General features: G+C 46.0%; 2 protein-coding genes across 2 annotated transcripts; one reads left to right on the plus strand and one right to left on the minus strand.

The window, feature by feature from the left end:
• Positions 1 to 7864: 7864 nt before the first annotated feature.
• Positions 7865 to 108999, plus strand: LOC147576210 (scavenger receptor cysteine-rich domain-containing protein DMBT1). Its single transcript, XM_086679468.1, has 57 exons — positions 7865 to 8075; positions 10047 to 10127; positions 12820 to 12849; positions 14671 to 14733; positions 17156 to 17209; positions 18281 to 18346; positions 19775 to 20107; positions 21410 to 21613; positions 24072 to 24125; positions 27174 to 27245; positions 28402 to 28470; positions 35149 to 35217; positions 36215 to 36286; positions 42709 to 42738; positions 44219 to 44278; positions 46697 to 46726; positions 47826 to 47864; positions 49150 to 49297; positions 50822 to 51012; positions 52250 to 52279; positions 52937 to 52978; positions 53822 to 54139; positions 55633 to 55662; positions 57164 to 57481; positions 58269 to 58301; positions 60309 to 60341; positions 61844 to 61997; positions 63653 to 63870; positions 64927 to 65244; positions 65620 to 65661; positions 68258 to 68287; positions 68762 to 68915; positions 72014 to 72231; positions 72961 to 73272; positions 74110 to 74142; positions 74692 to 74718; positions 76218 to 76371; positions 77666 to 77883; positions 78509 to 78843; positions 80433 to 80484; positions 81821 to 81859; positions 83538 to 83568; positions 87413 to 87456; positions 88245 to 88559; positions 89807 to 89842; positions 92063 to 92104; positions 92954 to 92992; positions 93504 to 93536; positions 94948 to 95068; positions 95472 to 95803; positions 97730 to 97768; positions 98521 to 98559; positions 100080 to 100391; positions 101596 to 101628; positions 102164 to 102339; positions 105221 to 105588; positions 108538 to 108999. The coding sequence occupies exons 1-57, from the start codon at positions 7865 to 7867 to the stop codon at positions 108827 to 108829; spliced, it is 7236 nt and encodes a 2411-aa protein (XP_086535594.1). The 3' UTR covers positions 108830 to 108999.
• A 3619-nt stretch (positions 109000 to 112618) lies between these two features.
• On the minus strand, positions 112619 to 126259 carry CUZD1 (CUB and zona pellucida like domains 1). Its single transcript, XM_025918310.2, has 9 exons — positions 126106 to 126259; positions 123691 to 123841; positions 121581 to 121795; positions 119540 to 119690; positions 118793 to 119010; positions 117925 to 118097; positions 116483 to 116874; positions 115432 to 115700; positions 112619 to 113471 (listed from the first exon to the last, which is right to left on the minus strand). The coding sequence occupies exons 1-9, from the start codon at positions 126185 to 126187 to the stop codon at positions 113296 to 113298; spliced, it is 1827 nt and encodes a 608-aa protein (XP_025774095.2). The 5' UTR covers positions 126188 to 126259; the 3' UTR covers positions 112619 to 113295.
• Between the last annotated feature and the right edge of the window lie 3068 nt (positions 126260 to 129327).

Raw genomic sequence — 129327 nt, forward strand, 5'->3', positions numbered from 1 at the left:
CTGGCGGCACAACAGAATCGTTTGGATTACACATTCAGACTCTCAGATTCTCTCTGCTGAGCCTGAGTCAGTGGGCTTGGAGGGGGGCCGTGGAAGCCACTGTCTGGGGCTGGGCCCTGTTGGGTAGCCGCACTGGGGAGGACATTTTCTCTCCCTCTGTTCTGAACACCCAGCTTCTGGGGCACCTGGGTGGTTCAGCTGGTTAAGCGGCTGACTTCAGCTCAGGTCGAGATCTTACGGTTTGTGCGTTCGAGCCCTGCATGGGGCTCTGTGCTGACAGCTCAGAGCCTGGAGCCTGCTTCGGCTTCTGGGTCTCCCTCGCTCTCTGCCCCTCCCCACTCACGCTCTGTCTGTCTCTCACTCTCTCTCAAAAAGAAATAAACACTTAAAAAGAATTTTTTAAAAAATGAACACCCGGCTTCTAACATGGCCATACGTCTCAGTTTGCTCCAGGAGGGATGTCAGAGGACCCAGGGAAAGGCCGTGGAAGGCACATTCTAAGAGAAGCACCGTGCAAGGCTCACCCGGGAAGCAGCCGGATGGTGAGTCAGAGCCTGACCATCCCCTTGGGCTGGAGGAGGTGGAGCTGAGGGTAGAGTCACCTGCAGGCACCTGAGGCGGCACCTGCAGGGCTGAGGCTGTGGAGAAGCTGTGAACGCCCCTTGGCGTGGATGAGTCATTCACCTTTGGAAATAAAGACACCCCGTTTTCATCTCTATTTAACAAGACCGGGATCTTTATCTAATTTCCCGGTTCTTACACATGAAGGACTGACTTAAGGGCCCCTATGTCAGGTGCTCTTAAGTGTTGGGGGACATGGTAATCACCTGGGTGCTCCAGGCAGCCTGGGACTTTGGAAGGAGGACTCTGCCAGTCTCTTAGGCAACATGTCCCTGGGCCCAGCACCTTGGCGGGAGGGAGAGGCTGAGAAGAGTCCGGTTAGCACATTATTATAGAAATCTGACTTCAGGGAAATTTAAAAACACTTTTTAAGTATAGTTTTAAACAACTGTTCTCAACTGGGATGCCTTTCTCCCAAAGACTGGCTCCCTGTGCAGCTCGTGGAAGGTTCTGGCAGGTGTTCTGGCCGCGTCGAGGTGTACTTCGAAGGCATGTGGTGCACGGTGTGTGACGACCTTTGGGACGAGAAGGAAGCACAGGCAGTGTGCCGGCAGCTGGGCTGCGGGTCAGCCGTGTCCGCCCCCGGAGAGGCCCACTTCGGCCAGGGCTCCGGCCCCATCCTTCTGGACGACGTGCAGTGTTCTGGGACCGAGGCCTACCTGGGACAGTGCTCCCACGCTGGCTGGTTCACCCACAACTGCGGGCATGGGGAAGATGCTGGTGTCACCTGCTCGGGTAAATGTCTTGCTCGCTTCTCTGGGACTTGAGTTTCCTTTCCCCCCGCCCCAGTTGTGTCCTCAGTTTCTCCCCAGCACAGCTGGACACCCCAAATCTAACCCCCATCTGCTTGTGTCCGTTCGAGAAGCCAAAGGTCATCATATCGCAAAGAATGCTAGGCTTGAAGCAAAAAGGCTTCGTCCGGTCCCAGGATGGGCTACATTACGGTAGGTCCTGGTGCAAAATGACAATGTGGGTCTCCTTTCTCAGAAATTATTAAGAATTTCAAGACCTGTGAAAGCAGAGCGTTAGAGCTCTGAGCGGGGGCACTGAGTGAGGCAGGAGCATCTGGCCTCCCTGACTGATGTGCCCCCCCCCACCTCCTCTTCCTCTTCATGTGGCTTTTTGTACATTAGTTCACTTTTTTTAAATTTGTTTTTTTTTTTAATTTTTTTTCCAACATTTTTATTTATTTTTGGGACAGAGAGAGACAGAGCATGAACGGGGGAGGGGCAGAGAGAGAGGGAGACACAGAATTGGAAACAGGCTCCAGGCTCCGAGCCACCAGCCCAGAGCCCGACGCGGGGCTCGAACTCACGGACCGCGAGATCGTGACCTGGCTGAAGTCGGACGCTTAACCGACTGCGCCACCCAGGCGCCCCTTAAATTTGTTTTTAATTGTTTTTAATGTCTATGTATTTTGAGAGAGAGGCAGACAGACAGAGCATGGGCAGGGGAGGGGCAGAGAGAGGGAGACACAGAATCCCAAGCAGGCTCCAGGCTCCGAGCTGTCAGCATAGAGCCCGACGCAGGGCTCAAACCCACAAACCTTGAGATCATGACCTGAGCCGAAGTCGGACGCTCAATGTATTGAGCCACCCAGGCGCCCCATAGTTCACTTTTATCGAACACAATGGAAATAATAATGATAGCAACCAAAACAATGGCTTTCCTCCCTCTCTCCTCCCTCTCTCCCTGCTGTGAGGGGAGACACCTGATCATTATTATCCTTAACATGTCATGTCATAGCCAACGATGCTGTGCCTGCTTGTTGAGGACATCCACCTCCTAGAGACCAAGTAGCCATGTGTCCAATAAACCATCTCTGGCTGATGGGGCAAGTTCTGGAGTCAGAGGCCAGAGGCAGCCCCCTCCTTGATCCTCAGCTGCTGGCTACGGCAGAGTCAGAGGAGATCTGACACAGATCATTCCTCCCAAATCTGACACGCCAGGAAGCAGGATCTAACATTATCAGCTAGCCAAGAGCCAAGCACTCATTCATTCAGAAGATATTATTGAGGAAGGCTTGGAGATCCAGCAGTGAAAGTGAACACAATGTCCCTGTCCCATTGGATTGACTTCTAAACTATTTCACATGCCAGCTTCTGCCACAAAGCAGCAGACTCGCCTCTCTTGGTGATGGCGGGGACCAGAGCCTGCCCTGCTGGGACCTTTCCCACTGCAGGCAGCTCTATCTCGAGAGCTGGCTAAAGGGCTGAAGGAGACTTTCGGTCCATTAAATCACATTCCCAAGCCCTCTCACTGGCTTGCAGGGGAAAGGCGGCCCCAGCCCCCCTGACTTCCTGAATGCCTGGAACCCACCTGTGGTTGAACCATTCCAGATGCTTTTCAAATTGCTTCCTGTGAGGAACCCTCTTGCACTGTTGGTGGGAATGCAAATTGGTGCAGCTGCTCTGGAAAGCAGTGTGGAGGTTCCTCAGAAAATTAAAAATAGACCTACCCTATGACCCAGCAATAGCACTGCTAGGAATTTATCCAAGGGATACAGGAGTACTGATGCATAGGGGCACTTGTACCCCAATGTTCATAGCAGCACTCTCAACAATAGCCAAATTATGGAAAGAGCCTAAATGTCCATCAACTGATGAATGGATAAAGAAATTGTGGTTTATATACACAATGGAATACTACGTGGCAATGAGAAAAAATGAAATATGGCCTTTTGTAGCAACGTGGATGGAACTGGAGAGTGTGAGGCTAAGTGAAATAAGCCATAAAGAGAAAGACAGATACCATATGGTTTCACTCTTATGTGGATCCTGAGAAACTTAACAGGAACCCATGGGGGAGGGGGAGGAAAAAAGAAAAAAAAAAAAAAAGAGGTTAGAGTGGGAGAGAGCCAAAGCATAAGAGACTGTTAAAAACTGAGAACAAACTGAGGGTTGATGGGGGGTGGGATGGAGGAGAGGGTGGGTGATGGGTACTGAGGAGGGCACCTGTTGGGATGAGCACTGGGTGTTGTATGGAAACCAATTTGACAATAAATTTCATATATTAAAAAAAATAATAATAAAAAAATAAAGAGTATTGTAGATATTAAATATATATATAAAAAAAAAAAACCAAATTGCTTCCTGTGAGTCCCTAGGACAGATGGGATTGGGCAGAAGTCATCTTTGCTTTACCTGGGTGCTCCAGGCAGCCTGGGACTTTGGAAGGAGGACACAGCCAGTCTCAGGTCGCACGTCCTTTGGTCCAGCACCTTGGTGGGAAGGAGAGGCTGATAATAGTCCAGTTAACACATTATTATAAAAATCTGACTTCAGGGAAATTTAAAAAACACTTTTTAAGTATAGTTTTAAACCGTTGTTCTCAAATGGGGATGATTTTGTCCCCCAGGGGACATTTGTCAATGTCTGGAGACACTTTTTTTTTTTAATGTTTTATTTGTTTTTGAGACAGAGAGAGACAGAGCATGAGCAGGGGAGGGGCAGAGAGAGAGGGAGACACAGAATCCAAAGCAAGCTCCAGGTACAGAGCCCGACGTGGGGCTCAAACTCATGAACCGCGAGATCATGACCTGAGCCAAAGTCGGACACTCAACTGACTGAGCCACCCAAGCGCCCCAGGAGACACTTTCGATTGTCACAACTAGGGGGTGCTGCTGGCATCTTAGAAGTCAGGGACTAAACGTCCTGCAACACACAGGACAGCCTTCCACCCCAAAGAGTTTTCCAGCCCAAAATATCAATAGTGCTGAGTTTAAGAAACTCTGCTTTTGGGGCGCCTGGCTGGCTCAGTCAGTAGAGCATGTGACTCCTGATCTCAGGGTTTTGAGTTTGAGCTGCACATTAGGTATAAAATAAAATAAAATAAAATAAAATAAAATCTTCAAGGGGCACCTGGGTGGCTCAGTTTATGCTTAACTCAGTCAGTTGAGCATCCGACTTCAGCTCAAGTCATGATCTCACGGTTTGTGGGTTCGAGCCCCATGTCGGCTCTGTGCTGACAGCTCAGAGCCTGGATCCTGCTTCGGATTCTGTGTCTCCCTCTCTCTCTGCCCCTCCCCCACCCATGCTCTGTCTCTCTCTGTCAAAAATAAACATTAAAAAAATGTTTTAAATAAAATCTTCAAAAAAAAAAAAAAAAAGAAAGAAAGAAACCTTGCTTTGGAATTAAGCATGTGCAGTTGACTTTGCTCGTTTTAACAAGTGTGTGCTAATTAATAATTGATAGTTAATCAATTAATAATTGTTTTACTAATGAAAACAAAGTTGGCTGTAGCTTCTTCCTCAAGTATCAACCTTAGTCCAGCTTTCTTCCGATAATTTCCTCTAATTGTCCTATCTACTGATTACAGTTGACTACGTTTACTGTCATTTGGGGGCAGAGAAAACCTAAAATCTTTCAGATATGATATTTCACTATAATCTTAGCATGCCATGTATTCCAAGTCTGGGCATACTGAGTCACTCGATAGAGGCTGCCTCAAAGTGGGAATCCCATCAGGTCATGGAGCAATTTCCAGCTTTCCAAGGTCTTCTGTCTGTTATCACATCCCATCCTTACACAATTCAAACAGGCTTGTTTTATTCATAAATAAGTAAACTGAGCTTCAACAACAAGGTTAAGTCAAGGTCAAGTAACTTGACCAAAGTCACATGGCAAATATCCACGCTTCTGGACCTCACCTCTGGTACTCTGTCCCTTCCACCAAATATGCCTTACCTGCTGGAAAAGCGCCCTGAATCTCGACAAAATTTGCAAATGTTCAAAGTTGTCTTGCTGCCCTGTGAGCCTCCCTACCTTTCCTCATAATTTAGGCTCCCCACCCACCCATGTACCCCAAGCCCTGGCACCTTCCCCGGATACACGGTACTCCTCGAGTAGAGCTGCCCTAAGTTATTGAAACCAAAGCCTCCAGACCCACCTTCCCTGATTATCAAAACTGAATGTCAACTGGGGAAATGAACAATTAACGATACGATGAGAGAGCAAATGTCCGGGTGTTAATCAGCTCCTATGTCCCTCAAACAAATGCCCCAAACAGCACAGCCCAGGGTTGCTCGCCCTGAGCACAGACTCTCCTTGGAAACTGTCTTCAACGGTCACTCCGAGTTTTATTTCCAGGTCACAATACAATCATATTTATCACAATATGAAAACCAATGTTTAAAAGCATTCACAGGGGTACCTGGGTGGCTCAGTGGGTTGAGCCTCCGACTTCAGCTCAGCTCAGGTCATGATCTCATGGTTCGTGAGTTCGAGCCCCGCGTCGGGCTCTGTGCTGACAGCTCAGAGCCTGGAGCCTGCTTCAGATTCTGTGTCTCCCTCTCTCTCTGACCCGCCCCCGTTCATGCTCTGTCTGTCTGTCTCAAAAATAAATAAACATTTAAAAAAATAAAAAAATAAAAAATAAAAAAATAAAAGCATTCACATAAGGTAACACTGGTGAGCTAAGACGCACCATAGAAAGATGTCCCTGTCCACCTGTAGGTGTCCCCAGTCTCAATCTCAGGGCAGGAAACAGACAAACCAACCCTGACTGGATGTATTGGGCTATTCCTGAGCATGGAGTTTAGACTAAGATGTTTGTATTTCAACGAATATTGAAAATAGTAAAAAAAAAAAAAAAAAAAAGTCTTTCCTTCCAAGCATACTTTTTGGAATAATCACACAGAGAACAAATTCCAGGCTGAACTTTCTCACTGAGGTCATAGCAGTGGGACAGCTGCTGATCCTTCCAAAAGCACAGGGCATTCCAGAATTGTTATCATCTTTGATAGACTCCGGTTATATTCGACTTTCTTTTCTTTCTCGCAGAATATGAACATGAGACTTCAGGAGCTTTGGGTAAGAATCACCCTGCAGTATATCTTTAAGGGAACGTCCCTACATGACCCCAATCCTCTGACTGTGTAACAGAATCCATCATGGAGGTGGGGGAGAGCAGAAGACAAATAGTGAATTTAATCAAAGGACTCAACAGAGGAAGGGGGAAAAAAAGGTAGCTTCTCTGCCTTTAACTATGGAGGAAACGTTTTCTCCCAAAACTGTTTCATTCTTGTTGCCTATATGTATTTCAGAGAATTATGGATATGAATATGATTTAATAAGTTAGCATTCAAAGGCATAAGTGAGCCAAAATTGTACTAAAGAAAAATCCTAACTTCAGACTTTTAGCATATTCAGAGATGAATGGAGAAAAGCCCACTGTTTCTGGTTAACTTGGGCCCTTCAACACCTTTCTTCCTTAGAAGTCCCTTTATGAGCCATAGGAATACACTTCTATAAGCATCTGACCCCCTACCATGGCAGAAGCCATGTTCCCAGAAAGAACCCAGTTTAAAATAATGTGTGAGGGACTCTGAGCTACCCAAATACACTGTCAGGTCTCACTTGCCTCTGGTCAGAATGAACCTGCTGAATCCAGTCCCCAAAGCACACCCTTAGCTCAGTGTCTACCCCATGAGGCCGCCCTTAGCTCAGTGTCTGCCCTGTGAGCCCACCAAGTACATGTGATGCTCCCCAATAAACTTGGGTGGGCCACTTTGGATGGCAATGATGCCTCATTTCTTTCTCTCTGCTCTTAGATGCTGAGATCCTAACACCATTCCCTGGTGGTGAGTCAAGGTTTTTTTCCTCTTCATTTCATATGACTTGGTGGGTCACGTGCTACCCAACAGAACGATTCCAACTGGGGATCTCTATGCACTCACCTCACTCATAAACCTCTCCTGTTTTTCAATGAACTGGGGAAGCCTCTGCCTCCTTCTTTATCTACTTAGCTCTTTTCTCGTCTTTGTCCAAGCCTTGGGTCTGTAATCACTTCTTAGAAAAGATATCCTGGAGTAGCCCCGTATGCATTCTCAAACACTACAGACGTCTCCCCCTTTGCTTCTTAGCATTTACCATAGTTGTAAATGTAAACTGAATTTTGGATGAATGTGATTACTTCCTCCAGTCTCCTCAGATTAGACTCTCATCTCTGTGACAGCAAAACCAGGTCTGTTTGGTGAGCCACAATACCCGGAGTGCTATCTGCTGTGACCCAGCAGGGGTCAACAATATGTGTTGAAGGGTTGAACAACACAACAAATATGTGTTGAAGGGTTGAACAAATGGGTTAACACAGAATGTGTTCCTTCTCTTAACATGTAATATTTTTGTGTCTTTGAAAGACTGGCCACAACTACAGCTGGTGAATGGGTCAGGCAGATGTTCTGGACGTGTGGAAGTTTTCTACCATGGCCAGTGGGGCAGGGTTTGCGATGACCACTGGGACATGAACGAAGCTGATGTGGTGTGCCGGCAGCTGAACTGTGGGCGTGCCCTCGCAGCCCCAGTTGAGGCCCACTTTGGTGAAGGGGAGGGCAAGTTTCTGCTGGATGATGTGGATTGCACAGGAAGAGAGAGTTTCCTGGGACAGTGTCCTCATACCGACTGGTCTCTCCATAACTGCGGTCCTGGAGAAGACGCCAGTGTCATCTGCTCAGGTAATGGTCACCTCTCCCTCTGAGGGCCCACATCTCATTAAGCAGATGGCATCTTCACTAATTCCCTCAGCGATGCTTGCACCTGTGTAATCATAGCCCATCTCTGGCCATGTGTATGAGCCAAAAGTAAAGAGACGTTGGTAATCTGAGAGCTTCACCTGGAGCTCAGGAATTTTCTAGCCACAAGATGTTGAAATGGAATTTTTTTTTATAGAGAAGAATGGAAGACCTTAGTGGTTCCATTACAAGGACTAGATTTCAAAATGACTGGGAAAAGACAACATTAGTCAACAGCGACATTAATCAATCACTGAATGCAATCTACCTTTCTTCAGGACACTGAAGATAAAGTTTTTCCCACTACAAGTTTGCAGTCTAACGAAGGCAAAGAAAGAGGGAGTTTATAGATTAGAACAGCACTGAGTTTTGTCCTGCCCATTGTGAGTCTGGGCCCTCTATTGCTAATCATAAATTTTCACCCAATTAGTGATTATGTGATTATTCTAGAGCAAGATTTCTCAGTCTCAGCACACTTGATGTTTGTGGTCACATAATTCTTTGTGGTGGGGGCTGTCCTGTGAATATAAGCTGTTTAACAGGATCCCTCATCTAAGAATAGTGAATGACACCCCCAGCTATGATAACCAAAAATGTCCTCAGACATGGGCAAAGGTGCCTTGGAGGGTAGAGGCTTGCTCCTGATTGAGAACCACTCTCTAGACAAACTGATGAATATCCACCAAATATGTGACTAGTATTCATTATACTACCAGCACTAAAGACATAAATGTCTATGCCAGTGGGAAATAAAGGAAATAATGTAGTGGGTCTAGAGCAGTGAACTTGGTCACTTGTTAAAAATCCCAACTGTATTCAGCTAGAAAGACTGGATCCATATGACACTAAGGTAATTAATAAGTCAATTCAAACAATAAAATACCGGGGCGGGGGGGGGGGCAGGAAGTGTTCTGGTTTGTTTTCATTTATTTTTGTTTCTCTTTTTTAACCCCCCTTTGATGTGCCTTTGTTTTATTTTAGTCGTTTAGTTGGGTTTTTGGTTTGGGATTCAATCCAAGCAGACTATTCTGCAAAGCCACAGGGTCGCATCTGTCTCATGTGTGTGACACGTTTGCCTCTCACGTGGAGGGGTTACAGGACACAGCACAGTGACAGCCAGGTGAACGTGTGTTGTTAGACACACTAATAAACAGTTTTGCATGTGATGGTTAATTAAAGTCATCTGAACTAAGGCAGAGAGAGTCAACATTTTCGTTCTAAGAACCCCATTCCTTCATTTTAAAATTCATTTTGAGTTGAAGCATCTCTCGAAACAACCGCCCTTTTCCAACGTTATGTCTTTCTTTTCCCATATATTGACAGAGACTGAACATTTCAAGCCTGCATTGTTAACGGCATGCTTTTGCTTTACTGACATGACATTTTTCGAGCAGAAAAGCAGGGAAGAGTTAAGATAGTGGAGCAGCATGGGGACCCTGAGCTTGTCTCATTCCTGAAACACAGCTAGCTCAGCACCAAACCATTTTGAACACCTAGGAAATTGATCTGAGGATTACCACGACATGACATTTTTCATTTTATGTGCTACCTGGGCAGGTAGTACGTAGATCATGAAGGAAAAAAGGGAATCAATGGGGGGGGGGTGCTCAGATAGCCATATTCTGACAATTATTTGCCATTTCCACATTCCTGGGCCATTAAGATGATGTACCATTAAGTTGCAAATGTGGTTGGGCCACTTTCTTCCTTCCACAAGAGTTAGCTTTATTTTCATTTCGGTTGTGTGGGTTTTAAGTTATTCTCTGGTATTGATCTTTCCATCCAGTGGAATTGCTGTTAAATGCACCACGTTAAGGAAATACCTTGGTAAATTATTTGTAGAGCTTACACAACTATTCAACGTATGTTCTTTCCCACTCGGTGGCTCTTGTGGTTGGAGAAGGGAATGAATACTTTTACATCCTAACAGTCACTTGAATTGTCCACCCTTTCTCCCTGCAGAGAATGCACAGGAATCACTGCCAATGCCACAAGGTAGGAAGTATTTTCATGTTGACTTTGTAGTATTTGTCCTTACTTAATGCAAATTTTTAATGCAGTTTTGGTTTTAAACCAAAAGGTTTTTTGTTGGGATTGCTGAACCAGATTTGGAGGGGGCAACATATTACATATTGTATACATAAACTATCCATGGATTGGTGTACTAGGAAGCTGATGAGATCTGGAATTAGTGAACCCAGTGGCAACATGTTCGAGATAGGCCTGTGTACCAGCCCAGGTGGGCTTTGGGATGAGGGGACAATGGGTTTGGCAACAGCAGGTTTGAGTTAAGTTCCTGAGATCTTGGGCAAGCCACTGACTCTCTTATTTAAAGGGGATAAAAACACTTAATTTGTAAAGCTCCATTTGGGTTAAAAGGAGGTCATGTATGCAGAATGATAACAAAAGCCAAATTTTATTGAGTGTTAAGGATATTCCAGGCATTTTTCTAAGACCTTTGCCTGTGTAGTTATTAGTTATTTGATTCTCTAATTCAGGGCTCAGCAAACCTTTTCTGTAAAAGGTCAGATAGTAAATCTTCTGGGCTTTGTGGAACAGATGGTCGCTGCTGCATTTCAGCTCTGTTGCTGCAGCATGAAAGCAACAGCCATAACAATTTGTAAACTGCTGGGCATACCTGTGTTTCAAAAAAAACCAAAACTGTTTACAAGAACAGCCACTGGGCTAGATTTGACCCCTGCTTTGACAAATAAATTGCAAGCACTTTGCATGCACGACCCATTTAATTTGCACAACAATCTTGTGAAGTGTGTACTATTGTAATTCCCATTTTACTGATGAGGAAATTGAAGCATAGAAAAGTTAATCAACTTGCCCAAGGCCATGAAGTTAGCAAGGGTCATAGATCTGTTAGACTCTGATACCTTGCTTGGCTTTTATGGAGGGTTGATGTTAAAAAACAGACTTATTCTTCCCATTCCGTTAGTTTCTTGAACCAAAAGCCATCTCTGTTGCTCCCTTTCCCTCAATGATCACAACCAACGCTCAGAAAATTCTGCTCCACTTCCCAAAATGTATGCTAAACCCATTAGCATCTCCCAACTCCGCTGTTACTCTGTCTCCAAACCTTCAGCATCTCACCCTCACTATTGCAACAAATTTCTAAGGGGTCTTCTGCATTGGCTCTTTCCCTTCCATCACACATGTAACCTGTTCCTGGCACAGAATCTAGAACTGGCTGATAAAGCATAAATCAGACCATCGCTCTTAACTCAAAACCCTCCAAAGTTTTATTATTATATTTGGAATACTGTCCAGGTCTTTTTCAGTAAGACTGCAAATGATCTAATCCTTGTCTGGGTTTCTGACCACCGAGAAAACACCTCATCTAGCACTGTGCTCCCCACTCGCCTTTTTCCCATCTCTTGAAACTGACAAGGGAGTGCTCCTGCTAGGGCCTTTGCACTGACTTTTCCCTCTGTCTGGAAAGCTCTTCTCTGAATTTTCCTACCTGGCTCCTTGTAATCAGGTCTCAGCTAAAATATCACTGCTTCAGAGAGGATTCCTCTCACTACACAATCCAAAATAGACTCCCTCTCGGTCATGTTCTATTTTATCAACCTCTTGTTTGTCTCTTCGCAGTACTTACACCATCTGAGATTCTCTTTATAGTTTTCTTTTGTTCACCTGCTTGTCATATGTCCCTCCCATCCCACTTTCCAGAATGTAAGTCCTGTGAAAGCAGGAACTTTCAGCAAGTTTATGTCAGAACCAAGGACAGGTCCTGGTGCATAATAGGTTCTCAATAAATATCTATTGAGGGAAAAACAAAAGACATATGCTAGCACTCTGCCTCTGCTATAGAGTTGTTGTTGAAGACAAAGTGTTAGTCACTAACATGCTCAGTGGTCCTCAAACAAAGGCAATAACTCCCTTTGGAAGATACCACTTATCAGGCAATTCTGCCTCCTACACTTATTTATTAAATACAATTCCATTGTGCACCATGATTTCCATCTCTCTTCTAACTCCAGGAAGTTCAGAGCTTAACTGAATAATCAGTTCTAATAACTAGCTAAGAGTTTTGTTGGTTGGTTATTGGTTAAATTAGTTAGTAGGTTGTTTTTCGACTTATTTCTCTTTAATGTCCCATAATGTCTCTATAATGACCCATATTGTCATTAAACTTGCATTCTTATTTTTCCGGATTTGCTATGCAGATATATACATTTTGCTGTCAGTCATTGGAAACATGTAGTAGGGTATAATATACTCAGATTAATAGAAATGTTTACTGAGGGTCTGGGAGGTTGTATATGAACTACTAGGTCCTGTGGGAAGCAGGAGCTGAGAAAGTAGGTCAGATGTGACCATGACCATGGTCATTCTGCTTTTGTCCCAGTTGGGAGCCACTTCCCTAGACAGACAGGTGGCCCCAAGTTCCAAGGGTAACTGGCTTGCTCTCCATGTGTGGACATTCTGAAAAGCTAGTATCACATGTTAAAGCTATTACCTGTCGAGTCTCTTCAAAACAACCACATCAGCAAATACTTCTGAGATTCTATCATGTCCAAGGGACTGCATTTCACCAGGAATTCACTGTATTTTTGCATTTTATATTTTGGACCTGTCACATTAAAGATTTGTTGAAAATTGGTAAGTAAGTAAAATAAAGGTTATTCAATTTAATTGAATAAAAAACATTTCAATTTATTTGTACCAATAGGTGATGGAAATTCAGCAACCACATTATCAGGTAAGAGAACATTTTTTTTTGGTAAGAGAATATTTTGGGGCTATTTTCCCCTGGAATATTTCTGATTACCCATCCAAATCCAGAAAAGAAATAAATGAAAGGGTTACTATTGAGTGATTTTGCTGAGTGACTCATTATAACCTGCCCTTACTTGTGAGAGTATTAGGGTTTTGACCCCAATAGATTCACTAGCTTCTAAAAAAAGGCAAGTAACAATGCCATTGTTTTGAATAAATACTAGAGACAATTTTAAACACAGTGGATTTTTAATTGTCTTTAAGTTTCATTTTGGCCAGCTCCTCTGAGAATATCCAAACTCTTAAGTTTTATAAATGATATGTTTCAAATTTTCTTTGGAGGAAATATCGTTTGTCACATGTAATATTTGCTTATTCTATGAGTTTTGAATAGCGGCTGTAACAAATTGACACAAACTTAGTGGCTTAAACAACACAAATTTATTTATTATCTTGCAATTCTAGCATCAGAATTCCAAAACATATATCTCACTGAGTTAATATCTCACAGAATTATGTTCATTCTGGAGGCTCTAGAGGAAGGTACATTTCCTTGCTTTTTCCAGCTTCTAGAAGCCATCTGCATTCTTTGGCTCATGGCCCCACTCCTGTATCTTCAAAGATGACACTGTAGTGTCCTCAAATTTCTCTCTGCTTGCCTTCTTTTGCCTTTATTTCCACTTTTAAGAATGCTTGTGATCACATTGAGCCCACCTGGATAAGCCAGGATAATGTCCTTTATCTTTTTTTTAATGTCTATTTATTTATTTTGAGAGAGAGAGAGAGAGAGAGAACAAGTGTGGGAGGGGGAGAGAGAGAGAGGGAGAGAGAGAATTCCAAGCAGGCTCTGCACTGTCATCACAGAGCCCAATTCAGGGCTCAATCCCACGAACCTGAGCCAAAATCAAGAGGTTGACACTTAACTGACAGAGCCACCCAGGCGCCCTGATAATGTCCCTTATCTTAAGACAGCTGATTAGCAACCTTAATTCCATCTGCAGCCTTAATTCCCCTTGCCGCATGACATGACATGGTCATGGATTCCAAGGATTAGGATGTGGACAACTTTGGGGGGCCGGTATCCTGCCTCCCACACTTAAATACAATTCTGTAGTTGCTACTCTCAGTGGCACAGAGATGGACACATGTCTCAGGACGTACACTGAAATCTGGTGACCCAGAAAGCAAACAGAGGAAAAGGTGTGATAGAAGAAAGAGGGGTAGCCTCTACCTGAGTCAGTATGAAGAGAGAGGCGATGTTCTTGCCCACTGTCCTTTCTTCTGTCGGTGTTCCTAAGGGATATTGTAAGTAATTGTCAGGGCTACATATGGTGCAGAGGCAGGTCTGGAGGCAGGAGAGAATGTGGAATTGTGTGGATCCATGGAGAGTTCCCATGCTAGGGCAATACCTGTGCCACAGAGCCACGTCAGTGCTGAAACAGGCTGAGGAAGGAAATAAACAGAGCAAGTGAATGCAAGAACCAGGGGGTCCTGATGGTCCAGACCTCCAGCCAGCTCTTAGGGAGAATATTAAAACCCAATACACATCATTCTTGTCACAAACACCAAATATCTGTGCCTGGACATCAAGTCTGGGAGAGAGGGGACACAGATGATTGAGCTGAGCTTCCACGGGGCTGAGGGTCAGCAACTGAGGGGTGATTCATTCTATCACTTACACACTGATCACTTCAGAGCTGAAGCAAAACCGACCTCTTTTGAGACCACAGGGAGTCCCTGGCTGGCCACTTCTTTCTCGAGTCATTGTGGGCACTTACCGCTAACGGATGTTTCTTTATTACAGTTCTACCCATTGCCGTCTCAACTCAGCTGTCTCCCGTGACTGCGGCACGTTCAACATCACCAGGTAGGGCTCCCTGCCCCACCTGCCACCACCATTACCAGATTTACGGCAGCTCCTGTCGTGATAGTCAGCAGTTCTGCCACCACCACTAGACATCGCTGATGTTCTCTTTGAGACAGAACGATTTGAGAAGAAGGAGACAAGAGGACCCTAGAGAGTCAGGATTTCATGCTGTCCAGATTTGCTCTATGTTTATCATCTATAACTACAATTAGAAAACCTCGTAACACAAGGCTCCTCATTTCCCTTATTTCACAAATGTAAAGAGGAAGAGGAAAAAAGGTAAGGGTGAGAGAGAGAGAGAGAGAGAGAGAGAGAGAGCATCACCTCATACCTCTTGCATTGAAGAAATAAACTAGAGCAAAGACCTCATTCTTTGTATCAGTGAATCACATAAATAAGGGACACCTCTTCTTAGTTGTGGGGAATGGTGGTCACAATTATGGGCCATTTTATTTCATCACTGTGCTGCTCGATGCTGACTCACCTGTAACTACGGACATTTCATTCGTACCATCAAATAATCCATATTCTGACAATGCTGATGATAACCTTGAATAAGCCCTCATACCTGCACTGTCCACATAGCTGCTGAGTCCTTGAAGTGCCGCTCAGCAGAACAGACAGCTGCCATGCCTGTCAAACACACACTGGTTCTTTCAAAGGCATGGTGTGATAAAAGAACGTAAAACTGCTTTCATTGACATCTTTATATTGATTACATGTCGAAATGCTAATATTTTGGATATATTGCGTTAAATAAGATATATGACTGAAGTTAATCTCACCTCTTTCTTCTTACTTTTTGAAATGTGGCTACCAGAAAAGTGCAAATTATGTACGTGGCTTTGCACTTCATTTCTCTTGGACAGCATTGCCTCACGCCATGCCTGTCCCCATGACGGCCTGACGTGGATTTTCTTATCTAATCTTCCCAACTGCTGGGAGGGAACTTCTATAATCCCCATTCTCTGAACGGAGGAACCTCATACTCAAATAGGTTAAATATTGTCCGCAAGGTCGATGGAATGATTAACTCAAACAATCTGACTTCAGATCCTAGAGCTTAATCTCTGAACTACCTTAACTCTCTAAACCACATTAAAATCCTTAAACTACTAGAAAGACTGACTGGGCCTGTTGTCTATTCAGAAACCATGAGGATCCGTTTGCGGAGAGAGAAGCTGAGAACAAAAGGCTGAGCTAATCTCTGAGCCAGGGCTGCACTTAGTTTCTTACCCTTCCCGTCTTCCACAAACCAGCTGTCCGTTGCCTATCGGTGGCCCGAGGTCACCAGCATCAGCCCCCTCCACGCCTTGTCCAGTCCTTCCCATCCCAAGTGGCAGCAGTGGCTCCTTCTACTAGATTCTCAGCTCTGTATCTGTCCTCGCTCGGAGCTCCTATTCCTTCCTGAGAGTTGTATGTATGTACTTGCTCCAAAGACATGATCAGCTTCGCGGAGCAGAATCCATAGTTTTCTCATCTGTGACATTGTCCTCACCCCCACCCCTGCACACACACACACACACACACAGAGTTGAGACTGATGACGGCTGTCTGAAGGGCGTTCACTGTTTGTTAAATGAATAAATAAGTAAATGCTTAGATAAATGAGCCCCATCTGGCTGGCCCTAGTTTGTGTATCTGTATCTACTTCCAAATATTAACGGAAGAGAGGGCAGATGCATTAAGTTCTCAGATCTGGTGTCTAAGTAGCTAAGGATTCTTTTGAAATCTGAGTGGCATATTCCATTTACTTGCCGGTACAATGTTCAGAGCCAAGTGCTGGACCACTGGGTTTGGGGCCACTCTCTCCTACCTCCCAGCTAGGCGACCCTCACCAGTTTTCTCTACCTCTTTGTGCTTCAGTTTCCTTATTTGAAATGGGGATAATAGCTATGCACTTCAAGGAGTTGTAAGGAGTAAATCAATGAGTTTGTGTAGAGCGCTTGGCGGAGAGTGTGGCTCACAGCCATGCCACGTGAGTGTAGGCTTCAGTCCCTTGGGGTGTGTCCTGTGGAACGCAGGTGCTTCCCGGGCACCAAGCACTGTTCAAGGAAGAGGGGTTGTGCTCCATGACCACTAGGCTGGGTGAAGAGGGTACAGCGTTTCTGCTCTTTGCTGATAGTCCTGGCCATTTTTCAAAATTCCTCCCCCAGCATCCGGCAACCCCCAACTTGCTTTCTATCTCTACAGATTTATCTGTTCTGGATATTTCACACAAATGGAGTCATACCATAAATGGTCTATTGTGTCTGGCATAATATTTTCAAAGTTGCTCTTCCCTTTAAAATTCCCTGTGTTGAACGAGTTATATAGAGCTAGTTGAATTCTCCTCCTGGAAATATGAAGCAGATGAAAAAAGTCCTTCTCTTTCGTATCCAACATCAGGAGTCATTTTCCTTGTATTGTTGTTTCCCGACAGCACACTCAACTTCCACTGTCCCAGAAGACATTAATCACCCAACCACATCATCAGGTAAGCCAGCCAGCTATGGTTACAACCACCAAAAATGGGTGTGATACTTTGTATTTGCTGCTTCCGCGTTCGAGCCCACAGGAAGGATGATGAGCTGAAGCTCAGGGCCAGGGAAGATTCACTACCAAGGGATCTAGGGACAATGTGATGCCAATGTCAGCTTCAACACCTGATCTTATGCTCCATGAGGATAGGGTTTTTTTGTTTGTTTGTTTTTTGTCTGTCTTGCTCATCACTGTACCTCTAGAAGCTATCGCGGTGCTTGGCACACAGTAATCACTCAATAAAGTTTATCGAGTCAATAAATGAATATAAAAGTGTTGCATGTGTAAATAGGCCATTTAATCCCTCTTGAGGTAACTTCAGTCTTGGCCAAGAACAATCCTGCTCGACAGTGCAGGATGCTGACTGGGGGCAAATCCCTCTGCTCAAGGACACAGACATCACTCTGGAAAGTGCCAGTAGTCCCTCCTTGTACTAATATTCCTCCTCAGAAAGAAGTATTAGTATTTCATAGGTGAGCAAGGTAATGAAGACAAATCCTTCTAACAAGAATTTTTTTCAGCCTCAGCAGATAATGAGAAGTTACCAACTCTCATATCAGATAAGGCGACAATTCCATCACCAGTCCTTACTATCCAGTTGGAAGGTACAAACAGATGGGCCATATTGCTAGGTTATATGATGTCCTCCGTGAGCTCATCCAAGATAATCAGCATCCTTATAAATACAAACCTTTTTAGAACTTTTGCCCAATTCATCACTGACTTATTTTACCACTGCGGAGCACCTTATGCAGAACCAGGAGTTGATGTAAAACTAAAGAAAGTAAGATATTTGGGGGATCAGGATCACATTGAGGCGCTTTCTATCAGCAGCCTGAACTCAACGTCAACCTCATCAGAAAGTCATTCTTCATGAGCCTGTGGCCAGTCCAGATGTTTTGGAAAGGTGTGGCATAGCTAGTGGCTCTTCACAAGCTGTCAGCTGAGTTGTTTTCTGACATGTTGTCCTGTGTCCAACTCAGGAAGAGAAGTTTAAGTTCTAATCACTGTTTCCATATTGTTCCAGTTCTACCTGTGGTCGACTCCTTGTCTTCCAGCCGCAGAGCCAATGCTCCTTGGCCCAGCCTATCAGGTCAGCAGCCTTCCCCACAGGATGCGCCATTGCTCTCGAAGACCCCAGGGGGTCACCACAACCAGGGAGGGAGCATGGGAGCTACGGTAGAGGCCTCAGAGGTGCCTGGGGAAAGACCACAGTTACAGGAAGAGAGATCACTGCCTCCAGGATTTGTCTGGGCCCCCCACTGCTTTGGCACCTGTTCAGCCTCACTCTCCTGATGATCCAGCAAAACTTTCTAAAGTTCAGAAAGTACAGAGATTAAGAAAGCACATAGCCATGCCCCCTTTACCTATGCATGACTGATGCTTACATTTTGCTATATTGGTTTTTCAGGCTTACCAAGAAATAGAGCATCATAAATAAATTTGAAGTTCCTCAAATTCCCAAATCCCAGTCTCTGTTCTCTCCTTCCTCAGAGATAAACACTGTCTTGAATTTTGTATATATCTTCATTTTTCATATTTTTACAAACAGGAATTCTGTGATCTCTATATATGTTATTTCATGTTTTTCTTTCACACAAATTACATTATTCCCCATATATCATTCAGGACCTCTTATTCTTTTTTTTTTTATTTTTTTTTTAACGTTTATTTATTTTTGAGACAGAGAGAGATAGAGCATGAACAGGGGAGGGTCAGAGAGAGGGAGACACAGAATCTGAAACAGGCTCCAGGCTCTGAGCTGTCAGCACAGAGCCCGACACGGGGCTCGAACTCACGGACCGCAAGATCGTGACCTGAGCCGAAGTCGGACGCCCAACCGACTGAGCCACCCAGGCACCCCAGTACCTCTTATTCTTTACTCAGTTATGTTTTTGAGATTCACCCATGTTGATACACATATATAGACACTTCACTGCTTTTTTTTTTAATTTTTTTTCAACGTTTATTTATTTTTGGGACAGAGAGAGACAGAGCATGAACGGGGGTGGGGCAGAGAGGGAGGGAGACACAGAATCGGAAACAGGCTCCAGGCTCCGAGCCATCAGCCCAGAGCCTGACGCGGGGCTCGAACTCACAGACCGCGAGATCGTGACCTGGCTGAAGTCGGACGCTTAACCGACTGCGCCACCCAGGCGCCCCGACACTTCACTGCTTTTAACTGCTGTTTTGTTATAGGGGTTTTTTTTGAATAAGCCATTTAAATTATGCATTTCCCCACTGACAGAGATGCATTCTTTTAATTTTTCATTTCTGCTCTCTTGATGTCAAGTCCTAAAGCACCAGTGCATGATATCCCACAATCTAATCTGCTTTGTTAATAAAAAAGCACTAATAAAAAGCGCATCACACAGTGGTCTAATCATTAAGTAATTTTTTTCCTAGAATGCTCTTATACATGTGGAGTAACCACAAGATTCCTAGTAATTTGTAAGCGCGGCAAATAGGGCGAGTTGAATAGGGAAGTTTCAAAAACTTACCGTAGCTTTGGTTTCCACAGAAGACTGGGCCGTGGTGAGGCTGGTAAATGGCACCAGAAGATGCTCTGGAAGGGTGGAAGTCTTCTACCACGGCACCTGGGGGTCGGTGTGTGATGACGGCTGGGGTCTAAAGGAGGCTCATGTTGTGTGCAGGCAGCTTGGGTGCGGCCAGGCAGTGTCTGCCCCCCTGGGTGCCCACTTTGGCCCAGGCTCTGGAAAGATTCTCCTGGATAACGTGCACTGCAGTGGTGAGGAGAGCCACCTGGCCCTGTGTGCCCACGATACCTGGTTCACTCACAACTGTGGGCATGAGGAGGATGCTGGAGCCATCTGCTCAGGTGAGGGGTCTTTTTGCATTCTAAATGAGCCATGAACAGAATGGGTTATTACAGAAACTGAGCAATGAGCCATTGGCCCCTCCAGTGAGGGTGAGGATTTCCTCTCTTTACACTAACAGGTTCTCTGACGACAAGCCCCTCCCCTCCAGGTAAGACTGACTTGGCCGTTTCTATATCCTATTCTTAGTTCTAGTTCTGGCTGGCTAATATTTACCTGGGTGTTAGAAGTGGAATGGAAATGACCTTGTTAAATCAAGCTGTAAGCAGTTTCCAGAAGTTGGTTTGATTGGTCCTTATCACTTAAAGCCTCAAAGGTTTTCCCAGTCTATAGTTCAATTCCACCATAACACAGGGAACCCAGAATATAGGCATGTGGGGCTGACCTTGCTCTTGTGCAATCAGGTTCTTCTCTAGGAAACCCACTAATCCTGGCCAGAATGACCTCTCTTCTGGGAAGCTGCTTGAGGGTAGATCCCAGGCACCATTTAGCTTGGCGGAGAGCTGAACAGTGAAGAGCAATATTAGCAAAGAGGGAATTCAGAAATTAGCTAAATACCCAATCAGCCAGGTGCCAGAATCTTCCTAAATCAGAATGAAATTACCAGGCAGCCACAGGCAAGACAGGATACTTATGGGGCCATTGGATAACTGGAAAGGTCACTGATTTGGGGATAGTTGTCTATGACTATGCCCATCAGTCATCACAAACCACTTATTTGAGAGAAAATTGCCATTCACTTTCCAGAATAATTAGATCAGAAAATCATCCCTCTGGAGTCTGTGGGGCCTGATCCTTTGTAACAGGTGAAGACACCACATCAGTTGAAAATTTATGCTTATGTGCTTTTGGAGTTCCTCTGCCATTAGGAAAAACCCTGGGGGCATTGCAAGCATTTCTTTTTTATCCTAAAGCAGTGGTTTTTAAACTTTATTGGGTGTCAGAATTACCTGCAGGGGTTATTAGAACACAGATTGCGGGGCCGCCCCCAGAGTTTCTGATTCAGCAGGCCTAGGGTGGGGTGTGAGAATTTGCACTTCCAGAAAGTACAGGATGCTTATTCTGCTGGTCTGGGGACCTCACTTTGAGAACCACTGTCTTAAAAAGAAAGAAGGAATCCTTTTTATCCTAATAAATAAAAGCAGAATTATCATCATCATCTCCATCACAATTATCATTCTCACCATCATCGTCATCATTATCATCATCACCATCGTCACTGCCATCATCACCACCGTTATCACCATTGTCATTGTCATCATCATTGTCATCACCATCATCACCATTGCTACCGCCATCACCATCGTCATCGTCACCAGCACCATCATCATCACCACTGTCACCATCATCACCTTCGTCACCATCATCACCACTGTCACCATCACCTTCGTCATTGCCGTCATCGTTGCCATCATCACCATCACCAACATCACCATCATCACCATCATCAATGCCATCATTATCCACATCCTTGTTACCAACACCAATGCCATCACCATTAGCAGCAAAAGCTACTCGATCTAGTAAGCCAAACTTCGTATTAATGAATCACTTCTCTGGTTGTTTTTAGTTGATGTGATTTTAATGGTTATGTATATGCAAAGTTAAACATCCAAGCAAGAAGATAGGTAAACTATTGCAAACTTATGGATATTCATTATTACGTAAGTAATCAGGTCTCTGTGGATGAAGCAGTTTCCATTTATAGCCAGGAGCCTGAGGTGGTTGCACTCATGGCCTCCTCTTTATCTGATAGCCACTGCCCTAATCCAAATCCTCATCACCTCTTCCTTCCTGGATGAACACAGACTTCTCCTAACTGGCTTCCCTGCCTACAGGCTCCCAACATTATAGTCTATTGTTTACATGCAATCAGTTACTTTTCAAAAATAAAAGTCAGACTTATGGAAATTTAACTTACCTACAGTAAAGATCACCATGTAGTTCAAAGAATTTTGATGAATGTTTGCAGTTATGTAAACATCACTACCATCAAAATATAAAACATTTCTACTACCTTAAAGAGTTTCCTCATGCCTCTTTCTATTCAATCCCTTCTCTTAACCCCAGGTCCTGGCAACTACCCATATGATTTCTGACCCTAAAAAAGTTTGACTTTTCCAGAATATTGTATATTTTAATCAGACAATATGTAGCATTTTGTGTTGGGCTTGCTTACATAGCATAACACTTTTGAGATTCACCCATGTATCTCCAAGAATCAGACATTCATTCTTTCACATTGCTGAGTAGTATTCCACTGTATGGATGTGACAAATGTGTTTATCCATTTGCCACTTGATGGATATTGAATTTATTTTTAATTTTTGACTATTATTAATTAAGCTGCCTAAAACATTCATATATAGATTGCAAACTATTTTCCAAGGTGGCTGTACCATTTTGCATTCCCACTAGCAACATATGAGAGTTACAGTTGCTCAACAATACTTGTCAACCCTTGGATTCTATTTTTTGTTTGATCATTATAGTCTCCTCTCCTATAATGAGAATGATCTCTCTTTGTGGTTTTAATTTGCCTTCCTTTGATGACTAGTGATACTAAGTACATTTTACTGTGTTTATTTACATCTCTTCTTTGGTTAAGCATCTGTTTAAATCTTTTATCTTTTTTTGTCTTACGTTGTAAGACAGGTCTTTATATATTAAAGAAATATAGAAATATTATATATTATAAAATACTGGGTACAAGTATTTTCTCAGATGTGTGTTTTGCAAATGTTTTCTCTCAGTCTACAACTTGTCTCTTCATTTTCTTAAGTCTTTTTTAAGGAGCAGAATTTTTAAGTTTTAATGAAGTCCAATTTACCAAGATTTTTTTCTTCAGTCAAATGTGCTTTTATATTCTATCAAGAAATCTTCACTTGCCCAAAGTTCTCAAATATTTTGTCCTGTTTTCTTCTATAAGTTTCATAGTTGTAGGTTTGTCATTTAGTTCTATGATCCATTTTTGTCGACTTTTTAATATGGTTCAAAGTATTTTTTTTCCCGTATAGATCTCTAATCATACCAATGCCATTTGTCTAAAAGACTCTCCTAACTCCACTGAAATACCTGGCACTTTTGTCAAAAATAAAATAATCATTAATACGTGAGTCTATTACTAAACTCCGTCTCTTGTTCCACTGGTTTATGTTACTATTCTCATGCCTGTGTCACATTGTCTGGATTCCTGTAGCTTCAGACTAAGTCATGAAATCACTTTGTTCTTTTTTCTTCTTTTTCAAAATTGTCTTAGCTAACCTAGGCTTTTGGCCTTTCATATAAAATTTTTGAATCAACTTGTCAATCTCTACAAAAAATATCTGCTGGGATTTTTAGTTTAGATTATGTAGAGTCTACACATATATATTTGAGTCTATATATAAATTTGGGGGAAACTGACATCTTAACAATATTGAGTTTTCTGATCCATCAACACAGGACATCTCTTCATTCATTTAGGTCTTTCATTAACTCAACATTTTTTTATGTTTCTATGTTCAAATTTTGCCCATCATTATCAGACTTATTTATAACAATTTCATGGTTTTTGATGTTGCTATAAAAAGGTATTTTTAAAATTTTCTATTTTGGTATTTGTCTTTGTGGCTAGTGAGTTGTTTCCCAAAACAATGAAGTATTTATTGACTTGGAGACATTATGACAACTGTTTAATTTATTCATTCCTTAATTTATTAACCTCTTTCTTATCCATTATCATACTTGATTCCCACTTTTACAGATCAAGAAACAGATATTCATGTCTAATGCGTGGTGAAGTGAGAATCAGATCCCAGATTAGAAGAATCCTGTCTTTAGGCTGGAAATTCACTAAGCTCTTTAGAACTGGCTTTTATATTTCACCAAGAGATACCAGAAATTTGTTTGGAGTGCCAGAGAACTTTCCCTTTTCTCAGCTTTAGTTGTGTGTCTGCGAGGTGCCAGCTATCACTAACCAATGTTTTCTTTTCTTTGTAGCTGCTGAAATAACAACGGAACCCATTACCTCTGAGGAAGAGCAAACAGCAACAGGTACTTAAGAAAGCAGCTTTTTTTTGAGTTTATACTGAAGCTTCATATCTTCTAATTTATTCAAGTTTACAAGTTATTTCTAGAAATTGGAAAAAAATGTAAATTTAGTAACAAACATTGCTAGGAGTCTCCAGTCCCTAGCAGCATCCTTGAGGTAGCTAAGTAAAGATGTTTCTGAGAATATGCTCCCAGAACTACAGATCAACAGCATATTAAGATGAATTGCGAGCGCTAACACACGTGACGCGCGCACGCGTGCCCGCGTACACACACACACACACACACACACACACACACACACAGGTTCTATGGCCCAATGAATTTAGGAAACATTGTATTAAACAAATTAAACAGGTGCCTTTGCTACAGGACATCTACGAGTCTTTAATATACAATTAACTCTATAAAACCCCCACTAGAGGGCGCCTGGGTGGCTCAGTAGGTTAAGTGTCTGAGTTTGGCTCAGGTCATGATCTAAGTTGGTGAGTTCCAGTCCCGCTTCTCTCTCTCTTTCTCTCTCTCTCCCCCTTTCTGTCCCTCCTCCACTCATGCGCACTCTCTGTGTCTCTCAAAAATAAATAAACATTAAAAAAAGGTTTTTTAAATCCCCACTAGAAGTCACAGCAGGCAATGCTCATAAAATATACTCCACCCAATCCCCTTTCCCTTATGTATCATCTCTTAGGAGGTTCTCTGCATAATATCAGTAAGGAAAATGTAAAATCCAAGTATCTGGGAGTAATACATATGCTACCACAGTATTCTAATCAAAATAAAATGCAGGGTGCCTGGCTGGCTCAGTTGGTGGACATGCGACTCTTGATCTCAGGGTTGTGGGTTCAAGCCCCACGTTGTGTGCAGAGATTACTTAAAAATAAAATATTTTTTAAAAATTAAAATGCCTAGTTCCTCATGTCTCTGAATGTCTGAATTGAAGGTCGCTGTCCTCCAATACCCATGCTGCCTAAAATGAGCTCTCCCCACATCTCTTCTGCCCATTTCTCAAGGTAGGGTCCCCTGGTCTCCACAAGAAGTCATATCCTGCATATTTGTATTTTTTTCTTTTGACATCCTTATAATGCACCTCATATTATAGTTACTTGTACACAGATTCTAGCTTCTGACTGAGTTTAAGACTTTTATTTATTTTTAAAAATTTTTAAAGTTTATTTATTTATTTTGAGAGAGAGAGAGAGTAGAGGAGGGGCAGAGAGAGAGAGGGAGAAAGAGCATCCCAAGCAGGCTCTGTGCTGTCAGCGCAGAGCCCAATGTGAGGCTCGAACTCACGAACTGTGAGATCATGACCCGAACCTCAATCAAGAGTCGGACGCTTAACCGACTGAACCACCCAGGCACCCTGAGTTTTAAGGCTTTTAAGTGCAAGCACTCTGACTCAGTTTCTTTGCATTGAATAAGTATTTGTTATTCATGGTGGCACACAGCATCATTAATTTGCAGAGGCTTATTTTATTGCCTTTAGGTCTCCTTAAGTATGATGTTCTTAAGTTTATGTTCTGTTTCTTAAAGACTTATTTCTACCGAATCGAGGATTCAAGGATAAGTTTACCACGAATATCTAACAGACGACTAAAAAAACTAAACCATCTTATTTGATGGTGACTTATTTAGATGAATCAAAAGAAAACACAAAGCTCCGGAAGGGTCTCAGAATGAGTCCTTCGGGTAGTGTGTCCGCTTTCTTCTTTCTGCTCCACGGACTGATGGTGACCTAGCTTTGTGTTCCTCCTAGCTGATGGCTTCTCAGAGCCCTCACTGACCACAGCCTCTGCGGCCTTGACTCCTCTACCTGCAGGTATGGGAAACAGTTCCTGGGAAATTAAGGGCTGATGGAAAGCAGGGAGAGAGGCATTTCTCCAAGCTGGAGTGAACGCGGGAGCCAGCCCACTTACATATTACGGCATTTAGAGCAATTTTCTTCACCTTTTTTCACCTTTTGGTTCACCTCAATTTCTTCATCTGTAAAATGGAAACCCATGCCACGCCACATGGGGTTGCAAAGATTAAGAGAGAAACGTTTAAGTTAGTGGCTCTCAGAGGCTCTGGCATTTCACTCACAAACAACATATGTCAGTTCCTGACTCAGTTTCCTTTACATAGTAAAGCCATAAAGAAAGATTATGGGGGACAAAGGGACCAAGTTGCTGTGAGACTAATGTAGTCTGGACAACAGAAGTCCATTTAGATACGATCTGCGTGTGGATCTTTCCTATTTCATTAGATATATTGACATTTCCCATTTCCAGGCTATCCATGGCAGAGGAATAACATGGATAAAGTGACTAAAAGAACCTGGGAATTCTGAAAGTTTCTTGAAAAAGAGTTTCATCCTTTGCAAGGGGAGATTTAGTAAAGACTTGTTGAAGGGATTTGAATCTGAAGATTATTCTGACTATTCTTAACTGTGCGGGTACATGAGGACTGTGTGATCTTGCATGTTTGTAAACTGGGGACATGATGACCTAGGGTTTCAAAAGGATGAAGGAAACCCTCCAGATATGGGAGGGGGGCGGTCCCCCAGTGTTTCTGCTGCTTGTGCATCCCCAGGAGCCTGGATGGCCGTGAGGCTGGTGAATGGCACAGGGAGGTGCTCGGGCCGAGCAGAGGTTCTCATCCAAGGCACGTGGGGGACCGTGCGTGATGACCTCTGGGACCTGGCCGAGGCCACAGTCGTGTGCCGCCAGCTGCAGTGTGGCCAGGCCGTGGCGGCACCCACGGGGGGGCGGGGAGCACTTTGGGGCAGGTTCCAGGAAGATCGTGCTGGAGATGTGCAGTGTGTGGGCAGCGAGAGCCACCTGGGGCAGTGCGCACACAGGCGTGAGGCCAGGCACGACTGCGGGCCCATGGAGGATGCCAGCCAGCGTCGTGTGCTCAGGGGAGGAGCTGTCACCTCCCAGGATGTCACTGCTTTTATGCACCCTCAGGCATTTTCAACCTGTGTCAAAATCAAGTCATTAAGCAATGTATTGAATAAACTCCATATTGCAAGCATTATTATAATAAGCCATGCCAATGCCTTTCCATCTTCAGGTGCTAATGGCCCACCAGCCCCCAACCCCACCTTAGGTTCTGAAGCTGCTTCCTCAATGTACACACTCACAGGTGGGTCATCTGTGCTTGCTGCTTTTGCTTTTGGTTCTATTTACCCTCTAGAAGATGCTTCCTCAATCTATACTTCGGTAGAGGCACTTAGAGATGGCAGAGCCACCCCTACTGTGCAAGGGTTGTAGATAAGAATAAAAGAGGGCATGACATTTTACAAAACGAGACGCTTATCCATCACCTGGCACTCTCAAAGTGTTCCTTTTCTGTCAGTTGTTATTCCTGGGAAATCCAAATTGTATTCCACTGGTTCCAAACTCTAATCAAGTTTAAAAGAACCCAACAGGTTAAAAGCATTATAAAAAGCAGATGATGCCCAGAGCATCTGACCATCTATCAGATGCTGGCAGTGGGCCAAGCTTACTCAAATTGGTGCCTATAGAGCCTACAAGGATGGAGAAAGCTGCAGAACTCCCAGTGCTGAGGCACCCAGTGTGAGCACTGTTCTTGCATCCGACCTGTGCTGGGTCTCCATCTCCTCTGGCAGCAGCCACGGCACCTGTGGGTTATTACTGAAGGTTAAGGCCAGCTCCACCAGCACCATGTTTCCAACTAAAAAATGAAACCACAAACCCATTCTCCGCACTAAATATCCAGTTTGCTGCATTAATTGCTATTTGACATTCTAAACACTGATTTTCCCCAACTGACCCCATAATGATATATGGTCATGAGATCATTTGAATTGATGTTTTATAAGGCAAAATGAGGAATAAGAGTTGCTGAAAATCTCACATTGCTTAGGTAACACATAGTCTAGATAAATTGGCCAAACACCTAGGGCAAGCCTAAAAAGTCCAATCATCGACACAAATGCCATGTTGCCATGATTGCACACAGTTGATTGTTTTCTAAAAGAGAAAGAAGAGAGATGGAAACAGAGAGACCCAGAAATGGACTCATGGGCATTCAGAGAACTAGAGTGTACAGACCATGGGGAATATTCCAAAACTTCATCTTAAAAACTGGATAACTAAGTTTAAAGACAGGGTGAAGTGAGGGTTTCCCTGCCTAAAACTTTGTGGAGGAAACCAATGGAAGACTCAATGTCATATTTGAGTCTGACTTTTCAGGATGTTCTCATTGTAAACTTCTTCCTTTCCTACATTTAGGAGGTTCTTGGTCACAAATGATGTCCCTGTTTATACATTTATAGGTGATGGACTGTCAGCTACCATCCCCACAACAGGCCCTTCTATCCTTCACTCTACACTCATACCAGCAGGTAATGCCTCTCTGTGACTTGCTTCATGTTTCCTGAGCATCTGTTCTGTGCCATGCACAGAATTAAGGGCTTTCACAATATTGTTGCTCCACAATAACCATAAAGGAAGGCATGATTTCCAACATTTCATAAATGCATAAACAGAGCTCAGAAAAGACAGATCAACAGAAGGCACTGTGTGACAACACTAGAGTCACACAACCATATGTGGTAAAGGTTGGCTCACCCAGACCTGCCCAACTACAAGGATCACTGTGGTTGTTTTCACTGTGTTTTTCTTGATGACATGATCGAAGTTACCTCAGGAGTGCTAGAGAAGGAAGGTGTGAACAAGAATTAACTGCTCATCCCAAGATGATTTGAGAAAATGATATGGAACGGTTAAATGTCAAGAATACTATTAGGCTCTCTACAACAGAGAATTGCTACAATAAAATATATGAAAGACAAAATGTCACCTATTGACTTCCATTTTCCCTGCACTGCTCCATTTGAGCAAAATTTATCTCCTCAGCTATGTCTAGGCCTTCTCGTTAGCGTATATGCTAATGCCTCTTTGCCTTTAATTACAGACCTAACATTTCCAGGGGCGCCTGGGTGGCTCAGCTGGTTAAGTGTCCAACTCTTGATTATGGCTCAGGTCATGATCTCATGGTTCATGAGATAGAGTCCCACATCAGGCTCTGTGCTGATAGCGCAGAGCCTGCTTGGAATTCTCTCTTTCCCTCTCTCTCTTACCTTCCCAATGCTCACTTGTTCTCTCTCTTTCTCTCTCAAAATAAATAAATAAACTTTAAAAAAATTTTAAAAAAGAACTATCATCTCCATAAGCCATATCTGCTATATGAACATCACCAGGTAATAAACAAACAATTCCTTTAAATATCCCCTGGGGATATTTACTTCCAGATCTATTGGGCCACATTGCAGAAGACAAGTCCTCTCAGTAAGAATGAATAGAAAAAACAATTAAAATAAAGTAATTTATAAAGGCTGTTCTTTTACTGTAGATGATGAAGATTATGTCAAGAGACAGCATTTCTGAAAACTTGAACTATTATTACCTAACAGTATACCCCAATATAAGAAATCTCCCCAACCTTAGAGAGTTAGATCTCCAGTCTCTGTCTTCCTCGTATCTCCCCAGGAGCCTTCGTGGCCGTGAGGCTGGTAAATGGCACAGGGAGGTGCTCGGGCCGAGTGGAGGTTCTCATCCAAGGCACGTGGGGGACCGTGTGTGATGACCTCTGGGACCTGGCCGAGGCCACAGTCGTGTGCCGCCAGCTACAGTGTGGCCAGGCCATGGCCGCACCCACGGGGGCCCACTTCGGGGCAGGCTCCGGGAAGATCGTGCTTGATGATGTGCAGTGTGTGGGCAGCGAGAACCATCTGGGGCAGTGCGTGCACAGGGGTGAGGCCAGACACAACTGCGGGCATCTGGAGGATGCTGGTGTCGTCTGCAGAGGTAAGGGGCTGTATTATTTTTTTTAACCCCACATCACTTTGTCTCCTTTCAGACATTTCTCAATGATTATTTTAATGACTCATATTATAAATGGCACCATAGGCCTTAGCATGTGGATTTCTTCTGGCCATCAGGTGCTGATGGTTCACCAGACCCCACTCCAACCACAGAGCCTGAAACTGCCACCCGAGCATACACACTGTCAGGTTGGTCCATTCTTTTCATGGTTCTTTTGCTTTGAAGATTTTCCTCCCTAGAATGTCCCTTTCCTGGGGCGCTTGGGTGGCTCAGTCGGTTGAACGTCCGACTTCGGCTCAGGTCATGATCTCATGGTACGTGGGTTTGAGCCCTGTGTCAGGCTCTGTGCTAACAGCTCAGAGCCTGGAGCCTGCTTCAGATTCTGTGTCTTCCTCTCTCTCTCTGCTCCTCCCCTTCTCATACTCTGTCAATCTCTCTCTCGGAAAATAAATTAAAAACATTAAAAAAAAAAAAAAAAAGAATGTCCCTTTCCTAAACCAAGTTAGTAGGGTCTTTGCATGGAACAACTCCAAGGAGCACCACCCTCCTAGAATGCACCGTGAATTCTATCACCATGCAGGTCACCACATGTGGTACGTGGATGGCGATTCCAGGTCACCACATGTGGTACATGGATGGCGATTTCTGGGCTTGTGCAGCCCAGTGGTCCTGCATGGTTGAGTCACTCCAGGGTAGAGTGACACCAGCAACAGCCATTCTACATCATATCACATCATACAGAAGGGCACAGAGCAGAAGGGGAATCAGGTTTCTCGTTTCACCACTTAGACCTCTTAAATAATTCTTGAACTTGCCAAAACAAAACCTGGATGTTGAGAATATTTAGTTGTCTCTAAAGGGTTCAGAGGCTCAGTCAATTAAAATAAAGTAAGTTGAGATTGAGTTAATTTCTACCAAATAATATTTATGGTGATCAAGATGTATTTTAAAAACTGCTGATAGATTCACATATTAGCAGATATTTGTATGATCAGTATGTAGCATCCTTTTAATTTCAGGAATCTGAAAAGTACAAAAACAAATAAGTGGTTAGAAGAGGACGCAGCGTATAAAAATGAATCATTTCTCCCTCTGTAGGTATTTGATAGGAGAACAACAAAGCCTGTTTCCTTAAATACATGATAACATGGGTGTCACAATAAAATAGTTGCTAGTGAAATTCCCACTGGCATTGGCCACACATCACAAGATCCCCTTCTTCACCTTGATTGGAACTGAGTCTCAGTTGCTTTGCCATTAGGAGTAAAACTTCTGGTGTGTATTTGACACACTAAGACTGATTGTACATTGTACCTTGTACAACGAACCATGTGGCCAACTAAAAAATTAAATCAATTATGTGATTTTTTTTTCTTTTTCTATTACAACTCGCTTTAAATAACCACTGTGATGGTTTAACTGATTTCTAGATAGTCTAGTCCCAAATTATTTAAACTGATCAAAATAATTAAGTGGCTAGCCAATCATTTACATATATAAAACAACATTATGAGAAGTCTCAAACTCACTGACAAATGTAAAAATAGTATCATGAACCCCTGAATATCCAATACTAAGTTTTATCAAATCCTAATATTTTGCTCTGTTTGAGCATCTTTTTAAAAAGATGTTTGAGATCTTTTTTTAAAAGAAAACAATACAACAGCACATTAAAAGGATCATACATTGCGATCAAGTGGGATTTTTCCCTGGGCTGTAAGGGTAGTTCAACATATACAAATCAATGAATGTGATATACCACATTAACACAATTAAAGAGTTTTTAAAATGGGTGAAATTGGTGAAGGGGATTAAGAGTTCACTTACCATGACGAGCACTGAGTAATGTATGGAATTGTTGAATTACTATGTTGTACACTTGAAACTAATGTATCACTGTATGTTAATTATACAAGAATTACAATTTTTAAAAATAATTAAATAATTTTTAAAAATAAATCATATAATCATCTCAATAGATGCAGAAAGTGCATATGACAAAATTTAACACCATTTCATGATGAAAATACTTAACAACCTAGATGTAGAAGGAACGTACCTCAACATAATAAAGGCCATATATAACAAGACCTCAGCTAACACAATGGTGAAAATTTGAAAGCTTTTCCTTAAAGATCAGAATAAAAGACAGGGATGTTCTCTTGCCACTTCCATTCAATGTAGTACTGGAATTCCTAGTCAGAGCAACTAGGTAAGGAAAAGAAATAATAGAAATTCAAGTTGGAAAGGAAAAAGTTAAATTATCTGTTTCCAGATGACCTGATCTCACATATAGAAAACCCTAAGCACTCCAGAGAGAAAAAAAATGTTAAAACTAAAAAATGAATTTAGTAAAGTTACAAGATACAGAATCAACATACAGAAATCAATTGTTTCTTTAACAATGAACCATCTAAAAAGAGAATCAAGATATCCCATTTACAGTATCATCAACAAAAATAAAATTGCTTGGGCATAAATTTAACCAAAGAGGTAAAAGATCTGTAACTGAAAACTATAATTGATGATGTAAATTAAAGGAAATACAAAAAAATGTAAAGACATCCCATGTCCATGGATTGGAAGACAAGATATTGTTACAATGGCCATCCTATCCAAAGAGATCTACAGATTCAAAGCTCTTTCCATCAAAATCCTAAGGGTAATTTTTACAGAAGTAGAGAAAACAATCCTAAAATTCATATGAAACTACAAAAGACCCAGAATAGCCAAAGCGATCTTGAGAACGAACAAAGCTAGAGGCATTGCACTCCCTGATTCCAAAACGTATTAAAAACCTACATTATGGTACTGGCATAAAGATAGGCATATAGACCAATGGAACGGAATAGAGAACCCAGAAATAAACCCACGTATATATAGTGAACTGATCTTTGACAAGGGTACCAAGAATACACCATGGAGAAATGATGGTCTCTTCAACAAATAATATTGGGAAAAATGAATATCCATGTGCAAAAAAAAAAAAAATGAAATTGGACCCCTGTGTTATACCATACACAAAAATTAACTCATCGTAGATTAAAGACTTAAACATAACACCTGAAATTATAAAATTCCTAGGAGAAAACATAAGGGAAAGTCTTCTTCACACTGGTTGGCAATAAATTCTTGGATATGACACCTGAGACAGGCAACAAAACCAAAAATAGGTAAACGGGACTGTATCAATCTGAAAAGCTTCTGCGCAGCAGAAATAACAGTCAACAGAATTAAAAGGCAACCTATGAAATGGAAGAAAGTATTTGAAAATCATATATCTGCTAAGGGGCTAATTTCCAAAATCTATGTAGAACTCCCAAAATTTAATAGCAAAAAAATCAAATAACCACATTAAAAAATGGGCAAAAGACTTGAACCGACGTTTCTCCAAAAAGAAGATAAAAATGTCCAACAGGTATATGAAAAGATGCTCAACATCATTAATTATTAGGGGAAATGCAAATCAAAACTACAATGAGATATCACCTCGTGCCTGTTAGGTTGGTCACTATTTTAAAAAAGAGAAATAATAAGTATGGCGAGGTTGTAGAGAAATTGGCACCTTGCACACTGTCCATAGACATGTAAAATGGTTCAGCTGCTATAGAAAACATTTCAAAGATTCTTAAAAATTAAAACTAAAACTGGCATATGATCCAGCCATCCTACTCCTGGGTAATATACCCGAATGAATTGAAATCAGGCTCTCAGAGACATCTGCATTGCCATGTTCATTGCAGCAACATTCCCAATAGCTAAGATATGGAAAAAACCCACACGTCCATCAACAGGTGAACAGATAAAGACCATGTGGTACCTATATAAAGTGAATATCATTCAGCCTTAAAAAAAAAAAAAAAAGGAAATTCTGCCATTGGCAGCAATATAGCTGAATCTGGAGGACATAATGCTGAGCAAAATAAGCCAATCACAAAAGGATAAATATTGCATGATTTCACTTATATGAGGCATTTCAAATAGTCAAGCTCACAGAAGCAGAGAATAGAGTGGTGGTTGTCAGGGGTTCAGGGGAGGGAGTTCAATGATAGGAAGTTTCAGTTATGCTTGATGAATAAATGCTGGAGATCTACCATACAATATACGCAAGTAGTTAAATTTGAGCGGTGCCTGGGTGGCTCAGTGGGTTAAGCGTCCGACTTCTGCTCAGGTCATGATCTCACCGTTCCCGAGTGCGAGTCCCACGTGGGGCTTTGTGCTGACAGCTCAGAGCCTGGAGTCTGTTTCAGAGTCTGTCTCCCTCTCTATCTCTGCCCCTCCCCCACTCATACTCTGTCTCTCTTGCTCTGTCTCTCAAAAATAAACATTAAAAAAATTTTTTTTAATTTGCTAAGAGGATGCATACCATGCTAAGTGTTCACGACAACAAAAACAAAAAAAAAAAAAAAAAAGAGGGGAAAATACAAAGAAATTCTGGGAGTTGTTGGATATGTCTATTACCGTGACTGTGGTGATAATATTGCAAGTGTTTGTGTATGTTTGAACCCAATAAGCTGTACACATTAAATACATGCAGCTCTCTGAGCAGCAATGATGCCTTGATAAAGCTATTTTAAAAAGGAGGCAGAACAGGGGCACCTGGCTGGCTCAGTCAGTAGAGCATGAGACTCTTGCCCTCAAGGTTGTGAGTTCAGGCCCTGTGCTGGGGGTGGAGCCCACTTTTTTTAAATAAATAAATAATTTTTTAAAAAGGAAGCAAAACAATACTTTATTGCCATTTTACGAGTTAATAAGATGAAAACAGGGCTGTCTTCATGCCCTATGGAAGCCTCACACGGCTTTGGCTACTCAGAGCCAAGATAAAGCCACCAAACATCGAAATGGAAAACACTCAGCTGTGTAACTGACTGCATGTCTCCGTGACAGGACACATCTGGGCTGCTCCTCAAAGGAAATGAGGGAAAAGATCTACCATTGGTTCTGTGGGCACTTAGAGAACCGGAGTGTGCCAGGCGAGGGCATACCATCCACACGTGAGCCTTTTACCCCACAGTGGGGTCTGATACCCACGTTGGGTGGGTGTGCCAGGAAAGGCAGTCAGAGAGTAGACCCAGACCATAGCAGGACAGACTTGCGCCTAGGCTTCTGTTGGGGCCTGTCTGAAGCTCTCCCTCCCCGTGTGGGGAGGTCGCATCTAGCGGTGCACAAGGCCGCTCTTTGCTTTACAGACACAGGTGAAGTGCTGACAACAGCCGTGCCCACCACACAGCCTGCGACACTTCCCATGATGGCCATTCTAGCAGGTGGGTTGTTATTTGTTCTGCGGGGAATAGGGGGGAGGGCACTGTGTGCGGGGCAGTGGACTGGCCCCTTCCCGGGCCCGCTGACCACAGCCAGGAGAGGACTCCTGGCCTGCGTAAGAGCAGAGTCAGGAGCCGACATTTCTACCTGACCGTGACCTTCAAGCTGGCTTGGTGTTCAAATCTTTGTCTTTCTTTCTTTCTCATTTTTTTTAATTTTTTTTTTTATTTTTTATTTTTTATTTATTTATTTTTTTTTCAACATTTATTTATTTTAGGGACAGAGAGAGACAGAGCATGAACGGGGGAGGGGCAGAGAGAGAGAAGACACAGAATCGGAAACAGGCTCCAGGCTCTGAGCCATCAGCCCAGAGCCTGACGTGGGGCTCGAACCCACTGACCGCGAGATCGTGACCTGGCTGAAGTCGGAGGCTCAACCGACTGCGCCACCCAGGCGCCCCTCTCATTTTTTTTTTTTTTTTAATTTTTTTTTCAACGTTTATTTATTTTTGGGACAGAGAGAGACAGAGCATGAACGGGGGAGGGGCAGAGAGAGAGAAGACACAGAATCGGAAACAGGCTCCAGGCTCTGAGCCATCAGCCCAGAGCCTGACGTGGGGCTCGAACCCACTGACCGCGAGATCGTGACCTGGCTGAAGTCGGACGCTTAACCGACTGCGCCACCCAGGCGCCCCTCATTTTTTTTTTAAAGCGTATTTATTTATTTTGAGAGGGAGACATAGAGAGTGCAACTGGGGGAGGGGCAGAGAGAGATGAGGGAAAAAAGGAGAATCCCAAGCAGGCTGTACAGGGTCAGTGCACAGAGCCTGATGTGGGGCTCAAACGCATGAAACCGTGAGATGGTGACCTGAGCCGAAATCGGGAGTCGGGTGTTCAACTGACTGAGCCACCTAGGCACCCCTGAAACTTAGTCTTTCTGAAGTTGAAATTAGGGGATGTCCCAATTACTGGGAATGCTTCTGTTCATCCCTGCTGACAGGTGATGGATTATTTGCAACCACAGACACAACGGAGCCTGCGGCCCTGCCATCCACACCCACGCCCCTGGCAGGTAAGTCCTTGGGAAAATGCGGGGGGCGGGGGAGCTAATGTTTGTGGAACAACCAAAATGTAATAAAGCAGAGAATCGGATGCTTTCATATAACTGACAGTTCATTGAGGGCTCACAAGAACCTCCCAGCATTATTGTCCCCACAACCCTCACCATTGGCTCATAAAATGAGACACAGAAAGGATCATTTTCTAGCATTACCCACCTAGAACATGGTGAAGCCAAGATCTGGAGCAATCTGACTCCAAACCCATGTGACTACTAGCCTTTTGGGGGGTGGGGGGGGGGCGGAGACAGTATGTCCAAAGCTACCTCTGGACTACTGGGAAGAGAACATTCTTGCAAGCCTAATTGTACAGTGCAGGTGCATTAGGACCATAGCCAGGAAACGGGGGTGTCAGCTGTGGTAATCACTTACTCAGTAGGTTTTAGTATAAAATTCCTAACAGGAAAAACTTATAAATTTGTAGCTTCCAGGGTGACAGACAGGCAAAATGTACCCTTTTAATATGCCTAGAAGTCTGTATTAGGAATGAGCCCCAGCCCGTCTCTTCCTTCTTCACCCTGGGGTACCTGCCTGCACATCTGCTTTACAAAGAGAAAAAACTCGTTGTCCCATTTGGGTATCTGAAGGTTGGTTCCACAATAACTCACACGATAACTGAATTTTTCCAGGTCAGGTGTCATCAAATGTTTATTTTTCAAGTTTATTTATTTATTTTGAGAGAGGCGTTGGGGCAGGGGGCGTGTGCAGAGAGAGGAGCAGAAAGAGAATCCCAAGCAGGCTCTGCACTGTTAGCATGGAACCCGATGTAGGGCTCAAACTCACAAATCGTGAGATCATGACCTGCCCTGAAATCAAGTCAGATGCTTAACCAACTGAGCCACTCAGGCTCCCCTCAAGTGTTTATATTTCCAAATAAACTCTATGGTGGGAGTTTATGGTTGTGTGTAGATATTCTGTTGCTTCTTAAAAGCGTATCACACAGCAGTCACACATCACCTCCTCTGTTTCGAGCCCCAGCTTGAGCCGCTTCTTGACATCCCTGGGTCCCTGAGCACTTTTGCTTTCAGAGACCCTTATACTTAATTATATTTTATTGACCGTGTTGGTATAAAGACAAATGGGATGTAGACTAGACTGAGGTCATCTTTTTCTTCTAATTTTAAAGAAATTAAGACATTTTTAGGGGTCTTTTGCAGTCATCTGGGCCCCAGGCAGTGTGCCCACCACATCTGATCGATGAATCTGTCTGCTCCTCTGGGTTGTTCTGAATAACTAGCAGGTCTGAACTCACCACCACCACCCCAAGCCCATTTGGGAAGGAGGAAGGACATGACATTTTTGCCTACCACAAAGTTGTTTCAAACAGGAGGCAGGGGTGGATTCTGACTTACTTTACAGCTTCCTGGGGTACAGAATCGATTGGCCGTGGGGAGGGCCACCCCAAGACAACATCCTTGGAGCTGGGCTCAGTAAGCCAGGCCGCCTGTTAGCAGCAATGGCTCATAGCAAGCCAGCCTATTTTGGCCCAAGGGTGCTCACAGGAGCCTTGTTGAAAAGAGGTTTAACTTTCGGGGAACAGTGCACACATTTCCTGGTAGGACTGAGTTGAAAACTGTAGGCGATAGTCTCACTGCGGTGTTTCCATGCTTTTCCAGAGCGATGTGGGGAGGAGGGTGTCCACAGAGCAAATTCTGAGGGCCCAGGAGAACTGGGACTTGTAAAGGGGAGCTTGACCTCTAACCTTTCGGCAGGCTTCCTCACCTTCTCTTCTGAGCGTAATCTCCTTGGGATTAGGCTGACAGTGCACATTTGCATTGCAATTTTACTCACGTGTATATTCTAACTGATCTCAAAAGAACTGGTATGTTAGAGAAATATTACTACTAATTGTATTGTATTGTAGTGTGTTGTATTCCTACTCCTATTTTGTAAGCTAGAGAGCTATTCATACAATGAGACATAGACCCTTATAAACTCTTCGTTTAAATAAGAAATCTAGTGGGACCGTGGATTCTGCTTTTTATCTCTTTCGTGTAGGGAACTAGGAGGTGCCAAAGATCACTGTTGGCTTAACAGAGAAGCACGCCAGGCTTTTTAGAACCTTCTAGAATGCAGAATGTCAATATAAATATCATGGCCAGGGCAACAAATAAAACAACCATTAGATTGCAGACCCTATCACTAGACAGAAATAATCTGTGATTATTAAATTTTAAAAATTTTATCTGCAAAGACAACTTTATGCAGCAAAATAGTATCTGTTTTTCTCTATCTAACTGAAAAGAAGGACTTTTTGTTACTGTTTTACCTTGCTGAGATCTTTCTCCTCAGCAGCAGTGAGGAGCTGTTAGAATCTCTCTGGTTAGCATTGAGGGAAAAAAGCAAGTCTGAGTAACTCCACACTTATAATAAGGATCACAAAACAAAGAAAGAATTTTGATAAAAGGAATGCGAGCATATATATTTTACATCTATAGAAACAGATCTTCAAAAAAAATAAACAGATCTTCATCTCTAGTAAATTAGAATTTATCATAAAAATCCTTTAGGGTGGAGGGGCGCCTGGGTGGCGCAGTCGGTTAAGCGTCCGACTTCAGCCAGGTCACGATCTCGCGGTCCGTGAGTTCAAGCCCCGCGTCGGGCTCTGGGCTGATGGCTCAGAGCCTGGAGCCTGTTTCCGATTCTGTGTCTCCCTCTCTCTCTCTGCCCCTCCCCCGTTCATGCTCTGTCTCTCTCTGTCCCAAAAATAAATAAACGTTGAAAAAAAAAAATTAAAAAAAAAATCCTTTAGGGTGGAAATCCATTACTCCTTAATAAATTCCTACATTAAATCAGCAGAAGAAAATAGAATATCTTTCTTCTAAGTATAAGACATTATTTTCTTTTCTTTTTACTCGGTTGCTTTTTGTTTGGTGTTTTGGTATTTCTGTTTTTACTTTAACTATTGAATTATTAGCTCTAGATTAGCCTATACTCCCGTATAGTAATATAATTTTTTAATATAAATTGATACTTTTAGTATATCCTGCATACATTTTCATACTTAAATATTTCAAAATAAAATGCATCTTATTTTTAAAAAATTTTTATGTTTATTTTATTTTTGAGAGAGAGAGAAAGTACAGGGGAGGGGCAGAGAGAGAGGGAGACACAGGATCTGAAGCAGACTCCTTCCTTCCTTCCCTCCTTCCTTCTTTCCTTCCCCTTCCTTCCTTCCTTCCTTCCTTCCTTCCTTTCTTCCTTCCTTCCTTCCTTCCTTTCTTCCACCAAGGTGCTCTATGCATGTGCATTAACAACTACACGGTGCTAACAGACTTACTGTCATGCAGCCTTCCTTCTCCAACTTCACCCACTACCTTGGTTCTATACCCACAAACTAGTAATCTGATTCTTCTGGGAGTTATCTCTAGTTTTCGTTTTGTTTCCTACTAAATAAATCTCACTAAGATTTCTTGCATAGGCTAGGGAAACAGATTTCCTAATTTCAAACACTGGTTCCCCAGAATTGTGTGATCTTGGGCACATTACTCAACTGCTATGTGCCTTAATTTCCTCACCTACAATATGGGTACTATAATAGAATATATTTGCCTGTAATACATCCATGAGTGTCTATACACATGTATACACACTATTATTTATATATACACATCTACACACACACACATAGATACACAGATGTGGCTGGAGGATCACCGTGGAGGTTAAAGATGCTGAAAGCATCATTTACTTAGTGCTGGACACCAGGAAGTCTATATAAACGTTAGTTCTATAATAACTATCGCCATCATTGTTGTCATCAAATATTTGCCTTTTGCTGAGGTGAGAGAACTGACCTAGAAAAACTTAAACACACTGAGAAGTGTGTTTAAATGTTTGACTTTCAAACATCAGCATCTGCATTAGGCCTGGCCTTTCTCCCAGGGTCGTGGCTGGGTTCCGGGAGACAGTCCCCTGAGGAAATAGAGCCCAAGTGCATGGCACTTCCCTCACCCTGGCTCGTGCCACACTCCATTGGTCAAGAAAGTCACAAAGGCCCACCTGGTTTTGAAGGGATGATACAGAGACTCCTCCTTCCGACATGGGAGTGTCAAGGTTCCAGAGGGCTCGAGGAACAGGAGAGATTTTGTAGACACCTTTAGAAAATACAATTGACCACTATGCCCTTCTTTGCCAGCACCTCAATCCTACATTGGTTGGCATCCTCTTCCTCCAAACACATCATCTACGAGGTTTCTCTGGTCTCTAGTTTCTAAAAAGAACGTGCTGGGATTTTCCCATCAGCTCTTCCTATTCTTCCCGTTTTCTCTGTCCTTGCAGATTACATTTTAAGGCCTTTCACATGCTTGTGGAAGGAGAGGAAATGCGTTCATTTAATCAAATCATGTTGCACTTGAAGCCCCCACAGGTTTCCCTTCCACGTGAACTTGCCCCTCCTTTCACTCTGTCTGGGGCGAACCTCCTTCCTTTATGATCGACCTGCAGAAATCATCTTCCTGTTTCAAAGCCAGTCCTACATAAACTGATCTCTCAAAGCAGATGAAATGTCTGTCACCAATAGTGTTGTTAGACTCCTAGAGGTATCCCTCTTACTTGCCCTGATAGTGCAAAGTGTGTGGTTTCTCCATCCTGTCACTGATTGTAAATCCTGAGGGGTGAACTCTATCAACTTTTTCCCCTATTAGGCATTAAGGGAATGTTCTATGGTTAAAAATACCACTGTGCTGGCGGCAAAGAAATGTCTTTAGTGCAAGAAAGAGCACTCTGTAATCTCCAGATTACACCGTACTGGGCAACTCCCATGGAAATACTCTGGTCAGCTGTCCACAAAGCCATGGCCATCACATCCAGATGGCCCTCAAGTCAAGGGTTCCCTGAAGTTCTTCTGCCGTCAGTGGGACAGGGATATGTGTGCAAGGCTGAGACCCAAGGACCTCTGCCTTTCCCCCTCCAGAAGCCAGATGTTGCTGTTCACTGGGGTCTTCTGGCCCTTCTGGGAAGGAGAAAGTCCAGCTCTGATGTTCCAAGACCATTGATCTCTCTATCTGCCCAACCCAGAGGAATTATGACAACAGCAGTATATCGGCCCACTGTAACAGGATCAAGGCAACATGCTGACATAAATAAAGGTCAATCTCACAATATCCCGCTGCTCTGTCTCCCCAGGAGCTTCCATGACCGTGAGGCTGGTGAATGGCACAGGGAGGTGCTCAGGCCGAGTGGAGGTTCTCGTCCAGGGCACATGGGGGACCGTGTGTGATGACCTCTGGGACCTGGCCGATGCCACAGTGGTGTGCCACCAGCTGCAGTGTGGCCAGGCCGTGGCGGCACCCACGGGGGCCCACTTCGGGGCAGGCTCTGGGAAGATTTTGCTGGACGACGTGCAGTGTGCGGGCAGCGAGAGTCACCTGGGGCAGTGCGTGCACAGGGGTGAGGCCGGGCACAACTGCGGGCACCTGGAGGATGCTGGTGTCATCTGCACAGGTGAGGGGCTGACTGTCAGTCCTCACTTGGAAGGCTACTGTTATCCCCTCACTACTCATTCTTCCACACACACAGCCAGCGTGGTCCAGAAATGTCAGTGGATCAAGGCAGGCCACTGGTGTTGTCTACACCCTTTCAAAGTTATGCATTGACCTGACCATCCCCTTGGCTGCAGATTGCTGAGTACGGCTCATGATCATGGATCCAGGCTCAGATGTGACCTGTTTGGTTTGAAAATTCAGGCTGAACTCGAACTCAGCCAAAACACATTATCTGGCATAAAAATCCAAATTCTTCCGTTTGTGGAAAAAAAAAAAGTATAAACAGAAGTTAAGGCTCAAAACAACAAATTCTTTTATTACATTCACCAACTGGATCTGAGAAAGAGCTGACTCTTTGGTCATGAAACAGCTTTCCAGTTCACACAGTCCCCGTCACTCAAACCCCTTGACTTGTTTTATTCCCACGGCTCTTGGAAACTTTCGAGTTTGAGTTTGTGACCTCTGGTGATGGGCCAAATTTGTCAGCTGGTGTTCCAAGCCCTCCATGTCTAGGCCTGGTGACCTTCCCAAACCTATGTGTCTTTCCAGTTGGCACTCTGCCTCACAGAATCTTACCTGATTCTGTCCCTCTGGCAGCTGGGATAACGTTCCTACGAATGACAAGCTCTGCCAGGATGCACCTGGCTTGTCCTGAGCCATACCCATCAACATCTAAGGTCCCTAGGGGAGCACTGCCTTCTGAAGCTCCCCTGGGATGCTCAGCATTTGCTGACTGGTCTCATGGCTCAAATCCCCAGGACATGCTAAGATCCTCAAGGGCATGGTATCTGCTTCTGTCTGCCTCCAAGCTCCCTAAAACTAGAATGTTACCAGTAAATAATCACTAAATAAGACACAATAACATGCTCAGTCTCTTTCCATGTTGACAGGTGTTCAGTCTGCAGCTGCTTTGCCCCCAGGTAGGACCCGTCTTACATTTGGCCTCATCTACTAGACCTGGTGTGGGGTTTAGAGTCAGATCCTGGTTTGGTTCCCAGCTTCATTATTCACCCATCTGTCCGTTCATGGATATTGACTGAGTGTCCACCATATGCTGAACTGTGTGCCAGTAAACACTGGAGCCACAGCAGAGGTCAAACCCCTCCCCCCAGTGCTCTTCCTTCACGGGGTCTGCACCCTAATGGGAGGGCAGACATGGCATATGCTCACCCTCAGTTATACGACCTCAGCCAAGTGATGTCATCTCTTGATCCCGTTTCATCTTCATTTCTCTTCATAGGAGTCAGAATAACATAGAGAATTGAATAATTGAGAATTGCATGTGACAATGCCCAAAATGCCTGGCACCAGACAAGCACTGGTGCCAGGCACTCACACAATCTTTTCTTTTGGTTAGATGCCAACTAAGGGCACAATCTTTTCTTTTGGTCAAATGCCAACTAAGGGAGGCTGTGTGTGTGGGGTGGGGGCCAAAGGGCCTGAGCTGAAGGAATCTGATCCTGGCTGGTCTCCCTCCAGGTGAATGACGTTGGCCCTCACTCTCCATGTCATTAGAACAGGCACATTGGAGTCCAGGCTCCATAAAATTCTATACCTTTGACATTCTGTGACTAACAAGGAGAGGATCAGCAGCCACGTGGATTGGCTGAATGAAGTGTGTGGCACTGTGGCAAGTGAGAGGTGTTCATCGAAGGACGGAGATGTAGGTCTTGTACTAGAAATTGGGGGACCCTTTCCCATCTGACATTTTATTGTGATGATTTTCAAATATGCAGCAGAATTTGAAGGATTTGAAAATGAGCTCCTACCTACCTAGATCACATGATAAATTTATCAATATGTCTATCATCCCTTTATTCATCCATCAACCCATCATATTTTTAATTAATATTTGATTTGTGTACCATAAAACTCACCCATTTTCAGGTCCAGTTGGATGGATTTGGGTGATTGTGTGCAGCTGTATAATCACCACTACAGTCAAGATGTAAAATAGTTTCTTTGTCCTCAAAGATTTCTGGTGCATTTCAGAGTTGATGCCCTCCTCCCTCTCCCGCACTCCACTTCCAGGAACTGCTTTGTGAATCTCCTTGCTTTGTTCAGGTGAAGTCATGACACACATGGAGAGAAGGCAGCAAAGAAAGAGATGATGGCCAACTGATGGTCTCTCCTACAGCAGGTCACATGGGGCAAATTGTCCACGAGTTTTGCTTTTCTGATGGCCATGTAGTGCATGTTCATTCGTCAACAGGCAATAATACCATGCTCTGTCCTAAATGAAGATCTTGTGGCTGTGAGGTCACTGGACTTAGAATACAGTGTCATGGTTATTCTTGGTGAATCCTGGGAGAAGGCAGATGACGCCTTGAAGCAACTGTATCTTCTCCCAATGTTTTGACTGCTCCCAGATGACCATCCTTCTCTTTTACCCACCAACAGCCTATGAGAACCTACTTCCCACATCAGTGACTCAACACCCACCTTCTTCTGCCCCTCCAGGTAAGACTGTTTCTCTTTATAATATGTCTTCTGAACAACTTTGTTCATTCAACAATGAATGGGTGAATGAATATATGTCACTAAGGATTCATAATGTCACTGGGGTTATAGATAGCAATAAACAGAGCTGATCCTCAAGTAAGTTAAGTCCATGGGAGGAGGGGGGAAGAAAATGTTACCAAAAAGTGTGGTGAATACTCTAACGGGGAAGCACAGAATGCCATGGGCTCCCAGAAGAGGGTCTCCATCCAGATCCAAGGGTTCTTGGCAGGACTTGAAGGATGAGGGGGCAATGGGATTATGTCAAGCAGGGAAGAAACCAGATAGACTCCCTATGAGCTGCAGGGTTGGAGACATTAACATGTGTTCCAAATTAGAACTTAGGGCTGGCCGATAACCATACAGAATTAGTGAACAGTGAGTTGGCTCTTTGAGATGGTTTTCTGCTGTGATCAGGGATGAGCAATATTTTAGGATATTCAGCCCTGAGTTAGCTTTTTTTTTTTCTTTTACAAATTAGGTCTAGTCTGAGGTCAGATAAGGTAGGAGTAAAACATTGGACTCCTGAGTCTCTTAATCTAGCTGTACAGTCAAAAGATTAAAAAAGGGGGACACCTGGGTGGCTCAGTCGGTTAAGCATCTGACTTCTGCTCGTGTCATGATCTCGCGGTTCATGAGTTCAAGCTGTGCTGACAGCTCAGAGACTGGAGCCTGCTTCAGATTCTGTGTCTTCTTCTCTCTCTGCTCCTTGCCTGTTCGTACTCTGTCTCTGTCTTTCAAAAATAAATAAACATTTAAAAAAAGAAGAAAAAGAAAAAAGATTCAGGAAGGAGAGAGAGGAGCCATTATCACTCTTCCGGGTTTGAGCATCCCTGGTAGAATAGTGCCCAGCAGGTGCCATACCTCCTGGCTGTTGGCCATGGCTTTGAGGGTGTGGTGATTACCAAAGGCGCCATTGTTGGCTCTGTGAGTTCAATCACATGAATTCACACTCCACATCTTTCTTTTTTGTGTTTTTTATAAATTTACATTTTTTATATATCTGCCCAAACTTTCTTCTTTACATCCATTTTTTTTATTGAGGTATAATTAACATATCACATTGTATTAGTTTCAGGTCTACGACATAATGATTCCATATTTGTATATGTTGCAAAATGGTCACCACAAAAAGTAACTTATCTTAACAGATAAGCAAGTGTATAAATTATCTATTGCCATGTAAAACCATCCCAAAACACAATGGTTTAAAATGACGATCATTTATCATTGCTCATGAGTCTAAGGGTCACCTGGGCAGCTCTGCCAATCTAAGATAGGCTTGGCTGGTCTTGGCTGACTCGGCTGGGCTTGCTCATGCATCTGTGACTATCCAGCAAGTCAGGTGAAGACTTCCTGGCCTAGGATGGCCTCCCTCACATGTCTTATAGTTCCATAGCTGTTATCGGAGGTAATGGAGGCAATGAGGTCATGTGTCTTTCGTCACCCACAGCCTAGCTCAAGCTTATTCACATGATTACCTCAGTGTTCCCAGGGAGTACACTGAAGCCTGTCATGCCTCTTGAGGCCTCAGTTTCACATGAGTGCACCATTACTTCTGCCATATTCTACTGGCCAATGCAAGTCCCAGGCCACCAGCTTAGAACCTCTTGGGCAGAGCTGCAATGTCACATTGTAAAGAGTGGGGAGATCGGGAAGAGAAGAACTGTGGTCATTTTGGTAAATACTCTACCACAGGCAAGCGGCCTTAAATAGAGTGTGGATAAGGGAGACATTATAGGCTTCTCAAAGCAGACACACATGGAGAATGGCATGGGATCTCACACAACAGCGTGAAGAATGTGAATAACAAAGTCATAGAAAGTAAGAAAAGTTAGGTTGGGTATCAGATAGTCTAGTCATCAAAAGGCAGAGCGAGTGGCCATCACCCCTTGACCCCTGGTTCTTCCCCAGGAGGCTGGGCCCCCGTGCGACTGGTAGGTGGCCACGGAAGGTGTGCAGGCCGCGTGGAACTCTTCTACTGGGGAGTCTGGGGGACCGTGTGTGATGACCTCTGGGATCTGTCAGAAGCAAACATCATCTGCAGGCAGCTGGGGTGTGGCTGGGCCATTTCAGCCCCAGGTGAGGCCCACTTTGGGGAAGGATCTGGGAAAATCCTCCTTGACAATGTGCGCTGCAGGGGGGATGAACAGCACCTGGAGGAGTGCTCCCACATCGGCTGGCTTTCCCACAACTGTGGGCACGGAGAAGATGCCGGCGTGATCTGTTCAGGTAAACCCCTGCTCCCCTCCCTGGCAGAGCCCAGCCTTGGCTCTTTCCAAGACAGTACTTTTCAAAAAACAACGTAAATGTAGCTATTGAGAAAGAACCAATACGTTATTTGCTTACAGCAGATATCTTAACCCTTCACACTTACAGATGCTGAATATTCTATGGCCACACCACCAGGTAAGGAAGGCGATATTTACATGTGCAGTTTACCCAAACTTTGGGGAAGAGGTTCTGCTGGAAGTTGGATATGTCATTCTCTAGGCCAGTGGAGTGACTGGGACCCACGGAGTCACCTGACTGTCTGGTGGGAGAAATGGATAGTACCTTAGAAATCATCTGATCCAGCCTCGCTTTCTACTTCTTCCCCATTTTACACAGAGGCAGCAGATTTTAAATTTCCCAGACCTCTGCATAGCACTTTCAGGTTGTCAGCTCTGGGGGTTGCAAGGTAATGGCAATGAGATATGGGTGGCTAGGGTAGGGGGTGGTGAAAACATAAGAGGTGGGGAAGGACACTTCCTGCCCAGGGGCAGATGGCTGGTGGGCTGGACCTGGCCACAGTCAAGGTGACCCAATTCTATCCCCACCCTCTCCCTGCCTCTGCCTTGTTCCTGGTGCCCCCAGAGCCGCCTTTGCCATTGGTTTTCCTGCATGCTCTGAGCGCCAGCACCCAGAGTTTTCCATGCTAGTGCCATCTCTCCTTCTCAATCTCCCACATTCCCTGATGCCCTGCCCTCAGCTTTGGGTCGGACAATGGGTCATAAGTAAGGCTGAGTGGAAAAGCTCTGATAAAGCTTCAGGCACATTGCCTCCTGGGTTGTCTAGCAGGTGGGAATGCATTGGTCCCAGGAAAGGGTCTCCGGGGGACATGAAGGAGGATCTGCAGCATCCTTAGGTGCTGACTCACCAGGTCAAAAGAAGGGATGAATCAGTGCCTCTTCCTATTCTTACCTCGAAGTGCCCTTGGGTCACTGGAGTTGTCTACAGGTGCCAGAATTTTATGTCCTTAGTTTTCTTAATCCCTGAATTTTAAGATATCTCATTTGTGTGTCTGACAAGAGGATAATTTATCAAAGTCTGGGAAGGATCTAGATCAGTGCTTCTTCCATCTCCTACATATTAACATGCTCTGGCCTTTGCCCCCAGAGATGACTTAGAAGTTCTAGGAGGGACCCCACACTGTATTTGTTATGAGCTGCTTCAGAGTATCATGTGCAGGTGGGATGGGGACCTCAGCACCAGCTGATGAGCCACATGTCCTTTGTGTGTGTGACAGATCACCCATTGGCCCTCACAGGAGGAACAATGATGGCAGGTGAGACTTTGGTGTCCTTGGCTGCTCTGACCACCATCTTCCATCTCAAGCCCTGAAGTGGTTCTCCAAGGAAATGGAGCAAAAATACTATTGCCCTATCTGGCTCATCCCTCGGAAATCATGTTCTGAATAAAGTGTCCAATAATGAAGGCTGATAAATTTACAGTTCCAGTTCCATTTCTGTGTCAAAGAAGGCAGTCCAAATAATCAAGTAATGCCAGCCTGTGTGGTCTCCACCATGGGCACTACATGTGAAGGACATTGCAGCTCTTAACACAGCAATGTTGCCAGGGCGCTACCCAAGAGCATCATTTCAGAGAGCTGCCTCCATAATGACCTTGTTCTTCTTCCCCACCTTTTCCTTTCTCTGACAATCTCTGTCTTCCTTGTTTGTCCTTTCTCTTTCATCTTCCATTTCCATCCCCCCCCCTTTCTTGTTGCCTGTATCTTGGGATTCCAAAAGCTTCACTAAACTTTTCTTAGCACCACTTGGAGATAAAGGACTAAAATAATACTGATGCCTGGAGGGCCTGGCTGGTCCTTCTATGGAAGAGACACAGGTAGATGACCAGAGCCAATCAAGTGTAGGTCTAGTTCTCACACAGCCAGATAATCTGATGGAGAATGCCACTGTCATAGGTGTTATCTTTAATTTTGTGCCAAGTATTGGACAGATGGATAGACAGACAGACAAGCAGATGGGAAAACAAATGGACAGGTTGTGAACAGGCAGACACAGAATGATGTCAATGTTGGAGGGGTGGATGACTCAGAGAAAGTTCTCACTACCAAGTGGATTTCTAATAGCGTAATTTTAATAAATTATAACAGATGACAGATGGAACACTGACATCTTCATACACATACAGGCTCCATGTAAGCTCAGCTTTAATTGGGAAAATGAAGCTGCTTACTCATTACTACTGGTGGCCTGACAAAAATCAAAGCCGCAGAACCCACCACTAGGGAGTAACCAGAGGGAAAGATTCTGACTGATATTGGGTAACTGCTCTGCCCGTAAGACCATGTCAGTGGTAGAATTCTCAAAAAAAGAGAGAGATGTTTCAAAACTCTGACACTTTCATGCCCTAATTTCCTAAGTTTCCAAGAGTTTTTAGACTGGTTTATGTGTCTGATATGTCCTAAGACAATACCCACAACGTAATGACCCACAAGACCTTTTTTGTGGAAAAAAAAAATGAAAGGAAAATAAAGCGTAAATCACAAAATGAGTGAACTGAACAATGAAAAAGACTGAAATTCTAAAATACCTTTCTGCTTTTAGAAAAATCTCAGTGTGGCAGCATTATCGCTAACTCATCTGGAGCGATTAGGAATCCCCCGCGGAATGAAATGCATGACAACATAACCTGTGTGTGGGAAATCAAGGCAAAGGCATCTGATCATATACTGCTGGCATTTCCATATCTTAAGTAAGTCACAAGTACATTATTTAAGTACATGTGCAGTTTAAAGTTCCAAGCATTTTCCCATGCTTGATTCTCATAAGCAAAAGAGTCCTTCACACCCTTTTGAATTTTGAATTTTGAAATAATTGTAGACATATAGGAAGTCACAAAAACAATACATAGAGTCCCGCATACACATCACTCAGCTTCCCCCAATGGTGGCTTTTATATAACTGTAGGACAATGTCAAATCAGGAAGTAATACAATACTGTTGGCTGGGCCACATATCTTATTCTGGAAACTATATCTACGTGTGGGTGGGTGTGTGTGTGTGTGCACACACATGTGTGAGAGAAGGAGAGAGAGAGTGAGAGGGTGGGAGGGAGAGAGAGACAGGGAATGTATGTTTCAGTGTCTGGTTAAAGATGCAGATTCCAGGGAAACACCCCCCCCCCAACAGACCTAATAAATTAAGAAATTTCAGGTTTTAATATTGTAAGTAGTCAAGTCTGATGTCGTTCGCAAATGAGTGTCTTATGGAAATTAATTCCCAGGAACAACTTGAATTATTTATTACTTTTGAATTTTGCTTAATCAAAAGATGACTTAGGGGCACCTGGGTGACTCAGTCGGTGAAGTGTCTGACTTTTGGTTTCAGCTCAGGTCAGAATGTCATAGTCCATGAGTTTAAGCCCTCGTCGGGCTCTGCACTGACAGCACAGAGCCTACTTGGGATTCTCTCTCTCTGCCTCTCCCCTGCTTGTGCTCTCTCTCTCTCTCTCTCTCTCAATAAATAAGTAAACTTTAAAAAAAAAGATGACTGGGGCGCCTGGGTGGCTCAGTCGGTTAAGCGTCTGACTTTGGCTGAGGTCATGATCTCGCGGTTTCTGAGTTCGAGCCCCGCATCGGGCTCTGTGCTGACAGCTCAGAGCCTGGAGCCTGCTTCGGATTCTGTGTCTCCCTCTCTCTCTGCCCCTCCCCTGCTCATGCTCTGTCTCTCCCTGTCTCAAAAATAAGTAAAACATTAAAAAAAAAACTTTTTTTTTTTAAATATGACTTAGAGGGCACCACTCATCGGGCCAAGGCATGGAAATGGTCTTCTGACTCTAACACCAGGGCATCTGGACAAAACCCCACAACGTAGAACAAGAGCTGACAGATCGTATGACTTGCACAAAGCAAGCTGGGCAGACCTCTGGGCAGGTCTCCTGTAAAGTTTGTAAATAAGTTATTTGCAACCTGAAGCCATGTACCACAGGCAGGCCGTTGCTTGGCCCAGCCTTGGCCCTGGGCTTCCAGGCACCCACAGTCCCAGGCATCAGCAGGTGTCCATCTGTTGTCTCAGCTTCCTCTTCCCTCTTCCAGGGAAAATCCCATCCCCTTAAGAAAAGGTGGGATAAAAAGAATCCAAACTGTGTTTAAATGACTGACAGGCTTTTAATCTGCCCCAGCTTCGTTGTCTTGAAAGAAAGGGTCTGCCTCATGGCTACCTCCAAGATCCGCTAATGGGGAGGCCAAGAGGCAGCCATTTGTCTTTGCTTCCCTAGCCTCGACTGCACCAATGAATATTTTGAAATCCTGGACGGCCCTCCATCCTCGGCAAAGTCCCTGGGGAAGACCTGCTCTGGTTCCTACCTCACCTACGCGTCCTCCTCCAGCTCATTGACCCTCGTGTACTTCCGAAGCTTCAACAACATAGGGAAAAACTTCATCGCTTATTATTATTCTGCAGCCAAAGGTATGAATAGTGGTTAGGAGCAGGAACTTTGGAGCGAGAGCTGGACGGCCCGCCTCGGGGCTAGTTAGAGCCAGCCGCTTACTCTCTAATGCTGGACAAGAGACCTGACCTCTCTGTGCCTCAATCCATTCCCCCTATAATGGGAATAAGAGAAGCTTACCTCCTAGGCTTGTTGTGGGGCTTACCTGAAATGACACAAGTAAAGCCCTTAGCACAGTGATGGCGCATCATAAGCACTGAATACTTGGCAACTTCACCATGGATCTGGTTTCCCATAAACACCTCATTGCAATCAGCCCATTAGGAAGCCATTTCTGGAGTTACTCTGAATCTAGTACTAGGTGGGTGGTTTCAAACTTACACCTTTAAAAGAAGGTGTGGTCTCAGCCTAGGAGGGGCTTGAGTACAACCTAGAAGTTCAAGACGAGCACATGATGCAATGAGAGGACAAGTAGAATATACTAAATGAAGGCAAACAAATAGAATAGACTAGAATAGACTAAACTGACACCCACACACGCATCTCAGCAAAAAAACATTAGAAAAGAGAGAGAGAGAGAGAGACACAGGCTGTACACATGAGGGAAACATAGGAGGAAACAGCCTTACATTTGTCTTTAAGGCTGGCCAAGCTGTGAGTCGAGAAATAGGGAGGGGGCACAGCAGGTGAGGGAGCCGTATGAGCACAGAGATGGGGTGTATAGGACGTGCAGCCAGAAGGCAGACAGAAGCTAAGCCAAGGTTGGTTTCTGATGAAACCCAGGTTCTCAAGGTTTGGTAAGCACAACGAAGGTGATCAAAATAGCAACGAACATTTACCAAACGCCTATTTCATGCCAGGCAACACTATAAGCACTTTATATGCGTTCCCTCCTTATCCTCACATGAACCCATGGTTCTTCCCCTTTTATGGATGAAGAAACTGAGGCATAAGAGGTTCAGTAATTGTCCTGAGGTCACCCACGGATGGGTCCTGCACTATTTACCACTAAGAGAAAAAAGGCTGCCTCACGGACCTCATGTGCAGTTCTAGCGTCCTCCCTGGTCCACCAGTCAGTCTGAACCACAGTTCAGACCAGTCTCCCACTCTGTCAGCAGGCGCCGGGGAGGCTCAGTAGCAAGCTTGGGAAATATGCCGTGAAACAGAGAGGAGATGCTCTGTGTCACAAAGTGGATCAGAGAAAGTCACTGTCACCGTGATTGAACAGTTACTGATGAGGTTTCTCTATCATTGCAGAGGCGGTTTCCCGGACCCCACATCTAATCAGTGAGTCACGTTTACTATTGTCACTTTACCTTCATTCTTCCTTCGTGTGTCTGCCTCTGTCCCCACTGCTGGTGCTTTTATTTGCATAGTTTGATCTCTGTCTTATGTTTCTGAATTTCTCATATCCGTCCAGCTAGCCGAGACATTCTGTCTGCACACATCTTGCACAAGTTTGATGCTCATTCACTGTGGCACCAAGTGACACATACCAACAGTTGGGTCTCTAAATTGGTAACCGTCAATTTGATTTCTCAATTCCTTGCTTTTATCAAAGACATTGAGACGCACCTAATCAAGCATTCCCCATTTAGGGAAAGTTAACAAAACAGCAGCACATGGAAGAAATGCCTTTTTCCCTGGAAGGACACCCTGCATGTTCACATTTTGGCACAGAATGGCACAACTTAAGTGTTGTTATATTTCCAGCAGCTGAGAAGAGGAGGACAATATCATTTCAGCTGGATCCCACACATCTGAGGAATAGCAAGATCACGTGTAAACAGAGTTTGATTGTGTGTGTGTGTGGGGGGGGGTCACTCATTATAAAGATGCCAGGGAGAAAGAGTCAACCAGAATCTTGGTACTTAAGGGAGGTGGCCATCTTGACTTACCCACATCCTCCCTTTTTACCTGAAGGGTGTCATCTTGTATTCACAGCAATCCCAATGACAACACCCAAGACAGTGACAGCAAAACCAGGTAAGCCCTGGGATGCGTTCATTCGTTTACCAAGAATTCTTTGCTCTTGGCACCTGCATTTGTACCTACTTCATGGACAGTAACTAAAACCGCTGCAAGTAGTTCCTCTATTTGCAAAGGGGCCAGTTGACCCTATGCAGATTTGGGGGGGGGCATCCAAAACTCTTGGGATTCTTTGGCTTTAGATCCCAGGGTGAGGAAAGTGCTTTTTTTTTCCTTCAGTGTTTTTTGAGTCATCAAAGCCTGAGCACCTTACAAGTGCCTTCTAGCAGGGTCCTATCTTGTCTTTATTTGGCCAGTCCTGCTCATAGTTGCCCTATATCTGCATCACTAACCTCCTTTTTCAAAATGAGTGGGCATCAGAGCCATTCCAGAGGCAGTGAGATGGAATAGCAGAGAAAAAGAGTGAACTTTGGCATCAGGAGAGTTGACTTCTCCAACTTTCAGTTTCCTTATGGATAAAACTGCTATACGGGGACTCTTCTGCTTACCTCCTGAGTTATTGTACAGGTGAAGATGAACAAACACACACACACATACAAACGCACTTCACAAAACCACAAATCACTGAATATTATTTATATTGTTTTTCTGCATTTAGCTAAAACAGATTGGCACATACCTCTGGCCCAAGAGATGCTCGATTAATAAATGTTTTAGGCTAAATGTTACCTTTGACAATCTTGATTATGTATTAACCTCCAACAAGGAGGTTAACTAGTTGACTGACTGTTTCATCAAGTTGTCCATCCCTAATAGTGGTGTCAGGGTGGAGAGCTCAGCCAGCTCATCGGCAATGTGCTGTGTCCCAGAGGGCAATGCTCACCAGATCTCTGTCTGCAGGGGACTGGCCAGACCTGAGGCTGGTGGGTGGCTCAGGTCGGTGCTCAGGACGCGTGGAGGTCCTCCACCAGGAGGCCTGGGGCACCGTGTGTGATGACCTCTGGGACCTCAACGAAGCTGAGGTCGTGTGCCGACAGCTGGGGTGTGGACGGGCCGTGTCCGCCCTTGGGAAAGCCCACTTTGGTCCGGGCTCTGGAGACATCTTCCTGGACAACCTTCAGTGCTCCGGGGTGGAGCGCTCCCTGGGTCAGTGTGCCCACTCGGGCTGGTCGGAGCACAACTGTGGCCACCACGAAGACGCCAGTGTCATCTGCTCAGGTAGCCCCTCCTCTTTCAGACGCCATTGCCAGCCCCACCATGCTTTAAGACCACCCTGCTGGAATTCAGAGCAGGCCAGAGACAGGGACAGGGGTCTCAACCAGATGGCATTCGGTTTTTGTTTTATCTCTTCTAACTCGGTCAAAAATATAAGATTTTAACTGCTGACCTCCCAGAATAAAACCTTCTGATTTTCTAATTTGGTAGTAAGAATCACCAAAGGTAGGTGTGCTTTGCTGAGCACTGACAAGTGCAAAGAACATATTCAATTACGGGAATTTTTTTTAAGTTTTTTTATTTATTTTGAGAGAGAGAGAGAGAGAGAGAGAGAGAGAGAGCATGAGCAAGGGAGGGTCAGAGACAGAGGGAGAGAGAGAGACAGACCTGATACAGGGCTCAAACTCATGAACCATGAGATCACGACCTAAGCAGAAATCACGACTGAACCACCCAGGTGCCCCTTTAAATACAGGAGTGGGAATTTTTAAGGAGTTTATCTAAAGGTCTTTCATTCAGAGGCAGTGAGGAGATGTCAAGCTGGACAGACTTGAGTCTGGATCCCAGAGCCGGTGCTGACATTCAAACTGGCATTTGGGCAACACTTAAGCTCTCAGAGCCTCAGTTTCTCCCTCTGTAAAATTGGAGACCGATTGCTGTCTTGCAGGACTGCTGAAATGATTCGAGCTGTCTTTGTAAAGCACGTGCAGATACCTGCCAAAGGGACTGTGCGTTGGCTCCTTTGTACTACCACCTTCCCCACTCAACACACCAAGGGAATCGGTGAATTAAAGTGGCTCATTTTAATCGCCTTATGACATTACAATTTTTTTAAATACTTTGGCTTTAGTTGTGTACAAAACACTAGTAGGGAGTGAGGACGTCACCTCTGGAACGTCTATCAATAACCCTTTCTGACAATGAGATGTCTTTCACGAAACTAAGAACTGTAATACCTGGTATGATTTGAAAGATCAGGAACTTGTTACTTGGAGTTGCTCATGTGAGGAGAGGCTCTGTCGGATGTCAGTACCTGCTCCCTGTGACTTTCATGTGAGGTGATACTTAAAAGCTTCGTCTGTTTGTTGGTGTGTTCATCTGTCCATCTGTTTGCTTCTTGGCGTCCTGTGATGCCTGGCATGCCTGACCTAGTTGCAACTCCATGGGCCGTATGTTTTTCCTGTTTCCATGTTCTGGAAGATTATTGCCTATCTGAGTTTCCCCCCATGACTCCCCAAAGTCACATTCATCTGCCACAAAATCGGCAGTTCAAGTGATACCCCCCTGGTGGTTTCCTTGCCATGCAGGAGCAAGCCGAGAGAGAGAGAGAGAGAGAGAGAGAGAGAGAGAGAGAAGCTCTCTGTTATGGCCTCGGATGAATCCTTCCCCTATCAGATCAATAAACATTTGCAAGGATATAATTAAAACCTTTGTTTTCAATAGTGGAAGGCAGGATTTTTGAAAAATACTGACATATGTATTCTTTATATAAACAGATGCTGAAGAATCACTTATTAATAGTCCAGGTAGGTGACACTTTTTCTTGACAGGACTCAAATATCTGCTGTTCCTGATTTTTTTTCTTGGGCTATTTATTGTCTCCCAGCTCTAAGTTCATTCTCTGTCTAAACTGCAGAGGTTTTCACACCTTTGGAATTATTATTTATGACTTTTTTACACGTGGTAATGGCTGTATGTGTGTGCGCACATGTGTGTATGTGTGTGAGTCCATACTTTTTAGACACATGCATGAGGGAAACGGCATTTCAGGGTCTGTTGGCATAACTATATGCTTTTCCCTCTGGCTCAAAGGCTTTTCCTCACCTCTTCCCTGGCCCACTCCCTCTCACTGTTTTTGTTTTTTGTTTTTTAATTTTTTTTTAATTTAAATTCAATTTAGTTAACATACAGTGTAGTCTTGGTTTCAGGAGTAGAACCTAGTGATTCATCACTTACCTGTGACACCCAGTGCTCATCCCAGCAGGTGCCCTCCTTAATGCCCATCACCCATCTAGCCCCTCCCGCACCCACCACCCCACCAGCAACCCTCAGTTTGTTCTCTGTATTCAAAAGTCTCTTATGGTTTACCTTCCTCTCTGTTTTTATCTTATTTTTCCTTCCTTCCCATATGTTCATCTGTTGTGTTTCTCAAATTCCACATCTGAGTGAAATCATATGATATCTGTCTTTCTCTGATTGACTTATTTTACTTAGCATAATATACTCTAGTCCCATCTTGCAAATGGCAAATTTCATTCTTTTTCGTCGCCAAGTAGTGTTCCATTGTATATATATACACCACATCTTCTTTGTCCATTCGTCAGTCAATGAACATTTGAGCTCTCTCCATAATTTGGCTACTATTGATAATGCTGCTATAAACATCGGGGTGCATGTGCCCCTTCAAATCAGCATTAGGGTGGGCTAAAATTAACAACTCAGGAAACAACAGGTGTTGGGGAGGATGTGGAGAAAGGGTAACCCTTTGGCACTGTTGGTGGAAACGCAAACTGGTGCAGCCACTCTGGAAAACAGTATGGGGTTTCCTCAAAAAATTAAAAATAGAACTACTCTACAACCCAGCAATTGCATTACTAGGTATTTATCCTTCTCAGCATTTTAAGAGGATTCCTTCCAGGTGCCCCATTTGGTCTGTTCATAACATAGCACCTGTTCCCTTCACCGCTTTTATTGCAGGGTGGAATAAGGCATGGTCCTAGTGTCTGCATGTGATTGAAGGACTTTAGGCTCCCTGAGGGCAGGAACCATATCTCTTGGCTTTGTAGCTGCAGCATCAGTGCCTAACAGGAAAGGCAATCAATAAATACCTTTCAAATGAAATAAACTGGCTGAAGACCACACCCCTTGCAGCTCAGGAACACATGAGAAACGTGAGGACAGGTCCCAGGGCTCAAGACCGGGCATGTCCCTCTGCAACCCCATAGTCCTGCCAGCCTCAGAGGCCCGGTGCCGGTGAACCTCAGGTGGGTCATGTGGAGACCACACTCACCAGATCTCTCTCTGCAGGGGACTGGCCAGACCTGAGGCTGGTGGGTGGCTCAGGTCGGTGTTCAGGACGCGTGGAGGTCCTCCACCAGGAGGCCTGGGGCACCGTGTGTGACGACCTTTGGGATCTCAACGAAGCTGAGGTTGTGTGCCGACAGCTGGGGTGTGGATGGGCTGTGTCTGCCCTTGGGAAGGCCCACTTTGGCCCCGGCTCTGGAGACATCTTCCTGGACAATGTACAGTGCTCTGGGATGGAGCACTCCCTGGGTCAGTGCGCCCACTTGGGCTGGTCGGAGCATAACTGTGGCCACCACGAGGACGCCGGTGTCATCTGCTCAGGTAGCCTCTGCCGTCTAGGGCAATAATTTCTAATGTTGTTCTCGAAGACATTTTGAAACTACGCATCCCAGATGGAATTTTCATCCATCCACCCATTCACTCATTCTTTCAACGTTTTTATTTTTATTTTTGGGACAGAGAGAGACAGAGCATGAACGGGGGAGGGGCAGAGAGAGAGGGAGACACAGAATCGGAAACAGGCTCCAGGCTCTGAGCCATCAGCCCAGAGCCCGACGCGGGGCTCGAACTCACGGACCGCGAGATCATGACCTGGCTGAAGTCGGACGCTTAACCGACTGCGCCACCCAGGCGCCCCGCATTCACTCATTCTTGCATGAAATAATCCTTGAGCGTCTGCTCTGCACTAAGGCCTGGGCTCACACACACACTTCAGCAGCACCTGGAAGTCTAGAATGTTCACGTACCCCAGCACCACCCGGGACATTACAATGCAGAGTCCAGGGCCCCGCCCCCAGAGATCACAATGAACTAGTTTGGGAAAGGGGGCTGGAATCTGCATTTTCTCAAGTCATCCAGGTGATTCAGCATAAGAGGGGCCATGAGTAATCCAGCCCTGCCTGCCGTGGGGCATAGGTAACTCAGCTGCTGTGTCCCACGTCCCTCGGTCAGGGATCTTGCCAGAGGAGGGCTGAGTCCTGTGCCCAGATAGTCCTGTGTCTCCCCTTCAGTCCCCATCTGTACCCTCTCCCCTCTATCTGCCACCCACCTCCTCCACGCTTTGGATTCACTGAAGTAAGCAACCTATTACCTTTCTTTATGCATTCAGGTGCAGAAGAACTGCCTCCTCCCACCCCTCCAGGTATGTCCGTATCTTTTTCTAGTCTGGACAACTTTCTAATAATATTAATATCCAATTTACTTATAAATGCTAAGAACCAGGCACTGTTCTCAGTCCATCATATGTATAACTTGTTTCATCCTCCCGGTAACCCCTTGAGGCAAGTACTTTTCCAGGTAGGTAAACTGAAACATAGAAAGTTAGCAACGTACCCAAGGCTACCCACATCGTCAGTGTTCTTGGGCACCAGTCTCATTTACCACATCATTTCACTGGCCCTGGCTACACAAAGACAGGTTAAAATGAGCACAAAGATGGGGAGACATTTTGCTCAGATTATGGCTAATCCTGCAAAAAGGAATTTTATATTATATTTTACAGAAGAGACATTTGAGGCACAGAAAGGTTGAGTAACGTTCCTGAAATCATTCAGCAAGTTAATGGTGGAACCGAGTACTGACACTGGTCAGTCTGACCACAAAGTACATGCTCTTGGAAATCTTACGACTTTTGCCTGTTTTCAAAGATTTTGTAATGTAATGATTGAGTGATATTCATCTGTAATAAAAAGATTAGCAAAAACAGACCAACACATGCAATGTAAATTATGAAATGACACTGGAGATAAATGAAAAGGCATTTTGTTTCATTGCAATAGACATTTCTGAGCACTTGCACAGCAGCAGGACATGATGCTAGGGTTTCTGTATGAATTAATTTATTTAATCCTTGCAGCTAAGGATTAAGGAGAACCAAAGCCTGCCCAAGATAACTTGATTTGAAAGAAGCAGAGGGGCACCTGGGTGGCTCAGTCCGTTAAGCATCAGACTCTTGGTTTCAGCTCAGCTCATGATCTCATAGTTCATGGGACTGAGCCCTACATCAGGCTCCACACTGACAGTGCAGAGCTTGCTTGGGATTCTCTCTCTTTCTCTCTATCAAAATAAATAAACTTAAATAAAAAGAAAGAAAGAAAGAAAGTAGCCGAACTGGACTTTACAGACCCCATCTCTTGCCCTTTGAATGAAACTGCCTGCCCCCGCACAGCCTCAGAGACCTTACACAAGCCATGAGGTATTGTCAGAAGCATCCTTCTTGGACACTTCCTTGGAGGAGACCTTGATGTGTTCTGAGTGTCTCGGGGCGGGGGGCAGACCAGCTTTATGTGTTGGGGTCACAAGTGAGGGGAAAGGGCCATCCAAAGTTAAAAGGCCATTATGGATGGGGTTAAGGGCAGTGGATGTTTAAATGAAGGCCTACCTGTAGTTGTCTTTTTTTCCGTAACTCAGGTAAACTGAAGATTACATAGATGACAGGGAAACGAGGAAGATCGTGTTGAGTGACAGGAACCATTCTGGCTATCTGTTGCTACTCCACAGACATAGTGGTTTAACACAATGACTATTCAGTGACACGTCATGTTGTTGTGGGTCAGGAATTCGGGCACTGGGCAGATGGGAGACTCTTCTGCTCCACATAGCACTGAGCAGGGTTATTTGGTGCTGTTCACCTAGAGACTGGTCTGGAGAGTCAAGGGCAGCTGCACTCACATGCTTGGTGCTTGGTGGAGACAGCTGGAAGCATGGGCTCAGCCAGGGCCCCCTTCCTCCCCAGGCAGTCTTGGGGCCTCTTCACACAGTTTCTGCAGCAGCGTAGTCAGACTTCTTATAAGGTGGCTCAGGGTGCCATGAGCAAGCCACTGTTCTCAGAGATAAATGGAAGCTTCCAGTCTCTTAATGCACAGTGTCACCTCTGCCATATTCTGTTGGGCAAAACAGAGGCCACCAGGGTCAGGTGAGGAGACCTAGATCCCACTTTGTGACAGGAGGCAGGTCCAAGAATGCATGGCCTTCTCTAATCTGCCACAGGATGGTAGAAATATTCACTCAGCACCGTCAGCCCTTTCTCAGTCTGCACTAAGTACATTGACATTTCAGAGAAAACCCTTTACATTTCACTAGCTTATAGATGAAACTCAGTATTTTCCCCCTGAAAGTCATCATCCTCTCCCTTTTTTTTTCCTTCTAGGTGTTTCCACAGCTTCTCAGGATCATATAACAGGTAGTCACTTGTTTTAAATTGAAATGGTAACCCCATGCCAAGAGAGCCATCACAGCAGATGCTAGGCAGTGTGCCTAGGATGTGGCACAGACAGGCTGGAACAGCATGGGCGAGGGGCTGCTTGTCCACTACCCACGCCAGTCTTGTCATGGCCCCAGCCATGAGAACACCGGGGGAGTCAGGACCTCAGTCAATGGAGCCTCTCAGTCCTCACCATGGCCTTGCCAAAGGGCATTCATTAATACTGCTAAGGCCTGAAATACTGACTTTTTAACCAAAGGGGCAGGCTGTAAAGGGAGTGGATCTGCTCAGGTCAGAGTAGGTAGGTGGGAGGGTGACGAGAAACTAGAAGGAAATGTGGTTCGCCCATCCAGGGGTACCCAGCCTGCTTTCTGGGTACAGTCCTGTAGGGGGCACCCATGACAGGCACCAACTTACCTGTAGAGGTTTCAGGAAATCCAGTCCCAGGGGGTTTCATGTCTGTCTGACCCAGCCCGGTTGTTCCAACTACAACCAACCAACAGCAGAGTGATGAGATGCCTGGGCACATCCCCACCTCCTGCCATCCGTTGCAGGAAAGACCAGGAGTCTTGGGATTCTGGGAGCATTACAAGTGAGTCGGGCACAAACGGAAAGAAGAAAATTAAGCAACGTAGTAATTTAAGGACAAGGTTAACAACGCATGTTGTGTTTTCAAATTTCCTCTAAAATAACTTGATGACTCTAAGATTTCTGCTTTCTTGTGTGGCCAGCCGCTTTAAGTGTGTGTGTGCGTGTGTGTGCGTGCGTGTGCATGAGTGTGCACGTGCACACGTGTATGTATGCATGTGTACTGATTTATATTAATATGACAACTAATATGGAAGAATTAGAGTTCATTTGTGTAACTCTTATAAATCTAAAAACCTGTACGTTTCAGTCTCAGGAGCTACTAAGTTAAAGGAAACACAATCTACCCAGAAAAAGTAGTGAAGAAGTGGTTGGCAGGGGGTGCCCAACAGAGCATCCTTCAACAGTCCACAATGTCCCCTTTTCTCCAACTCATCAGACCCCAAAGTTGTTCTGGAGCCTCTGGTTTCCCAAACCTTCCCAAACTAACACCTTACCCAGACCTGACAGCCTCTGTCCCTGTGTCCCTCATTCCCAACCCCCCCCCATGTACATCCACTCTGCCTCTCTCCCCGCAAGCAAGAATCCTTCTGCCATAGAAGAGGAAGGAGATAGTGAACAGACCTGAAAAATACAATATTTTCTTCATCAGATGGTAAGGGGAGAGGAAAAGACAGGGAACTCCCATATATTAATACTTTTCCCCTTTAGAATGAGATTGAATGGACTCTCCTTCCCTGGTGACATTTAGGCTAAAGATCTGTTCAGACAGCCTGGGTGTGTCCACCCAGGTGGACTGCTGCCTGACTCAACCAGACCACTGGGTGTGAATGGGTCATTACTGGGGTCACACAAATGGGCACATGCTGACATCCTCTTTCCTGTTGCTTCAGGAGGAACTAGCTCTTGCGGAGGGGTCATGTCTAGTGTCTCTGGCTCATTTTCCAGTCCGCTGTATCCAGAAAGCTACCCAACAGACATCCAGTGCGTTTGGGAGATTCATGTGGATAAAAAATTCCGCATAGAACTCATGATTCCAACTCTGAAGTAAGAAAACAAACTTTTAAGAGAAGATTCTCTGTAAATACGAATATTGGTTTGTGACATCAGAATAAAGATATTTCATTTAGACGGAAACGTTTGGCGGGGGTGGGGGAAGCAGAAGAATGCAAAATCCTTCCCAATTTAAGGGTCAAGTTAATTTTGTGATAAAAACTAGAGTTACTTCTAGTTTAAAAAATTCAATAAGTGATTTATTTACATATTTAACTCAACCTTATTGTGATAGTTCTTCTTTTGATTTTGTTTTCTAAAGGTGACACCCAATTCCTCCTTATCAGCTTTGCCTTTGTTCTACCATGGGTACCAATACCTATCTACTTAGACTTCCTTTTTCCTTTATCTAAATTTTCAGCAAACAGTAAGAGGCTTTCCATACACACACTTGACCCACCTGCTCTAGCCCCAGACCAGGCATCTTCTCAATGTTGCCACCAAGTGAAAGGAGGCAGTGAAGGCATGGCTTCATCTCTGACACGTAGGGAATATATTTCTCTGATTCACTTTTTTATCTCCATTTTTTTTATCTCCATGGCATGAAATAATAGCCGACATTTTTTTAGCATTGGCTGTGTGTCCAGGCTCTATACAATGTACCTCTATACAATGTACTTGGTATGCTTTCTCATATTCCAGCATCACTGCAGCCCTAAGATATATACCCTTCTCCTCTCCATTTGAGATGAGGAACCTGAGGCTCAGAGAGTTAACTAACTTGCCTGAGGCTAACTGGCAAGGTCTGTCTGATGTCAAAGCTCCAGCTTTTATCCAACACGTGGTTCTATGGGCAGAGTCTGTGCAAAGACCTTCTTTTTTTTTTTTTTTAATGTTTATTTATTTTTGAGACAGAGAGAGACAGAGCATGAACGGGGCAGGGGCAGAGAGAGAGGGAGACACAGAATTGGAAACAGGCTCCAGGCTCTGAGCCATCAGCCCAGAGCCTGACGCGGGGCTCGAACTCACGGACCGTGAGATCGTGACCTGGCTGAAGTCGGACGCTTAACCGACTGCGCCACCCAGGCGCCCCGACCTTTCTATTTTCAAATTAACTTTCCTTGGAGCCCCTGGGTAGCTGAGTCGGTTAAGCATCCGACTTCGGCTCAGGTCATGATCTTACTTTTTGTGAGTTCGAGCCCTGGGTCGAGCTCTGTGCTGACAGCTCGGAGCCTGGAGCCTGCTTCAGATTCTGTATCTTCCTCTCTCTCTGCCCTCCCCGCCTCTCAAAAATAAATAAACATTAAAAAAATAAAATTAAATAAAATTAACTTTTTTCTCCCCAAGATTTGGGGTATGAAAAATGTCATGAAATATGGAGGTAGGAAAATCTGGCTGTAATGTTTACATGCTGATCATCAGGGTGATTGGCCTGGTAAGAATTTATTTGTAGTGCACACTAGTCTTTCTAATGTTTCATGTAGACGGTGACTGGTGATTGCTAAGTTGTAGCCATAAGCCTCCCACAATCTTCAGACAAAATAAGACTTCTGTAGTAAGGCATCTGTAGAAGTTAACTGATATTTTATATATCAATATGCAGTTTAAAGTAAATCCAAATATTTAATCCCATGATTGCCATACTTTTTAAGCTTTTAGATCTAGGAAGTTTTAATCTGCCACTAACCCTCCACTTCGATCCCCCCCAGCCTAGAGGATATCCTTGGATGCCCTTACGACTCCGTTGAAATCTTCGATGGCCCCCGGATCGCCTCACTGTCCATGGGGAAGTTCTGTGCCTCAGTAGCTCTGATATTTTTCTCCTCCTCAGACATCATGACAGTGGTCTTCCGAAGTGATTCCATGATCACCAACACTGGCTTTTATGCTATGTTCAACGTGATTCCACAAGGCGAAAGAGAGTCAGGTAGCAAGCTTCAAGTAGGCTTTTGGTCTTTAAAAGACAGAACAGTTTTCTAACTTTGAGGGCTCCTGCTATTAGAAAAGGGCTGGAAATTAAGTTTTTAAAATACCCCACAATTGGTCCCATAAGCCCTACTGTGTGCCTGATAGATTTTTCCCACTAAGAGGGTCACATGGACAATTGAACTAAGGCAGTGAGGTGCGGTTGAAATGACAAGATGATTTGGGGGTGGTGGTAATGCCTGGGAAGACAGAGTCTGGGTGGGGAGGGCAGAAGAGAATGCTAGGGTGAGGGGGTTGCCCCTGCGGACGGAATGGGAATGGACGGCCTTGCTGAGGAGGTCACATGGGATGGATGACAATGAGGGGGCATTCCAGGCAGAGAGAATAGCAAATATGAAGGCTCTTGGGGACATGCTGGAGAGACAGGGGAAAAGGTCAGTGTGGCACAGCTTGTGCACTCAGAAAGGGAAGGCTGTCCCTGGGATGTCTCCAGGAGACAGCAGGCAATTCGAGCTGGCCACTGCCCATTGGCCCAGAAATAGCCGTTCCTATTGGGCTTTAGGAAGTCATAGACAACCTGGTGGCCCAGCTGCCTTCAGAGGATAAATCTACCCCCATCCAAGTCATGTCCAAAAATGCAACTGGGGACCCATTTCCCCAGGATCCCAGTACTGTGTCAGAGAACCATGCAGCGAGAGCTGCAGAAGCCATGTGCTGGGTGTTGAGCACTGACTGTGCTTTATACTCCCATTCCCACCCACTCATCACTACAGCCCTCTGAGATACATGCTGCTGGAGCTCCCGTTTCACAGATGAGAAAACCGAGGCCCAGGCAGATGAAGGAACTTGTCAAAGGTTACACAACTAGAGAGCAGTAGAGCTGGATTCAAACCCTCCTCTGTCTCACCCTGAAGCCCGCAAGCCCCGCCTATTACAGAATTAAGACAGCCTTACGCTTTGTTCTTGAATTCATGTGCCTTAGCCATGAACACGGGAGCTAGAAATCCTTCCTACTTAAAACTTCCCAAACTCAAAAATAAAACCCTGCTCTGTTTAGAAGATGGACCGGAGCTGCGGCTGGTGGGAGGCTCAGGACGGTGCTCAGGACGGTTGGAGGTCCTCCACCAGGGGGCCTGGGGCACCGTATGTGATGACCTCTGGGACCTCAATGAAGCCAAGGTCGTGTGCCGACAGCTGGGGTGTGGACGGGCCATTGCAGCCCCTGGAAAGGCTCACTTCGGCCCGGGCTCTGGAAACATCCTCCTGGATAACATTCAGTGTTCGGGAAGCGAGAACCACCTCGGCCAGTGCCTCAGCCCCGGGTGGTCAGACCACAATTGTGGCCACCATGAAGACGCCGGTGTCGTCTGCTCAGGTAGGCTGTCCCCCCGTGGCAGTTTCTTTCTGAACTTTCAGCCAGCAACATCTTAGTGATGGATGGCGGTTGTGCACAAAGCAGGGCTAGGGAAGCGGAGGGTGGTGGCCCCGCAGATGAGTGTCCCTTTAGCCAGGTTGACAAAGAATGCTGACAGCCTGACTCCATGCTAAAGACACATGTGCCAGGCCCACATACCTGTCAAGTCCTGTTCTCTGCAACCTCTCCCAAGCCTGAACTGCTTTTCCAGGATCCAACATGCCTGTGTTGCTTGTGTAACACGAAGCTTACCTGCTTGAGATCTGAACCACCACCTGCCTTCATAAAATGTAACTCAGATTTCCTACATCTACCTACTTTTTTTAATTCATGCAGATGCTGGGGACTGGGCTCCAGATGTGATCCCTGCATCCCCAGGTAGGTCCAACACCGTGAACTTCCAATATCTCTGCAAAGTGAGTAGGAAATCTAATCTCTGTCCTAACCTAGACACTGCTGGACTGTGACCTAGACACTGACTAACTACCCACGGAGCTTTTAAATTCCTGATGCCCAGGCTGCACCAAGACCAGTCATATCAGAATCTCTAGGGTCACACCAGGTCATCGGTAATATTTAAAGTTTCCCATGTGATCCCAACATGCAGCAAGTTGAGAACCAGAGGCTTAGACAATAAGCTCAGAGCCTCATCCCCCAAATGAAATGGCATCCCCAACTCCTCTCTGGACAGCAGAGCAAGGAAGGGTGGGGGGAAGGGGAGAGGTTCTATCACCATGGCTGGGAAGAGGGTCAAGATGGAGAGGAGAGAAGGTAGAAAGTTTTGCCTCCCAGGGACATGTGTTAAAAAACGAAAGCCTGCAAGAAAACACCGATGCATCAATGGCTCGCTCTCCCAGTGGGTCAAGAACAAGCTGAGTGTGAGAAGTGAAGCCATTTGTGGCTATTCTGAGGGCCTTCTTTCTGGCTTCACAGACATGGCAGGAACAGAGAAAGGGTATACCTTGTTCTGGTAACCTACCCAGAGTCGATGTGTGGCAGTGATGTCCAAACTCAAGACTCCAGCGGGATCTAAGCACGTGTGGTCCTGCCCCCTACAGCGGCCTACCTCTCCAGGACAGGCTCTAGCTGCCCACTTCCCTTCCTGCTGGCACCCTGGTCCCCACCCAGCCTCCTCCCCAGCCCTGCTCTGTGACAACTTCCACTCTCTGCCCCCACTCCGGGTTTGGATGTGGGGCAGGTCAAGGTCAGGGTGCACCCTGTAGTGTTCGGGGGGTGGGCAAGGTGGCTGGCAGCCTGTCCCTGCTCTGGACTGGCATCACCATGGGACATTTGGAGGGACACTTGGTGGGGGCCTCTTACCCACTCCAGTCCAGGCCCCCAGGGCATCCCAGGTGGGCGCCACCATCCCCTGTAGAAATGAACCTGTGGGAAGGGGCGATTGACTTCCCCACCTCCAGCTGAGGCCCCACATTTTCATTTTGCACTGGGACCCACTAATCGTGCCGCAGCCCAGGAGGGGAGGCAGAGCCTACAGAGCCATTTCTCAGGGACTGACAAGCAGCTACTTCTGCTTGGTGCCCTCTGGTTTTTCCTTTTCTATCCCAGCGAGGAATCTCCTCCAGCCCCGGGCCAGGGAGGAGAACACGGTTTTCAGTTCATCAGACAGCTCTGCGCCACGTCCACTTGCGGTCTAGGGTATCAAACCTCAGAAGCCTTTTCTCTTTTTTCTCTCTGCTATAGTATTCCTTTTCTGAGGCAGAGAGGTATAGCTGACTGAATAAGAGAATGGGTCATGGAATAAAAGAGATTATAGGGGGAAATGAAATCCTTTATGTCTAAATAGTATACACCTTGTAAGCTAACCACTTCTCGATAAAGCATTATATATTCTTCTGGACACACACACACACACACACACACACAGAATAAGGCTTTTGCCATTTAACTCTCTAAGGGAAACGCTGCATGTGAAACATTTTAACAAAAGGGAATTGCTTCTGAGACAACTTTAGGTCATCAAAAAAAATGCATTCTGCTGATGTCCAGCACCCTTCCTGGAGAAAGACTGAGAAGGCAGGCAGTGGGTAGTGCCTCTGTCCTCACTGCTCTACACCTGGAGGCAGAGCTGCCCAAGGAAGACAACGGGCATAAAGGAATTCTTAAATGCATCTGACCCATTTGCTTCAAACTCTGTGCCTGCCAACCCCTAGTGTAGGACTCCAGCAAGTACCAGCTTCCCAATGGACAGGCTTTCAAAATCTGCCTTCGGCTCACCAGGCACTGGCGATTAAGGATGCATCTAGAGGGGCGCCTGGGTGGCTCAGTCGGTTAAGCATCTGACTCTTGATTTCGACTGAGGTCATGATCTCACATTTTGTGAGTTTGAGCCCCGTGCCGGGCTCTGTGCTGACAGCACGAAGCCTGCTTGGGATTCTCTCTCTCTCTCTTTCTCTCTCTGCTCCTCCCCTATTCATGCTTTCTCTCTCTCAAAAATAAACATTTTTTAAAAGGACACATCAGAATGTAGAAATATAGGCCCCCTGGAAATCAAAGCCAAAAGGACACAGGAAAGGAGGAAGCTCTCCCACTGAGGGTCATCTATTTCCACGTAATTCTTGTCCGACCTGCCCTCCCCTGCCCGGGGCTCTCAGCCTTCTGGTTTTTGTCCCTGTGCATTTCTGCACACTCTGCAGTGGCATGCTCAGAAGCCCAGTGATGTTTCTGTGGGTGATGCAACGACTGATCGATCTCAGGACAGCCCTGGGGTTGGTGGGCCCTAACACAGAAGAGAAAATAAGTCATGTAGCTGTGTGCTATCTGTGATTTCCTGGCGATTTACCAAAAGAAGGGGAGAGACCACATCCCGCGTTAGGAGAGAAAAGAGAAATGAGTGTGTGTGCCCACACCATGCTTCGAGACTCAAGCAGAGTTACAGGTTCACTCATTCATACGTAAATATATGATGTTTTTGTGATGCCTCTTTCCTGATTTTCTTTGGTTTTGGTTTTTGCAGCTCCCATCCCTCAAGTGCCTACACCACGAGGTAACTCTCTTTTCATTGAAAGTATAACCTGTAAAGGATAGAATCACGTTGATAACCTGTAAAAGCAGAATGGATGTCTGTCTGCTCTGGCTACCTGAGGGGAAGGAATTGGTGGGATGGGGCCCTCACGAGTGCATGGATTGTCTACATCTGAGTTGAGCTGGTTTGCATGGCAGGAAGCTGGGCAGAGCATTAATGAAATTATTGGCTGGACACCCCACACCTGCCACATACATGTCCCACGCCATTTCCAGTCTCACCTACAGTCTTAGGGTCCTGCTCTGGTACAAGCCACACCCCTCATTCCCTCTCAGGGGTGCACACACTGCAGCCAAGCCACAACTATGCTACCACCATGATCCCTTCCCATTTTGTGACTCCCTGTTGAGTTTGATGGAATCCTGGATTCTACTCCTGGGAAATGCCAGGTGCATGCCGGAAGAAGCCAACCAGTTGTCTCTTGTCTGCCCACAGGAGGAAGTAACTCTTGTGGAGGAGTCATTTCTGGTCTCTCGGGCTCCTTCTCCAGTCCTTGGTATCCAACAAACTACCCCACCGACGTGGAGTGTATCTGGGTGATACACGTGGCTGAGAAGTTCCATATAGAACTGGTGATCCCAAGCCTGAAGTAAGCAGCTTTGTCTTTTTCTACACCAAAGGCCAGATTAGCTTTGAATCCATGCTTTCCTTAAGTAGGTGGACTTTCTGCATATCTAGTCAACTCAGCTCAGTTTTGATATAACAAAAATGTCAAAAATCAGATAATAAACAACAGAAATGTGTTTCTTACAGTCCTGGAGATTGGAAAGTCCAAGACCAGCATTCAGTGCCTGGCGGGGCCCTGCTTCCTGGTTCACAGCTGGTTATCGTTTCACAGTCGCTTCACGTGGTAAAAGAGACAAGGGAGCTTTCTCAGGACTCTTTGTAAGGGCACTGATCTTACATTGCGAAGGCTCTGCCTTCCTGACCTAATCACTTCCCAAAGGCCCCACCTCCTAATACCATCCTGCTGGGGGCTAGGTTTCAACATATGAATTTTGAGGGGACACAAACATTCAGCCTGCAGCACCGTGTGACACGTCCTTTCACATTTTAGGTGAAAATAGGTCTGGTCATCTGAGCTTAGGAGTCTTATAATCATTGAGCTCAGCTCCCTATGCACTGGAGAACACCCCAAACACCCACGAGCATCCCTGACACCAGACCACCAAGGCAGCGTCATCTGGGGTGGCCCACACACGAAGACCTCATGAACCCTCCACTCTCAGCCAGCTCCACTGGGGACACTGCTTCTTCCTTGGGCTGAGCCCAAGTTTGTTCTTCTTCATTCCCATTTTCTGAACTTCATTCTTGCCTCTAAGGCTACGTAAAACATGTCTGCTTCCTCTTCTTCAAGAATGTCTGTCGTGACCCTGCTAAGAGTTTTCTTTCGCAGATTAAATAGACTCCATTCATGCATTCTTCTTAGGCCCATTGTACTTCCTGCTTCTTTCTCTGACCATCATCCATTTTTAAAGGAATTTCTCCTATTTTAATGCATATTTATATGCATGTATATATACATACATATTCACATATACATGAGTGACTTTTTAATGCAAATATTGCTTTTCCTGATATTGTTTAACCTGGTTTCAGCTTTCTACACTGGGTCCCAACTGGGTCCTTCTCTTTTCCTGACTTTGTCACAGTCTCTGCCAGACCTCTGCCACTGCTTTCCATCTGTGTTCGTTGGCCTCAGCAGTCAAGGAGCTGAATGGCTAAATGCTGCCTTCAAATGGGAAATGGGTCAGCAGTGGAGTGAGGGATGCATTCGATTAGCTTTACCTGATGGCCAAAATTCCTTTCAAATGGGGGAGAACATAAACCAATATCAGGGAGCATTGTATATGGTGAACAAAATATACTTATCATTCATTCATTCGTTCATTCATTCACTGCACACACATTTACTCATTTAAAGCTGTGTGAGAAGATTTGGTATGCTATATTCAAATCTATGGAATCCATAGTTCTATTCTTTGGGGGCACAGAGTATCATTTTACCACTTCTGGAAAATGGTTATTCCAAATAGCTGCAGTGGCCCACTCTCCCTGCAGTCTCAAAGCTGCTGTCCCAACATAAATTTCCTGCTCTAATTTCAGAGGATACAAATCAAGGAGCTGCTTAAAGTGTTACCTAGAGCCAAAGCGTAGGCACTGACTTTCAGGGTTTTATGTTTTTAAGACTAGATTTCTCGATATCTGTTTTTTGTGTCTAAGGACATGAAGTTAGTTAGTTTGCTCCAATGAGGCTCCACTAGAAATGGTAGACCCCACAGGACATTCGTCTGGGCCTGGAGGTATCTTCTATTGTCTCAGTTGCGGGCGTGGGGTACCACTGTCACATAGGAGGCCAGGGATGAGGCTGAGTGTCCTACCATTCACAAGACAGCCCCCCACAGCAAGAACTTCTCCAGCCCCAAATGTCGATGGTACTGAGAGCCCCTGATTGCAGCTTGCTTTAGTTTTTTTTTTTTTTCTATTTCAGCTCCTATGGAAACCCGCTTCACACTCGATTTGCAAAAATTATATCCATATTTAAAATGTGCCATTTCATTCTTGCTAAGTGAAGTGTGTCTTGTTTTCCACTGAAATGATTTCTCAGATTATGGTTTCATCTGTTACTGTCACCCTATTGTCACCTTACACACAAATGTTATCATTTTTTCTTATCTTAAAGATAAGAGGCACTTGGCTCTTACTCCACTGGAACAGGTGTGCTCACAATAAACAGGTTTTCAAATTTGGGAGTCTGCGTACACTGGGAGGTATCCATTGTGCGTGTATTGTGCAACAGGCACTTACAACACATGCCTTAGGGGCCACTTACAGCTGTTGGAATGCCAACGTGCATACCTCCCGTGTTTATCATGTTAGATTAATGTTGATATTCTTTAAGGAATATTTGTTGAGCCTGCTTTCATGCAGACTCTGGTCTAGGCACAGACTTCTAGTGGCAAACAAGACAGACAAGATCTCTGTCCTCATGAAGTTCATATTCTAGATGGGGAGGCAAATAGTACTCAAATAAACCAGTAGCTCAAGGACAATTCCCATCAGTGATAAGTTGATAAATGCTATGAAGAAAAATATATATACCTAGATGGTAACAGGATAGAGAAGGGGTGGTTGGGCAGATGGGGTTTGGTGGGATGGTCAGGGACAACTTCTCTGATCATCCAGGTTGGAACCAGGCAGTTTGGGGCATGGAAGGAGAGAGTCCTACTCAGCGGGCCCTGGGGGCTTATTGACAGCAGGTCAACATCTGTCCCTGCTCCAGGTCCCACTGAGTGTTCTACTCAATGAGACACTAGTGGACACTTGCCCACACCCCCAGGGAATGTCAGAGTTTGAATAGAGTCAGGGGACATTCAGGAGGCACTGGAGGTAGAGAGGGAGCTGATGGGAAAGATCAAAAGCCAAGATACCAGATGGGGGCCGCTGAAACAGAGCATGTGAGACACAGCGCAAGGATGACTGACCTGGGCCGGTGCCCACAGGGAAGGACAGAAGGGCAAATTCAAGACATATTGAAGGGGTCAAGTCCACCAGTGGGATGTGTGGTTAAAAGGAGGCAGCAGTGATGATTGCAGTTTCTGGCTGGATACAGTACAAATGACGCTTTCATTTAAGACTTTTCTGCAGATTTCCTTGAGGAGATTTGCTGTGCCTTTACCTCCTCAGATTAGAAGACATATATGGGTGCCCTTATGACTTTATTGAAGTGTTCGACGGACGGCAAGTTGCCTCACTCTCCAAGGGCAGATTTTGTGCTGGGGCAGAGCTCACCTTCCTCTCCTCTTCAAACATCATGACTGTGGTGTTCAGAAGTGATGCCATGATCACCAACACAGGGTTTTATGCTCTGTATAATGCCATTCAACAAGATGAAAGGGAGAGTGGTAGGTATCCTAATAATCACCCTGGATGGAAGCTAGATCTAATTTGTGTCCTTTCCCTTTAAGAGAGGAGATGCTTTCTAAATCTGACCTGCAGAGTCCACCATCATTAATGCCATCCTGAGTGACGTCCACTCTAACAGTCCCCAGCCAATCCCTCACCCTGCTCTGCCACTCACTGTCCTTTTCCACCACCAAAACATCCTGGCTAAAGAAACAGGTGGCTGAATCTCATATCTTGCATTGACTGTGTGTGTAGATGAAGGACACAAATGAAGATCTTTCTTTTCCAAAGGAGGGGAGGATGCAGTAGGGCCGATCCTTCTGGAACAAAGCTACCTCAAACTACAACTACCAGTCCACCTGATTCCAGGTGAATTCAATACAAAACCACCCAGAGCACTTATACAGACCTCTTAGGATGTGGGGAACATTCCCGAGCTCTCAGTGGATTATGCTCAGGGTGACCACGTAACTTATCCTCCAGTCAGGATGCTTTTGAGAGTTTAAAAGGAACTCTAAACTAATTAACAGGCATTACTTTCTCTATGACAGTTATAAACCAGGACTATTCCAGGCAAAGCAGGACATAAGGCCACCCTACTTAGAGTCTCATAGGCTAATACAGAAAAATGAGCCCAGGTTCTGGGCATTCCTTCTCTAACTGCAGAAGGTCCTAGAGTTTTGGAGACAGCACCACAGCTCAGAAGCCTCTGTCTTCCTGTCCCCCAGGTGCATCCCTGAGACTGGTGAATGGCAGTCACAGGTGTGAGGGCCGGGTGGAGGTCTTCTACAATGGCACCTGGGGCACAGTGTGTGATGACAGCTGGGACATAACAGACGCCAGGGTGGTGTGCCAACAGCTTGGCTGTGGTGAGGCCTTGTCAGCCCCAGCTCAGAGCTACTTTGATGGAGGCACTGGCCACATCATGCTGGATGATATGCAGTGCATGGGGAACGAAGCCAGGCTGTGGCAATGCACGCACAATGGATGGTTCTCCCACAACTGCGGGCACCATGAGGATGCCAGCGCCATCTGCTCAGGTGAGCCCCCAGGACACAGCCACCCTCAGAGACAGTCTTGCCCACCTGCAGCTTCTGGGAAGGGAGAAATCAATGCCAGCAATTACTCAGAAAGGAAGCCATGGCTTCAAGCCATCTTTTTAAAGTCAATTTGTTTAAGAGTTAGTGTCCTTTCTCTTAAATTATTGTGTCTGTAAACTGTTCAAGTTTCCCCCTTAAAAGTTGTGATAATTAGATAGAGGATTTGTGTCATCAGACATCCCAGTCCTGGATAAGCATGCCACGGTGTTGGTGACAGTCCACTGCCCCCTGACTAGGACTAGCAGCTGCTGTCCAGAGTGCTGAACATGTGCCAGGCTCAGTGCCGAATCCAGCTCATTCATATGCTCACTTCATGTTCACAATCTCTAATAAGAGAGATGATTCATTCTCATTTTATTGATAAGGTAACAACGGCATTGTCTCGATGACATGCAGGCCCATACTCTGTTAAGTATTGCCCCCAAGGTACTGTACGAAAGACTGAGCTTGGCTCTGTTACTAATGCTCCTCCAGCCCTATAACTGACCAAAAGGAAATACATACCAACTATTTTACTTGCTTTCAATTTTCATACTTACAGCAATTAGATGAACCATCATGAAATTGAAAAGCAGAGTGTTCCCCCTCATCCAGTGGGCCCTGACATAGGTTGCCAATCTTTAAACAATGTCGATGGGTTTTTATACACACTCTCAACTGCCCAGAAAGAATGTGTTTGATCCTTAAACAAAAAAACAAACAAACAAAAATAGTACCTGATTTTCTTTTATCAATTACATGACTATCCTACTTATTCTCTCTTTGGTCTTTGAGTAGGTATTGATGGCAGTCCAAAAGTGGGACCAACAGGTATTGTTCTTCCATACATTTCAACTGCTCACCAGGCCCCTGAAACATGTGGTCCTGGCCACTCTTGAATCCTGTAATCAGGGCACAGTCGACAGCATAAGCCTTCTGTTGCTAATGAACAAGAGCGACGCATCCCGTTAGTGTTGACAAAATGGCAGGGCTGGGGGCTTGCAGAGGGTGGGGAGAGGGCCGGGGGTAGAGTTCAGGTTCACCAGAAGTGTAGTATCTGGGCCCCAAGGATGCCCTGAGTTGGCACCTGCAGTGAGAGAGAGCTAGCTGCTTGCAGGGATGATCATGCCATAGATGCTGTGGGAACCAAGGAAATGGGAAGCCCAAGTGAGCCCCTAGCGAGTTGTATCAACCTACACCTATCCACACACTTAGTGTGCAGATGTCCCAACTCTTGGGTTGGACAGTCATCTCTGTCCAGTGGGACACAGAGATGGGAAGTCACAGCTTGGAATGTCAATATTTTTTACTATTTTAGAGGCATATTTTGGATAAAAGTCCTTGCTCACAGCATCATTTTTTCTCTGTATATCTTCACAGACTCGACTGGTGACAGTCCTGCTACAGGTATGTCAGCTTTACGTAAACCCTTCACGTGTTTTTTTTTCAATATATGAAGTTTATTGTCGAATTGGTTTCCATACAACACCCAGTGCTCATCCCAAAAGGTGCCCTCCTCAATACCCATCACCCACCCTCCCCTCCCTCCCACCCCCCATCAACCCTCAGTTTGTTCTCAGTTTTTAAGAGTCTCTTATGCTTTGGCTCTCTTCCACTCTAACCTCTTTTTTTTTTCCTTCCCCTCCCCCATGGGTTTCTGTTAAGTTTCTCAGGATCCACATAAGAGTGAAACCATATGGTATCTGTCTTTCTCTGTATGGCTTATTTCACTTAGCATCACACTCTCCAGTTCCATCCATGTTGCTGCAAAGGGCCATATTTCATTCTTTCTCATTGCCATGTAGTACTCCATTGTGTATATAAACCACAATTTTTTTTATCCATTCATCAGGTGATGGACATTTAGGCTCTTTCCATAATTTGGCTATTGTCCTTCACATGGTTTTATACTTGCCTTCTTTTCTTTTTTTGTTTTTTATTTTAGACAGAGAGAGAGAGAGAGCATGAGTGGTGGAGAGGGGCAGAGGGACAGAGAGAGAGAGTCCTAAGCAGGCTCCACACTAAGAGTGGCTTGATCCCACAACCCTGGGATCATGACCTGAACCAAAATTAAATTAAGAGTCAGACACTCAACTGACTGAGCCACCAGATGCCGTTTGCCTTATTTTCTTTGTTTTGTTTTTTGTTTTTTGTTTTTTTGAGAGAGTGCACATGAGCAGGGGAGGATCAGAGAGAGATGGAGAAAGAGAGAATCCCAAGCAGGCTCTGTGCTATCATCAGTGCAGAGTCCGATGCAGGGCTTGAACTCATGAAACGTGAGATAATGACATGAACTGAAATCAAGAATCGAATGCTCAACCAACTGAGCCACCCAGGCACCTTGTGCCTTATTTTCAATGCTAGTGCTTCCAACAGCTGGATAAATGCTCTCTTCCTTTTACATATGAGAAGCCCCAGCACAGGGGGTCTTTAATTTAAATTCCACACCAAATCCATTTCAGCCATGAAGTGGGTGTTCTGTGTGTTGTTGGTGCTGATTCCATCTGGGATTTGTATATCACATGGGGGATCTTCTAATATGAGCAGTTTTATGACTGGACGGTGATACGTACTGGGGCTTACATTGTCCTTGCATCTTTTCATTAAAACACATGCTCAGACCCATCTGTGCATATGGGTCCAGAAAGCCCTGTCAACCATACGTCACTGTCATTTGTCCTCACGTAGCCCTGTAATCTTGCGGGACACGTATAATGGTCTCATCTGACAAACAACAGCATTGGAAACTCAGAGGAGTTCCCAAAGCCAGCTTTTGCAGTTATTGGCCAAAGCAGCCCTGGAACAGGTGCCCCTCGCTCCTGCTGCCTGTGCCCTCTGACCCCTCTGAAAACACCAGCACAGCTCAGTGCCTCCTTCTGATGGGGTGTCTTTACCGCATCTTGCAGATGAAAACTTCCACTGTGGCGGTTTGCTCACAAATAATTCGGGCTCCATTTCCAGCCCTTGGTATCCTAAAAAATACCCCACAAATGTGGTGTGTGCCTGGGACATACAAGTGGATGCCAGGGCTCATGTCAAGCTCACGTTTGATGTGGTGAAGTGAGTAAATATCTCCCACTTTTACTCTCCTCTTTGCCCTTTCATAGACACTGTTGTGCTGTCCACTACCCCTAACCCCACCAATAAGCAAACAAACAAACATAAATAAAGCCCACCTTCCATAGTTAACTCTCAAAAAGTGAGGAAGGTCTGGGAGGCCTGCTCTGTAATATCAAAACTTTGATCAAAACTTTAATTTTTTTAAGCTTACTTATTTTTGATAGAGAGACAGAGTGTGAATTGGGGAAGGGAAGAGAGAGACAGAGACACAGAGTCTGAAGCAGGCTTCAGGCTCTGAGCTGTCAGTGCAGAGCCTGATACAGGGCCCAAACTCATGGGCTGTGAGATCATGACCTGAGCCAAAGTTGGATGCTTAACCGACTGAGCCACCCAGGCACCCCAAAACTTTAATTTTTTAAATAAATTTATTTATTTATTTTGAGAGAGAGTGAGAGAGAGACAAAAAGAGTGAGTGGGGCAGGGGAGAGAGAGAGAGAGGAGAGAGAGAGAGAGAGAGAGAGAGAGAGAATCCCAAGCAGGCTCTGCGCTGTCAGCACAGAGCCTGATGCAGGGCTCAATCTCATGAACTGTGAGATCGTGACTTGAGCCAAAACCAAGAGTTGGACACTGAACCGACAAAGCCACCCAAGCACCCCCTTTTAAGGTACAAATATTTTAAGGCAGCAATTCTAGTTCCAGAAAATCAATCTACTGATAAAGTCTTGTGCATGGAGGATAATCATGGCAGTGTTCTTATAGGAACACTACATTGGAAACCATCTAATTGGCCATCAGTAGGGGATCAGTTAAACAGGTTTGGGTCCATCACACACATAGGGGGTATTGCTAGGGAACGGTCTACAAGAAAACTTCGAACAACACTCCAGTGGCTGCCTTCTGTGCTTAGACTCTATCTGGAAGGGAACAAAAAGAAACTGTTCATTGTAGCTTCTTCTAAGAAGCAGAATGACATCAGAGGGACTAGTCAGGGATTAGAGAAAAATGTACTTTTCACCACATACCTGTCAATAGCAGTTAAGCTCTATTCTTTGTGCTTGTAATCCATATTCGGGAAATGCAATTCAATGGAAACTTTACAAATTAAAAGGATTTTATAAACAGGAAGATACATACTGCCTCTAGCAACAGGGTCCTATTTCCCTCCGATCTGTGCAAAAAGACGTAGGTTTCAGATACCTCTTCCAGAACCTTCCCTTCCTGAACCAATCTGTGCAGCGCTTGGTGGAGGAAAAGCCTCAGCAGATGGAGTCTGAGTGATATCGTACCTTCATAGGATGGAAAACTTCTTTGGATGTCCGTACGACTTCATTGAAATCTTTGATGGCCCACAGAGCGAATCTTTTTCTCTGGGAAGATTCTGTTCTGGTACAACCCCAGTATTCACCTCCTCCTCAAACCGCTTGACGGTGGTCTTCCACAGCGACGCTATCGTCACCAACATGGGCTTTTTTGCATCCTATGAGTCTCTTGTGCAAGACGAGAACAATACCGGTAGGTCCTTTGGTCATTTTGGCCCCTGTGCTGCCTGGTAATGAAGACGAGGGTGGGTGACCGAATCTGACTGGGCACCAGGGACTGGAAAAGGTCCCCACGCTCCTTTGTTTACCCCCAAGATCTGACAGGGGTGGGGGGTGTGGTTGAACACCCAACACCGCGTGGAACCACATGTCCACACACACACCTTCCGATATTAGAGCACATCGCACGTGCTGAGGAGGGGTCTTGTCTGACGCTGTCTCCAAGCCCGTTTCGTTCAAAACAGGTGTAGTCCCTTAAAGCTGTGTCAAGATGTGGTTCCCCAAGAGCAGCCACAGCTAGTGTCAGCATGCCTGGCGCTGCCCACCTCACACGGGGCTTCTGGGGGCCTCCTTTGGCCTCTGTCAAATAGACAGTCCTGTCTGGGGAAAAAGCTTTGAAACACACCCCTCAAAAACTCACATTGATGTGAGAGTACTCTTTGCGGCCCCCTTGAGCCCTTGGTGGCTCCCTCCCCACGTCTTGAGAGGAGAGCCCTCAAAAGTGGGTCGACTCACAGGAAATTCCTGGGACCTTCATTGAGGGCAGGGGCAATGGGGGAGCACCCAGAGCATGACCCAGGCGTGTCCGCGGTCCCCAGATGTGGCCCTCAGGCTGGCCGGAGGCAGCCACCGGTGCGAGGGCCGCGTGGAGCTGCACTACAACGGCACCTGGGGGACCGTGTGTGACGACAGCTGGGACCCACGTGACGCGCAGGTGGTGTGCAGGCAGCTGGCCTGCGGCAGGGCGGTGTCGGCCCCCGGCAGGGCGCATTTCCACCAAGGCGTGGGCCCCATTGCTCTGGACGACGTGGAGTGCGTGGGGACGGAAGCCAGGCTGTGGCAGTGCCTGCACAGCGGCTGGTTCTCCCACAACTGCGGCCACCACGAGGATGCCGGCGTCATCTGCTCAGGTGGGCCTGATGCTGACACAAGCGGGTGGGCGAAATGACATTCCCAACTGTACTCAGAGCAGGAGGGGGTCCTGATGTCACTGTTTCCCGAGCTTCCGCCACTAGGATGCCCCTGCGTGGCTTCTGCCCACCTCCCACACGCACCACACCTTCCTTAACACTTTTCCTTCACGCGGACTCCTCTTCTTTTACTTAGACGAATTCATTTTACGAGGAATTCCTATATCCCCACCATACACGGACAGCCAGGATCAGCCGCCATAAATAGACAATACATACAAACAGACACAGTGGCAACATAGCAATACAAAAATGTTTACAAATTAAAATAAACAATGAACTATCAGGGCGCCTGGGTAGCTCAGTCGGTTAAGCGTCCGACTCCTGGTTTCAGCTCAGGTCATGATCTCAAGGTTTGTGAGATCGAGCCCTGCATTGGGCTTTGCGCCGACAGAGCTCTCTCTCTCTCTCTCTCTGCCCCTCCCCCCACCTAAAAAAAATAAACAAAGAAACTTAGAAAAAAATAAAATAAACGATGAACTATCTATTCTGATCAATGCATGCCCACGCATATCTGAAAATGTCTTTAATCAGAATGGAATTCAATGTAGATTTTTAGATTATAATGTTATATAAATATGCGACTCTTAAAATAGAAGATGCATCACCTCAAATTATCTCGCATCCCACCAGTGATGAATCATACCTCTGGGAAGCATCTCTTTGGTTCATCTCCCTTGTTACCCAGGTGACACAGAGATGACTTCTAAAGTCACAGAGCTGGGAAGCTGGGAGCCCAGGTCCCAGCCCAGGGCTCTTATTCCTCAGTTTTATCCCAATTGAGTTTCTGCAAATAAATTCAGTACTTGGAGTCAGAAGCCCCAGTCTATCTCTGCATCCTTCTGGATTTGGCTGGGAAGAGGCAAAGTGGCTTACCAGCTAGACCTGGCCGAAATGACGGGAGGATGAAGGAAAAAGCAAGGGTGGCAATACTAGAAGGTTTTGAGAGGAGAAGGGAGAGGTCAAGGGGCAGAATCAGTGCTGAAGCAAAACATGACCGGAAGCCACATGCTGACTGTGACATCCAAGGACAGGGTTGGGGCTTCAAGAGCAGGGAGGTGTGGAACCAGGACCCCTGGCAGAGCTACTCAAGGTGGGTCAGAGGTGAAGGGGAAATGTCACATAACGGCTGGTCAGAGGTCTCCACCCTGGCCCTCGGCTCCCTCCAGGTGCTCAAGCGGCCAGTGCACATCCTTGAGACAAATGTAGTCCCACACTTTGCAAACTGACATTTGCTCTGGGAGGCAAGACCCACACACCCAGGAAGAATCACAAAACCAAAGCAAATGGCAAGCTAGGCATTCCGCATAAGGCAACCATCACTGGGGGCAGAGTTTAAAAACAAATTAAAGACATTGTGATGTCCCGTAGCTGGACAGAAATGAGCCCAGTGACCCAGGACATCTGCTGGTTGTTACCATGGCAACTCGGGGCTCACATGCCCAGATTGGGTGCCGTTTCTCCCTAGAGCCAGACATGGACCTTTCTGTTCCAAATACGCAGAACAACCTCTTGGGTTTGAGAAAAATGAGTTTGATTTATGTCTCTCACAGCCTCTCTGCCTTACTCAACACCATCAGCTGCTGGGAGTTACCCAACTTCAGGTAATTTCAATTGTTCTTTTTTTTTAATTTGAGAGAAAGAGAGAGCATGAACAGGGGAGGGGCAGAGGTAGAGAGAGAGAAAGAGTGGGGGAAGACGGAGGGAGGGAGGGAGGGAGAGAGAGAGAGAGAGAGAGAGAGAGAGAGAGAGAGATTCACAAGCAGGCTCCACACTCAGCCTGGAGCCAGATGCAAGGCTCAATCCCACAACCCCGAGATCATGACTGAGCCACCTAGGCACCCCTTCAATTATATTGATTGATTAACTGTAACTTGTCTTGGCAAAGTCACCCTGGGCAGTAGGGCTGTGGATAGATCCAAATGTCCTGGATCTATCACCCTGGCTTCATCATTCATGAGCTGTGGGATCTTGAACAAATCTCTGAACCCCCCCCCCCGCCCCATGCCTCGGTGTCCTCCTCTAGACAAGGATAAGGAGGAGGATAATAATATTTGCCTCCTAAAGCCATTCTGGAACTCAGTGCTCTCTCTGTGTAGAGCAGGTGGAGCAGCGCCATGTGGGGCGCACTAGTCAGATGCCAGCCAGCTCCTTCCAAGCACTGCAGGGGTTTAGCTCTGTCTATACTGCTCTCTACATTTCTCCCTGACAGAGTTGTAAAGAATGAAGGAGCTAAGGGGCACCCAGGTGGCTCATTTGTTGAGCGTCCAACTTCAGCTCGAGTCATGATCTCACAGTTCATGGGTTCAAGCCCTGCATCAGGCTCTGTACTCATAGCTCAGAGCCTGGAGCCTGCTTCAGATTCTGTGCCTCTCTCTCTCTCTCTCTCTCTCTCTCTCTCTCTGCCCCTCCTCCACTCTCTTTCTCTCTCTTTCAGAAGTGAATAAAAACATTAAAAAATTTAAAAATAAAAAGAATGAAGGGACTGAAAGCATCACTTGGTCTTTCCCTGACTCGGACCGGCTCAACAGTTGACCAGCTCACATTTTAAATTAGGTCAGCTGCTTGTCTGCGGCACAATCTTTAAGAGTAAAATGCAATATGCAGAGGGGTTAGGAAAAAGAAGTGACCCCAAACCTCAAAGAAAGCACCAGGGTAGGTTATACTGGACAGCAGTGATGCCCAAAGAATGCTTTCTTTAAAACATACCTGCCACGCTCTGATTTTCTTGAGTGTGCTTTAGCTGCTCGTCTTCCTGGTGCACGTGGCAGCAGGGTGATGGAAGACTCCCCCAAAGAGCAATGACCTGAGAAGGGAATCCATCTAGAATAGAAACCGTAGATAATCCACAAGGCTGAGGGCCCACCGACAGTTAACTGAGAGTTAAACGTGCTTGTCACCTAAGATGTTGTATCCTGTTGTGTTTCTCTCTGTCCTTAGCATCTTTCCCAAAGCCGGCAGAAGTGCCCACATCAGCAGGTAAGCTGTTCCTCTCTCCTCCATGGCCTTCCCTCATTCGAGTTTTAGCTCAGAATTACCCCAGTGTTACTACCGTGGGAGAAAGTGTCCCCACTGGAAACACTGCTCCTCAGCCTCAGGTGGGTGCCCGAGGGCTGAGAGTGGCCCACTGACCCCAAATCTCCCCCCAACCCCACCTTGAGCTGTCTTTGGCTGTGTCCCCATGAGCTATTCTTGGCTGTGTCCTGAGCACATCCCATCTCTGCTCCCTTCTGCGACGCTGTCCTCTGAACACGAAGGGCGGTCTGGAATAACTGCCCTATGAGCTCCCAGGAGCATCTATGCACATGTGACAGCACCTGATCCCGAACCAACATAGATGGAGCCTTGTGATCATCACTTGATCGGTGTGTGTGCAAGGGCAGGCAGAGAACATTGTGAGTGTGCATGCACACACACGCGCGCATGCACACACACCAATTGGTGTGTGCATGTTAGCATCTCATGAAAAAACCCAGCAAACCCTGTGAGTGCCAGAAGCCAAGACTTCAGGACACACAGTGAAGAGAAGAAATGGCTCCATGATGAGGCGGGTCTCTGGGCCAGCGGGCTAAGGAGCAAAACCATTTCCCAACCAACTGTCACCTCAGGAAACACAGGAGGTAATACTCAAGGCAAAAATTAAATGAGTGAAGCAGAGTGAAAGGGGGAGTAAATCTATCGCCATCCATCACCCGTGCACAATTTCCAAGAGCTGCTGGCTCTTCTGTGGCCTTTCGGATGAGCCTTGATGGAAGTCATTGCTTGAAATTGTCCCCCAGGGTCTGGGTCTGCGGCTGGTGAATGGGTCAAGCAGGTGTGAAGGCCGAGTGGAAGTCCACCACGCGGACACCTGGGGCACGGTGTGTGTTGACAGCTGGTCCATAGAGGATGCCCACGTGGTCTGCAGACAGCTTGGCTGTGGCCCGGCTGTGTCCGCCCTCTCTGGGGCCAGTTTCAGCCCCGGGTCAGGCAGCATCCTCCTGGATGACGTCAAGTGCACAGGAAGTGAGTCCTCACTGGGGCAGTGCCCTCTCAGCGGCTGGCTCACACACAACTGTGGGCACCACCAGGACGCTGGTGTCATCTGCTCAGATGAGCGCAGGTCCCTTCTGGGCCAGTCATGGAGCTGCCACGCCAAGCTTGAAGTTAGCAGATGGAGTCTAGAAATGTTCCCACGCTTTAAACCTTCCCCACATCTGGGACAGATTTCTGTTCGAACTCTGAAAAAGTTGCGAGCTCTTTAATGTACGGGAGGGCCCCCTTCCACTGCAGTGACCGTCAAGGTTAATCCATTGGACAATACAGAAAGCAATGGCGCTTGTCTCATAAAAATTGTCGGGAGGATTACACAAGGCATTCAACACCTACTCAGGCATATGGCACTCTATAGATGCGCAGAATGTTAACTCTATTGCTGGTGGTGGCATTTTCGTTATGAACGCAAATTCTTTCAGAATGACTACCCCAGAGTTTTTGGCCTGGTGACACAATCCACACCTGGCTGTAAAAACCCAGAGGGGACAGCCCTAGACGCATAAGAAAAACTGTTTACACAGGCTTGTTGAGTGACGTGTAAACTGAGACAGTGACCTTCGAACCACTCCACTGCCCTGGTTTCTGTTATGAAACCACCCCTGCGTCTCCTTTGTCTTTGTAGATTCTACAGCTGCTGGACATACAGGCATCTGAGCGTTCACATCCATCTTATTTGCTATTTGGTGACAAGCCATCTAGTGCAGGGTCCCCATGCTGGGTCTCTCTCACCAACCTTAGCTTGCCTTGACAGTGGCTCTGAGCTCCAGACCCTCCCCAGAAGGCAAAGTCCCAGAAGTGTTTTCCATCCCCCTGGGGCCCTACTCTGCACCCAGAGGAGAAGCCATTCTGGGTGTTAACAGGCTTGATGCCCTCCTTCCTGTACATGAGGTCTGCATTTCAGCAGGACGGAGACACCGGTTCCTTGACCCAAAGCTCTGTGGTTCTGAGAAGGTGCTGGGCCTGTGGGGCCACGCCTTCACAATCCCGACATCCACGTTATTTCTCTTATTTTCTTACACTTAACCAGAATAATACATACACCTGTATCACCTGTATGAGCTACCATCACATTTTAAATGCCAACTACCTAGGGGCACCTGGTTGGCTCAGTTGGTTAAGCCTCCAACTTTGGCTCAGGTCATGATCACACAATTCATGAGTTCGAGCCCTATGTCGGGCTCTGCTGGAGCCTGCTTCAGACTCTGTGGCTCCCTCTGTCTGCCCCTCCCCCGCTTGCGCTCGAGTGCATGTGCGCGCACTCTCTCTCTCTCTCTCTCTGTCTCTCAAAAATACATAAACATTTTTTTAAAAAAATAAATGCTAACTATCTGATCAGAGATTGGATGGGGTTGTTTAAAGGCAAACTCACGCATGTGATAAAGACGGTACTGAGGAGATTATGAAATTGCATTGTTGGCTTAGAAGATACTTACGATGACTATTTTCTTTTTCACATGTACAGTTGCTGCAACTCCTGGGGAACAGCCACATGTTTTCCAACCAATAGGTATTTTTTCCGTCCTTACATTTTGCGACTTCTTTTCTTAGGCTGGCATTTGTGGCCCACAGAAATGTAGCCAACATAATTTTCATGGCCCCGGTGCCGTACGGGATAAAAGCTGTGCTCATCAGAGACAAGCTGGTGGTATGGTGGGTTCTCCCCATGTGGGGACCTTTTCAAGCCGAGCCAGTCACCCACCCACCCTCAGTGGCATCACTGAAAGGCCCATAGGAAGGTCCTGAGCCACACAGTGCTCTTGTGGGCCCTTCTCCAGGGGGACCCCATGAACCAGCCCCATCTCTGGGGCTCAGAATCTGAGAACCAGGCTCATCTGCTTTTGGTTCGGGGGTAAGTTTCACTCAGTGAGTATCTGACCTTCTTGTAGGAGCGACGCCCCTCTTCTGCTGTGCAATTTTCCAGCCCCAACCTTCTCCATCATCCTCCGATAAACACCTCATCCTTTTTAAAATTCAAGTAAAGTGAAATTAATTTTGTTCTGAACATTCCAAACATTCTTTAAGAGACCTGGGTCAAAAATGTGAAGTCTGAACCCCAAGCATCCAGCTGAACTGTTTTGAATTTTTAGAGAAACCACATGACAAACGACACCCAAAAGAGAATAAAAGCAGACAGTTGGGGTGTTTTTTCTTTAATTTTTAAAAATATTTTTGGGGCGCCTGGGTGGCGCAGTCGGTTAAGCGTCCGACTTCAGCCAGGTCACGATCTCGCGGTCCGTGAGTTCGAGCCCCGCGTCAGGCTCTGGGCTGATGGCTCGGAGCCTGGAGCCTGTTTCCGATGCTGTGTCTCCCTCTCTCTCTGCCCCTCCCCCGTTCATGCTCTGTTTCTCTCTGTCCCAAAAATAAATAAAAAAAAAGTTGGAAAAAAAAATTTAAAAAAAATATATAATTTTATTTATTTTTGAGAGAGAGAGAAAGAGACAGAGCACGAGCAGGGGAGGGACAGAGAGACAGGGAGACACAATCTGAAGCAGGCTCCAAGCTCCGAGTTGTCAGCACGGAGCCCGACACAGGGCTCGAAATCGTGGACCACGAGATCATGACTGGAGCTGAAGTCAGACGTTTAACTGACTGAGCCACCCAGGCGCCCCAAGACAGTTGTTTTTAAGTGGTCATCTGCAAAGCCACCATGTGGCCCATATTTCCATAAGAAATGGCCCACTGACAGCAAAACACTATGGAGTTTGTGCTGAATCTCAGAAACAAGAAGCCATCACATGGTCTCCTCTGCATATATGATTTGCTTTCCCGGGGGACACAGACTACAGACGGGGCTAGAATTCTCCAACTGGAAATGCTGTCTCGTTTGAGAGTCCGGGGAACCTTTTCAAGCCTCTCTGACCTTTGGTTCCTGCAGATCTGCCGGTGGTGAGGCTGGCGGCGGGGAGCAGCAGGTGCGAGGGCCGCGTGGAGATCCTCTACAACGGCACCTGGGGGACCGTGTGCGACGACCTCTGGGACCTGCCGGCCGCACGGGTGGTGTGCCGGCAGCTGGGCTGCGGAATGGCACTGGCAGCCCCGAGGAGCAGTCTGTTTGGCGATGGCTCGGGCCCCATCTTCCTGGACGATGTGCGCTGCACGGGCGATGAGACCAGCCTGGGGCAGTGCATCCATCGTGGCCTGTCGGTCCATAACTGTGGTCACCACGAGGATGCCGGAGCCGTCTGCTCAGGTACCTGAACTCCCCTAGACTGGGTTCCCTCCTCTGTCAGGCAGGCCGACCCTAAAGGCTTGGGGTTCCAGGTCATGAAAATGGCTTGTCCCGGTTTGCCTGGAATTTTCCCATTTGGAGCACAGAGAGACCCATGTCTCAGGAACCCCCTCAGATTCCGCTAACCCAGGATGGTGGTCACACTTGTCTGATATCACAGCCCACTCCCCTGGCCCTAAGAAGAAGGGAGATCCTATGAGCAAAAAACAAACAAGCAAACAAACAAAAAACATGCCTGTAAAGCAGGAAGTTATACCCCTGCTCAGGATGGTTTTTCATTGTCAGGAATGATTTTTCGATGTGCATCAACATCATAAATTTCTCATGAAGGTATTTCTCAGAAAGAGCTAGATGGGAAACCTCTCCTGAGCTGCTGATTGCCCAGCTCGTGATTTTCTTGCTATTAGGGACAATTTTATGCAACCATTCAAAAAAGCTGATTGAATGTTGAAAAACCCTGCTTTGTTACCTTTTGTTACTAAATAATGCGCGTAACAAACATCTGTGACCCACCTCCCCAACCCCTCCACCCTCCACGCTCCCCCCCTCCCCCCCACCATCACAGCCCAGAGCTACTCCCGTCTCACAGTTCGGGGAGGGGAAACAAGGTTCCCAAATGGGGGAAGATACAGACAAGGTGGGAATATTTCTATCCCACCTTGTTGTTGGGTAGTTTGGGGTTTTTTGTTTTTAAATTTTTTCAATGTTTTTTTAAATTTTTGAGTGAGAGAGTGCAAGCGGGGGAGGGGCAGAGAGCGAGGGGGACAGAAGATCCAGCTGTCAGCGCAGAGCCTGATGCAGGGCTCCAACTCACCAACTGTGCAATCATGACCTGAGCTGAAGTCCGATGCTTAACAGACTGAGCCACCCAGGCGCCCCTGTTGGGTAGTTTTGTTCTGTTTTGTTCCATTTCATCTGTAGAGTGAGCATTTGGTGCTACAAAGAAGTCTTGGCATCCCTCGATGAGAACTCTGAATTAAAATGTCATGAGAGGCTCATCTGTCCTATTTTGTAGTCTCAGCTCCGAGTGGCTCTGGATGGCTCCCCCTGGAAAAGCTCAGATAGATGCTTCCAATTAGCCTCCGTAAGCCTCGGTCTCACCGGCTGAGGGAAAGGAGGTCTCAGAAGCGCAGTTGCCTTTGCCAGGATTTCCCGAACCGGCACACGGGGACAGATGTGGGTTCACGTGTCCATCGGCTGGTGTGTCCACGAGCGTTTCTGCAAGTGCGCACCTGCTGACATGAATGCCTTGCGCTTTCTCTTTCAGCTGTCGAAGCTGCCCCAGAATCAGCGGAAACAGCTCCTGCAGTTGGTAATCCTTTGACTGCTTCCTTCACCCCTTCCTAGCTATTGAGTCTTTCTAGCAGACTCCCTGAGGTTACAGCTGGGCATGTCAGGGCTGGGGTGGATTCGGCCCTGCCATGGAGGGAGATGTGGCATGCGGGGCCCGCCACTTGTCTAGTCTCTGCTTCTACAATCTGTCTAGCTTTTGGGGCGCCTGGGTGGCTCAGCTGGTTAAGCGTCCAACTTCGGCTCGGTTCATGATCTCGCAGTTCGTGGGTTCGAGCCCCACGTCGGGCTCCGTGCTGACAGCCCAGAGCCCGGAGCCTGCTTCGGATTCTGTGTCTCCCTCTCTCTCTCGGTGCCCCCCACCTCTTGCATGCACTCTCTCTCTCTCAAATAGAAATAAGCATTAAAAAAATTTTTAAATAAAATCTGTGAATCTGGGCCAGTGTGCAAGTTTGGCTCGACGAAAATAATGAGAAGTTGAGTCTGACCTATTTCCATGCTGTTGCTTAGCAATTTAATGACTCCATTCTGAAATAGATATCTGTCCTTATCTTTGCAATTATATTTCAAATGCAAAGATGGAAATGAGGGAACAAAATATCTGAAATCAGAGCTCGCTTGGAAAAGCTAGTCATTGCATTGATAAGTACTAATTTGACTTTTTCCTATGGGGCTTGGAGACAGGAATAAGAGATTACAGAGTATAGGACTTCGGGGTTCGCTACGGTAAAAACTACAGGAAAGTCCTATGAGAAATTACTTGCCGGAAGAGTTAATCCCATTCCAGTAACAACCCCGAGTCTTCCCCAGACCTGCCCATCATCAGGCTGGCGGATGGGAGCAACCGCTGTGAAGGTCGCATCGAGGTGTACCACAACGGCACGTGGGGGACCGTGTGTGATGACCTCTGGAGCATCGGCGCAGCCCGCGTTGTGTGCCGGCAGCTGGACTGCGGGGAGGGCGTCAGAGCCCTGGGGAACGGCCACTTTGGGGAAGGTGTGGGGAGCATCCTCCTGGACGACGTGCAGTGCCGGGGCAATGAGACCACACTAGGCCAGTGCCGGCACCTGGGTTTGTCCATCCACAACTGTGGCCACCATGAGGACGCCGGGGTCATCTGCTCAGGTACTCACTCCTGACTCTCTCCTGACGCTGCTGGAGCCACAGCTGTTGGGGTGGGAGAGAGGGACCTGGAAGTGAATGTGAAGAAGCTCGGGTCCCCTCGGCGTCCTCCAAACACACGCTTAGGGTCTGTTCTCAACATTGGTTTGGGGAGGCCTCTGGGCCATTCTTGGCCTCTCTTAACCTGCTGACCTACCCAGTGCTTGAAGCTACATTCACCAGTTCACTTTAGAGCCCCTGGTCTCTGCCCTCTTCAAGGACTTGCCAGATTCGCTGTTATTCACCCACTGGGGTCATTGCTTTTTCTAGTCTATGTCTTATGTTTTGAGCCTTAAAGCTGACTTTGTAGTACCGCTTTGGGGAGTTCTGTGAGCAAAACCCAGTCCCTCTCACCTGTACCCCTTGTGAAAGCATCAACACTATTTGTTTTTGGTCTCAGGGGCTTGAGATGGTCTCCTTTTCAATTTTTTTTTAATTCAGCCCACACATATATTATCTTAGGCTGCCAAACAAGTAGAATTCCAAAAGCCAATTGGATGAAATGAAAATACCCACTGCTTTAGAGCAAAGACAAGAATAATAGGATTCAGTGGACGCATCCATTTATTTTACAAATATTTGTTGGGCACGTTGCTGGAGCCAGGCAAAACTCTACATGAACACGTGGTGGTGAGGGAAGCAGACAACAACCTGCCCTTGTCGGGTGTCTGTTCCAGTGCAAGGGTTCAGGATCACTTCCGTGTTTCAACCCCAATAGGTCATTAACGACAATAAATGAACATTGACTCAGGGGTCCTAACATGTTTAATTATGTTAAGGGGCCACTGTCTTTTCATATTCAGATCTTGGCCCTGTGTTTTCAACGAGTGAGTTTAGTGAAAATGAGCAAATCCATGTTAAGAACATGAGGTCAGAATTAGGAAGGCTCTTACTACTTTGCACCCCTAGGAAATATTCGCTCTTCACGACATTGGAGAAACAACCTTTCTGACCCACGCGGGGAGGTTCTACTGTCCTCGCAGCCAACGGATGGTTCTCACCTCGACCTTCCTGCAGCCCACCTCCACTTCAGTCTTACCAAGAGGCTTTTCTCGTCTTCAGTTTCACATTTCAGAAGCCGTTTTTGTATCTAATTTCAGTCTATCCGAGGCATAAATGTTTTTGGGAAAAAGATGTCTTCTAAATGTTCTGTTTGTGGGTGGGATCTTTGTTCAGATTTTACCTCATTGTGTTCTGTTTTTGTTTTACAGTTTCAGCATCAGCCACAGAAATGACCACTTCACCTGGTAATTTTCTTTTCTTGCTTGCCTTATGTACCTCATAGATGGCTAGATGGCCTCACATACCGTTAGGGTTAAAGTTTATGCATCACCAGAAACGAAATATCAAGTTCCTATCACACTGCCATAAGGTGCTCACATATTCACCGAATGCTTCGTAAACCAGGCAGACGGTGCTTACGTACCTTTCATAGGTATGTAGGACGCCGTATGCCTGGTTTGTTCCCTTGGCTCTTGGTATAACGGCAGGTCTCTGAGGTCAAGTTATAGTGAATTGAGCCTCTTTAGATTCACACACTGGGAATTCAGTGAGTTCATTTTTTTTTAAATTTTTTTATGTTTATTCACTTTTGAAAGACAGCAAGAGACAGAGCACAAGCAGGGGTGGGGTGGAGAGAGAGGGGGACACAGAATCTGAAGCAGGCTCCAGGCTCCGAGCTGTCAGCACAGAGCCCGACGCGGGGCTCGAACCCACGAACCATGAGATCATGACCTGAGCCGAAGTCGGATGCTCAACCGACTGAGCCACCCAGGTGCCCCACATTTTTTAACAGCATGGGACTTCAGGCATCGTGGGTACAGCTATCCCTGCGATCTGCATTTTCAGAAAATAACAGAGGGCCACAACTCTCATATGTTTCAGAATGTCGTACACCAATCCAGTCATATGCAAATTTAAAAAATAATTTCCATGGCTAAATAAGTTGAGGAAATGCCATATCCCTCTCTTGAAGATTCCTAGTCTGTTAGCCCACTAAAGTCTCTGACAAGTCCTGTAGTTAAAGATCTTTTTTAAAAGTTGGCTTGACCCAGTGTTTCTCAACTTTTTTTGACCACTGAAACCTTATGAGTAGAAATGCAGCATCACAGAATTTGGAGCCCAAGAATCTGGCCCTCTGTTCTGGCTCTAGCCTTAACCAATTGGGTGACAGTGGGCCAGCCCCCTTATCTCCCAGGGCTTCCGTTTCTTCTTCTGTAGAACAGGAGGAGGAAGCTTGTCCCGGGGATTGGGTGGCAGACACTGGTGGAGGCACATAGTGACAGGAGCTTGGTCGTCACGCTCCGAAGGAATGTGTGTGCTACCATCTGCTGAGTCTGGGCTGGCTCTCTAATTTAAGCAACACATGTGTCTTTTTGTAAACTTCCCTGTTGGGGACTTTGGGGATCATTCTACGGCTTGCGCTGGTCAAGATAGGCTAAGGAAATTCAAGAAATACCATCTCAAAACAAACCAATTCACTCAAGTTTTCTTTGATGATAAACAATCACAAAAGTAGCTCATGGTCTGTATCTCCTAAATCTCAGAGTCCTCTGCCAGGCTTGGTAGAAACTGACCTCGAAGAAAATCAGACAATGAAATCAACTTCTCTCTTTGTTGGATCTGTGAGAATCAGCTGTGAGGTCTCTCGGGAAGGGTCAAGTTCAATATGGCACCATCTCAGTATAGCATTTTTTTTCAAGATTTGGAAGAAACCTTAGAGACTGTTCAGAGCTGAAATCACAAACAAGCAGGCTGTGGGCCAGTTCTGACCCAGGGAGGGGTTCTGATTCAGACAACAGAATTTTGCTTATGCAATGTTTACTTTTCTTTTAATACCACCTTTTTAAAATGGGCAATTTCATATAAAAGTCCAAGTTCAAGCTTTTATGAAAAACCCAGAGGAGAGGAAGTGCTAGCATGAATTTTGGCAAGGCATCAATTGTCCAGAGTTGAGCAGGAAAGGGACCCCTTTACGGGGGCAACGCTGTCTGGTTTCTTCGTGGCCTGTGCCAATTATTTCTGGGCCTAGAGGTCATCTCCAGTTTAGTTGCTTGGTGCCTCTAGAACTTCAATATGTGTATAAATCACCTAGAGATCTTTTAAAATGAGATTCTGATTCGGTAGTTCTGGGGTGGGTCCTGAGGGTGTTTCAAACAAGATGATGCAGATGCTACTGGTCTGTGTATTAGCCCTTCAAAGTCACGTGCTTGGTTATACAAAGAGCAGCAACTAGAAGCCAGGTCTCTTGAGTCCCAGACCTAAGTACCACCTTCCTCATTATTTATTCCCCTTAACTTAGTACACAAGTAATAGGGAAATCAAATAGGACAGAGCATAATCAAATATGAGCACGGCTGGGGCATAATTTGTAAACAGGGTGACTTTTTAAAATTATTTACCAATAAACTTGATTGACAAGGATGATATCTAATTAAAACGTCCTTAAATTGTGCTTGTTTTGACAGTTCCTACCTCCGTTTCAGCCACCGATTCGGCCCTTGTAACTGGTAACAAGTTTTCTGCTGATTTGTCCTGTCACTGCCTTTAGGGAATATCGCTGTGTCGACATTCTACTTAGATAGGACACTTTTAGTGTTTTGCAGGGGTCACTTGGCTGAATTAACCCCTTGGAAAATCGACTAGAATCCAGAAATAGACAAAAAGGGCCTCCACACAGCCAAGTTTAGGTCCCAACATTCAAGCTCAAGTAAAGTGTTTGAGTACACATGGGGGTGTCCACTAAACCTGTTGTTCTTACTACACACACACACACACACACACACACACACCTGACTATCTGGTCTCCCCACTGTGTATTATAAGAAACAACAAACTGGGGAGGGGACCGGGGATGGGGAGGGAGAAGAGATGATTATAGAACAGCCACAGCCGCAATTGCAGGAAATGCCAACAGACAGTCTGACGGCCAGAGAAGTGTTCAGAAACCCATTAAATGTCACTAGACTTGCTCAATGTCCCAATACGGAGCGCAAATGCCCACTAACTTCAGCATCCTTTGACACACCTCTGTATGACAAGCCTGAACAACAGTGGTTTCTTCCTCATGAGCCTGAATCGTGCAGGTTAGAATATGACAAATGTCTTCTGTTTAGAAGGACAGGACAGGGAACTGTGCTTCATTTCAGTAAAGTTTTCCTTTATAACAGCTCACGTGTTTTACTTTGGGTGCATCAACTTTTATTCAGGAGGTTGGGAAATGACTAGTCCCCACACTTGAGTTGTACCAACAACAAAACCAGGGCAATGAGATCATAGGAAAGGTGGAACTGTGCACAATCGGAAAACGCATAAAATCTTTCCGTTGGCTGGCTTTCCTGTTTGTGTTCCATATTTAGGCGCAATTTCTACTTCAGCAGAAGCGACGTCTTCACCTGGTAATGCCCTCTGCCCCCTGCAAATGTAGGCAGATGGGGCAGCAAGACTGCCTGGGCCACGTCACCAGGGCCAATGCCAGGACACCTTGGTGGGGGAGTGAGGGAGGCGTAAGGTGGTCACTGTCTTTGAGCAGCGTGCTCAGTGTGGGCCAGACCCTGTGCCAGGCATGAGGTGGTGGTGCCTCTTGGGGAGACAGAGAGGGGACCTCTCTGGCCAGGTGAGATCACTTGTCACAGGTTCTCAGAGCATCACATATTTCTCCTTCATAGCGCTTGTCACAGCAGCAATTTTACCGAGCAGGAGTCCCATCTAGTTTTCTTTATTGTTTCTCTCCAGCACCTAGCACAGTGCCTGCCACAGCATAGGTGGATGAATCAAAATTTGTTGATTAAATAAACGAAGTCCATGATCGCTATGCTCCAGGGACAGAGAGAAGGAAACAGGTTAACTGTAAAACAATTATTTTTGCCATTTGGCAGGTTTTGACCAACTGCCTTTTCTTCTTCCCAGGATCTTTTAGTATTACTGTAACCACCTTAACAGGTAATGCTGATGTTATTTTGGGTCCTATCCACCTTACTAGCTATAAATAATCTTATGTGATTTTCCAGGGAGCTCACTACACAACTGTGTATGTCCTGATCAAATTATCTTATTCTTTGGAGTTTTTTTTTTTTTAATTTTAATGTTCATTTATTTTTGAGAGAGAGAAACAGAGCACGAGCATGGGGGGGGGGGGCAAAGAGAGAGGGAGACACAGAACCCGAAGCAGGCTTCAGGCTCTGAGCTGTCAGCACAGAGCCTGATGCGGGGCTTGAACTCACAGACCACGAGATCATGACCTAAGCTGAAGTCAGATGCTTAACTGACTGAGCCGCCCAGGCATCCCTCATTCTTTAGTTTTTAAGTACGTTTATATTGACCTGACTCACATAGGCCACCTCTATATTCCCTGATGGTGAATGAATTCTGGGCAGCCCAGCTAACTGCATGGACCAATGGATAGATTAGTTCAGCCAATTCAGCCAAACTCAAAATAAGTCATGCACTGGACTGACTGGCGGTCTAATGTCAACTGTCCATGGCGAGAGTTTCTCCTGGAGACCAACCGCAAAGTGGGTATTGCAAGAATGGTGGGGAGTTCAGCCATGGCTTTGACTGATCCCCCTTAGACATTCATCCAACATTCAGGGAGGGTAAACTTGTGTCAGGCTCTGTGCCAAGGTCCTAAGGGATAGAGAGTTGACCAAGGTAACAAGTAACACCCCCCTTGTGCAATAGATCTTGAGTGATGCTGGTTGCAATTATTGAGGAGCTCCTGGTGTGACTTTGGGTTTAACAATTTTACATATAGAGTGTTAAAGGTTTATTTGTGGGGGGCACAATAAAGAGGGTGCTCTCCCCTACTCTAGGTGCTAAAGCAATTAAATAAAACACCAGAGTTAACACCAAAAATGGCCTTTTTTACTGAGGGCAACTCTTAATACAAGAGGCAAATGGACTTAGACTGAAGTCTAGGTCTTGGGACAGCCCCCCTGGAGAAAGTTCCGGTCTATAGAGGTCCCCCTTTCCTGTGTCACTACCTTCCAACCATTTGAGGAGAGGACGGAGGACCAGGCAAAGAAAGCCCTCCATTTGAAGAAGCTTTGTTAGATTAGCCTATATCGGGAGAAATTTGGACCAATGGTTGTTGTCCCCTGAGCAGGTAACGTCCACCTTCTCCAAGGGGAGGAGTAAAGGGTGGGCCAAAGGAATGGAGATCCAATGAGTAGAAGGGGGCCTAGAGGCAATGGCGGATCTAGAAATGCCCTGCCATTGCCTCTGTCTGAAAAGCAGGAAGACAAGTCAGGCCAGTCATACTGATTACAACGGCCTCCTTTATGTGTGCTGTGTCTTAGGAACACATATGCCTGATACGGCTGTCATATTGTTTGTTATTTTTGTTGACTTGCAGCTTCAGTCGCAACCACCGTGACCTCCACACCAGGTAAAACACTGTCTCCTGCCCCACTAAGTGCCTCTTCTTGGGGTTCCGTTCATTGGACTAGGTTGTTCCATGGAAATTTAGGACACTGGTTTTAGGTTTCTTCTCTTTTTCTACAGATACCTCTTCAACCTCAGTGGAAGTGACCTCTCCACCTGGTAAAGTCTCTCTCGTTGTGCTGTTTAAATTAACAAGACCAGCTTCTGACTTGCCTTGTTCTGTTTAGAAAACGAGCTCACGTCATGACCACTTTGACCACAAAGTAAACTGAATGAAAAGACACACTGAAGTGTCCTTTTTCTCCCGGTTTCAAATGTCCTATTCTCTCTGTCCATATACAGATATATCTTCAGCCTCCACAGAAGTGGACCCGCCCTCTGGTAATGTTTTCTGCCTGTCACATTTCTTAAGTTAAATGTGACCAACTCTCCTTCTTTCTGTTGGACAAATGAACCTGTGTACTGAATATTTTGCCCGTGGTATAAGCCCCCAAGTCCCAGCTTCGTGTTCGGTTCATACATCCGTAGACACAGAGTGGTCCCTACACTGGGGAACGCCCTCTCATTGTCGCCCTGGCCCATGGGAGGCAAGGGCGGGGGCTCCACACTCCACTTGCTCGGTGGTGTGTGTTGTGTTACAGGTGAGGCTTTGACCCACCCGGCACACGCAAATGCGAGACAACTGGACTGTGATCGTGTTGGCTCTCCCCGTACACAATTACACTTTCTACCACACTGTTGTTCCAACCAAAACATTCTATTTTCTTTTCACTCTTCTTTGGTTGCAGACACAAGTCCCACTCGGGAAGAGGAGACCTCTTCACCAGGTACGCTCTCTGCTCTTTGCGGCAGCCCTAGTGAATGACTTCCTGAGAAACCCCAGCCCAGCAGGACTTACACACCCAGAGGAAACACTTCCTGTTTTTCCCAGGAGAGGTCGGGGAGATGGGGGGATGGGGGTGGTAGGGAAGCTCCAGACCGCTACCCCAAAAGTGGCTCTGATTCCGAACACGGTGAAGGCAGATGTGAGGACGGGATGACTAGGATAAAAGGGCGTCAAGGGTCAACCCTGGAGGATACCTTAGAGATGACCCACGGCAGCAAACCTCAAATGTTGACGTGCACGTGAGTGGCCTGAAGAACTTGTTAAAACGCAGATTCGGATTCAGTGGCTCCAGGGTGGAGTCTGGATTCTGCATTTCTCAGGGGCTCCCAGACGATGCTGCCGATGCTGCCGGTCGGTCGGTCAGCGACCGCCCTCGAGGAGTAAAATGCTAAACCACTACTCTCGCTTTGGAGGAAAAGGAGGCCCTGAGAAGGAGGACACTTGCCACTGTCCTAGCTCAGGCAGCCATAACTGAATACCACAGACTGTGCGGCTTAAACAGCAAAGACTTACTTCCCCCAGTTCTAGAAGTCCTAGATCAAGGTGCCGGCAGGGTCGGCGTCTGGTGAGGGTCTTCCCTTGGGTTGAAGATGGCTACCTTCTCGCTGTGCGCTCACAGGGCCTTCCCTTCCCCAGTGTGTGCTCCCTGAGGGGGAGAGAGACAGAGAGAGAGGGAGAGGATGGGAACTCTGATGTGTCTTCTTATAAGGACGCTAATCCTATCAGATCAGGGCCTCCCCTTATGACCTCACTTAACCTTGACTACTTCCTCAGTGGCCCCATCTCCAAATACAGCTACACTGGGGGTTAGGGCTTTGACATGTGAATTTTGAGGGGACATAACTGAGTCCACAGCAGTCACTGAGCAAGCTGGGGATCCCAGCTCCCAGCCAAGGTCCTTCCTGCTCCCAGTCTTTGCCGATGAATCTGCCTGTGTGACTCCATTCGATCCGTCTGACGCTGACCTCCTGAGTAGCAAGGCCTATCGCTTTCTTTTGTTCTATTTCCTTTCTTTTCAAGTCCTGGTTACTTTGAAGGCATAATGGTGCAAAAGGCAATGAAGCCAAGTTTAGGACTTCCCTCTCGCTTCCACTTAGGGAGAGTTCTCCCTGCCTCCTTCCATCCCTCCCTTCCTCACTTCCTCCTTTTCCTGCCCTCATCATGACCTCACTTTTGGCAGAAGAGTCCTTCACTCATACTTCTCACTGACTCTTGACCTCACATGAGATGAGTTTTTCTTTGCAGACCCGGTTTCACGGGAACTGGGCTGCTTTTCATGCAGATTAAGTGGCATCACACATCTTTACAAAAGCGTGACAGCACAATCACTTCCTGCCCCTGGGAGTGTGAGGGCAGATGTGGTAACCATCAGACCATTCCCTTCCTTCCCCCTCATCCCCCTTCACCCCAGAGCAGGCAGAGTGAATGCGACTCCCACATTTCATGCTCCCGGAAGGCAGAGTGCTGTGGAAAGGGTTATGCTTTGGGGCCTCCGAGGTCAGAACTGAGGATGCCCCGGTCATGTCATACAAGCCCTCTGGGTCTTAACTTCCTCATCTCTGATACACTGATGATACTTCCCTGGAGCAGCTGCTGTAGGGATTTGAGGTGTGAATTATAGGACACATCCTGGAAGCTCTAAATGGGATTTATTCATCTGTCCTGCAAAATGCCAACCGCTCATATATCATTTCACTCCCGGATGTGTGAGTCCACAAGATAAATAAGCAGGTGGATTGTATTATATACAGCTTATGGATCAGGCTTATTTTCATAAGCTTGCAGTCCACTGCATAAAATTTCAACGACATCCAATCTTAATGCTTTCTTTTCACCGGAAAAAAATCTCTCTTTTTTGTTTCGGCAGCCATACATCTGATTTCAACAAAAGCGACATCATCACCTGGTAAAGCTCATATGCCTGTTGCTAGATTAACTCTTCATCTCATAATTATTTATACAACCATATTCTATCATAAAATCCATTGTTACTTTTCCTACCTTGCTTTCCTCTGTATATTTTCATATGGAATTACACCTCTCAAATATTATTTTTCTGGTTTTTTAATATTTTTTAAGTTTATTTATTTTTGTGAGAGAGAGAGAGAGAGAGAGAGTGAGAGGAGCAGGGGCAGAGAGAGAGGGGGACAGAGCATCTGAAGCGGGTCCCACATTGACAGCGGAGAGCCCGATGTGAATGAACCATGGGGTTCAAAATCATGAACTGTGAGATCATGACCTGAGCCACTTAACTGACTGAGCCACCCAGGAGCCCTGATCTTTCTCTTATCAAAAAACATTTCTGAGAAATCTGATGGGTTTTCTCCATTTCATTTTCAGCCCCTATAAACATTTTTCCTACAAAATCTAATACTTTTATATTTTTCCTATAAAAATTTAGTATATTTATAAGGCTTCTTTTGTGACCATTCAGCAAATTATTTTCCTTTTGGAGAATAAGCACCACTTGTTACATTTTGATAAAAAAAATAAAACTTGGTGGATGGTATTTCTGCACCTAAACCTAAGCAGAAACTCAAACAAAACTATTAGTCTCTGAACCTCCAGAAAATGTGTGGGTCTTTTTCAGCTTTGAATATAAGTATGTGACTTTGAGGATATGTGTTTTTTTTAAGCTCAGGTTTTCTTTTTTTACAGTTACAATTTCAACTGGTGAAGACATGATCCCTTTGCCTGGTAATTTTTGTTTGTTCCTAAGCACTTAAATTATCAAATCATTATCAGTACTGTTAGGATCATAATTCTTTTTTTTTTTTTCAAAGTTCCTGCTCCTTACAGAAACCTTTTATGAGTCATAGACATATATGTGTATGTAAATATATATGCATATGTAAGTATATATGCAAATGTCTATGTCTATGTCTATGTCTATGTCTACACATACCTTTGTGCGGCAGGAGCCCCAAATTCACCTCCTGAGGCCTGACCCAAAAGATACTTGCCTTTATTCATAGTTCAGCCAAGCATGGTTATCTTGCTCCAGTATCACAGCAACCAATTGCATAAGGAGAGAGCAACTATCCTAAACTAGGACACTGCAGTCACAGAGAAACCACAGCCAGTGGTATTTATTAGCATTCACTAAGCATCTTCTACGGGCCAAACAGAGCAGGAAGTTGGAAAACAGTTGCTAGCAACCCCTCTTATATGAAGACAAATCATTTTACACACATCTATGGGTATGGAACCACTAACACTCTAGATTTTTAAAATTACTTTTACTTCTTTAAGTCACCTTTTTTTGACCTATAATGATACACAGTAAGTTGCAAACATCTATGAGGTTTTTCTAACGTATACAACTATGTAACCACCACCACCACCACCACCACCACCGGAATCAAGATCTAGAACATTCCCATCACCCCCAAAAGTTCCTTCATGTCCCTTTGCAGCAAATCCCCCAGGCGACCGACCGCTGGTCTCCTTTCTGCCACTGTAGGTCAGATTTGTTTTTCTAGAATCGCATATCAATGGGATCAAATAATACGTGCTCTTCTGCGTCTGCTTTCTTTTGCTTAACAAATTGTTTTTGAGATTTGTCTATATGGTTCCTTACATTGGCATTTCGTTCCTTTTTATTGCTTAGTAATATTCCACTGTGTGGGTAGTCAGCAATTTATTCATTCCCCTCTCCCGCTGGTGGACATGTGTGGATGGTGGAGAATTCTGCTACGCACAAATCTTCCGACGCACATCTGTTTCCTTTATCTTGAGCAAACACCTGCAAGTGGAACAGCCAGGCCACACAATACACTTTGTGCAGTTCAAGGGTTGGCTTTTATTCATCCAGAGTAAAAGGAATTTCACTGGACAGATGTTGTTTGCTAAGCCACAGCAGTGCCTCAATAATTTTACTCCAAAGATTTGAGGGGTTTGCCATTTTGTTTTCTTTGGGGTCTTGGTACTTTTGTGTGACGATTACATTCTCACGTGTCTGGGCAACTAGGCTGACAATATCCGCCATTGTCTGCGGCCTTCAGTTAATTCAGGTTTGACTTTTCTATGAGAGAGTGCAGGGGGTGGGGGGACAGGAAGGAGGGAGCGAGAGACAGAAGGCAGCACCGCCTGGCATGGTGAAGCTCCCCGCAGTGTCATCTCTTCCACTGCAAATGACATGCACGGAGCAACAGAGGGCAGCTGTCACACCTGTCACCCCCGCGACCCCCTGTTTCGCTCTCTCTCTCCTCCCGCAGACCCTCCCCTGCGCCTGGCGGGCGGGCGCAGCCGCTGCGAGGGCCGGGTCGAGGTCCGCCACCAGGGCGTGTGGGGCACGGTGTGCGACGACCACTGGGACATCAGGGACGCCCGCGTCGTGTGTCGCCTGCTGCCCTGCGGCCCCGCGCTCGCCGCCCCGGGGCGCGGCCGCTTCGGCCCGGGCTCGGGGCCCATCCTGCTGGACGACGTGCGCTGCGCGGGCACCGAGGACACGCTGGGCCGCTGCGGCCACTCGGGCTGGACGCGCCACAACTGTCGCCACCGGGAGGACGCGGGCGTGGTCTGCGCAGGTGCCGCAGCGCGTCGGCGATCGGGGCTGTCCCCGGGGCTCCGTCCTCTTCCTCCGCCTGCGTTCCTAAGGCCAAGGCCCCAGCTGCTGGGATAGCAAGGGCGCATGTGAGGGCACAGTCGTAGGTGGACACCCTTCTTCACCCTGACCTGGCCGTCAGAAGTCAGAATGTCGGCCGGCATGTCCCTCTCACCCAAGATTTGGCCTCTGCCTTTCCTGTAGTACTTTTTATTACCACCCGATACCCCTCTTGGCATTCTGGCCTCCATAGCTGGACCCTGTTTGGGGTGGAGTAGTAGTTTCTTACATTTGTCCTACATTTACCCGGGGAAATCTCAGAGAGTTACGGAATTCTCAGATTTGGTGAACAAGTCCGAGCCCCCTTTGTCTGTTCCATCCTTAAGTTTTTTAACAGGCAAACCAAAGAATCACTCTATTGCTCTTATCTTTATGTGGGAGTTACTCTTGTTTTGCGCAGAAATGGATCACAAATAGAAAAACTATCAGAGTCCCCCTGAGACTAACAGTCCCGCAGAGAGCCATAGAGTATGAGTCCCCTGGGGTCTTGGGATCCTATCTTCCAGACCCTCACTTTCATTGTGTCTGCTCACAGTTCCAGCCATGCCTCCTGCTGTCGGCGGACCCACTGGCAAGGGTAATTCGCTTTCCATTCTTGGATCATACACCAGGGTTGATTGGGTACAGCTACCGAAGGATCAAAGGTCTGGGGCCAAAAGTATCAGAAGGGGTTGAGTGAATCTGGCCAGCCATGCTTCCTGGCCAGGACCCTAGCCACAGGTGACTGTCCCGCCTTGCTTCTGTGCTGGGGAGGCCTTCGATGGCTATGAACTGCCTACTTCCCGGCCTGAGATTCCGAGCATGTCCTGTGCATGGGAAGGGACACCAGCCCGAATTCACTCATGTGATGGTGTTTCTAATCTGCAAAGCCCTGTATTTACTATTCTCTTGGTGTTGATGACACCCGTACTCTCAACGCTTCTTCACGCACACCGGGATCCCTCCCTCCTGCTCCATCGGGAGGTTCTGGGCCCTCTTTCCCTTCCCATTGCTTGGAGTACCCTCAAGCCATGGTGCTCCAGCTTCCGTAGCTCAACAGAATGAGCCCATTTCCCGGCACTGCATGTTCTACTGCTGCCTATACCCTCCTCCTCCATATTGCACGGCTGACGTTTGCTTCTCACCAGGCCTGGCTGCCTCTGCTGTACCCAAAGACAACGGTAAGCCCTCCCCTCTAAACTGCGGGAAGGCGGAACTAAGACAGCAGTTGTCCCCGGGAGAGAGAACGGGTTTTGAGGGGGCACCAGCTTCTGTCTCCACCGAGATCTCTCACATGTCTATCTACTCGCCGGGCTTCAGGAGGCTGGGGAAGAAGCCTCTTAACACCTATGCTCCCTCCCTCTTTGCTCCCACGCCCTTGCCTCAAATAGATGTACATTCAGCCTCGGGTGTCCGCAACACGGGAAAGGGGCCGTTCTCTAAATCTATAGACGAGGCTCTGACTCCTGGCGCGTGGGACGTGTGCTGTGTGTATAAGACTCCCATGATATGGTGTGACTTTTTGGAAAAGAGAGGATATAAATAAAATCAGCGGAAGTCAAGTCAAGGGTGGGGGGTGATGGGAGCTGAGGCAGCCCCCGGGCGCAAAGTACTGTCCATGCTTTATAAAGTAAGCACGCACCCATGTCCCGGACCGACACGCCCAGTGTACCAAATCGTCTTTGTGAGCTTCTCCCCATGCTCCTCCTCCTGCAGCCTGGCTCTCCTGCTTGCCTCACCTCTTCCGAGTCACCATTGACCGAGGTTATCTCCGGAGGCTGGGCTACTCCTCCTGGGACATCCACTTAAATGATGAGCTGTGTCGTCCCCACGTCACAGGGCGCTATCTGATCTTCAACATTCCCTATGGTCACTGTGGCACCGTCAGACAGGTAAGAAACTGACGGGGTGGTGGTACCCTTCTGTGGACGGAGGCCAAGGAGAGAGATCTGGAAAGTTCAACCACCTGTTAAAAACCTGGCAGGGCCAGAAGAAAGGCACGGCCATGATTTTGTTTCTGAATTCAGTGAGACCTGGAGCACTCACTAATTTGTCTGAAATTTTCCTTCCTTTTGGGAATTTAGAGTACGTACTGAATTTGGAATACACAGTAATAAGTGCTGAGTGCTGATGGACTGATGGCTGGGTAAATAGACAGATGGGTGAATGAATAGATGGATGGATGATGGGTGCTGTTCTTTTAGCTCCAAAGCTGAGCATTTTCCACAACTTGCTTCTTTATTCACCGTTAGTGCACACCTACTATGTGCACGCTATGGCGCTGGGCATGGGAGAGGACAAATGATCTGACAGCTGCGTTCTAACCAGACAGCTAGCTGTATTCCCCAATCAAGAAAGCATAGACATTTGGGTATAATGAAATGTGTATGTCTGTCTCATTTTCCTTAACCACCAGCTTATTTCACGAGACAATGTCACTGAAGTTAAGGAAACAAGCGAAGAGTGCGTAACTACAAAATCGCACTTTTCTCAGCATACTTAACAATGTACCATCAATGTACCACGTTACACAGCATGGTCTCCATGCTATTCCTCTCTTCCTTTGTATCAGTATTTAGACACACAGAACAGCAAACATTTGGCATTGTTGGAGGTTTGATTCATCCAATAGCCTGCATGACGCCAAGTGACCGCTTCACTCCATACTTCACATTTTGTCTAGTTGGTTGTGCAGACCCATGGTCGTCCTTATCCTTTTTGCTCTGAACCTTCTAGTTTTGTTTTGTTTTTTTTTTTTTAATTTTTTTTTCAACGTTTATTTATTTTTGGGACAGAGAGAGACAGAGCATGAACGGGGGAGGGGCAGAGAGAGAGGGAGACACAGAATCAGAAACAGGCTCCAGGCTCTGAGCCATCAGCCCAGAGCCGGACGCAGGGCTCAAACTCACGGACCGCGAGATCGTGACCTGGCTGAAGTCGGACGCTTAACCGACTGTGCCACCCAGGCGCCCCTGAACCTTCTAGTTTTTACCTCAGAGGTTTCTGCCCCAGGGGCCGTGCCGGAAGCCCCCCCGTGTCTGCGCGGCAGGCACCCCGGAAGCTTCTAGGCCATCAGGGAGAACCCTGGCAGTGTCCTCTGTGGCCCCGGCTGGCCTAGCTCCTACAGCACTGGGGCCAGAGGACACCGCAGGTCAGGAACCACTTGGGGTGATGGCCAGTCCCAGACCACCCACGGCGAAAACACTGCCACAGGAAGGTCCTGTGTGTGACTGCAGAGTCAGGGAATAAGCAAACCTTCTAGGTGCTGAGGACACAGCGGCCAGCGAGACGGGGGCCGGGCTCCACAGCTCTCACATTCGAGAAGGAGGCACTGCACAAACGCACATATGAGAATCATTTCACAGACCTTAAGATGGCAAAACAAGGAAGAGAATAGGAGATGATGTGGGGTGGAAGGAAGGCCACTTCGAATAGGGTGGCCAAGGAGCCGAGGCCTGAATAAGGAGACGGAGCCAGGTAAAGGAACAGGGGGCGTGCTCCGTGCAGGGGGGCTAGTGATGAGGCCCCCTGGGCAGCAGCAAACTTGGAGGGCTTGAGGAAGAGACTCGAGGAGTCAGCACCGGGAAGCCCAAGGTCAGGTTGGAAGGGGCAGGACCATGCAGTAATGGAGTTTAGCTTTTCCTCTAAGCTGTGCATGTGCATCAGGTCAAGGGACAAGGGAGACGCTGTTTCTTTGGGGCACAAAGAAAAAAATGTCTATTTTTATGGATAAAGTGTGCAGAACGTGAAGAGTGTCTTTGTTGTATTAAAATGTCATAATGGAGGCTGGGAAGGGGCAGGGGGATCAGTAGGAAAGGAAAGGTCTAAAAAGGTGGGGGGCACCTGGGTGGCTCAGTCGGTTGAGCGTCTGACTTTGGCTCAGGTCACCATCTCACGGTTTGTGAGTTCGAGCCCCACGTAGGGCTCTGTGCTGACAGCTCAGAGCCTGGAGCCTACCTCGGGTTCTGTGACTCCCTCTCTCTCTGCCCCTCCCTCACTCACGCTCTGTCTCTTAAAAAATGAATAAACGTTAAAAAAAAAATTTTTTTTAAATAAATAAATAGAAAGGCAGACCTGGTCTGAGCTGACGGGGCGGTCCTTGGAGGGTTCCCAGGCGGACGTCAAGGGTCTGAGTCACACACGCAGAGGCTTCCTGCAATCCACGTCGCTGGGCGGGCTGAGTCTCTGGACGGCACACAGGGCTGTGGGGAGGAGGCTGCCGGAGGCGACGGCACCTCACACAGTAGTCTTCAGCACCCCCTTAGCCCTTCAAGTCCTGCTGGATTTGAAGGACAAGGCTGAGACTCAAGGCGAGCAGGGCCAGGCCCCCAGCTCATAAGGAGCCAGAACCCCTCTGGGGCCAAGAGAAGAGAGGGGCTGGAAGAGAGGAGAAAAGCACAGTGGGCTATGGTCCGTGCCTGGCTGAGAATACCCAGGCTGAGGTGGGGGCACGTGTGCAGGAATTGGGTGGAGAGAGCGCCGGGCAGCCAGCGTGGACCCCCTGCCCCGCCTCATACCAGCACAGCTCGGCCCTCACAAGAGGGAAGAAGGGAGGGCAGGCTCACACACCGGGGCTCCTTGCGTGCTCCCTGAAGTGCTATGTCACTCCGCCGTGGCACTAGGTACCACAGGAGGCAGCCCCAAGGCCCCCTGCCTCCAGCTCGCCGGCCGACTGGCACCCAGCAGGTGTGTGGAGAGGCCTCTGCCGGTGTAGGAAGGTGCTTGTCAGGGAGCCAGGAGCACTGGCCAGAACCTCCCCTCTTGTCCTCCCAGGAAAGTCTTGGCTCCCTCAGCTACTCCAACTCCATCAGAAGCCGAACACGGGGCCACCCTGGCCGAGTCATCGTGCGGCACAAGGTGCCTCAGCTGAAGTTCACCTGCAGGGTGGATGGCCCATCTGCAGTTGACATCAGTCCCAGGGCTGACGTCCCAAGGGAGAGCGTCGGCTATGATGTGTCCATATCCTTCCTCGAGTCGCCCATCAGCCTGGGGCCACACTATGCCAGCCAGAGGAAAGCGGTCTTCCTCCAGGTCACACTCCAGAGCCCCGACCCCAGCCTGAGGCTCTTTGTGGATACCTGTGTGGCTTCTCCAGATCCCCGTGATTTTACGACTGTCAAGTACGATTTGATCCGGCACGGGTAAGGAACATAGAAGGCCTTCTAGGGTTGACTGTTATATTCAGGTGGCATTCCTGTGGCTTCTCTGGTAGATCTAAGTCGTAACATGGTGCAAGATAGTCCTCGTTAAGCCCCAGAGGTAGAGTCGGGCCCCTACTGTCCCTCTGATCTCAGCTGGAGACAAATAGTTATAGGAAGCCTGGACAACGTCCCTTGAATCCCCAAAGAGTCTTGGGCAAAGGCCCTGCTGTCCTGGACTCTGCTGTCCCATCTCACCCTTTCATACCTGTGCCTCCCTTCCCTCTGTGTTTTATGACTTTGTTACACTCCCTATTTGTGGTTCAGGCTCTCAGGCATCTGATCTACCCTGATGGGCTGGCACGTCTTCTCAGCCTAAACTCTTATAGTGGTGAGATTCACTATGGCTGTTTTGATTAAGCAACAAATTGCCAAGTTAGAACTTGGGTATGTTGTTTGCCTTCATAGCTCCCTTGCCCCCTAACAGGAGCAAACACTTAGAGATGGGCCATTGGTGACCGGTGCAAGACAACAAAACCCTATCACTTACTGGTGGCAGCTTCAAAGTGGTGAGAGCCACATGGGACGCATCATCATGGTACCTGTTTCCAAAAGACAGGGGGAGGGGCAAGACGTAGCACTGTGCACGGGTGGCATGACCTATAGCATGGGAGGTGCACAGGTGTGGCATTGAACCGCACTGGGTCTCGGAGTGAGAAAGTTCTTCCCTTTCCATTCTCTTTACAAATAGACCAAGGAGAGAGACACAGTTTGGTGCCAGAATTTTAACAGCCGACATTCTCCCAATTCTGCTTGTTTAGGTTTAAGATGCTCTTCTGTTTCTAATTTCCTAAGGTGGATTCTACATCTTTCTTCATTTCCAACACGTGCATTTGATTTATTTGATTTTGGTGAATTGTATATTCATTTTCACTTAGTTCGAAATATTCTTTTTTTTTTTTTAATTTTTTTTTTCAACGTTTATTTATTTTTGGGACAGAGAGAGACAGAGCATGAACGGGGGAGGGGCAGAGAGAGAGGGAGACACAGAATGTGAAACAGGCTCCAGGCTCTGAGCCATCAGCCCAGAGCCCGACGCGGGGCTCGAACTCACGGACCGCGAGATCGTGACCTGGCTGAAGTCGGACGCTTAACTGACTGCGCCACCCAGGCGCCCCAGTTCGAAATATTCTTTACATTTCTCTGGAGACTTTTTCTTTTACCTCCGGGTTACTTTGAAGTGTGTTGTTTGATTTCCAAATAGGAGTTCTCCAGCAACCTTTCTGTTTTTGATTTCTAGTTCCGTTCCATTGTGACCTGAAGATACATTTTGTGTGATTTCTTTTCTTTAAATTTGCTAAGGTGTGGGTTATGGTCCAGAATGTGGTCTATCTCGGTGAATATTCCATGCAGGCTTGAGAAGAGTTGTGTTCTGCTGGTGTTGGATGTAGTGGTCTGGAGATGGCTGTTAGTCTAGCTGACTGATGGGGCTTTTTAGGTCATCTAAATCCTTCCTGATTTTCTGCCTGCTGGTTCTGTCAATTACAGACAGAGGGCTGTTAGAGTGTCCAGCCATCACCGTGGATTTGTAGATTTCTCTTTGCAGTTCTATTAGTTTTTGTCTCACGCATTTTGATGCTCCGTTGCTACATGTATACTCATTAAGGGTTGTTGTGTCTTTTTGGAGGGCTGGTCTCTTTATCATTATGCAGTATTCCTCTTCATCTCTGATCATTGTCCTGGCTCTGAACTCTGTTTTGTTTCAAATTAACATAGCTACTCCAGCTTTCTTTTGGTTAGTATTAGCATGCTAAATCTTTCTCCATTCCTTTGCTTTCAATTTTTCTATGTCTTTATCTTTAAGATGGGTGTCATAGACAGTTATTAGTTGGAACTTGGGGTTTTTTGTTATTGTTGCTTTTGTTTTATCTGCTCTGGCAGTCTGCATCTTTAAATGGTCATACTTAGAACACTCACATTTAAAGTGATTACTGATATAATTGGATGAAAATCTACCATCTTGGTAACTATTTTCTATTTGGTGCATTTATTCTCTGTTTCTACCCCTATTCTCCTTTTGCTGTCTTCTCTGGTTTCAGTGGAGCATTTTATATTACTCCATTTTATCTCCTCTCTTGATGTATCATTTATACTTCTTTCCTTAACTTTTTCCATGGTTGTACTAGGGTTTACAAAACACATTCTAATTCTGGAAAGAGCCCAAATGTCCATTGACTGATAAATGGATAAAGAAGATTCATCAAAAGGAATGAAATCCTGCCATTTGCAATGACAAGGACAGAGCTAGAGGGTATAAGGCTAAGTGAAATAAGTCAGTCAAAGACAAGTGCCATATGATTTCACTCACATGTGGAATCTAAGAAATGAAACAGATGAACATAGGATGGACGGGGGACAGAGAGGTAAACCATAAAACAGACTCTTAATGATAGAGAACAAACTGAAAGTTGATGGAGGGAGGTGGGCGGGGGATGGGCTAGATGGGTGGTAGCAATTAAGGAGGGCACTTGTGATGAGCACTGAAACTGATATCACACTGTATGTAACTAACTTGGATTTAAATAAAAACTTGAAACTACAAAAACCCCACATTTTAAAATACTCGAAATTCACCTGCAAATAAGACAACCACCACCTTTAACTTCCCCTTTGGGCAAAATAGAGCAGAGCTTCAGAAGGCAACAGCTCTAGCTGGAATTTAATTACCTTGTTTGGTTTTTGTTGTATTTCTCTCACAGTTACCTGTCAGGAACAGTGGTTTTTCTACTCACAATAGTATTTTAAGTTTCTTCATAAAAGAAAGAGTGGGTAGTGGGAAGAGGTGTGTTTGGACTTCATATGTCTGAGTCTAAGCCTGATTATTTGAGTTGGGGTGCATTCACACCATCCTTTAAGTTAATCCTTGTGGCTGGGGGTGGTTTCTTCTATCAGGTGCATCAAAGACAAAAGCTATGTCAACCTCCACTCCCACCAGAAGAACACGGCCCAGTTCAAGTTCAACGCCTTCAACTTTCTCAGCAGCTATGATGTGGTGTATCTGCAGTGTGAGGTCGCCGTGTGCAAAGTGGGGGACCATTCCTCCCGCTGCTCCCAGGGCTGTGCAGAGCGGAGTAAGAGGGATGTGGGCCCCACAGAGACCACAGAAGAGCGGACTGAGCATTTCCAAGTGGTGGGGCCACTGGAAGTCCACAGAGGGACGGGTCGGAACAAGACCCTTGTTTGATTTCTCCACTTTTCACATGATTCTGTTATTAGAAAGCAAAGTCTATTTCCCTTCCGCAATGTAATAAGTTTGAGAAATCAGAAGTTGTCCACACAGCGACAGGTGAAACTGCTAAAGAAGTTCTCTCTGAAGTTTGTTGCTAAATAAACCTTCTCTGATTACTAAACTTCCAGGCAGTCCCTCTCTTTGCCAGCCGGAGATGCTGCGTTTTCTAATTCTTCACTACCAAGCACGTGATCATTGTCTTAACTGCACAAAATGTTATCAAGAACAGAGTTCTCTCTCTCTGTATCAAATTGCCAATTTAAGGTATTTTTTTTAATTGACTCCTTAACGTTCAGATGCTGGTAGGTGGATCTTTTTGTTTCTGTCCCTTGAGTGATGTGAGAATTTCTTTTCAGAGCTCACTAAGAGTCTTAGGAAAAATAAACTAAGTGTCAGGAAATCACTAACCCTAATAACTGATCAGTTGAAGCAAACAGGTCATTTGCTCATTTACTTGTTATCACTTACTCAAAACAAGCTGATTTTGCCCATTTCAAAGGGAACAAATTGCACCTCAGCTTTGTTGGGTTTGGGCGACAGCTTTGACATTGACAGCAAATGGGAGTCTGAGACCCAATCACACGAACCACCCGTGACTACTGGCTGAGCTACCATGCACTCAGTCCGTGTCCCAGATCCTCAAAGCTTTATAGGAAAGCTAAAAAGTACACAGGAAATCTGAAGAGTACAGAAAGAAAGGCTTGTGTATCCCACACCCTCCTGAGAAAGGAGGGCAGCACCCACTTTATCCAAGCTCTCTTTGTATCATCACAGAAAGAGGTCTGCACTAGGCTCAGTCTTTAAAGAGACAGTTTTGGACGTGGCCATTGTTTTTTTCTTTGCTTGTCAAGAAATATTCAACAGCAATGTTTGAAATATGAGTCCTTAAGGCCAAGAGATTTTTCCTTTCATTGTCATTAAATAGCAGTATGAGATAGGATGAATATGGCCAAGTCCCCCGGGGAGGAGGGCAGGGTTTGGGGGAGCCTGGGAGCTAACCCTGAAGTCCCAAGAGATGAAAATCTGACGAGTGACCCAAGGGCGGACATTGCCTCCAAAGGGGAACATCTCAGTTTCATTTCAAACATGCCCTTCGTCGACAACCATCTTGCTAAAAATAGGTTACTGACGTTTACTTTGATGATGTTCCCTGCTTATACCTAGTAGAAGTTGATGAAACATAATTACTGGTCAGTCTGGTGAAGACTGTATCTTTAAATCAGAAGTTAATCATTTGTCACCCAGTGGCTTCATCTTCAGTCGCATGATTTTAGCATCGGGCATCGATTTCACCCAAGGGCTTCAGATGAATTAAGGGGTTTTCCAGGTAAGCTGTGAGCTGCTGGAGTTTCTACTTTCCAAAGCTTATCTGCCCAGTAACTGCAGCTATCCAAATGTGTTGAGGAAGTGAGAGGCTAACAGCTTCCAAACTCAGCATCTTAGGACTTTTAACAGGTGCCTAACGTGAAAAGTATCGACATTGAAAGGACTGAACTTTTCAGAATAAATAAATAAGGGGCCAGTGAACTTCCCAGCCAGGCTCTCTGGCTGTGGCTCAGCTAACAGAAGCCAGGAAGTGGCCCTTTCCACAACTATTCCAGGTGATTCTTAGGGATGCTGAAGTGTAAAAGCCATGGCCACTGCTAAGCATCCTGTGCTTTCTGGATCAAAATGCACTTCACAGAAAACTGCAACCCAAAAACACCAATGGGTACAGACAAAAAGGCCCCAAGACAAGTCTGCTGTCTCCAGCCAAAGGACGGGTAAAGGAGCAGCCAGGCAAGACAGAAAACTTTTACACAATAGCCACCTGGCTCCACGCACCATGGGTAAAACTGTGGCCCTACCCCCAGCCTAGCCAACGAAGGTGAAGCGGGGAGCCTAGACTTTCACCTGCCCTCAGGATCCTTACATCTCCCCTCCCCTGCGCAGGGTGGTGTTACCTGTGGGCAGTAACCAGAGCCTCCCCAACACCCCCCAGGTCAGGCGGAGACCAGGTGGGGAGCCTAGACTTCCAACCCCACCCTTTAACACCACTCTGGGTAGAGCCAGGACCTCAACCCTCATCCAGGGGTAACAAGGCAACTCCACCTTCTGGGGGGAGGAGGGGGCAGCAAGGTCACATGGACAGCCTGGGTTCCACCCCGCTCAGTGGTAATGAGGTGACCCTCCCCATCTTGTTTGCACGTGCTGATATTCCATTGCCCAATTTGCTCTTAGCCTTGCTGACATACCTTGTTAGGCACGTGTCTTGAATACAGCATAATGGAGTCAGAATTTAGCGCTGTGAGACATTCTGAAAATCCTCTTTTAGGAAGTGAGTCTAGTGACCGCTCTGGTGTGACACCCACATCTCCCTCAGATGGGATCACTCATTCTTCAAGCTGCCGGGAGTGTTGGTGGCTGATGGCTCTCGGCCCCACTGCTCTGCAGGAATTCCCTCGGCTCAAGGCAGCTGCCTCAGCCCCATTCGTTGGCTTCAACCACGAGTGGTCAAGGGAGGCATGTAATGGCCGGAGCACCAAGCCTCGGCCTAGGGCCCAGCCCAGGATTCCTGGGGGGGTTGACGGGGCTTTCTGCTGCGACCGCTTCTCTGCTCACCAACTCCCCTGCCGGGTTCTCCTTCCCTCACCCCTTTCAGGGCTTGATCGCAAGCACACTCCCCAGGAATCCTTCTGTGTGCAATACTCTCTATCAGAAGTGGTTTCCCGGGATCCGAGCCATGACAGTCAATACCGGGTGGGGTCTGAGGAAGCAGGTACTAAGACAGGACTTGGGGGGCCGGCCATGGGTAATCACCACTGGTGGCACGTGGAACACAGATAGCCCCTGACTGCAACTCATTTTCTCGTTTAATCCTTGCAACACTCCGGGGTGGGGGGTGGGGGGGGGCAGTTTTACCTTCTCTGTTTTAAATTGTGGAGATCAAGGCTGAAGGTGAACCCGGCGAAGGTAACCCACCAGGTAAGAGGAAGAGCTAACACCCAGGCCACCAACTCCAGATCGAGGACCCTTAATTACTTTACTGCAGTTTCCCCTGAAGAAAAACACTTGCTGATATATATTATTTTATACCTATAATGCCTTGGTATAGCTCAATAGCTCTGCAAAAGGTTTTTTGACGCATGGTAATACAATTTTACAGTGTCTACTGAGTCACGGCATTTGACAATTGTCTTAGTCTTACACTATGTGCCTGGTGTGGCCCTGAGCAGCCCCCAGGCCTGGCCACCAGCATAAAATCAATCGGTTCCTGACAGAAAGATGGAGGACGGGCCAGCACCCAGACAGGTTGTAAGTTCTGTTTTTCTGAATTCGATTTGCCTGTTCTGATTATGTTCTGAGTGTTTTCACATTAGGTTGGAAGAGAACTTCTGCAGTAGCTCTGTGTTGTCATACTGATGGAATGCGGAGGGCACCCAACCGCATGGCCACTTGGGGGAAGTGCTTAGAAGATCCACGTGGACATATTAAAGAGAAAATGGGGAAGATGCATTTCGATTTGGATCTGGAAACCCAGCAGGCTCCTAAAAACTTGTTCGATGAGAATAGAGATGGCGTCTTACTCGTGGTATATTCCCCGGGCATTACTGTGTACCCGATACATGTGTACGGGAGGAAAGTCTTTGGGCATTCAGAAATGTAGTTGCCTCTTTAGATGTTGATCAGAACCCAAACCACGGTGGTACTGAGTGATGAGGTAGAGTTGTAATGTGCATCTAAGACAAAGAATTCAATATGATGTTTGGTATGTGTAAAGTCAGTTCACACTGAGGTCTTTAATATTTGTTCAGCCACAGCAGAGAGGAATGTATTAAGTCAGAACTGACTCCGCCTTGCTACAGGTATGTTTGGCTTTGGTGTTTGATGGGAAATGGGAGAACTGTTGTTTTACTTCGTTAACCAGGAAACTACACAGAAGTCTCGCCTATGATAATCAGGGTCTTCTTTCCAAAGCCCTTTTCTGAGATGTGTTTAAGCTGTAAGATGCTGAGACTCCGCATTAAAATAGTGAGGCGTATGAATAAAAAAGATGGTCATTCTCTTTGTCACACTTCGTTTCAGGAATTATAACGTTCATATATGTTTCAAAAGGTAACACATTTGCATCTAGAAAATAAATACATCTAATGCTGAAGACTTATGTCTTTTTTTTTCCTTTCACCTAATTATTTACTGAAAATGCTTTGTGAAAAAGGATGCTTTTAATTCATTTAATATTTTGGTGGCTTCAGGTCTTTATCATGAGACCTAACTTACATAATGTTCGCTCGTTTCAACCACCCTGCAAGGCAGCACACTGACCACAATGACAGCAAGACCTGTGCATCACTCTTATGAGGCTCTCCCTAATTTATTCATAATGGGTAGCATTTCCTTTGGTGTTCAGGAGGAACGTGTCTCACTTAAGGCTGAACCCGTTAGTTCATATTCTGCAGCTTCTGGTACTTGTAGTCTGTTCTCTGCTTCACAAAATGCCTTGCTATGATCGTAACCACAATCACTACATTCAGAGCAAGGGCCATGAATAAAAATAGTTGCAGACTGTTGAAAGGTTGATTCTGAGTTTCTTCTCCATGTATTTGATACTGAAATCCTGTAATTGGAAAGAAGATAAACATCATTTAAAGAAAGGTATTACTGGGGCGCCTGGGTGGCGCAGTCGGTTAAGCGTCCGACTTCAGCCAGGTCACGATCTCGCGGTCCGGGAGTTCGAGCCCCGCGTCGGGCTCTGGGCTGATGGCTCAGAGCCTGGAGCCTGTTTCCGATTCTGTGTCTCCCTCTCTCTCTGCCCCTCCCCTGTTCATGCTCTGTCTCTCTCTGTCCCAAAAATAAATAAACGTTGAAAAAAAAAAATTTAAAAAAAAAAAAAAAAAAAGAAAGGTATTACTTGGCATTACAAAATGTTCATGAATTGTGTACCTCCTCGCAAATATGAATCTTATGCACCAATTAATGCATGGTATATAATGCCAACACAACATACAGCGACAGTGAGCAAATATTTCAATCAGTTTATGTTTCTGTTTAGAAAGGACAAGATGCCCTTACATTCGTTTGTTTAAATAGTTAATTTGTTTCCTTGACATAAAGTGAAAAACTTGTGACAATCAAGCATCTCGGTCAAACAGAAGCGTGGGTCCATTTATGGATTCTCACTATTTCCCATAGTTGTCAAAATATATGTGATCGATAGAGAAACAACTGGTTTCTCCTCTTGAAACAGGAAAAGGGTACTTTTTTTAAAGTTTTTATTTATTTATTTTGAGAGAGACAGAGACAGCCTGAGCAGGGGAGGGACAGAGAGAGGGAGAGAGAGGGGGAGAGAGAGAGAGAGAGAGAGAGAGAGAGAGAGAGAGAGAGAGAGAGAATCCCAAGCAGGCTCCACACTGTCAGCACAGAGCCCAACTGGGGGTTCAAACTCATGAAACCATGAGATCATGACCTGAGCCGAAACCGAGAGTAGAACACTTAACCGACTGAGACACCCAGGCTCCCTAGAAAAGGGTACTTTCTAATATGGAAGATATTTCTGTAACTTTCATTCACAGATTTTCAACTAATTGCAGACTAATATCCACAGATGCATCATCTTTAGTGAATGTGTTTATAAAGTTACTGGATTTAATTTTTGTGTTCTTTTGCATTTATCTTAGAAATGTTTTGCTACAAACTAGAATCCTACTCCTTCATAGTCCATTCAAATAACAATTAACATAGAGGTCACAAGATTCTTTTATGCCAGGATAATTTTCACATGAGATAAACTCATAAGCAGTTTTTATTTAACTGTGGTCCGTCCAAAGCCATTTAGTTGTGGCTTGTCCATGAGTGGCCACCACCACCTCATTCTCCTGTGACCTGGCAGGGGTCATGTTTCAATCCTCTAAAAAGAAGCAGGGCTGGGGGCACCAGGGTGGCTCAGTCAGGTAAGCGCTTAAGCATCAGACTTCTGCTCAGGTCACGATCTCACAGTTCGTGACTTCAAGCATCAAGCTTCGGATCCTCTGTCTCCCTCTCTCTGCCCACCCCCGACTCCATGCTCACGTATGTGCACCTGCTCTCTCTCTCTTTCTCTCTCTCTCAAAAATAAAATAAACATTTAAAAAAAAGAAGTAGGTCCATCTTAAAAATAGAGTATTTTCTCTTAGAAAAAAATAGCTTTTTTTTCCCAAAAAGGTGGTTGTGTGGGATGCAGGTTCATCGGATTTTCTCATATAGGAGTTAAAATACATTGCTTTAATTCTGTTATCTGCCATGCTGTCTATAACAAGGAGTCAGGAAGCTAAGAGAAAGTGTTGGTTTTAGAAGTGGGAAAGTTATATTTATACTCAAAAGCCACAGGGATCATGGTACATTATCAGTGTATAATATGCTTAAAATGTACCTGGTTTACATTTTTTCAACTAATAGAAAAATTAATCTTGTGTGCTTATTAGGACTTAGCTGCTGATATCATAAATCTCTATACTGTGCATGCTTAAGCAGGAACACAATTGAGCAGAATTTAATGAACCATGAGGTGTTCTTAGATCAGGAAATAGCTTGTTCTTTACCTGAATTTCCACTTGCACTTTGATCCCTTTTCAGACGAATAGGTCCTATGACAGAATCTGCCTTCCATTTGTATGAAGAAATGTCTCGTTTCCTTCTAGAGACACAGCCTTGGTTGCAGCGAGACTGATGGTCACTACTGTCACATATCAAAATCTTACACTGTAGATACACGGAGCCCAGATTTCTCAAGAATTTAAAGGCATTAAATTGGAATCTTCCATAGTGTCCAGAAAACGGATACACCTCACAAGTCTCATCTCGACTACATCTGGAACAGAATTTATGGCACATTTAGAAAATTTACAGTTCAGTCTTTTTGATATTGAAAAGAAATGATACAGAGTTTTGTTTGAACTAATTTGTGGGTCCAAAAATTGCTCTAGAAAGACAATGTCTTTAGCTCAGACCATAGTGAGCTAAGGCTATAGATCTGATTCCTGGGTAAGACAAAGTTTCCTCCAGCAATAAAATTCCTAGTCTATGTGAATTAATTAGAAAACCAATTCAGATATATTAGAACTCAAATGCCTTACTCTACACACTTGCTTTGAACGTGCCAATAGGGTTGATATAAAGTCCATCAGCTTACAGAAAAAGAGGAAAACTTCCCTTTTTTTTTTTTTAGAGAATGCCGCATATACTTTACTAATTGTATTAGGTCTGTGTTCTAAATCTGGAACAAATGAAATAATCCTTTGGTGTTTTGTTGAAAATAATCAACATGGGGGGTTGGGGGGGAAGCAAAAACAAAACCACAAAGCATCTTGACAAAAAATATATTTGTTTCTACCAGCAAATATTTGGGAAACATACTTAAAATTCTAGTGGATATGGGCTGTGGCTGTAGAAATGCTCTAACTTAAAGTATTTGTCACTAGTATACACTAACTGTATTTTGTAAAACAATTAAATTTACTAAACTCCATGGCAGCAGTATAGAAAACAATTATACAGCAGGCATACAGGAATTGTACAACCATACACAAAAAATACTACTTCATTCGAGTCATTATTAATCCTCAGAAAAGCATATCACCCATCAGTACATACCCACTCTTGATGAGGTCATAGGTTGGGGATGCAAAGTCAGACGTGGGAGAGGCAATACAGTTATCAAGAAAAACCACCAAATCTGGATCCGAGGTGTGGATGCTGACTTGAACAAAAAGAGTTTGGTTCAAATCCACATAATATGGTGACTCCAGCAGAGGCTTTTCAAATGAATTGGATTCAAAAAGAGCCATGCTTGTGTTATATTTGCCCAGCACAATTTGATTTTGTATTATGTCATCTTCTGTTATGTACATCATCTCCACAGTAGAATTACGTTCCATTTCACACTTCAGAACAATCTGGAGATGTTTCTGGCGGGTGATCACTTCCGATGCGGAGGACGGAATGAGAGTGATTATGTTGGTGTAAGTAATTGAATGATCTTCTACCTGCAGACCAAGATGGAATTCAAATGTTGTATTTTAAGTCCAATAATATTTTAGAACATAGATATGCATGGCATGTGTGGGTAGGCACACAATCATCTTAAATTGCAAGTCAGCAGCTTGCATGTTGGAATACCCTAAGGCTCAAATGTGCTTTCTTTAAGAAACATGCTGGGTAGGCAGAAAACACGTGAGACGAGAGACAGAGCTTGGCTTAGAGAGACCGGAATACGGAATTAGACAAAACTTTTTACGTTAAAAACAATTTTGAACACAAATTTCCAGCCCTAGAAAGACTCGAGACCCTATAATGTATTGCCTTTCGTAAGTAGCATTAAGTTAGTGCGGCTCCCTGGGCAGTTTCCCAAGTGTATGCGGACAGAAGTCCTGCAGTAGGGTTTCCCCGGACTGCTTTCCCTAGGGATGCGCAGATATTCGTCCAGCTGTTCACGTGGAGCAAAAAATAACGATTTACTTCCATCCTTATTGATTCCCCGGAGTAGCTCCCATTCTTTTCAATGGCATCGTTGTTTCAGGACCTGAGTGAAAAGTTTAGGGAGTACATCCTAAAGGGACCTACAGGTTGCAAATGTTTGAGATCTTCAAGTTCTAGAAAAGGTAGAACGAAACTTATGTCCTTCATGTTTAAAACAAAGCATAATATTTTTATCTTCTCTCTTTACAGAGGAAAGAAGAAGATCATAAAAATACAGCTAGGTGTTTGCTGAATATGAGATGTAGACATTTTCTGTACAAGTATTATTGGTAGACTCTTACACCTGCAGTATCTAGATGCTCGAACTTTCTGCAGTGAGTCGTCAGAGTTCTTCACCTTTTGGAAAAGATAACCACCCTCCAGTTACCCTGATAATGAATGTGGCAATTTGGCATTGGTGTGTAAATGAGTGAGTGCACTTATATGTCCCCACAAGCTTACCACACATGAAGCTGCTAAGGTTTGGGAGCTGTTCGTTAAAGTCACCAGCAAGTACCACGGCGTTATCTAACACATCTCTGGCATGTGACAAAAGCCAGCTCAGTGTCTCGCTTTACCTTTTTGACTGTACCGCATCCATTCAGAGGAATAGAAAATTCCACCACATTTGATATCTTTGGTCTGCAAGTTGGGTCATTTAGTTGTAAGTTATTCTCGCTATATTTTAATAATCCCAGGTAGGATTTACTAATGATAACTCTCATCTTGTCTGAGGAGCAAGTTAAGGATGCTGTTCAGAAAAAACAAAAACAAAAACAAAACAGGGATGATTATGTTTATGTCAACCTTGAACTTTGGATCTTGAAAAGCTATGCGCACAGAAGTATATTAAAAAACTCAAAGCCGGGGGAGAGGGGAAAGTGGGTGATGGGCATCGAGGAAGGCACCTGTTGGGATGAGCACTGGGTGTTGTATGGAAACCAGTTTGACAATAAATTACATATAAAAAATAGAATAATAAAATAAATAAAATGAATGAATGAATAAATGAATGAATAAATTAATGAATAAATTAATTAATTAAATTAAATTAAAAAATAAAAACTCAAAGCCATTTTGCTCTAAACCATAATCAGAAGCCTGAGACAGCAGAGTAGTTGACCCACCTCTTATGACGTTCACCGTGACCTTTTTTGCAACTTGAATCTGTGACTCTATTATTTTTAATTGTGCCTTTACAGAAGGCAATAAGGAAAACAGTCGCTATTTTCTACAGAAATCTTTCTCAAGTTAATAAAATCATTTCCTTCCTCTTGTACGAGGCAATGCACAGAACTGATCCTCCAGCTTCCGATCACGAAGATGTTCCAAAGTATGTATGACAGGCTTGCAAGCAGGGGAGCCACGGGTAGGCTAAGAATTAAAGGGCAGTTTGTACGGGCACCGTCCTCAGAGAGCTCAAAACAGCTAAGGGGTATGACTTACTAGTGTTGACGTTTCCCGCGTAAACTGAAGTGTAGGAAGCAGTGAAGCCTCGGTAGGAGTTGGCGTAATCTGTAGATAGCACAACAGTCAGCGAGTCCGACGAGGATTCAAAGGTGGGCTTCACGTAGCCACACACTTGTCCAAGCAGGCCAGAGGTGGTGGAGGAGCCATCATAAACGGCAATGAAGTCAAATCTGCAGTATTCGTCCACTTCTATGCTAGAGAAGTAGGGCCTCTGGTGAAAATTCAATTCTCAACAGTCTCAGTCCTAAGTGATTCAAGAGTTTTCCTTACGGTGGGATCTCAGGCTTATGATGACAAACCTGGGGCTTTGCCCATCCCTGGTGTGACCTCAGAATCTTCAGAAAAAGAGTCCATTTACTTCAATGCAATAATATTGGTGCTTTCTTTTTTTTAATTGTCTTTAATGTTTTATTTATTTTTGAGACCAAGAGACAGAGCACGAGTGGGGAGGGACAGAGGGAGAGGGAGACACAGAATCTGAAGCAGGCTCCAGGCTCTGAGCTGTCAGCCCAGAGCCCAACGCGGGGCTTGAAACCACAAACCATGAGATCATGACTTGAGCTGAAGTCAGACGCTTACTGGTATTTTCTTTATATACCCATTCTTTGAATAATGCTCATCTAGGAGGGGGTCCACATGATCTTTTCCCTTCCCCAGGTTCCCCATTTGCCAGGGGGGGCTTGCTGCCTTTCTCCAACAGGAGAAATGGACCACAGTACTTACAAAATGTCTTTGAAGTGTAATTTTATCTTGTAACCTTTCTCCACTTGTATGTGCCACACGCAGTAAGCCAGTGCAGGATGTGGCTTTGGGTAATTGGGGCTGGTAAAGGATCCTTCGGAGGCATCCAAGTAACCACCACAGTTTGGAATAGCTGAAAGGGATGTGAGGGTGACCAAGAGTATAAATCACGGGAGAGACTTCACTGAGAGACTTCATTTAGTTTCTGTGCTGTGCGTTGAGCTCAATAAGCAATCCCCACCCAGACCCCCCGAATTTTATTCTATTGCCCTCTTTTGAATTGGTAGCAGACTGAGATTTTCATCTTTCTTTTGCACTGGATTTTCTGGTCACTGGTGCAGGGCAGAGTGACACTGTCCCAGCTTTAGAGACCCTCCACTAAGGTCTTAGCCACGGAAAATGATGTCACACTCTTAGGACTAACATCTGAGGCTCTTCCTCACTTGGCCCCAGCCTAGCTTTCCAGCCTCATCAGCCACCTCCGCCTGACCTACTGTTCCCCACTGTCCTTCCCTCCCGTGGCTCCTCAGACTGTTGGTGCCAGCAGACGGGAGCCCTCCTCCCCTGCTACCCGCCTCTCCCTACCCTACACTGTGGTTCACAGCTCAGCTCGGATGCAGCCTTCGTGAAGACACCCTCGGTCCCTCCCCTCCCCTCCCCAGTAAGCAAGCAGCCAGACAAGTGAAACACAGACAGCCAACACCGAAGGCTCCTTCTAGGAGGGTGTAAAATGGTGTAGGCCAGCTGAAGCCTAGGATGCAGGTCAGGTAGTGGCTAGAGGTAAGGCCCGAAAAGGTGGCCCGGGTCTGGCTTCAGAGAGCCCTGACTGCTCCACTCTGGAGATCCGCCCACACCAAGGATTCAGCAGTTTAAGAGGAGGGTGACATACTCAACTCTGGGCCTCGGAAAGCAAACCAGAGTGGAGCTTTGCTCCTGAACCCACTTGCAGAGTTTCTTGGCATTCTGCTTTGGGTTGCAGCGGAATCTGGGTGCTGTGAATGCAGAACCATGTATTTGTAGCGTCAGACTGCCTGACAGTCTTAGATTCAGATGTGAGATAAGAGATTCTCAGCATGTGCTCCCTGGATGACCTTCTTTATCAAGAATTACCTGGAAGGGGCACCTAGGTGGCTCAGTTGGTGAAGCATCGGACTCTTGATTTCAGCCTAGGTCATGATCTCACGATTTGTGAGTTCAGGCCCCACGTAGGGCTCTGCACTGACCACATTGAGCTGCCTGGGATTTTGTCTCTCCCTTTCTCTCTGCTCCTCCCCTGCTCACTCATGCACTCTCTCAAAAATAAATAAATAAATATTTTTTTTAATTAAAAAAAAAGAATCACCTGGAAGACGTGTTAAACATGTAGATTCTATAGCTCCAAAGATGTTGTGTTCAGACCAGAGGGAGAAGCAGTCCCTGAACAGGCATTTCAAAGGATCTCAGGTTATTATAAAACAGGCTGGGAGCACCTGGGTGGCTCAGTCAGTTGACCATCCGACTTTGGCTCAGATCATGATCACACGGTTTGTGGGTTCGAGCCCTGCGTCGAGCTCTGTGCTGACAGCTCAGAGCCTGGAGCCTGCTTCAGATTCTGTGCCTCCTTCTCTCTGCCCCTCCCCCACTCGCACTCTGTCTCTCTCTCTCTCTCTCTCTCTCTCTCTCTCAAAAATAAACAAACATTAAAAAATTTTTTTTAAAACAGGTGAACTTGGAGAGTCTGCTTCAGTCTGTCACACGGTACACCTCAATACGTAGCCGTCTGATCAGCCCCATCCATCTGCCTCGCGTGGGAGCTGGTTAGAAAGGCAAAGTCATGGGCTCCATGCCAGAACCAGTGAATCAGAATCTGATTTCACAAGCTCTCCAGGTGATTCTTTCGCACACAGGTTAGAGAACCGCTGCTCTCGCACACAGCGAGCTCTCAGGGCACAGACTCAGACTCAAGGTTACAACAACCCACGCAGGAGAGTGTGTGACCTTCTGTGCTCGCAGGTGCAGAGGACGTATACGTGTCCTTACTTACAGGTGCCGGGTGAGAAGTAGTAGTAGAAGATGAAGACAGTTCTTTGCATTCTTACAGAATCGGTGACTATTTGAACCATTAACATATCGGATGATGACTCAAAAACAGGAACGTAGTCATGTTTACTGCAGACTTTCCCGAGCAGAGACCCCTTGGTAGAGTTTCCATCAAAAACTTTAATGTTTTCATTTTTACACCCTCCACTGGGATCCAGCCTGTGAACAGAACACATGTGTGGTTGGAGACGAACCACCAGGCCAGGGGGTTCGGTGTGGAGTCAGTCATTCACCTCGGCATGGCGGTTTGCATACCGGGACCGGCCCCCCTCCCCCGCCCCCCAACATCAACCCGCACACCATCAGTCTGTAAAGGCCTCAGGAAGCACAACTGCTTTGCCAGCGATCCTGTACAGTCAGGGGGGAGGTGGGACTCGGGTCCAGGACTCCTTTCCTTCCCGTCTCCATCTCTCCTGTTCCTCGTGCCCCGGTGCGAACCGTGGGGTGGGATCTTCTTATTTAGAATTCATCGCCTTTGACATTTGGAACCCAAGGCCGTAGAAACGGGAAGCGACTCTTCCTCCACGGCCGCCTCGCTCACGTTAAGGGACATGTAGCATCTCCCGAGACGCCCCTTCCTTCCCTCACACCCCCCGGTCTTCATCCATAAGGACGGTCCGTGCCCTGCACTGGACACGGCAGACCCGGATGATTCATTGTCCTCTGCCCATGCTGACAGGGTCTCTCCGGATGGCCCCCGAATCCTGACACAGTTGCAGGATGGCTTAGAGGGAACACCGCGAGGGTAGACAAACCTGAATTCTTCCACCGTAGCCCCTTCCCTGCTGCGTAACTTTGGCTGAGCTATTCAGGATTTCACCTCACTCTCCCTTCTGCAAATGGGGATATCACAGCCTTCGTCTTATCCTGTGGGAGGTTTATAATCATCTGAACAGGGAGCACCGGCACAGGCCCGGCACACAGAAGCGTCTAAGACGGGAAGTGTTCGTCCCCCCTCCCTTGCTCTTGCCCCGCTGCGTCCTCTCTTTCTCGACACATCAGGGATAATGTATGTGATTCTTAATTAATAGCCCTTGAATTCTGGGAAATACGGAAGCACCCCTTCTTTTTTTCCTTCAGGGCCAAACAGAAGTGAATTCCAACTTCCCTGGCGAAGGGCCACGAGTCTCAAAAGTGTGGCACCTTGACCGCACCAGCAGCACCTGGGAAGTTGTTACCCGTGCACGTTCTCGGGCCCCGGCCACCCCCGTCCGGGTCAGAATCTGGGCCCAGGGTCCCACAGCCGCGCTTTTGCAAAACCCTCCCGCGCTTCTGAGACTCTCTGGTTTAGAACCACGGGCAGAGGGGGAGCGTAGGGGCGCTGGAGCAAGGGTGCCGGGATCCGGTCCCTCTGCTGCCTGTATCGGTCCGTGACTCTGGCCACGTGAAGTGACTTCTCTGGGATTTCTTACCCGCCGAGTGGGGATTAGATCGCATCCATCCCAGAGGGCTGTTGAGAGGACTGATTAACTGGGGAAGTTCTCACGAAGCCCTGAGAGAGTCTGGTAGGACAGCGCCCTGTCCTCAGCTTGGCCTCGCACTGCCATAACCTGGGCACTTCTAGAAAACACTTGTGGGTGTGGGTGTATATTTATTTCAAAATAAAAAATTTAAAATAAAAAAAACACTGCTGCCTGGTTGCCTGCCCTTCCCCCCCCACCCCGATTTATATGAGGTGCAGCCTGGGAATCTGACTTTCTGGAGGCTCCCCTGCTGATTATAATGCATACTTTGAAACCATGAGTTTAGTGTTTCAGGACCTGGAACCTGGAACTAGACTAGCTGGATACTAACTATGGTCATTCCACTCACTATGTGACCTGAGACAAGTGTTCAATCTCCCTGTGCCTGGGATACTCATACTGACCTCACAGGACCTCTGTGACCACAGCCAGGGGCCCAGTCATCAGTCAGTGACTGTCAGCCATTATGACCATCACCATGGTCATGGGAGTTACCACTACCTCTAAGAGCAGCTGATTTTTTTTTGACACAGACTCCTTGGTATGGCCAGAGTTCAACCACCCTCATTAGAAAGCAAAGCCTCTACTTACTGGAAGTGGGAAAAAATGATTCTGATGCTTTTGTTTTCTGGTTTTTCTAGTGTCCAGGTGCAGTCCTCATTGGGATTGAGTTGCAGGATTAGGGCTCTATGGGCATCCGATTGGCTGGTGCCTCCCACGGTGGCCCGGCAGCTAGATTTGCCTGGTAGAGACCACAGTTGGCACTGAGAAAAGTCAGCAGCCCCTGCCCTTCTCCTCGAGGGGTTGGGAATCTACCTCCCACATGTACTGTCCATACAAGCATGCAAGTGATTGTGAATGGTATTTAACTCATTCCAAAGTAAGCCACCAGCAACTGATTTCCCCCTCTTAGAGTCCTTGGAGAGAAAATATTTATGATTCCTCTATAAGTGGTGCATAAAAAATAAAGAATATATTAGGGCATGCAGAAAGATGGTTTTAAAAATAAGCTTTATATCTACAATATACAAAGAACTCCTACAACTCAATCATTAAAAGACAACCCGATAGGGGCGCCTGGGTGGCGCAGTCGGTTAAGCGTCCGACTTCAGCCAGGTCACGATCTCGCGGTCCGGGAGTTCGAGCCCCGCGTCGGGCTCTGGGCTGATGGCTCAGAGCCTGGAGCCTGTTTCCGATTCTGTGTCTCCCTCTCTCTCTGCCCCTCCCCCGTTCATGCTCTGCCTCTCTCTGTCGCAAAAATAAATAAATGTTGAAAAAAAAAATTAAAAAAAAAAAAAAAAAAAAGACAACCCGATAAAAGACAAAAGACCAAAATAGATATTTCTCCAAAGAAGACATAAAGGCCAATAACCACATGAAGACATCCTCAACATCATTAGTCATCGGGGAAAATGCAAATGAAAACCACAGTGAGATACCACTTCACACCGTTTAGAATGTGAAACAAAACTAGAGTCGAAAACAGAAAACGAGAATTTGACAAGGATATGGAAAAATTGGAACCTCCTGCAAAGCTAATGGGATGGCTGCTGGGAAAACGGCCCGACAAGTCCTCAAAAGATGAAACAGGGAGTTCCCATAACGCAACAATTCCACTCCTAGGCATGTCTCCAAAAGGAATGAACACATACGTACACTAATGCTTACAGCCGCGCTAGCCAAAATAACCAACAAGGGGAAACAACTCAAATGTCCATCAAATGATGAACAAATAAAATCTGGTCCATCCATACTACGCAGGATCACTCAGCAATAAAAAGGATGAAGCGCTGGCCCACGGTACAGCGTGGATGAACCTCGTATATATTAAGCTGAGTGAAAGACCACATACATTGTAGGGTTTCATTGATAGGAAATGTCCAGATTGGGGAAATCTATTATAGAGACAGAAAGTAGACTGGTGGTTGTCTTGGGCTGAGAGCACTGGAAAAAACAGCCAATGGGTGCAGAGTTTCTTTCTGAGGTGATGAAAATGTTCTCAAATTAGAAAGTAGTCATAGTGGCACAATTCTGTGCCTATACTAGAAATCGGTAAATTTTACATTTTAGAAGAGTGGATTTTATCGTATGTGGCTTATATCCTAATAAAGCTGTTACTAAAGAGAAGGAAGAGGAGAAAGGAGGGGAGGAGCTGCAGCGGCAACTCTAACAGAATGTGAATAAAAAAATCAAATACTTCAGAATGGAACCCAACTAAGGGTTCAAAACTCCACTCAGAAACCAAGAGCTTCTCATTTTCTTTTTATCTATGACTGATGAGCTATGTCCTTATAACAGTAGTCTCTTATTTCTTTTTCCCCCAACAATAACTACTATTATGTTTATTAGTAAAAAAACATCAGAAAGCCAAGAAAAAAAGTGTATAATCCCACCCATCCAGGAAAAAAATGACCATTAAAAACTTCTTGTAAATACTTCAGAACCTTTCCTTTCCTACTTCCTGATCTTTAAAAATGCTCAAGTGTATGTATTTTAAACATAACATCATATTACACAAATTTCAGGTAGTTTTTTTTCTCTCTCTCTCTCTCTTAAGGTAGATCCTGGGCACCTTTCTTCTAGCTCAGTCTTACTTGTAAGAAACTGCCCAAGTACGTACCTTTGTGTGGATCTACAACTTACAGAATGAATGAGGGACATTCACATTGCTTTTTACAATTGGGTAAATGCGCCGTGTGGTTTGTGTGTGTGTGTGTGTGTGTGTGTGCACTTTTATAATTATTTCCGAGGTATTTACTTCTCAGTAGTAAAATTACCTGGTAAAATTCTTTGTGATTTTTTAAAAAATATTTTTACGCATATTGTCACATGGGCTTGAAAAAAAACTTAGTACCAATTCGAAATCACATCAAGAGCATATGAATAAGTGTTCTCTGTAATACGGCCATTAGATAATTAAAACTTCAAAACTTTGGGCAGAGGCCTCTTGGAAGGAAGTCTCCCTATTTTGTTAGGGAAAAAAAAGAACTGGTTCAAGTTTCTTACCTTCAGACTGGGTCCAGTTGAACTCTGCCAAACACGGCACGATGAAAAGGGCCAAGGGGACAAGCCTGCTCACAGCCTCCATCTCTGTCAGGGGAAAAACAGCCCAGAGGGCTAGCAGGCTTTTATACTTCTCGGTGTTTCATAACCGGCTGGCTGCATGAGCCCTCTGGCCACCTTCAGGGAAATGTGTCAGTGTGACCAGCCAAGGACTAAATTTATGTGGGAATGGAGCAGCTGTGTGACTGGTGTATTATCAGCAATCCCCAACTTGAGTGTTGCCTCTCCGGCTCCTTCCTGGAAAGCTTACAGAAAGTTCCCAGCTAAAAACTGCCTCGCAGGGGATCTCCAGCCCCCGGCCCGTAGCAGGCACTGAGTAATTCATCACGGCACCGAGTTAGAGTTGAGCCTTCGCCCTGTTATTCGTTCAGATCACGAAGCAGGTAGCACTGCTGATATCGTAAGCCTTCACCGCTCTTCTCCTCCAATTGAAGTCAAAGGATCAGCTGGGGGAGGTGGGTGGCACCTGGGCAAAGTGTGGGTCCAGCTAGGTCACTCTGACGCCTGCCGGGGTGCTGACACAGAGGGAGAGGAAGAGCTGGTACAGGGTGGGGAGCAAAAAGAAAGTACAGGTGCAGGTTTGGCTTCAGGAACTCAAACCGTTATGTCCAGAGAGGCTGAAGCAGGTGAATTAAAGTCCCCTTGGCACTGTTTTACAAATGACAGAAAGGAATCCTGTTGTCCAAGGTGAGATGGGTGCTGCAGTGGCAAGGCCAGTGCCTGTGACATCAGGAAGTTGTGCTCACAAGGAGCTTGTATATGGGTCTTCCCTGTTTTCATTCATTCATTTACTCAACAATTATTTGTTGGCTACTGCTCTAGGGCCTGGGGATTCATAATTGAACGTGAGAAACGCAGTCCCTGCCCTCATGGAACTTATTCTCTAAGTGGAGGAGACAGACAACAAACAAAGTAAATTACAAATAGTGAGAGGTACTATGAACGTAATGAAACAGGGTGATGGGATAGAGTGCAGGGAGGATGCGATATTGGGGTGCAATTGAGAAAGATGAAATGTGAGCAAACACAGAAAGACAGAGGCATTTATGTGTCATGTGGGCTTAAGGGATGCATTTTAGGCAAAACAATGGGCAAGTGCAAAGGCCCCGGGGCGGGAATCAGTTGGGCATGTCTACATAATAAGGGAAGGCAGGCCAGTGTGGCAGAGGTGAGTAAAGGGGAGGGGAGTAGAATGTAAGTTAAGGTGAGGCAGGTAATGGTCCAATAATGAAGGATGTGTAGGTCAGATGAGGCATTTGGATTTTATTCTAAGTTCAGATGAAACTTTTTTGAGCAGGAAAACGATGACCAGCAGCTCTGTGGAGGTAATGGTGGATACAGACTGAACTTATAGCTTGAAACCCTTCCCAGGTGCTCTCAACTTTCCATGTTGTTCTCACTGTCCTGCAGCCCAGAGACCCTTGCTTGGCTCTAGGACACTGGGGTTCCTGGGCAGGGCACAGTACTAGACTGTGACCCAGGGGTTCCATTCCTAGTTAGGCCCCTGGACCAGGCATCTGGCTTCATACCAGTGCCACAGCAGCAAGGCCAGCACCTGTGACATTACCAAGTTGTGCTCAGTAAGGAGCTTGGACACTCACCAAGGTCCCTGGCACAGCCCCACTCAGTTCCTGTCAGCTCAGAGAATTCTGGGGCCAGCCACATACCAGGTAGGGACTGGATATCCTGATGTGAGAGCAGGGGGCATCAGTATAGGGTAGGTACCCTTCTGATCACTAAGGACCCCTTACCCTCTGCTGTGCACAGATCCCCACTCCTACCCCTACTTTCTTACTAACACCATCCCCCTGTCTCCTATGGACGTGATCTCCTAGCTCCCTGAACCAGCACCACTGGGTGTGAGAGCTCCATGGTCACTCTTCTGAGAGGGGGCTGACAGAGGGGAAGGAGCCCTGGGTCAGCAATCAGGAGATGAGCAGTTCAGGCCACTGGCAATACCATGAGATCCCAGGATTCCAGGGCCTGTGGGGTTGGTATACCTTATTTTGCTTAATCCTCACTATCACCTCTGCAAGCCCTCAATTTACATCACGGAAACCGAGGCTCAGAGAGGTTAAGAAACTTCCCCAATGGCCCATGGCTATTGAAAGGCAGAGTTGGATTTGAACCGAGTGTATCTAGCTCTGAAGCCCACAGGGTACGCTCTGTCCCTACTGCCTACCAGACGGGTGTCCCAGGAGCCCTTGCCCCATCCTGCCTCCTTCGTGGACCCTGAGATGCCTGAACTTCAGATGTATTCCCAAGGAATTCCTGTACAGAACGTGCTTGCACAGGGCCTCCAGGGTTCTGGGCACTGCGCTGCCCGTTGGGTGAGGTTCAGAAGGAAATGGGATGGGCTCAGGAGCTTGCCAGCGACGAGAAAATCGAAGTGCAAGTGAACACCAAACACCAGGCCTGAACAGGAGACGCCAGACAGAGGCAGAGAAAGTGCTTCAGGAACTCAAGAGGGACAGGTCATTTCCAGATGGGAAGTCTCAGGGCAAGATGCAGGGAAGATGCAGCCTTGAATTTGCCTCCTGAAACTCATCCTGAAGCCTGCAGGGATTTTCGTGGCCATTCCAAATGGCTGCTCTGTGAGAGCAGCCTCAGCTCCCACATCCCTTCTGGCAAATCTCTCCACCACTGGAGTGCGGAAATGGCCTCATCAGCCAAGCCCTCTGGAGAGAGTGCTCTGCTCACAAAGCCAGGGTTTTGTTAACAAGTACAAAATGTAGTTTCAGATGGACAGTCTGTGAGTAAAAAGGGGTCCAGACAGGGGAAAGATCAGGAACAGAGGGGAGCTGATGAACAGGAGTGGAGAGGAGTATGTCCTACTGCTGAGACCAAGAGAATCCTGGCCTCTCCAACTCAGCTGGGGGTTCCGGTCAGCAGTTACAGGCACTGGCAGCTGAATTAGCAAGACTCCGTGTTAAAGGGATCTAGAAGGGAGGGAATCTGCTTCTGAAGATTTGCTTGGAGAATGCCAGAGGGAGAATCTCGGGTTTTCTGAAATGTCTTTTAGGTGCCATTGGGCTTCACCCCATCATTACACAGATAAGCTAACCTAAACCCAGACATGTCCCATCGCTTTGTTCCCACTCTCTCCAAGATGACAGTTGTCCTCCTTCAGGACAGTGTGACAGAACTGTGCAGGAGAGGAGCTAG

This window comes from Puma concolor, chromosome D2 (assembly GCF_028749965.1).
Source record: "Puma concolor isolate L17-30 chromosome D2, mPumCon1.1.hap2, whole genome shotgun sequence".
NCBI classification, from domain to species: domain Eukaryota; kingdom Metazoa; phylum Chordata; class Mammalia; order Carnivora; family Felidae; genus Puma; species Puma concolor.

What these genes read in the sequence shown, in the direction of transcription:
- LOC147576210 (XM_086679468.1), top strand. Translation starts at nt 7,865, where the DNA reads ATGAACGAAGCTGATGTGGTGTGCCGGCAGCTGAACTGTGGGCGTGCC. An exon ending in TGCAGCTGCTTTGCCCCCAG is followed by an intron (nt 42,739 to 44,218) that starts GTAGGACCCGTC and finishes ACCCACCAACAG; the next exon opens with CCTATGAGAACCTACTTCCC. An exon ending in CGCCGGTGTCGTCTGCTCAG is followed by an intron (nt 65,245 to 65,619) that starts GTAGGCTGTCCC and finishes TAATTCATGCAG; the next exon opens with ATGCTGGGGACTGGGCTCCA.
- CUZD1 (XM_025918310.2), bottom strand. Translation starts at nt 126,187, where the DNA reads ATGGAGGCTGTGAGCAGGCTTGTCCCCTTGGCCCTTTTCATCGTGCCG. An exon ending in GATGCGGTACAGTCAAAAAG is followed by an intron (nt 116,875 to 117,924) that starts GTAAAGCGAGAC and finishes CTTGGTCTGCAG; the next exon opens with GTAGAAGATCATTCAATTAC. An exon ending in TATGACCTCATCAAGAGTGG is followed by an intron (nt 115,701 to 116,482) that starts GTATGTACTGAT and finishes ATTCTGTTCCAG; the next exon opens with ATGTAGTCGAGATGAGACTT.